The sequence below is a fragment of the Miscanthus floridulus genome, chromosome 2, assembly GCF_019320115.1.
Source record: "Miscanthus floridulus cultivar M001 chromosome 2, ASM1932011v1, whole genome shotgun sequence".
Taxonomy (NCBI): domain Eukaryota; kingdom Viridiplantae; phylum Streptophyta; class Magnoliopsida; order Poales; family Poaceae; genus Miscanthus; species Miscanthus floridulus.
This window is the reverse complement of record NC_089581.1, coordinates 177877394-178005586: the sequence shown is the minus strand read 5'-3', so window position 1 is coordinate 178005586 and position 128193 is coordinate 177877394. Positions and strand designations below refer to the sequence as shown.

Here is a 128193-nt window from a genome sequence, read left to right as displayed (position 1 = left end):
CCTCTCTCACATCTAAATTCGTGGGGATGGCGGGCTACGCTCCTGCCTCTTTCCACGACCTCATGGATGATGAGGTTGAAAGTGACGGCTCTAGCATTGGCGACATCATGGTGCCTAGCCACCCTCTGTCCTAGGAGTGTGTTATGGCGAACACTCTAGGATAGCCACCGATGGTAGCGGAGTCTCTACAGACTCACACCCCTCTGGACCCTCGTGTGGAGGCCCTCGCACATGTGCAGGAGCATGACGAGGAGTTACAACAAAGGTGGCAGAGCCAGCTGCCACCTGTGCTAGCACGCTCGGTGCAGCACACTACGTCACGCGCCCCATCAGGTCCAGCGCAACATTCTGGATGAAGGGAATGACCCCCCTTAGTTCGCTCGAGCTAGCCAGAACATCGCTGCTGCAGTGATGCTTCTACGTGGCCTCCCCGAGCCGGCCAACCCCTAGGAATAGGCAATCCACCAGAACTTCCGGGCGCTGGTGGAAACCATCGCTGTTCAATAGGCGAAGAGCTCCACGTCACGACACCGGCTCACGGCCTCTTTCCCCACCAGGGGAATGGGGCCGCACCAGTCAAATTGTTCCATTCGCTCGCCACTATAGTTGCCGGGTGTGGAGCAGGAGGCCGCGGCTACACCATGGTCCGACCCGACGCCCGCTCCACACCGACCACTCGTGCGCGAATAGCTCAGGGTGAATCATGACGCTTGTAGCATCATCAACAATCGGCGCCAAGCCCGGCATGATGATGACATCCATCGAGTGGCGGCAAGAGCAGGCGATACAGGCCCTGGCCTAACCATCGTGGAGTGCGGAGACACGCACCCCAAGCATGGTTGCCGACTAGACGACCGAAGTCCCAGCCCAGATGGCCTGGGACCATGGGCCTTTGGTCGTCGCATCCAGAGAGCATCGTTCCCACAGCGCTTCCGACCACCCACCAACATAGTCAGATACACCGGGGAGATGAACCCTGGTATATGGCTCAAAGATTTTTGGCTCGCCTGCCGAGCAGGAGTGAATGATGACCACTTTATCATTCAGTATCTCTCTATCTGTGTGGGGGAGCATGTTCGAGCATGGCTCGAATTCCTCTTGCCCGATAGCATCCATGACTAGGTGGATCTCAAGAGGGTCTTTGTCGAAAATTTCTAGGGGACATATGTCCGTCCTAGGAATTCCTGGGACCTCAAGAGCTACCAGCAGAAGCCCAATGAGTCCCTATGGGATTACATTTGTAGGTTCTCAAAGTGGTGTAACTCCCTTCCCGATGTCATTGATGCATACATCATCAGCGCTTTCCTCTCTAGGACAACTTGTGAGTCCTTGATCCACAAGCTCGGCTGTCTAAAGCCTCGTACATGACCTGCTCAACGTTGCCACAAACCACGCCTCCAATGAGGAGGCAGTCAGAGCGGTCTTTATCGGCGGCAGGGATAGGGGCAAGGCCAAGTGCGAGGGCCAAGGCGAAGGCCCCTCCACACAAAGGGACAAGAAGAACAAGAAGGATCGACACCGACCGGCCAACCCAGCTTTGGTTGCCACAGCCAATCATATGGGCAAGCAGCCCCAGCAGGGCCAGCCTGACTACTTCAACAAGCTCATAGGGAGTCCATGCACCAATTACGCCTACCCCGTCAAGCACCTATACAAGGACTACGAGCTCCTCAAGTGCTTTCTACGACATGTCGATAAGACGAGGCAAGGAAAGGGCAAGGAGGCAGCAGCCAAGAAAGGAGGCATGGTGGGCAAGGATGATGACAGCTTCCCTAACCTCGAGGAATGCCTCATGATCTTTGGGGATCCAACGCCATCCACTCTACATGCCAGCAAAAGGTATGCTATAGAGAGGCATGTGCCGCTGAGATGGCCGTCCCCTCTTTCCTTAGCTGGTCAGACTCCCCGATCACTTTTAATCGGAGAGACCATCCTTCCCATGTCACCTGACTAGATCGCTACCTGCTCATCATCGACCCCATTGTCCGCAGGAAGCGCCTCACCAAGGCGCTAATGGACGGAGGCAACAGCCTCAACATTCTCTATGTTGACACCCTCGACGCCATGCACATCCCACGATCGAAGCTCCACCAAGTGAGATCTCCCTTCCACAGTGTGATCCTAGGGATGTAGGCATACCCGCTTGGGCAGATCGACCTACCTATCATGTTTGGTGACTAAGCCAACTTTCACTTGGAGGTCCTCACCTTCGAGGTGGTGGACTTTTTAGGGTCCTACCATGCCATCTTGGGGCGGTGATGCTACACTAAGTTTATGGTGATCCCCAACTACACCTATCTCAAGTTGAAGATGCCAGGACCGAACGGCGTCATCACTGTGGGTAGCACATTTTTGCATGCCTACATGTGCGACCGTGAGCATTACAAGTTTGCCACGGTCATCATCAACTCCACCGAGCTCCTGGAAGCTCGGGAATTCATCAACTCTAGCAGTCCCAGACTGCAACAAGCTGACCTCCTCAAGTGCCTTCCACCTGACCGAGGAAACCAGGGCGGTGGGGATCGACCCCACCGACCAAGCCAAAATGGTACGGATCGGGACTAAGCTCCTGGCCAAATAGGAAAGGGAGCTCATCAACTTTCTACGCATCAACTATGATGTCTTCGCATGGAAACCCTCTAACACGCCAAGCATACCAAGGGAGGTCACCGAGCATGCACTACTCCTTGTCCCAGGCTCAAAGCCCACCAAGCAATGCCTGCACCGCTTTGACGATAAGAGGCGTAGGGCCATAGGCGAGGAGATCGCTAAACTCCTAGCAACCGGATTCATCAAAGAGGTATACCACTCTGACTGGCTGGCTAATCCTGTTCTTGTGAAAAAGAAGACCGAAAAATGGAGAATGTGTGTCGATTATAATGGCCTCAATAAGGTGTGTCCAAAGGACCATTTTCCTTTACCACACATAGACCAGATAGTCGACTCTATCTCAGGATGCGACATCATCTTCTTTCTGGATGCCTACTCAGGCTATATCACCAGATTGTAATGAAAGAGTTTGACTAGCTCATGACTTCGTTCATCACCCCATATGGTTCATACTATTACGTAACCATGCCTTTCGGTCTGAAGAACGCTGGTGCCACCTATCAACTGTGCATGCAACGATGCTTCACCAACCAAATCGACCCTCCTGACCAGCCTGACCAAGTCTAGCGGCCGAAACCAATAATCATTGTCTATGTAGATGACATAGCGGTGAAAACGGCTCAAGCCAGCGACCTGATCGCAAAATTGGCCACAACATTCATGAACCTTTGAAGGTTCAACGTCAAATTGAATCCCAAAAAATATGTTTTTGGGCTTCTAAAGGGGAAGCTACCTGAATACATCATATCCAAACATGGCATCGAAGCCAACCCCAAAAAAATCATGGCCATCTCCAACATGGGCCCTATATGCAACGTCAAGGGCATAAAAGGCTCACCGACTGTTTGGCCACCCTGAGATGATTCATCTCTCGGCAAGGCGAGTGTGGGATGCCTCTCTATAAACTTCTCAAGAAGACAGACGCATTCATCTAGACTGAGGAGGCACAGCAGGCTTTGGAAAGCCTCAAAGCATCACTGACATTGGCCCCAATCCTCGTCACTCCTGAGTAGGGAGAACCCCTTCTCCTCTACATCATGGCAAACAACCACGTTGTAAGCGTCGCCCTGGTCATCAAAAGGGAGGAGCTAGGACACCCCCAGAAGGTCTAATGACTAGTGTACTTTGTCGGTGAGGTACTCACCAATGCCAAGGTTTGGTACCTCTAGGTTTAGAAGCTTCTATACGTCATGATGATGGCAACTCGAAAGCTTCTGCACTACTTCACCGACCATGAAGTCATGGTCATCACTTCGTACCCACTAGGAGACATCATCTGTAACCATGACACTGTGGGACGGATCTCCAAATGGGCACTTGAGCTCATGGGTCATGACATCAGGTATATCCCCTACACTGCTATTAAGTCTCAAGCTCTCGCCGACTTCATCGCCGAATGGATGAAAGTCCAGCTCCCGACCCCAGACGTCACCCACGAATACTGGATGATGTACTTCAATGGGTCGGTCATGGCGCCCGGCTCGGGGGCTGGAGTGGTTCTAATCTCCCTAGATGGGAGCATGCTCTACTACATGATCCGTCTCCACTTTTCTGCCTCAAACAACGCCGCAGAATATGAGGCCCTCATCAACGGACTATGCATCATCGTCGAGCTCGGCGCCACATGGCTATATGTCTACGGCGACTCAGAGATGATCATCGACCAAGTCATGAAGGAGTCCTCTTGCAAAAGCCCTCTCATGGCAGTATACTGCCAGGAGGTGTGCAAGCTCGAGGACAAGTTCTCATATTTTTGGGACAACACAATATAGGTAATCATCAAGTTTAAACAAACATGATGTAGACCTTTCAATGATGGGTGAATACTCAGTGTCATAGGCACAGTCTCTGGGCCAAATAATTCAAGATGAATTAAGTGCAGCCAATGCCAAGCAACGTCTACACCACTTTGACGATAAGAGGCATAGGGCCATAGGCGAGGAGATCGCTAAACTCCTGGCAACTAGATTCATCAAAGAGGTATACCACTCTGACTTGCTGGCTAATCCTGTTCTTGTGAAAAAGAAGACCGGAAAATGGAGAATGTGTGTTGATTATACTGGCCTCAATAAGGCGTGTCCAAAGGACCATTTTCCTTTACCATGCATAGACCAGATAGTCGACTCTACCTCAGGATGCGACATCCTCTTCTTTCTGGATGCCTACTCAGGCTATCACCAGATTACGATGAAAGAGTTTAACCAGCTCATGACTTCATTCATCACCCCGTATGGTTCGTACTGTTACGTAACCATACCTTTCGGTCTAAAGAACGCTGGCGTCACCTATCAACTGTGCATGTAGCGATGCTTCATCGACCAAATCGACCCTCCCAACTAGCCTGACCAAGTCCAGCGGCTGAAACCAACAATCGTTGTCAATGTAGATGACATAGCGGTGAAAACGGCTCAAGCCAGCGACCTGATCACAAAATTGGCCGCAACATTCGTGAACCTTCGAAGGTTCAACGTCAAATTGAATCCTGAAAAATATGTTTTCAGGCTTCAAAAGGGGAAGCTGCCCAAATACATTGTATCCAAATGTGGCATCAAAGCCAACCCCAAACAAATCACGGCCATCTCCAACATGGGCCCTATACGCAACGTCAAGGGCATACAGAGGCTCACCGACTGTTTGGCCGCCCTGAGACGATTCATCTCCCGACAAGGTGAGCGGGGGATGCCTTTCTATAAACTTCTCAAGAAGACAGATGCATTCATCTAGACTAAGGAGGCACAGCAGGCTTTGGAAAGCCTCAAAGCATCACTGATGTTGGCCCTAATCCTCGTCGCTCTCGAGTGGGGAGAACCCCTTCTCCTCTACATCGTGGCAAACAACCACGTTGTAAGAGCCACCCTAGTCGTCGAAAGGGAGGAGCTAGGACACCCCTAGAAGGTCCAATGACCAGTGTACTTTGTCGGTGAGGTACTCACCAATGCTAAGGTTTGGTACCTCCAGGTTCAGAAGCTTCTATACATCGTGATGATGGCAACCCGAAAGCTTCTGCACTACTTCACCGACCATGAAGTCATGGTCGTCACTTCGTACCCACTAGGAGACATCATCTGTAACCACAATGCTGCAGGACGGATCTCCAAATGGGCACTTGAGCTCATGGGTCACGACATCAGGTATATCCCCTACACTGCTATTAAGTCTTAAGCTCTCACCGTCTTCATCGCCGAATGGACGAAAGTCCAGCTCCCGACCCCAGATGTCGCCCATGAATACTAGATGATGTACTTCGATGAGTCGGTCATGGCACCCGGCTCGGGGGCTAGAGTGGTTCTGATCTCCCCGGATGGGAGCATGCTCTGCTATGTGATCCGTCTCCACTTTTCTGCCTCAAACAACGCCGCAGAATATGAGGCCCTCATCAACGGACTGCGCATCGTCGTCGAGCTCAGCGCCACATGGCTGTATGTCCGCAGCATGTCATAGAACCAACTAATTTATAAGAGTACAAGTATAATGGTAGCCCACAAGCAGTCACACTATCATACTTGAACCCATATAAACCCAGTAGTCCGTCGAGTACCACGACGGGTCTCGATAAATGATTTACAACAACCAAGATCGTACATGATTCAACATACATGCCACATATTATATAAAGTTCATAAATACATTTCATCATCAGAGTATGAATAAAAGTTATTACAAACCGAGTTTGATAGATAAAGCAGAAGCAATTAAGTTCGAAAATAAAGTTTCCAACATAGTTTGATACAGTGCCAAGTAGGATCACGGTCCACAAAAGCAAAGATAGGGATTAATAAAGAAGCCTGCCCAAGGCTTACTCCTCATCCACGGTGGGATAGAAGTAACTCTTATAATAACCATGATACATAGTGCCATCTGCAATAATGAGAAATAAAACCCTGAGTACAAGAAGGTACTCAGCTAGACTTACCCGTCATAAACCAGAAATAAAATGACTCCAAAGATTATGCAAGGCTATATAAGTGGAGATAACTCGACAACATTTTGCATAAAAGCAATTGACTTATTGCACAATTACGATTCCTTTATCAAGTTAATTATAACTATCCATTTCTAGATTAGCAACTATCCTGTGCCAAATATGTGGTATATCAATTTAAAAGCATACAATAGTAACCATAGCAGGTATTGTAATTCCATATTCATCTGAACCATCATGTTCCATAGCACAGTTACTACGATGTTGGGACTAGCCAAATTTCTCACTATCCGAGAGAGACAGCGATTCGAATTGATTTCAACCAGCTGGGAATTTATTCCTAACACAAACCCAGGCATACCACGCAAAGGCAGCCTTAGGTCACCTTTGGTATAACTCAAGTCCACATTTCATGGGTCCGTACCGCGCCGCACAATCTAGGACACCAGATGCTAGGACATTCAGGCCTAGCCTGCCCTTGGGCTTAGTCTGATCATCCCTCGGAAGGAGCGCATAACAGAATGGGTCCCAGCCTGAGTTAAATTACTCAGCTTCGCGGTCGGAACGAGTTATCTGGCCAGCTAAGTGAGAGGTATGCGTTCAATCTAGTCAGAAGCGCCAACAATGGTATGGTCCTTAATCGACACAGACGGGGATAGATCCACACCCAAGACCTCCATGTCATGTTGCTTCTCTATCGACATCCCACCTGGTCTCGATTTTCTTTTACCCCATGGTTCTGTTCCACGATAGCAAATATAGCCAACCGTGCTTCAGTATCCACCTATATCTCGCAGGTGATAGGACATCACCCGACTTCTACCGGTCTGAGCATGGCTAAGCATATATTCAATCCTAGACCTATACCGGTTAAAGGCGTAATATCTGGACAAGGAATTTATATGCATCAAGTGGTTCCATTCAACTCTTATAACCTAATGCATCAATCATAAGTACTTAAGTAATCATTTGTAAAGTACTTAAGTAATCATTTGTAAAATACTAGGAGACTTAGAATCCTCTAGGGCTTGTCTTGTAGAAAGGAAGTGGGGCAGTGGTCAAGACACTCTGGAAGCTCTTCAGGATTCTGCTCCATGCCTTCGGGAGCTACGACTTGAGGATTCTCCTGCTGGTCCCCTTCCTCTACTTCATCGAATTCCAGCAATGTTATTTCTTCCTCCGATCCTAGATGCATGAATATGGCATAAGATATTGCGAATGCATATATGTTAACAAGTGCATCATGTTCTACTGAGTAGGTGCATATCTCTTCTTGATTATGCAAATAACTACTTCAATAATTCATCAACTATTTCACAAACAACAGCTACTTATTTAACTCATAACTGGAGTTCTAATTATTCAAATGCAGTGATCCTAGACTTTCTGGAAAGCTTATAAAGTTACCTACAACTTTGTTATTAACCATTTTTACAGTAAACATCATTTTTATCATGCAACTTATCAAACTCCAGAATCTGTCCGGAATCCTTCCAATTTGCATTACAAAATAATAATACTTCTACTTCATGTAATCATTCAAAGTTTGACAACACAAAGTCTACCAACAGTTTAAGCATACAAAATACATCCAAAAAAATATAATGGTGAAGCCCAAACTATTTCTTTATATGCCTTTATTATTTTATTTGGATACATAGGTTAAATAATAAATATATATCAAATGTGCATCAAAAATTCTTAAAAATTTACAGTGCCTTACTAATGCTATCAAAAGACTACCGTAAAAGTTTCATGCCATTTTATTCAGTAAAACACTCTATACAAAAAAGACAAAGCATAAAGGCTTAAAATAGCATAAATGGAAAACCCTAGTGAAAAGTGTCAAGCAATAGATTTCCTATTTTTCTTAGCATCCTTATGGTACTAGGATTAGCCCCAACAAATTTTATGAATTTTGGATTCATAAATAATTTATAAAAATTCATACAAGGATTAACTATTTCTAAAAGAAAAATCTATAACTATAAATCTACACATGCACTGATCCTCAAATTTTTACCAGAGCTCATACATGACAAGAATAGCTTATCACAAAAATTTCATAATTTTTGGAGCACAGGAACTCTAGATACAAAATAAACAAGTTTGCATGCATTCAAAAACACATTTCAAATCTCCATTCAAATCTTCCAAAATTTCTTCTGTAAGTGTCAAGATCATTTTTTTAAAATACTTCACTTCCTATGGAACACTACCAAATTTATTGCACAATTTTTGAAGCTACCAAACTAGAGATCTAAAATTCACAAAACACATGAAATCTGATTTCAAAATGAACTAGCTTTCAATACTGCTGTCGCTGACCGGTGGGACCCGCTGACAGGGGACCCCACACGTCATTGAGACAAGAACAGAGCAGCTACGCTACATGACGGTGGCGCGGCCAAAGCTCGCCGACGGCGAACTCGCCGGCGGTGACATCTTCACTACGTGGCCCCTATGACCTAACGCGTCGATTGGACTACTTGGTGGGACCTTTCGTCGGAGCTAGCGACTACGGCAGCGCCAATGGTGGGGTGGAGGTGCGGGTCGATGGTGAGACGCCGGTGGAAGCCACGGCGACTCGATCAAACGCATGTACACGCATCGACACACGACTACAGAGCTATCGCACTCACTATCGCTACTAGAAGTGGTCGGAGATGCCCCGGCCATAGCGTCGTGGCGCGGCGGCGAACTCCGGTGAGGCTGTGTGCGGGGTTGGAGCTTATCGAGCTCAATCAGTGGGCATGGTTGGACGCGGTGGGTTGCTGGGGAGCTGGTGGAGGGGTTGCGGTGGCGATTGAGTAGCTAGGCATGGCTTGTGCCATCAACGACAGTGGCGGCGCTGCAGTGATGAGGTTGCAGCTACTGCGGGTGCTATGAACGGCGAAGGAGAGCTGGGAAATGCGAAATGGAGGTGCGGACAGGAGCGGGCGGTAGCTAGGGTGGTAATGGCTGGCTCTGGCGCGTCGTGGCCTACGTGGTCAGGGCAACAGCAACGCGTGGCCATCGTGGCCTCCACGCGGTGGCCATGTCCTAGCGACGATCGGCCACTGAATCACCCGTTCAGTTCATTCAGTGACTCGATGCAGTGCCTGGCGACATGTTTTGACAGTGAATTATCTGCTAAACCAAAGCTCCAAAGTGCAAACGATCTACATGACTTGTGTAGTCCTATGTACCAGCTACAACTTTCGTTAAGGAATCATGCTCTATTTCACAACCAACACTGAGTAATGCCATCCCCAATGTCAGCCTGTTAGTCTGTCAATGAACAATGACTTAGAAAAATTTCATAAGTGTTGAAATGTTTGTTTTGATGATTCTTGTGATCCAATTTCAAACATGTTAGGAGCTGAATCAGTTAATGACCCAAAAATAAAAGTTATTCCTTATAGCAAATACTACAACTTTGCTTTAGTGACCACCTCCATGCAAGGTCTCTAACACCTAGTTCAAACTTGGTCAAACATGTCACATTTAAATGATGATATACTTCAAATCATGGCTTAATGACCTAATTACCCCTAACCATGAATATCAAAGTTGTTCATAATGATACTCTAAACATGTTTAAGCAATTTGCAAGGTCATTCAATCATTTCATGTATTAGTCACTCATAGTGCTATTTAGTTTAATCACATGAAAGCTTAAGTGTTGGTTCATGAAAGGTGACCATGAACAATGTCCTATTTGCTAACCTAAGTGCTACATGTTTGTGTGACTCACATCCACCAAGTACATGTGTACACTCATGATCATATGCATATACACATGGAGACATGAAATAATGAGAAAAGTTGCATATGTTCAAGGAAACATGCGATAACAAGCAAATGTTGCGGATGTTTCAATCCAATGTTTCAATTGTAAATGCTTGTTTATGAATGCTTGATGCTCATGCTCATGTTATGCAAGTCAAGTTATGCAAGGCTAACACCCGAGGTGGTACAACCCCTCCCCCTTATAAAAATCTTATCCCAAGATTTGCAAGACCTACCATTCTTGGAAAAAGGCGGGATAAACTTCTTGTAAATAATCTTCTCTTTCCCACGTAGCATCTTGTTCACTATGATTGTTTCACATCACCTTATAGAACTTAATAATCTTACTCCGTGTTACTCTTTCTAACTCTTCTAACACTCGAATTGGCTTTTCTTCATAGGTCAAATCCGATTGAAGCTGCACATTGGTGGGTGCAATAGCTTCTTCAGGTACTCGAAGACATTTCTTCAACTGAGAAATATGGAAGACATTAAATATTGCACTCATCTCTAGTGGAAGTTGTAACTTATACGCAACATTTCCTTTCCATTCCAAAATCTCGTATGGCCCCACATATCTGGGTGAAAGCTTCTTTTTTATCCCAAATCTCTTTACCCCTTTCATGGGTGATACTCTCAAGTATACATAGTCACCCACTTCAAAAGTCAGTGGTCTTCTTCTTCTATCGGCATAACTCTTTTGTCTCGATTGAGCTACCTTCATATGTTGTTGGATGATACATACTTGCTCTTCTGCTTCATTGACAAAGTCAATACCAAAGTATCTCCTTTCACCGGGCTCAATCCAATTCAATGGAGTTCTACATTTTCTGCCATACAATGCTTCAAATGGAGCCATTTTGATACTCGCTTGATAACTGTTGTTATAGGAGAACTTAGCTAATGGTAACCATTTCTCCCATGAACCTTTTGAAGATATAACACAAGCTCTAAGCAAATCTTCTAGGATTTGGTTCACTCGCTCTGTCTGTCCTGAAGTTTGTGGATGGTATGCCGAACTTCTGATTAGCTTGGTCCCCAAAGCCTGGTGTAAGTGCTCCTAGAAATGAGCTATGAACTATGGTCCTCAATCTGAGATTATGGTCCTAGGTACTCCATGCAGTCTCATGATCTGGGAAACATATATCTCAGCGTATTTCCCAACTATATACCATGTGTTCATGGGTATAAAGTGTGCTGACTTGGTGAGACAATCAACAAAAACCCATATTGAATCGTGACCTTGTGGCGTCATTGAAGGCCGGTGATAAAGTCTATGCTGATTTCCTCCCATTTCCATCCTGGAATAGGCAATGGCTAAAGTAATCCGGCGGATTTCATATGAACAGCTTTTACTCTACTGTAGTTATCACACCTAGCAACATAGGCTGCGATCTCTTTCTTCATCTTAGTCCACCAAAAATGGGTTTTCAAATCTTGATACATCTTACTACTACCCAGATGGATAGATAATTTGGATGAGTGAGCTTCATCTAAAATTTGGTTCCTTAGCTCACGGTCTTTTGGTACCACAAGTCAGTCCTCAAACCATAATACACCTCTTTTGTCCAATCTGAAATGCTTAGTTTCTTGCTCTTGCATTTTTCTCTTGATGTGACTTATTTCTACATCCGTCTGCTATAGCTCTATGATTTTGCTCTCAAGTGAACAACTGATCGTGATATTGTGTAATACAGCAGGGTGTAATAAGTTGAATCCATCTTCCAATAATGTTTCTGTAGTGTTGCAATGAGACTTTCGACTGAGTGCATCTGCTACTACATTAGCTTTACCCGGATGGTAATGTACTTCTAAATTGTAGTCCTTAATTAACTCTAACCATTTTCTTTGTCTCATGTTCAGCTCTGGTTGGGTAAAGATATACTTGAGACTTTTGTGGTCAGTATATATATGACATACATTGCCCAATAAATAATGTCTCCATATCTTTAATGCATGAACAACTGCTACAAGTTCTAAATCATGCGTAGGGTAGTTGACTTCATGCTTTCTCAATTGCTAAGAAGCATATGCAATAACTCTTCCTTCTTACATAAGCACACACCCCAAACCTATTCCTGATGCATCACAAAATACATCGAAAGGCTTTTCAATGTCTGATTGTGTGAGCACAGGTGCTGTAGTCAACAAAGTTCTGAGGGTGGGAAAAGCTGCTTCACATTCTGGTGTCCATTTGTACTTCTCATCTTTCTTAAGTAGTCTGGTCATAGGCTTAGCTATCTTTGAAAAATCTAGAATGAACAGACGATAATATCCTGCTAACCCTAGAAAACTCCGAACTTCATGAACCGAAGTTGGGGCTTTCCAATCCATGACATCTTGTACTTTCGATGGGTCTACTGAGATTCCATCCCTTGATAAGATATGACCTAAGAAAGGTACTTTGCTCAATCAAAATTCACACTTGCTAAATTTCGCATATAGCTTATGCTCCCTCAATCTGGATAAAACAATCCTTAGATGTTCTTCATTATCTGACTCATTTTCTAAATAAATCAATATATCACCGATAAACACGACCATGAACTTGTCGAGCTCGGGCATGAATACCGAGTTCATCAGGTACATGAAGTAGGCTGGAGCATTTGTTAGTCCGAAAGATATAACCAAATACTCATATAAGCCGTACCTAGTAGAGAAAGCAGTTTTAGGTATATCCTTCGGTCTGATCTTTATCTGATGGTAGCCTGATCTCAAGTTAATTTTGGAGAATACCTTTGCCTTCGCTAGCTGATCGAACAAGATGTCGATGCGAGGCAATGGATATTTGTTCTTGATGGTCACAGCATTGAGTGGTCTGTAATCTACACACATTCTCAGTGATTTGTCCTTCTTTTTCACAAACAAGGCTGCACATCCCCACGGAGATGAGCTAGGTTGGATAAGACCCTTGTCCAATAGATCTTGTAATTGAACCTTAAGTTCCGCTAACTCATTGGGTGGCATTCTATAGGGCCTTCTTGATATGGGTGCTGTACCTGGCACTAACTTGATCTTAAATTCCACATCCCTATCCGGTGGTAGACCTGGTAATTCCTCTGGAAATACATCTAGAAACTCACAAACCATGGGGATATCACAAAGTGTGGTGGTTTGGATAGCACAAGCTAAATGTTGGAGTTCAAAATTGCAGGAGAGTGGTACTAGAAAAGCATTCCCTCCCATGGGTTCTCTCAACATAATAGTACGGGTGCTAGTGTCAATAAGAACACCATGATCCTTCATCCAATTTATGCCTAAGATTACACTTATCGATAACCCGGGCAATATTATCAAATCCGTTGTGTACTCCCTCCCTTGTATAGAGATGAGCATATTTTTTACTATCTTTTTGGTAGAAATAGTACCCCCTGCTGAACTTATATTATAACCCCCTTTGCTTACTTTAATTATTTCTTGATCATGTCTAGATGCAAATGCTTGACTCATAAATGAATGAGAAGCTCCCGAATCAAATAAAACAACAGTGGGATGCTTGTTGACGAGAAACATACCAGCCGTGACAACTTCTCCAGCGGGCACTTCCTCAACAGCGGTATAATGCATGTATCCCGGACATGCCCTTGCATTCGCCTGCCTCTGATTGTTCTGATTTGGGTTTCCATTCTTCTTGGGGTGGGGGCATTCCTTGGCCCAATGACCCATTTGGTTGTAGTTAAAACATGGTTGATTATTCCTAGGTCCTGTGGAGCTCCCCTGACTGCCAGTCCCTTTTGGTAAGGCAATAGTGAATGCCTTATGGAATGGTTTCTGAGGTCTGCCGTTCTAAGCCTTAGGTGGTGGAGGCCTAAACTTGGGTGCAGGTAGACGGAATTGTGGCCTAGCTATGATAGGCGCTTTTGACTATGAAGATCCAGAGGCACCTGCCTCATATGCCCTCTTGCGACCCTTAGCAACTGTATGCATGTTATTGTGGTTTTCTTGGGTCAAAGCATCACTAATAAACTCATTGTATGTGGCACACCTAGAATTGGCCATGGTCTTCATCAGTTTGGTACCCAAACCTCACTTAAAACTCTCTATCTTTTTCTCTTCAGTATCCACAAAACCTAGAGCATATCTGGACAGGTTGTTGAATGCATGCATATATTCTATGAGGGTCTTCGTTCCTTGAGTGAGCCTCATAAATTCAGCCACTTTCATGCGCATTAGGCCCGGGGGAATATGATGTCCCCTAAAAGCCAGCTTGAACTGTTCCCAGGTCACTCGCGCATTAGCAGGCAGAGATAACAAGAAATGTGTCCACCAGATCCCTACTAGTCCTTGCAACTGATGAGAAGCATACTCAGCTTTTAGATGCTCTGTGACCCTTAGTAAACGAAACTTCTGCTTAATCGTATTGAGCCACTCGTCAGCCTATAGTGGTTCCTCAGCCACCTTGAAGATTGGAGGCTTTGTATCCAGAAATTCCTTGAATGTACTGTGCTGATTTGGCTTGGCCCCTGGTTGATATGGGTGGCCACAAGCGGTGTTTTGCGCGATGAGGCGCAGAGCTTCTTCCATTGTCCTTTGGCTCCCTAAGAACTAGGTAAAGAACTCCTGAGCAGACGGCGGTGGTGGGGGTGGCAAGTCATCATTATTGCCATCCTGGCTGCCACCAGCTCTAGCACGGGTGCGCGTCATCTACGAGGTTGCAACAATAAGCAATTATTGGTTGATGCCACAAGATTGCAGATGAATCATAATCATGCCAAATTGAAATTACTGGAGAAAGTTCTCAAATTCACAATAAAAACAGAGGCATAACAATTCATTCTCGCAACATGACATCACCAATTTAATCGCTCGTCGGACTCACAGCACGTTAATATCCAAATTAGGAGCTCAGATAGATCAACTGGAATTAGAGTTTTAACCGAACGTGCGTTAGTCATGCAAATAATCATATTACATGATAGCTCAACTTACCAACACTAAATCCAAACTACAGGTCCATTACATAACCAACGATGATACATTAAGTACTTATACTAAGTACTACGCGATCTAATCCTTGTCATGATCACTATCGAGGTTAGAGATAGGATCATCTCCTTCCTCAGGCTCCTCATCATCATCCTCTTCCATATCTAGACCATCCTCTTCCCCATCAAGGATAGGGTTTAGCTGGTTGTTCAAATAGTGCACTTTATGCTGAAGATTCATTACTTGAAGTTGAGCTTGTGCAAGCTATTGCCGTAGGCTCCTTTCAGCACGATCCTGAGCGTGGCTCATGTCACAGTGCCTATCTCGCTCTATCCTTATGTTAGTGACATGGTTTTCTGTGGCATCACGCTGACGTCTAGCTGTGGACACCTCCGCACGGGCGGTCTCCAACTGCTCCCATAGTTTTGCAAGTACAGCTTGATCATTAGCTCTAGCTTCTTGAGCTGCTGCTCTCTGCTGATCCTCTTGTTCCATTTGGGCATAAAGAGCACCCAAAGCTTCATAAGCTTGGTTAGATTCCCTTTGGGCTTTACTTGCGGCTTTCTTTTGCTTGCTCACACACTTCTTGAGCTTGTTTTGTGCGGCTTCAGCTCTCATGAGTTTGTCCATGTAGGTGGCATAGGATTCCTGCCAGAAATCCCTAGTGTCCTGGCATGCATAAAACATCTTCATCACGACAAACACTGCACTCATGGAAGGACTAGAGCTATTCACACACTCATCCCGATCTCTGATCAAAGCGTTTTGGCTACGTTGTTCCCAATTGGTGGTGGACAGATCCACCTAAGGAAACACACTCGCTGCACTGCCAGTAAGTGCATCTCCATGTTGCTGACAGATTTGACTTAACACCTCAAAGGCCACTACTTAGGTAGCCTCCCAAGGATTCTTCCCTTTCGATTCTGCCTTCCACTCCTGCCAGAAGGGCGGTTGTGTGCGGGCTAGAATAGTGAGCCACACCTCGTACTATGGTTGTCCTTCCACATACTCTTCGATCCAATGATACTGGGGCAGTTCATGGTACCCCGCAAAGTGCAAAACTCTCCACAAGAGGGTAGGTGTTCCAAAAACATTTAGGAAATTCTCACATCCGACGGGTGTTGCCATCTGTACCATCAACATGTACACTTGGTGAGACAAGGCCATAATGGATAAGAGTTACATAACCGAGTAAGAATTTTATAAGGGGAGGAATAATTTAATTCTGTGAATGGTAATTATCAAGATGCATGCTCGTTCCATACGTCCTCACAAACTTAGGAAAAATTTGTTTCTAACGGTAGACACGGTGGCATACATATGTTCTCTCATATGTTGCATAACTAGTCGAGCTACATATTTCGTTGTTAGTGTACCTGCATAAAATTTCATTTCAGCCCAAACCCATAATGAAATATGCGGAATGTAAATTTAAATGCTTCCATATATGTATACCCATACATATACTTCCGTATCAAGCTACCCGACAATAATTTAAACCCATAATTAAATACGTACCATATACACATGCAAGCATGCATACATAGCCGTACCAAAGCTAACTCTCCCCGACTGCACGCTCACATCTTGTGGTCATACACTCATCATCTTACCTTGGCGTAGAGGCAGTTGATCCATACATTACCATTCAAGTGACTGGCATCCATACAATAGCACGCCGTATGGACGACGAATTAAAAACCCCCATATTAGTACTTAAATAGCCACCTAATAGTCCTTAATTTGGGCATAAGGAAAGTGATCATTGGCACACTTTAGATTTCAAATACCTATGAATATAACTATTAGTTGCTAGAGAAGGGTTTTTGGAAAACAAAAACTTTTGTTTTAAATACACTTGTGATAATTAACGTTGAATCTTGCTCTGATACCAGCTATCGCAGAACTGACCAATTTATAAGAGTACAAGTACAATGGCAGCCCGCAAGCGGTCGCACTATCATACTTGAACCCATATAAACCCGATAGTCCATCGAGTACCACGACGGGTCTCGATAAACGATTTACAACAACCAAGATCATACATGATTCAATATACATGCCACATATTATATAAAGTTCACAGATACATTTCATTATCAGAGTACGAATAAAAGTTATTACAAACTAAGTTTGATAGATAAAGCGGAAGCAATTAAGTTCGAAAATAAAGTTTCTAACATAGTTTGATACAGTGCCAAGTAGGATCACGGTCCACAAAAGTAAACATAGGGATTAATAAAGAAGCCTGCCCAAGGCTTACTCCTCATCCACAGCGGGATAGAAGCAACTCTTGTAATAACCATGATATACAGTGCCATCTGCAACAATGGGAAATAAAACCCTGAGTACGAGAAGGTACTCAGCTAGACTTATCTGTCATAAACTAGAAATAAAATGACTCCAAGGATTATGCAAGGCTGTATAAGTGGAGATAACTCAACAACATTTTGCATAAAAGCAATTGACTTATTGTACAATTACGATTCCTTTATCAAGTTAATTATAATTATCCATTTCTAGATTAGCAACTATCCTGTGCCAAATATGTGGTATATCAATTTAAAAGCATACAATAGTAACCACAGCAGGTATTGTAATTCCATATTCATCCGAACCATCATGTTCCATAGCATAGTTACTACGATGTTGGGACTAGCCAAGTTTCTCACTATCCGGGAGAGACAGCGATTCGAATCGATTTCAACCAGCTGGGAATTTATTCCTAACACAAACCCAGGCATACCGCGCGAAGGCAGCCTTAGGTCACCTTTGGTATAACTCAAGTCCACATTTCGTGGGTCCGTACCACGCCGCATAATCTAGGACACCAGATGCCAGGACGTTCAGGCCTAGCCTGCCCTTGGGCTCAGTCTGATCGTCCCCCGGAAGGAGCGCACAACAGAACGGGTCCCGGCCTGAGTTGAATTACTCGGCTTCACGGTCGGAACGAGTTATCCGACCAGCTAAGTGATAGGCATGCGTTCAATCTTATCAGAAGCGCCAACAACGGTACGGTCCTTAATCGACACAGATGGGGATAGATCCACACCCAAGACCTCCATATCTTGTTGCTTCTGTATCGACATCCCGCCCGGTCTCGATTTTCTTTTACCCCATGGTTCTGTTCCACGATAGCAAATATAGTCAATCGTGCTTCAGTATCCACCTATATCTCATAGGTGACAGGACATCACCCGACTTCTACTAGTCTAAGCATGGCTAAGCATATATTCGATCCTAGACCTATACCGGTTAAAGGCGTAATATCTGGACAAGGAATTTATATGCATCAAGTGGTTCCATTCAACTCTTATAACCTAATGCATCAATCATAAGTACTTAAGTAATCATTTGTAAAATATTAGGAGACTTAGAATGCTCTGGGGCTTGCCTCGCAGAAAGGAAGTGGGGCGGTGGTCAGGACACTCTGGAAGCTCTTCAGGATTCTGCTCCACGCCTTCGGGAGTTGCGACTTGAGGATTCTCCTGCTGGTCCCCTTCCTCTACTTCGTCGAATTCCAGCAATGTTATTTCTTCCTCCGATCCTAGATGCATGAATATGGCATAAGATATTGCGAATGCATATATGTTAACAAGTGCATCGTGTTCTACTGAGTAGGTGCATATGTCTTCTTGATTATGCAAATAACTACTTCAACAATTCATCAACTATTTCACAAACAACAGCTACTTATTTAACTCATAACTAGAGTTCTAATTATCCAAATGCAGTGATCCTGGACTTTCTAGAAAGCTTATAAAATTACCTACAACTTTGTTATTAACCATTTTTATAGTAAACATCATTTTTATCATGCAACTTATCAAACTCCAGAATCTGTCCGGAATCCTTCCAATTTGCATTACAAAGTAACAATACTTCTACTTCATGTAATCTTTCAAAGTTTGACAACACAAAGTCTACCAACAGTTTAAGCATATAAAATACATCCAAGAAAATATAATGGTGAAGCCCAAACTATTTCTTTATATGCCTTTATTATTTTATTTGGATACATAGGTTAAATAATAAATATATATCAAATGTGCATCAAAAATTCTTAAAAATTTACAGTGCCTTACTAATGCTATCAAAAGACTACTGTAAAAGTTTCATGCCATTTTATTCAGTAAAACACTCTATACAAAAAAAGACAAAGCATAAAGGCTTAAAATAGCATAAATGGAAAACCCTAGTGAAAAGTGTCAAGCAACAGATTTCCTATTTTTCTTAGCATCCTTATGGTACTAGGATTACCCCCAACAAATTTCATGAATTTTGGATTCATAAATAATTTATAAAAATTCATACAAGGATTAACTATTTATAAAAGAAAAATCTATAACTATAAATCTACACATGCACTGATCCTCAAATTTTTACCAGAGCTCATACATGACAAGAATAGCTTACCACAAAAATTTCATAATTTGTGGAGCACAGGAATTCTAGATACAAAATAAACAAGTTTGCATGCATTCAAAAACATATTTCAAATCTCCATTTAAATCTTCCAAAATTTCTACTGTAAGTGTCATGATCATATTTTTCTTAAATACTTCACTTCCTATGGAACACTACCAAATTTATTGCACAATTTTTGAAGCTACCAAACTAGAGATCTAAAATTCACAAAACACATGAAATCTGATTTCAAAATGAACTAGCTTTCAATACTGTTGTCGCTGACCGGTGGGACCCGCTGACAGGGGACCCCACACGTCATTGAGACAAGAACAGAGCAGCTACGCTGCGCGATGGTGGCGCAGCCAAAGCTCGCCGACGGTGACATCTTCACTACATGGCCCCTGTGACCTAACGCATTGATTGGACTACTTGGTGGGACCTTTCGTCGGAGCTAGCGACTACGGTGGCGCCAATGGCGGGGTGGTGGTGCGGGTCGATGGTGAGATGCCGATGGAAGCCATAGCAACTCGATCAAACGCACGTACACGCATCGACACATGACTACGGAGCTATCACACTCACTATCGCTGCTAGAAGTGGTCGGAGATGTCCCGGCCACGGCATCGTGGCGCGGCGGTGAACTTCGGCGAAGCTGTGTGCGGGGCTGGAGCTTACCAAGCTCAATCAGTGGGCACAGTTGGACGCGGTGGGTTGTTGGGGAGCTGGTGGAGGGGTTGCGGTGGTGATTGAGTAGCTAGGCGCGGCATGTGCCGTCAACAACGACGGCGACGCTACGGTGCCAAGGTTGTAGCTACTGTGGGTGCTGTGAACGGCGAAGGAGAGCCGAGAAATGCGAAATGGAGGCACGGACAGGAGCGGGCAGTCGCTGGGGTGGTAATGGCCGGCTCTGGCGCGTCGTGGCCTACATGGTCAGGGCAACAGCGACGCGCGGCCATCGCGGCCTCCACGCGGCGACCATGTCCTGGCGACGGTCGGCCACTAAATCGCCCATTCAGTTCATTCAGTGACTCGATGTAGTGCCTGACGACGTGTTTTGACGGCGAATTATCTGCTAAATCGAAGCTCCAAAGTGCAAACGATCTACACGACTTGTGTAGTCCTCTGTACCAGCTACAACTTTCGTTAAGGAATCATGCTCTAATTCGCAACCAACACTGAGTAATGCCATCCCCAATGTCAGCCTGTTAGTCTGTCAATGAACAATGACTTAGAAAAATTTCATAAGTGTTGAAATGTTTGTTTTGATGATTCTTGTGATCCAATTTCAAACATGTTAGGAGCTGAATCAGTTAATGACCCAAAATAAAAGTTATTCCTTATAGCAAATACTACAATTTTACTTTAGTGACCACCTCCATGCAAGGTCTCTAACACCTAGTTCAAACTTGGTCAAACATGTCACATTTAAATGATGATATACTTCAAATCATGGCTTAATGACCTAATTACCCCTAACCATGAATATCAAAGTTGTTCATAATGATACTCTAAACATGTTTAAGCAATTTACAAGGTCATTCAATCATTTCATGTATTAGTCACTCATAGTGCTATTTAGTTTAATCACATGAAAGCTTAAGTGTTGGTTCATGAAAGGTGACCATGAACAATGTCCTATTTGCTAACCTAGGTGTTGCTACATGTTTGTGTCTCACATCCACCAAGTACATGTGTACACTCATTATCATATGCATATACATATGGAGACATAAAATAATGAGAAAAGTTGCATATGTTCAAGGAAACATGCGATAACAAGCAAATGTTGCAGATGTTTTAATCCAATGTTTCAATTGTAAATGCTTGTTTATGAATGCTTGATGCTCATGCTCATGTTATGCAAGTCAAGTTATGCAAGGCTAACACCCGAGGTGTTACACGGCGACTCGAAGATGATCATCGACCAAGTCATGAAGGAGTCCTCTTGCAAAAGCCCTCTCATGGCAGCATACTGTCAGGAGGTGTGCAAGCTCGAGGACAAGTTCTCATATTTTGGGACAACACAATATAGGTAATCATCAAGTTTAAACAAACATGATGTAGACCTTTCAATGATGGGTGAATACTCAGTGTCATAGGCACAGTCTCTGGACCGAATAATTCAAGATGAATTAAGCGCAGCCAATGCCTAGGACTCCATCACTTGAGTTATGATCATGAATGTATCTAAGATATGAATATAACAATTTTGCATCATCCATCATTCATTAAGAAATGCTTAATTAAGATGATCTAACATTGTTAAGATGTAAATTATGAAAAATTTACTAAATTAACAAGGTCAAAAAGTACGAATAAACACTCTACTGTACTGATATTGTTAAAATAGGAAACTTACTAAGCACATAGTGCTATAGTTGGTTAGTGGCATAATTATGCAAAACCGTAGGATCAAAGCAAAAAAAAAAAATTCACTTCCCATGTTAGCCTCATTGGCATAATAGTTTGGCTGCCATTTTGCTTTTTCGGACCAGGCTCATATGAGCCTAAATACAGCCATCCTTACTTAACTATCAATTAATTAAGAGGCTACGATTTTGTTGCAATTAAAATTAATTGACAAACAACAAAAACAACAAACTATGTATGTTTAGACGTTATCAATTTTCTGGTCTAAAAACAAAACAATGTATATGAGTAAAAATTCTACCATACTAATGCTGTTAGAGTCCATGACTAAAACAGAAGATCATAGACACAGAAAATATGTCTAAACATTAACATAGTAAAATCATTCGCAATATAAAATATTATGATGCAATTTCTAAAGACTCATAAGTCTTAAAAAAGAATCTATTTACACTAGTAAATAATGTGCATCATAATTTGTTTAAACCATTAGGTCTAAAACAAGCATTTATATCATCAAATAAAAATGCAGTATATTGTAGTAGTGGTTTGCGTTAAAAATGAGTGAGCTAAACCATAGGAATGAAAAATACATTAATAATTGATAAGAATTATCATGTAATTCACAGAAACCGGAAAGGTCTTTGTGCAAAAAAAAAGGGCATAATCTTATCCTCTTCTCTTAGAAGCCACGGACGGTGCGAAACCGTCGCTCGTCCTCACGGCCAAACGAGCGCAACAACTGCAGCCGGCCGTGCGGGCTGCCTATCACCGGTGCGAGTGTCACAAGGTTGACGCCATGGGGAGCAGCCGGCCGCCGGCGGCGGTCGCGGGGACCAGGCTGCCCTGGGCCGCCTGCCGTGAGGTCGAGGCCGCGCGGGAGGCCATCTCCGGGCCGCTCTGCTGTCGGGCCGGTCGCCTGGCCGCCTTCCTTCGGAGCCGCGCAGGGTTGCCGATCGCGGAGTCACCAGCCGCGGGCGCTACCGGCCAGACGCGGGCACCACCGCCTTTCTGGTGCCGGATGCCGCTAGCAACCGCCGCTGCCATGCTTGGTCAGACGCACGGGCCTAGCAGCGAGCCCACCGATCGGCGCGCGGACACCATAACCGGTCTGGTTCGCAAAGGCAAGCCAACGCCGGTCGGGCGCCCGAGCACCACTGCCGGCCTCAGTCCAGGTGCGCTGCCGCCACTTCCGGCCTTGCGCGCAGGCGCACGGGAGCCACTGCCCCCGCTGGCAGCCGCCGCCGACGGGGCGCCAGGTACAGGAGCGTCGCCACTAGCCAGGCGCACGCGGCCAAGCAAGCACCGTGGCCAACAGCCTGGGGCTCGCAAACGCCGCCACAGCAGACCTCGCCGGCAAAAGAGTTGGATGAAATAATCTTGGTTTTCTTAGAAAGGTAAGAACATCATAGATTAATGAATAACCATGATTTCTTTCTATACTCCTTCCTCGACGAAGACACCGTGGCATTTTATTCCAGTCTGATGCTGCGGTAGTTCGGTTCGTATCGCTGATGCAGTCCGCCGTCTTGGTTTCTTCATGCGGATGCAGATGACGATGCTAGCCTACGGCAGCGTTGCAGTATGTGCAGACGTTCGCTGTTGTCGCCGGTGAGAAACTGAGAACAGATGCATGGCCTTAGCAGCCTCCTGTTCTTCTCGGTAGTTCTCAGTGGAGAACGAAGTGCGTGATAGCGTGTTGAAAGCAGAGAGCAGAGACAAAAACTAGAGATGCAAATGAACACGGTGTACATATATATACAAGGCCCATGGACGATTACAAGTATGAAACAGAAAGGGACCAAAAGACATCTTTTGGATTAATCCCTAATTAATTACTAAATAATAATTCTTAGGGAGTATCTCCTCAGCAGGTGACTGATGGAAAAGATAGCCCATCAGTCACCCCGTCCCTCGGCAGCGTATCGCTGCCCAGCATGCATCCCGGCGCTCTGCCTCTGCCCAGCATGCAGCATTGTTGCCGAGTCTCTGTCACAGTCGCAGACCACGCCCCCACTCCTGGCCCGATCTCTCTCACAAGCGCTGTCCAGCGTGCAGTCTCTCAGGCAGTTGACTGATGGATTTACAAATTATCATGCAACTGCGTTCGAGGATTTCTCTAATTCTTAACAGTTTAAGATGAACGATTAGTTACCCAATGTATTTTCCTCTTCTGCCCATAAAATTTACTATGGTAATTATGTAAATAGTCACCAGTGACTCACAATTACATCGCTGGTGGGCTGGTGGCCTGCTCATAAGAGCCTGTTCGATTGAGCTTATACGATCGTATATGATCGTAAATTATAAGTTGAAATAGTATTTTTTTTCTTACACCAAACTAGCTAAACCAGTCAGCAGTAAATAATTTACGATCGTTTACGACGAAACGAATGGTAATTGTGAGTCATACCCACAAAATTTTCCTTTTTATAAATGAACACAGCCTGCGCGGCCTGTAACCATCGCTAGTATTCTCTGTTCAGTTTCCGTTCAGTTTCGCTCGCACGACGAGATGCCCGGACGCAGCCCGCCATCGTCGGAGAGTGACTCCGGGAACTGGAGCGACGTCGAGACGGCGAGACTCATCGACGCGTGGGGCCCCGTCCACCTGCGCCGCCGCCCGCGGAGCCTCCGCCTGGAGGACTGGCGCGCCGCTGCCAGAGCCGTCAACGCCCACCGCGCCGCCGCGGGGCGCCGCTTCAACCGCACCCGCGTCCAGTGCCAGACCCGCGTCCGCACCCTCAAGCAGCGGTACAAGGAGGACCTCCCGCGGCTCCACGCGTTCCTGGCCATCCCCGACGACTCGCCTCCGGGCTTTCCGGCGGCCAGGGCGCCGGCGACCGTCGTCAAGCAGGAGGTGGAGGAGGCGGAGGAGGAGGAGGCATTGGGCTGGCGGAGTGCTGGACTGTTCCGAGGAGGCCGAGGAAAGTGGCCGCAGGGACGGCGTTCTGCCCGGGGGCGGTGGTGGTGAAGCTGGCGGAGGTGTACGAGCGCGTGGAGCTGGCCAGGATCGCCGCCGAGAAGGTCAAAATGGAGATACAGCAGGCACAGGAGATGGAGGTGCAGATGGCCATGTTCGACGCCGTGAAGATGGAGCAGTAGAAGGTGAAAACTACGAAGATGGAGGTGCAGAAGGCCATGTTCGACTGCATTGACTTGCTGTTGCTAGGCACTACACGGCATCCCTGATCCATCTTCAGTACATTTTTAGCTTCATTTTTTCCCCTACTACTAGCACTGCATTGACTTGCTGTTGCTAGGCACTACACGTTGATGTCCAATCATTTTAGAAGATTACTACTCCTAGTAGTTGTTTCCAGTTGCCTTTGGGCATAGAACAGTTCTTCTATGAGGAGGGTTGGTTTCCTAGGTGACTGATCCGGCCATAATATACTCCCGTGATTTTCTACTGCACTGGCAGCAGAAATCGAACACACATACGACCACCGCAATGCGTGAAGGCACGGAGGAAAGGAAGAGCGTTACGCCCTCAGCGATTCAGCCGTAGTCCTCAGCTTGTCTTCCATTTTCCATGACGCGTGCAACGCGGCGTTTTGCAGCCGAAGCACCGCGCCTTGGGCTACCTAACTCAACAGCAGTTCGACCTCGCCGCACCGTCGACTCCCGCAGACGCGCGCGGCGCGCCGGCCGCCCGTTGCGCAGAAGTTGCCGCGGCGAAACAAGCCCGTGGCCGCACAGCACCAAGCCAACCCAGCCACCAAGGCACCAACGGAAGCCAACCCATCCCGATCCAGCAAAAACCTCAGCGTGAACGTGAGCGTGACCGGACCCGAGCCCACCCACCCTGCACCGTGCCGTGCCGAGCCGTGGATGCACGCATCATCCACCCACGCGTACGACGGAACCTCGCAGTTGTTATGGGTGGACGCGACGCGACCGATCGAGCAGCAGCACAAACATCACACGCTCCTCACGACCGCACCCAAACTCGCCTCCCTCTCGAACCAGCCTCTCTCTCCGCCCGCCCGTCGTCCGCCAGCGCGGATGTCGTCGTCGTTGCGCCGCCGCCCGCCCCCGCCGCCGCCGGCGTGGACGCCCGAGCCGTGGAGCGACGGGGAGACGTCCGCGCTGCTCGACGCGTGGGGCCCGCGCCACCTCCGCGCGCGCGGCGGCGCGCTCCGCCCCGCTGACTGGCGGGCCTGCGCCGACGCCGTCACCTCCCGCCGCGCCGCGGCCGGGCGGGCGCCGCGCACCGTCGACCAGTGCAAGAACCGCCTGGATTATCTCAAGAAGCGCCTCAGGGCCGAGGGCTCCAGGCCCAAGGGGGCCCGGCCGACTCCGACGCCGGTCTCGGGGTGGCTCGACCGCCTCCGCGGGCTGCTGCACCTCGCCCCCTCCGCGCCTCCAGGGTTCGCGCACCGTCTCGGCGCCAAAACGACGAAGGTGAAGGTTAAGGAGGAGGAGGACGACGACGACGAGGAAGACGACGAGAAGGCGAGCGGCGGGGCTCCTCTGCCCCGCTACTGGCCGTCGGTGCCCAAGCGGCCGAGGACGGCGGTGGCGCTGTCGCCGTTGAACGCCGCCTCCGGGGAGCACCCTGAAGGCGGCGGGAGGAGCTGCACGGAAGTGGCAGCGGCTCTGGATAGGCTTGCCGGGACGTACGAGCGGGTGGAGGCGGCGAAGCAGAAGGAGGCGGCGCGGCTGGAGGAGCGGCGCCTGGAGGCGATGCGTGATCTCGAGATCGAGCGTATGCGGCTCCTCGTCGACGTCGCCGTCACCACCTCCGTCGGTGTCGATGGCGCCGGCGGCGACTTCTAGTTGGTGAGTTATGGTTTTTGTTCTGGTTATTAAACGCGTGCTTGTGCTAGCGGAGCAGGTCACGTATAAATGATTATTGCGGAATTCATGTTCGATAATCGTTGGTTCATGTTGGAATTGTGAGGCAGCGCGGCTAGAAATTTCCACTTCACTATGACAACACCAACTAACACATGATCATTCAATTTTGTAGACATTCTTAATTTCCACAATGGACATCGAATTGGTTACTCAGATCGTTTGGTATGTAGTACAGTATATTAAACATGCAATGCTGGTGTTTCTGATCAAACTACTCATTATGCAAGCAATGTCATGTCGCACCTCTTGCCAATAGATTACAGGATTCATACTTCCATAAGCGTTTGTTGTTGTTCAGAAATGGAGTGATAATAATCTGTTTATTTGTGTGAATGCATGAGAAGTTAATCACGTCTGACCGTTCAATCTTTCAGAAGATACAACTCCCTGACACTTTCGTTGTCTTTGTTCTCTTTTGCAGAGGGATTTGGATAACAGGCTGGCCAAGGTAGCCAATTCCAGCCTATATTTTTCTCAAAGAGACGATCGCATCATGGAGATACAAGTCACTTGATGTGATGTTCTTCTGAAAAGTTAAATCGGTTTAGGTTACAGGAAAAGCTTAGCCAGATATAGGATAGCACATGGTGAGATTTTTTAAGTTCACTGATTGCGGGTCTGCAGCAACTGAAAAGGGGAGAGGCTTAATAGCCTGAAAAGTGTCTTTGTTAATGTTAGCTATTCAGGCTTCACTTTGGTAACTACAGCTGTAATCCCTCTTGGTCTACAGCTGTTCGGCTGCTCGGTTTCGAGACGTTCTGATTATCCATTACATATGATATCTTGGATACTTCGTCTGATGCTATAGTTCTTATGATTATGTTGCTCTGCCTGTGATCATCACTCTGCTAATGATTGGCAACGTGCTTCTGGCGCAGTGGTGCATGTTACGGAGTTTGTACTTTTTCTCTTCTCTGCCATTATTATTCATTCATTCATTCAGCATTCTAATGATTGGGAAAGGCTGACAGGCGATAACGGTTTCCCAGCAGAGCAGCAGAACAGCGGTGCAAGATCGATCACAAACAGATACTAGACGTTTCAGAATTTTCAGGGTGAGGGTGATTCAGAGTTCATAGCATATATTTTTTCCAATATAATTAAAAGCCTGTTTTTCAATGTAACTGAGTGAGATCTTATAGATTCCATATAATCTTTTTTACAATTCATTTGAGTTCCGATTAACCATTGTTTTACGGTCACAACACAACATGGAAGCTTTGAAGATTGAACAGTACCACACAAATGCCGATCGGGCGATCACGAAGTGTCGCACGAATGCAGACTCCTCGCGCAGCCATCGGCGTCGTCAACCACCACTTCCTCCTTGCTTGCCGTCCGTCCTTCGTCGCAACTCAGCGTCGCGGCCTCCCGGGCACCAAATACAGAGGCTTCGCCGAGCTAACCCTGCGCTGCCCCTCGGGCGTGGTCACTCAACGCGCGCGCGACGTCTCGCGTCCTCCTAAATCCGAAATTCCGAACAGCTTGGCAGAGACGTACGTATTATATGTATATATTATAATGTACATAATATATGGATATACAGAGATATGTAGAGATTTTCTTTTCTATATATCGAGATCAACGTATCAAAGTTTATCAGGACAGGTTTAAAATCTTTAGAAAATCAAGAAAAATAAGAAAATCTTTCATATTATCTCTTATCACTTGCACTATAGGTATTTATTATTATATAAATAAATACATATACATACCATGTATAATAAAATACATGAATAGAGAGTCGACACACCCAAAATTATTTATATATATATCAGATACACTTCAAGAGGCTAAGTTTATAAGTATGTAAATACGATCTCGTACGACTCAGCCAAACCAAGCTTGAAAGTTCCTTTTTTTAAGAGGAGAACAGATATGTATCAATTGTTGAATCGGATACAGCAATGGGGCCAAAAAAAAAAAAAAAAAGTTCAAAGGGGCAATACGAACTGTTGTAAGTCCGCATCAACGAACAAGCACAGACCACACGTCAATTAAACATGGTGGCACCACGGCTGGGCATGCACACTCCACAAGCCACTGCTGACACAAAATGGCAATTCGCGGCGCGCGGGGGCGGTAGCCCGTGACCGTGAGGCTGTGAACGTGCATGAAATAAAGCATGCCTACCCTTCTTCCGCCGCGCGGTTCGCAAGAGTCGTTTTGACCGGTCACCGGCGGGGAGCGCCGCCACCCTCACCCCCCATGCCGGACGCCGCTGAGGTTGGGTTGTGGAACCTGAATTGCAATGCCACGCCTCGTGACCAAGTGAGCCTCACACGTATTCACTCCATTCCAAACTATAAGATGTTTTGGCTTTTTTGATACGTAGTTTTGCTATACACTTATATATACACTATGTTTAGATATATAGCAAGAGCAGCGTATCTAAAAAAAATCAAAATATCTTATAATTTATAAAGGAAGGAGTACAAAATAAATGTGATGCATCCGCGGGGGCTTCTACTTTGTGGAGTTGTTTTTCGAAATGGTCATGGAAGGCTAACTCGTAGTGTGGCATTACAGCGACTTTAAAAGACTCTTTATATCCGTCCTAATTATTAGGAGTATATATTTTAATAAAAAATACTCTCCAACAACTTCTTTAAGTGGTTATCCAAATATTGTCACCCTTCATTTTGGATTTCTCACGAGCCAAAGATAACGAAAATAGCTCTCTAGAGTGTGCACAAGATATAGAAAAGTTGTTTGAAGGTAAAAATGTATAGAAAACGATTTTTATGAAGGCGACTCTCCAAATAATGATTTAGAGAGTGGGTTTTAGAATAATTCTTGGAGATGCCCTTAATATCTATATCTGCTTCGCTCGTATTGCATCACACATGCAACATGTGGGTGCCGTGTGCCAATGTCATATTTGGATCTACCGATAATAGTTGCACACTCCGTCCACAAAAAGAAATAACTATGAAATTTATACAAATCAAACCGATATAACTTTAATCAAGTTTACAGAAAATTGTATTATCATTTATACCTGCAACTAATTTTATTATAAAAGTGTTTTTCATAATTAATTTAATAATATTTATTTTGTATTATACTCGCTTTGTTTTAACTTATAGACTATATTTTTTTCTAAATATATAATTTTTATTATAGATCTAGACACATCGATCGACAGGAATACGAAAATTAATAAAGATAACCGCCTGCGCGTTCTCCCTTTGTCCCGCTCGCCCCTCCGTCCCTCCCGTGTACGGCGTACCCCTCGCACGACGACCGCGCCTTAGCTTCCACCAGCAGCCGGCAGAGCTCCACTTTCGGCGCGGACGCCGCCGCAAAAGCGAAGGCGTTGCATCTGTAGCCCGCGGGCACCGACCGGCGGCTCTGGTTCTTGACGGGGGCGTTCTCGAATATGTGGAGGCGGACGCCGTCGTCGGGGTCGAACAAGGGGCGGATCCACCAATAAGGTGAGCTCTGGCAGCCGCCAGACCTACCCTCCGGTGAACCCCTTTGTCCCTGCGGACTGCCTGGGCGAGACACTGAGAGCTCTGCCATGGCCGATGTCTGTTTTGCAAGGAGGAAGATGAGTCGTCGCAGTCGTTGCGACGAGCTAACTGGCCTGACTGGGCCTATTGGGCCATATGTTAGTTTGCTGGAAACCCAGGCCCAGACGCAACGTGCAAGTTGGTTTGGAAGACCATTTGCGTTGCGTTTGTAACTGCCATTCAATTCCAGTATTCCACGGCTTGAGGCTTCCACTGTTCCGACTTCCACCAAGCGCCGATCCTGATCAATTGATCGATCCACCGGCTAGCACGACTGCGAGTCTTCGTCACTTCGTGCAACTCAAAAACAAGCACAAGACATCTGCTGCTCATTTTTTTCACACTGAGGAATCCCCATTACCATTTTAGCAGAACGGAATGCTGCTCATGAACTAGACGCCCAGGCTGTTGGCTCAAGAACTAGAAACAACTGGAGAATGAAATTGCCACGTCCTCCACTGACACAGTCTTCATTCACCATTAGTATAATCATCCAAGGTTTAATTTCATATTTTAGTTATCTTTGTTATGCCACATTAATATCTCTTATTATTTTCTATATGATTGTCAAGAGTGGAAAAGAGGAGAATGATGTGAGGAGTGCATAGAAAGAGAATATGGTTTCGATTGGTAAATAATTAAATAAAAAAACATGACTGGATCCAAAAATAGGTTAGGGTTTCTAATACAAAATTATTTATTAACTTATTATTATTATTATTATTTAAAAAGATTAAATCCATGCAACGCGGGCATTTATCTGGTAAAACATTAAAACCATCGATATATCTGGCGAATCCAAGATTTAGGCCCTGTTTGGCAGGGCTTCACTTCACTAATGAAGCCATTTTTTTTTTTTTTTTGCTTCAGCTCCACGAACAGTTCTACCGGTGGAGCTGAAGCGGTTTTGGTAAACCGTTTGGCAAAATGGCTTCCCTGTGAGAGCATGTTTTTAGGGGCCTGAAGGAGGAGCCGGGAGAAGCCACTTTTTTTTTTTTTTGCTCCATCCCATCCCAAATCACTGTGAGAACATGTTTTTAGAGGCTTCACAAATAAAACTATTTTATTTTATCCCGTTTAATAGAAAACGGATCCAAACAACTCCTCAAGCCGGTAAAAAAACCCTACCAAACGGGCCTAATACAGGGCGCGACCGCGCGAGTGCCATATGCTCGGCAGCTCAGGTGATTGGTACGCTGAGCCGCAGAGGGTGAGACGCATGATACATCAATGGGCTGGCTTGTTACTAATTTGGTCCAGTCCACTTTACCTGGGACATTTTGTACGTGGGCCGAGTGACGTTATGTTCCCGCATAAGGACCTACCACCGCATATCACAAGGCCACAATCACCAGCCCAGCCCAGCCCGACATCCCCAACCTTAACTTCCCTTTTTGATTGAATAAAAAAAAACCCTTAACTCCCCTTCCCTTCCCTCCCGGCCTCCCCCAAGGCCCCAACCGCCGCCTCCCCTCCCCCCGACCGCCGCCTCCCCTCCCGTCCCCTTGCTCGGCATCTCCCTCGTCTACGCCGCCGCCTTCGCTTTACCCATTCCCTTCTGCCTCTTTCCATCTAGGAAACCCTAGAATGCAAGTCCGCCTTCCGGAGAGAAGCGAGGAGCCCAAACTGACCCTGGGATGGGTGAGATTTCCCTCGTCTACCCCGGTGATATGCCCCCTGGTGACAGACGTCGATCTTATGCGTTGGAGTGGATTGAAAATGTGGCGGAGGTCGACCCAGATCCGGTTGTGCCGCCGACTTATATAGTCCGATACGCAGGTACGAATTTCTTTGTTGTTTTCTTCACATTTTCTTTGATACTAGGTCATAATTAACTGCAATCGAGTCTCCGCCGGGATAGGGTTTCAGTGTTTGGGATGGCGGGCGGTTCCGGTGTCTATTGGCCTTAGGAGAGGTGGTGTCTGATCGGGAGCTGGCGGCGGTGGGCAGCCGGATGTGAGGGGTATGGGCTTGGGGGCGCGGCCGGAGACGGGGCGAGGGCGAGCAGGAGAGAAACCGTGGAAGAGGAGAGGAGCGGGAGGTTCTTATTCTGGCGGAGATCCAACTATGTGATATTATTGGCACTAGTCGCGCCGGAAGCAGAGCTCCGCCACTTGTTAAGGTTGCGGCTGCGGATTTGTCTTTTTATGGTCAGGAATTTATTCCGAATTTGCTTGGCTTATGTGGCTGGTGCTGGATTGAAACCATATATAGTAGACATCGTTAGTTGATTTACTGCAAAGTTAGTCTGTTGACAGATGCATGCCCTTTTGAATTCTCTTGTGCCGATGCTGTATCTGTCTCTCCTATTTGAGATTTTTGGATGGGCCTTCGTTTCTTTCCCGCAGTATCTGCTAACTATATCATAGAATCTGATTAATATTTCTTTGCTGCCCCCCATGGTATAAGATCTTCTTGAGAGAGGTTGGGGGTGGGACAGGTTGGTGGCCTACAGTAGTATTCAGGTTGAGTGGTGTGACTACAAGAAATATCTCGGGGACTATTTCATCCGCAATGCTGGCCAAGTTGCCATTCTTTGTGGCAAACAGAAGCCTGAGACAGTTGGAGAAGGCGTTGCTGCCGAATATAATGACCTGCATGCTGCATGCCCTATTTGTTTTAGTGATTCGGTTGCTAATTAACTTCTTATCGATCCTTTCTAGTGTATCAAGCTTGAGAGAAAGCTTCTCAGGCGCTGCCGAGATTACCTCACTCCTGAAGACATCCACTTGAGCAAAGATATCAAGAATCATGCAAAGCATCTGATCGGATCAGAGGGTGAATCTTCTGTTGCAGCTGCGGGCATGGTGGTATGCCTGTTACAAACTACACCAAACTGTGATGTTCCTCATTCTAGTAGCAATATGTGATGTTAACCCCCTTTTTTCTTGCACCAAATGTTAACGATGATTCCAAAGTGTATCGCGAAGGAGGCTGACCTGATTTTTGAGTTGCTGACGGGTTGCTCTGACTGGGACACCACCGAAATGATCGCCTTTGGCCATCAGATCCGACGGTCTGCCTCAAACCTTATGCTCTACAAAGGTTCTAAATCTGCTGCTGCGGTAGCTGGCGCCATGTTGGTATGCATATGCCTGCACCTACCATTACTTGTGTAAATTGTAGTCCATTCATTTTATGCTGACGAGCTTCTTGTTACCAATTGTAAAATAATGTTTTGAAGGGTTTGGCAATCGAGGCTAAGTTATTTCATCAGTACTTGATATCTGAAGACCCTCGTGTCTCTGGGTACGACGTTTCTCGTCAGATCCGCAGATGTACAGCGGCACTTTTGACCAAGCTTGAGGAAGAGTTGGCTCAGGAAACTGCTGGTGGGAATGGCACTCCTATTAGTGACATTTAATTGGTCTTTACTATTTCTAGAGTCAGTAACAGTGAAAAGAACAATAATGCAGATGAGGAGAAGAAGAGCAAGTTGGTGAAGAAGAGAAAGAAGTTGGAGAAGAAGAGGAAATATAAGTTGCAGAAGAAGATGAAGCTGAAACGGGGGAAATGAGACCAAGGTTGAAATGCAAAAAAGGGCAGCATAATTAGCTTTTGTGAGTTGTTCTTTGTGTGTGTATGTGCAGGAAGTTCACTGGCATGCATTGTTTATCTGTTGAAGCTTAGCTTAACAGTTGCCAAGGACAAGGACTTTGAAGCGAAGCCTCCTTTGCTATCTGAGCTACCGAAGGCTAATGGAGAGGTAAATGACAGTGTTTTCAAATTAGAAATTCTTGCGTACTGCAGTGCTTTATGATTTGCAATAGACAGTACAAAATATGAAATGGTGGTTCTCTTGCAAAGTTGAGCATTTATGCAGCACCTTTTCCTCTTGTTTGTGTGCATTTAGTGTCGTGCACATTTTTAGTTGATCTTTGCTAGATGCTGTGAAATTTTTATGTTCCTTTAGTTTTCTTTTCATGTTCATTTGAGCGCTGAATATATGCTTCTGATTGCCGTTTGACATTGTTGTAATTGTCTATTTATAATCCTGGTCTTTTTTTCTTTTTATTACGCATGACATGATTTCATGGTAATTTGTCTGCAGTGATCGTCAAATGGACGACAATACAAGGAGCGGATGATGTCTAGACGTATCTAAAATGATGTATGGAGCCAGATTTGCTCTGATTTCGTTTATGCATTTAGTATTCTGTCTAGCAGCGTTTATGCAGTGTTACAGCGTAGTATTGTTACTTCGATTTTCTCTCGAGCACATATAAGTGGGTACGGTTATATTAAGACTTGTGCTGGTATTGTATGTCACTTAATTTTCTGTCTGAGAGTTCAGTGTGTTACCCTGAAGTATATGGAACATGTTAACTGGGCGGTACACCGGCCGTGTGGTCTGCTGCTCCGCGCACACGTGCGGTGTACGGAGCCGCAACTATGGAGGGAGGGAGGTTAGTGCAAAGTTTCTCTCTCTGTGGTCGAGCTGACGAGCTTTACTGATTTTTCCTCCCAACGGTCTGCACCCAAATTCAACAGATCTCTTTGTTTTGGTTGTGATGTACTAATTCGAAAGTTTCTTCGTAAATAGTAGCTTCAATTGTAGTGGGACCTGATTCATTTTGTCCCGAACCTTGACAGTAAAAATTTCTTCTTGTGTATTGCTCTTCTGCCATTATGCTTCTCATCATCGTTCTCTTGTTTTGGGGATTTTTTTTTCTTTGATTTAATTGAAATCATGACGTGAGTACATGATTTAGTTCAAAACTTCTCCAGAAGTCCTTTCTAAAAAGTTTTGTTACTACTAATTTTGAAGCTTTGTGACTAGTTTCGACTCTTCTTCGATTTCGGGTCCCCAGTGATCCAATTAGAACCATCCAACCCAAACTGACCCAGCAAACCGAACCAACCCAGACAAGGTGACAGACTACCTATAGTGAACTATTTTACGTACATAGGTGTCGCATCGAGTATTTAGATAATAATAATAAAATAAATTACGGTTGTCGATAATCCACGAGATGAATTTATTAAGTCTAATTAATCTATCATTAATGTATATTTACTGTTATCAAATCATAGACTAATTAGACTTAATAGATTCATCTCGTAAATTAGTCTCAATCTATACATTTAGTTTCGTAATTAGTCTATATTTAATACTCTAAATTAGTATCAAATATCTAATGTGATGTAGACTAAAAATTAGGAGGAGAAACCAAACACCCTCTAGGAACCGCAAACAGCAACCTGCTGGCTAGCTCCTAGATATGGTGCCACACAATACTAGCTTGGCAGTGCCACGGTGCTCAGAAATGCCTTCTCTATCTCTACAGAGGCGCTTCTGTTGAGTAGACATGGGGTAGGCCTTGTTCACTTTGCTGAAAATAGTACGGCTCGTAAGAGAAGCCGGGCGTACTCCGTGACTGCAACATCACAAGGAAGCGTGATTCGACCATCACTCACGAAGCCAAACTCCTCTTGGGACATCCACGGGAGCTCGGTGAAGACTGTTGTGCCTAGGTATGCCAATGGCACCGCGAACCTCTTGCCGTCAGCAGTGTAAACCACGCAATTGCTCTTGCTTGCCACAGAGGTGCAGCACTCATCGACCTCCTTTGTTGTTCCCCAGTTGAGCCTCTTCCTAGTCGCCAAAAAAAAAAGTTGAGCCTCTTCCTCCCAAGTGCTGCCATCCTCTGCCACTTCTTGAGCAGACGAGCAATTCTCTTGGCGCTGATCATGATTGTTTGTCAAGCTGCAAGTGATGGTGTTTGGAGGCCACTCGACCTTGAATATATAGCTGAAGGAAAGAGCTGGGCGTTCAATAACGTGGGATGACGCTTGGTTTGGAGTGAGCGATGTATTTGCGGAAAATTCATGAGGACCCGATGTCTAATATTGGGGCTAGCGTGAAGTGTGAGGCCCAGGCTAGTGGGCTAGCTATTGTGCTGTGAGACTTTTTTTTTGACAGTAACGGGTTGCAATTCAATCATTTAACGGATCGTTACAAAGTGCAGACCACCGTTCGTGTGTCCTTAAACTTGGCTTGATCTGCTTCTTTTTTTTATCCAGAATAGTATTTTTCTCTCATAAATTCCTCCAGCATTCCTCCAAACCATCCAAATTCCTCCAAGCGAACAAGCCTACATGAACCCAGACCAACTCACAAAATCTGTGGCTTAGATAAAAAGCACAAATAATTTAAGGAGCAATATAACATTTTTTTGGGACAGCAACTCACACCCTCCAAAGCAAATGGTGCTTCTACTCTTTCCCCTAGCTAAGGTTATGAAAAATATTATAATCTAGATTTAAATGCTTATTCGACTGATCACAGCCTTATACGATGAGCGGACCACGCGCTGAAATGACGATCCGTCGGTCCGTCCGAATTTCCTGTCATCGTGGGAGCGGGACCCAGAACGACATATGCTATATACTACTACTTATAATAATACTCCTACTCCTACTGAACCCGAGTTTGGAACCATTTGTCATTTGTGGCTTCTGCGGTAGTAGTTCTGCCACACGAACCCGTATGGCATTGGCACCCATGACTCGTGATCCGAACATTCGGAGCCTGGTCACCCTTTCCTCCCGCGCTGCGTGGCCGCATAACAGGTCGACAGCGCACCACGTCCTCCGTCCGCTTGGTCGATGACACAACGCACCTACCAGCTCTTGCAGCCATTTTGGCCACGCACAAAGGGGTTGCGAGCGTGCGGCCCATTACCCGGAGAACTCTCGGCATAGCGAGTATCTGTATCTCCATCTGGGATGGGTCTTCTCGTCTCTTCTCCTTTCCTCTCGCTACAGTCCCAACAGGGTGAATAATAGGCGATCCTCTTTCCGGCGACCAAATCGAGCTTTTTCCCTTGCCTCCGGCGGCTTAGCCGGCGCTGGAGGATGGGGAAACTTCGATTTGGTCGTCCGGTGTATATACCCACTACTATTAGGTTTGGTTTAAGTAGGTTAGAGATAGGTTTATCCATGCTGGAGGTGTGGCGTGGATCCTTCTACTGGTGCTACAGCGTCGAGGTTGGTTCGTGCCTGTTCGGGGCCAGCTCCTACGAGGTGCGTCGGTTTCCCTGCTGTCGGCCCCTCAATTTGAGAGTCCTAAGTGCATTCGTATTTGTGCCATGATCAAGCACAAATACGCATAAATTCACAGAAATGGGTACATAGATATATAATAAAAGGTTCCTAGCTTTATTGATATCTACAAATAAGGTCTTATAATAGTTGCCCGAAAGGGCACGGTCATAGGCTACATATCTAGCGGAAGACTACGGCCGTGAAACGGCATTATTAGTGGTCTCTAGAGCGGGATTATTATACAGCGAAGCGGTGTCCTATTCCACAGGCAACTTGAGCGCGGTCAAAACCCTAGCCTCGATGTCATACTCCTACGAATGAATCTCCTAGCAGGAACTCTAGCCCTCGTGGTACGATTCTTCGTTGAAGTCATAGTCTTCTTCTGTGCTGAGGTCCATGAGTCAACAACGGATGAGTACATACGTACTCAGCAAGCCCTAACCATAGAGTGGAAATAGAAGTGTAGTGGTGATTATAATTAAAGGTTCGGTCCTAGCGGAGTATTACCATTCCCACTAATACCCGGATTAGTATCAATTCCATTACCAGCTTCATTACACATAAAAGTAAAACTGATCATAATATCTCATCCTAACATTTGTCCATTCCAAGAACGTGGCTATTCAAATATATTAAAATAAACTCTGCAGAGGTGTATAAATTTTCCCACACGATAAGTGCAACCTTATCCATGATCAGTGGACGAAATAGACCTAACGAGACTTCGTACCCAAATGTACACGACCTTAGATATCCATATAACTCTACTACGACTTCTTAGGGGTTGGAAACATAAAACCAGGAAGATACCAATCCCCCCAAATGTGGTGATACCAAATCATCACAAAAGAAAACATGGCTCGAACACGGCCAAGAAAACAAGGGCTCAAACATGGCCAAAAACACAAGTTTAACGTGGAGGGTCACATAGCACCCACGCCAACCGGACCACGGAAGAAAACCTATCCCCGTGTCGGCTCCTGATATTCTGCTGCCTACACCGGCCTTCTAGTAGGAATTATACTTCTATCTAACGGGGTGTGAGATCAAGCCTACCCATATACACATGTGGCTGTACGAAAATACTTACTAGGCGAGAGTGACTACGAACCGGTCCTTATATGACCGAGGCAAGGCAAGTATCTCCCACAGGAATGCTCTCTAGGCATCCCTACCATGGTAAACTACCTCCATAGCTTACCACCACTTGCCCCATGTCAGGATTTAGTTTTAGGTTTAACAAGTTTTAAGTTTTATTATTATTCCTAAATCTAGTCATAACATGGAGCTTACCACCACTTGCCCCATTTATCTTAAGCATGTCACATTAATTGAGCTCATATTTCAGGGTAATAATCTTAGTCATGTTTTAGTATTTTAGTAGTTTAAAGCAAGATGGTAGGGAGGGGAGCTAGGACTTGCCTTCATCGTTGTCAACTTTCGGCATGTCTACTAAATTCAGGTCTTCGTCCTCCTGACGATTTCCGTCGTCTGTCGGACGTATCGATCAAAATAAGACTACCGCTATCCATAAAAGAAAAGGACAAAAGCAAACATGGAACTATATGGCAGCACAAGGTGCAAATGATAGGGTTGGATTTTAGATGAATTTTAGAGGTGGTTTCATGTATAAAGGAGTTAGGGTTTAAAAGTTATGCATTTTAGAAGTTTATCCTATAGTTATTTAACTAGGTGGACTTTTATATGCATTTTATAGTGCATGAAAATATGTGCAAACTACATGATTAAATTCTCTAATGCATCTTGTTTATTTACAAATTTTCTAGGAATTTTTCTAAGCTAGGAAGGTGCATTTCTAACTCTCTGTGTACACTAGCCGGGTGTACCCAGCATTTTCTAAAGTGTACCCCACGCTATGTATGTGGTGTGTGTGTGGATGGTAGGTGGGCCACCCTGCCTACATCAGCAGTGACAGCGGTGTCGATGTTATGGCCTTGGGCCCATGTGTCATCGAGAAAGGGAGAGAGAGGGAGAGATGGACGGGGACAAAGGATAACGGCAACATTATTTCCACCTGGTCCCACATGGCGGAGATAGGGAAAGAGGGGAGGGGTGATGGATACAGGGGAGGTCACGGTGTCAGCCCTTGGCGGTGGTGGATGAGTGGCTTACGCCGGCGGTGTCAGCCCTTGGCGGTGGTGGATGAGTGGCGGACGGGGCTCGCGGGGTCACGCCTGCAGCCGATGGTAGGGTTGCCGTCGGCGACGGGCGCCCGGGGCGGCAGTAGTGGCTCACCGGAGAGGTCACGGTGGCGTTGTGTGATGGACTTAGCTCTAAAGGCCCTATTCTAATCAACTAACTACGTGTACATGCGTGCAGGTGAGTGCGGAGTGAAGTGGTGGTGGTGGGGTGCCCTGGTGTGGCCTTGCCCATGATGGCCGTCGACCATGGCAGCTCGGCAGAGTGGGGCTCATGTGGGCAGCGCAACACAGAGACCTAGAATATCAACTAGCTATGGAAAATGGGAAAGGAGAAGCTTGGGGACTCACCGGTCACTCTAATCGGCTAGGGACGTAGCGGAGAAGAAGGGAGGGGGTGGCGTTGATGGCGTCGGTGAACTCCCAAAATGGGAAAATTGGAAGAAAGTGGAAAGGAGGAGGAGGAAAGGGAAGAGGAGGGAAAGATGGGGTGTTCCCGCCCTCGGCGGAGCTGATGGTGGGGGGGGCGAGGCGAGAGCGTCGCCGGCCGGGCCTATTTATAGGCTGGCTATACCGGTGTCCCGGCGGTGAGATATTTCTCGTGGCCACCCTTATCCATCATGCAGGCTCGTAGTTGACTTCGTCAGGTCACATTGCCATGGCTGGCGCTTGCCCACGTGCACTTCGGAGTGCCTTAGCGGCTACTCCGGTGGCTCGGCGCGATGGCGACCATGGCGCTAGCCTTTGACGCGTTCATAGTGAGGGAGGAGAGGAGAGTAGGAGAAAGGAGGGGCATCATGGGTCCTGTCGTGTCGCCGTTGACGTTCGCTGGCACCGGGATGGCGCTGGCGGGCGTTGACGCCGTGGCTGTGCCACGTACGGCTGCCGGCTCGGAGGTGGACGATGGAGCTGACGTGCGGGCCCCGGGCATCGGTGAGAGGGAGAGGGGGAGAGAGGGCATGGGCGAGATGGGCCGAGCGGGGCCACGGCTGCTATGGTGCTGCTGGGCTGGCTCGCACAGGAGAAGGGAGAGGAGAAGGGTGAAAGGATCAAGATGCCCAAGAGAGGGGTGAATTAGGCTAATTCTAAATTCTTTGCAATAATTAAGTCCTACACTTAGCCCACTTCATCCCTTGTACCTAGAATGTGATTCTATTATTCTACTACATAAAAGTTTAGCACCCTAAGTTCCAATCCTACTCTAGCATGGCAATTCTAGGAATATAAAGACAAGAAATGAATTGCTCGAATATAAATGCTTAAAGTAAAGAGAGGGAAAGGAACGCGGTGATGTTTTGCCAAGGTATCGGAGAGTCGTCACTCTCCACTAGTCCTTGTTAGAGCACCCACGCAAGGGTGTAGCTCCCCCTTGATCCGTGCAAGGATCAAGTGCTCTCTACAGGCTGATTCTTCGACACTCTGTCGCAGTGAATCGCCCACAACCGCTCACAACTTGAGTTGGGTCATCCACAAGCTCCGCTTGATGATCACCAAACTCTCAATCACCACCAAGTCATCTAGGTCATGGCGATCACCAAGAGTAACAAGCACAAACTCTCACTTGACCACGATAAGCCAAATGAGAAGGGTGGGTGCACACTTGCTACTCTCCTTCCACTAATGAGGCCTTAATCTTGGATTCTTAAATCTCAATCATCTCACTAGGCTCTTGCTCTCCTTTGCACTCTCAAGGGTGTTTCTCAGCTAAACAAATGGGCAAGAGACCTCCCTTGGATGAGTGGAGTAACTATTTATATCTCCTCATTCAAAACATAACGTTTGGAGGCTAAGTCATCACTCTGTGGGGTGACCGAACGCTCTGGTCAGTTATCCCCGCCACTGTGTCAGAAAGAGCCATTAAGTTGACCGAACTCTGACCTGCGTCCGGTCACGAAAAACGCTCTCTGGAACCTTACTGATGTTGACCGGACGCTGGCACCCAGAGTCCGGTCACTTTGTTGTTCAGCGTCCGGTCAATTACCGAATCCTAACCAACGTCCGGTCAGCACTGACCGGATGCATCCAGTCAGCACTGACCGGGTGCGTCCAATCAGGAAACTCTCTCTCTGGAGTTGACCGGACGCAGGCACCCAGCGTCCAGTCGCAACCAGAAAGCTCTAGTTGATCAAATGAACTGACCGGACTCAGCCTTTAGCGTCCGGTCACAACTAGACCAGCGTCCGGTTAGTCATTTGACCCTCCATTCACTTCCAACCTGAAATTATATGTGAATAAAGTTTGCTCCAATTGATCTTAGGGCTACTCCTGAGCTACCTAGTGCTAGATTTGATAAGTGTGCACCATATCTAACCCACTAGACTCACCTTGGTTAAGCTATTAGTCCATACCCCCTTAATAGTACGGCCAATGAAAAAAAAAACAAAGTCTTAAACTACTCTAAGTGTCTCTCCAACACCAAACGACACTTAGAACTAGTCCATCCTTGACCTTGTCGTCCATCATTTAAAAACCAAAACGATTTCCATCGTCAGGGGCATGACCACCATGATTGCCCAATCAATTGCTATTACCATGACTTAACTTAATTGCCTCTGTAAAACACACGTTAGTTATAGTAATCTCGTGTTGTCATTAATCACCGAAACCCAACTAGGGGCCTAGATGCTTTCAAAGGGAAGGAGGGAGTGGGCTGCCGCGGGCCGAAAGGAGGGAGGAGGAGGGAATGAGCCCAAGTGGCTTTTCCATTTTCTATTTGCCTTTTCTTTTTCCTAGCTCAAATATGCATATGTTTAAATGATTTTAAATTCAAATTTGAATGCATGAGTGTGCAAAAATGTACCACCATTAGTTCAACAAGTCAAGCAATCATTCACACACAAAGTTTCACACATGAATTCGAGTGTTCCTATGTTAACATATTTGTAAAATTATTTAGGTTGGTTATATATACTATCTCCTATGCAATATTTAAAAAGTTCAAATTTTTAGTGATTTTTTAAAACTAGGTCAAATTTTAGGGTGTTACACCTGCCTGCACAGAAGGCGATGGTATCAGGTATTTGACTATGCCGGCGCTGAGGCATGGTCTTGTCTTCCTATGGTGTTGCGGCTCCAGCGAGCGACGGCAGGGATGCGACGAGGACGCCATGTCGACTTTAGACGTGGGCCTCTCCAACATCTCCAACGGCTTCCCTGACTTCACGAGCGGTGGCAGCATCAGGTTCTGTCCCTTGTCTTCGTCGTCGCTGGCGGAAGATACGGAAGGTATGGCTACCAACTCGAGGAGAAATCGGACTAGGTTTTGGATCCCACCTCTTTGGTGGTTCAGTTCCCCTTCGGGGTTTGTCGTCGTCTGTGCTGGGGGCTCTGGTCCTTGAGGCGTCAGATTCCTCGATGTCCGACGATGTGATGGCGACGACCATCTTTTTCAGCCGGGGCGTTCAGCGGTTACAAAGCAGGTTGAGGTCAACGTGCTACACAAGACGGCAACAAAAAACTTTGTTTCTTCGTCGGGGAGGAGGTCGGCTTCAAGCAGTGTGCTCTGGCCGGCGGCAGCGAGGCATGCCGGGAGGAGTTTACAAGGACCGAGTTGTAATTTTCTTTTCTTTCAAGAGTATTCTTGTAAGATTTGGGCTGTAATCACAAAAAAAACTTTATGTGAAATACAAACCCGGTTTTCTCAATAAAAAAAATCTGTATCTCCATCTTCTTTTCATCATCAAGAAAAAAACGAGAGAGCAAAAAAACGCGTGACGTTAACCTACCTCTAGCGTCAGATAAGCTCTTGCTCTTCTGAAAAGTCCGAGGTCGATTTGGACGCGCACCGCACGAGCTTGTCGCGACGCGCCACTAGCAGATCGCTGCCGTTATCCAAGCACATGGGGACATGGGGTCGTCCGTCTCCCCCATCTTGCACAGCACAGCCCATGATGGGTGGCGAGATTAAGCGTAAACAGTATGTAATGCCCCCACTAGGGTGACGGGATCCACGCTAATCACCAGTATGATTGCTGCTACTCATGTACTCCCTTTATCACTTAATAAATATATTTCTAGAGTTGTCTTAAGCCAATTACTTTAGAACTTTTACCGAATTTATAAAAAAACGTAAAGATTTATGTTATCAAATTATTAGTATCGTTAAATTTATCATAGAATATATTTCATAACATGGTCATTTTAGTTGTTACTTTTTATAAAGTCAGACACGGATTCTACGAATTAATTTATTTAGAGACAAAAGTAGTACGTCCAACCGTTGCCCCGCACTGGTGGGCTCCATGCCCCTCGTTCCATATCATGATCCCGCGCATTATTTGACATGTTCGTTGGTTGGTTTCTGAGCTGATAAGTTCGACTAATGCTGGTTTATTGTAAGAGAAAAACACTGTTGATTGATTGATAAACCGAAACAAATAAACAAACAGACCGATTGTCATGAAGCCAAAACAGTGCCATTCCCAACTTACAACAACCTTCCATCGTCCTTTTGAAGTTTTATATATTAAAAAGATAGAGCTTGAAAAATACAGTAAATGCGTGTGGAAGCGTTCGGAGGCAACGAACACACCCCACAGAAAAAAAAAAAGCCAATAATATGATGAGAACCAAGCAAGTTCTGGTATCTTGGGCATTAAAGTTTTAATGAAATGTTCTATGCGCGGTTTTTCTCTTGAAATAGCCCCGTTCGCTTGTCTTAAAAATGGCTTGTTCGGCTTCTTTTTTCAGCCGGAACAGTGTTTTTCTCTCACAACAATTCAGCTGGAACAGTGTTTTTCAGCCAGTTTCAGCCAAATTTCAGACCAGCGAACGGGGTAATTAAGAAAGCCTTGATAGTTGCAAGACAAGTTGAGTAATCATTTGATTCAAAATGCGAGATTATAATTAGTAGCTCACGTGCTAACACATCAAAGAATGCAACCCACAATTGTCCTTTCAACCTACATTAACAACATATATGTAACATGTTCACAGGTTGGTCAATTCCAGAAGCACGATTTATTGGTCAATTCTAGAAGCATGATTCATTAAAAGGTAAAGTTCATTTTTCAACTTTAATCTTGCACGTAGGTTCAATTTTCAACTCTGAACTATGAAACCACGTATCATACCTCTTCCAACTATAGGAACCGGGTAAATTTGGTCCTCTAGCAGGCTTTCTGTTTTTTTAAATAATATATTAATTTAGTTCAATCTCTAAAAATTCATGTCTAATTTATTTTAAATTAAGAAATTATGAAACTAATACTTGTTTTTGTTTTGAAAATGCTATGGTGTGTTGGTGATCTATTTAGAGCAATTTCCAAACTTATTTATTTCTATTACTGTTTTTTCTCACATGACTACAAGCATGTGTAAGGGATCGTGATGCCTAGGAAGAGGGTGAATTAGGCAACTTAAAACTCTAACTCTAAACTATAACATCTTTTTCTATCATTAGCGAAAATATATGCAAAAGATAAACTATCTAAATGTGCAACTACGATTTCGCTAGTGTGTTGCTATCTCTACTGCAAAAAGGAGTTATGCAACATAGGTTCCAAACCTATCAACTACCCTATCACTAAGTTAGAAAAGTAAAGCACAAACCAATATTGCAATGTAAATGCGGAAGCTAAAGAGTAAGATACAGATATGCAAACTTTCGTCGATGACTCTGGTATTTTTACCGAAGTATCGAGAAGCGCGCAAGCTTCCCCTAGTTCTCGTTGGAGTCCCTCGCAAAGGCCAAGCTCCCGGTCGGATAACTCTGTGGATAGCTCCGGGCCTTCCCCACGCGCAAGCAGGTCTCCGATTAAGCCACTCGTGGCAAAATCCTCTCTAGGACCGCTCCCCGCCCTCTTCACTATCAAGCTTTCGGCCGAAACACCACGGGTCTTGTTCCCTCCGGTACATGGGGGCGGCCACACCACAAACGCGGTTGGTGTGATCTTGCAAGACTACAAGCCCCTCCGATGTACAACAATAGTACACGCAAGCACCGAGTGGTAAGAGGTATGCAACCCTCACTAAACACTAGGTCTAAATCTAGAGCAAGCGCATAAGCAGTGGTCTAATCAACCTAAGCACTTCACAAAGCACCTACGCTAATTACCTAATGAATTACTAAGCACTATACAAGTGAAGATCACTAAAATGGTGTATCAACACTCTTGGTATGTTTTCTCAACTCTCCACTCTCAAATGGCCAGTTGGGGGGGTATATTTATAGCCCCACATGTGAGAACTAGCCGTTGGACCCAAGACCTAACTTTCTGCTAGTGATCGGACGCTGATCACATCGTGATCGGACATATCCGGTCCTACCGACCGTTGGAGCGCGCATTGATCGGACTCCGGGCCGAGTTCGGTCTCACTCGATCGGACGCGTCTGATCCCACTGGCGCCGCTCTGGAACCTTTCTAGATATGATCGGACGCTACTTCTTGGTGCGTCCAGTCATCCTGCCGTCACGTCCGGTCACGCTGAAAACATTATCATGACGAAGAACAGTGTCATCTATGCGTCCGGTCACTGCTTTGCTCAGCGTCCGGTTACAACTACTGACGTCTGCTGTTGCTGAACAACTGATCAGACACGTCCGGTCCTCCTAAGGCCATGTCCGGTCACCTCTACCGAGCTTATTTTTTTGTGACCTTGCATCCGGTTTGGTTCCCATCTTCGTGCTTGGATTTTGCTTGATATATTGGGTCTTCTCTTGTGCTTCTAGGGTCTTGCTTATAGTGTTGATCGTGGGATCACCTTGTCGCCTTCGTCCAAGTCACGTCTTGCACAGTTGCACCCTATTGAACTACAAAACAATTACTTACAAATTTATTAGTCTAATTTGGTTGTGTTGGTCATCAAACACCAAAATCCAAAGTAAATGGGTCTAGGGTCCATTTTTCTTACAATCTCTCCCTTTTTGGTGATTGATGACAACGCGACCAAAGCAAGCAAATAATAACATTTTTGGAATTTTAAAAACTATTTACTTGGTAAGATGCAATACAAATGGCAAGGTTATATGATGCTAATAAATACCACATGTAAATATGTTTGGAAACTTATCTTGCCCTTCTAAATGTCCTTATGTGGCATTATGGATTTAAGCCTCCCCCTAACTCCATAATCCACTATTCTCCCTTTCTCAAACCATTACCACTTGTAAATTATTATGATCGGGCTTGCTTTTGGTCCTACAAATTCCCCTCCTTTGGAATCAAACACCGAAAAGGAAGACATTAGTAGCACAAGGAAGGGTCAAACTTTGTGATCCTTTATATGTGAAGTGGAATAGGTCACAAAATTTAACTCTCATATTACATAGACTAAGCTCCCCCTAAATATATGCATACATATGTTGGAGAATGTAGTTTATGCATAATTAGTAAATTAATGCTCAAGGGAGTTTAATCTACATAATGCATTGATAAAGCATATAAATACTAAAGTGAAATCAATATGATGATATCGGTTTAGAAATACCACGTGTGGAAACCAATTTGATTTATACCACTTGCAATAGGTGGTGGATATTGAAGTATGATGCTTAACTCCGGGGACTCTATTTTCCTTGCAATGATACTACTACACACATGATAAGCTTGAAAAGGTGTTAGTCTCAAAACATCCAACTTGTAGAGTAACCTCCCCTAAATTTGTACACATAAGTATGGAATACTTGTAGGAGACATGCACATTGATTTTAGAATAAAAAATACCACTTGAAAGATGACATCACATGAATGTGAGAATTATTTTCGAAAGTGATATTCGGGAGAAATTATCTATAATTTAGACTTTGGCACATATTAGATGAATAATTATAAAACAAACTATGTGCCGTGCTTCTAAACAATTTAAACCATGTACGTTTCCTCTAAGGGTTAAGGGTGAAACCAAGCAAGCCTACCATAAGATATACCTAGTGTATGCAAGACAAAATATTAAACATGTAAATGCAAACCTAGGCATAAAAAGAAACTAGATGCTAATTGAAATAGCAAGAAATTAAATCTAGTTACATAACATGGGAAGGATAATTTGGGTTACTCAAGGGATCACTTTTGCTCATTTCAACAGCTGAGAAACACCCTTGAGAGTGCCAAGGAGAGCAAGGTCCTAGTGAGGTGATTGAGATTTGAGAATCTAAGAGAGATGCCTCATTAGTGAAAAGAGAGTAGCAAGTGTGCATCCACCCTTCTCATTATGCTTGTTGTGGTCAAGTGAGAGTTCTTGCTTGTTACTCTTGGTGATCGCCGTCACCTAAATGGCTTAGTGGTGATTGGGAGTTTGGTGATCATTCGGTGGAGCTTGTGGATGACCCAACTCAAGTTGTGAGCGGTTGTGGGTGATTCACCGCGACGGAGTGTCGAAGAATCAACTCGTAGAGAGCACTTAGATCCTTGCACGGATCAAGGGAGAGCTACACCCTTGTGCGGGTGCTCCAATGAGGACTAGTGGGGAGTGGCGACTCTCTGATACCTCGGCAAAACATCACCACGTTCCTCCTTCTCTCTTTACTTTAAGCATTTACTTTAAACAAATTTAATTCTTGTCTTTATATTCATAGAATTGCCATGCTAGAGTAGGATTGGAACTTAGATTGTAAAACTTTTGTGCTGTAGAACATTAGGAACACTTTCTAGGCATAAAGAGTGAAGTGGGCTAAGTGTAGGATTTAATTATTGCAAAGATTTTTAGAATTAGCCCAATTTACACCCCTCTTGGACATCTTGATCCTTTCAGTTTTGTTATTTTTGATGTATTTTTGTACTATCTAAATAAATATATCATTGTTGTTAAAACTTTCCCACGACCCTTTACATATATGCACCTTCACTGTCGGTTCTATTTAAAAACCAGCAGTGATATTCACTTTCACTGTCGGTTCTATTTAAAAACCGGCAGTGATATTCACTTTCACTGTCGGTTCTATTTAAAAACTGACAGTGATGTCCATGTCCCCTATATAAAACAAACCACTGGCCACATACATCGATCCCACCCACTCATGAACTCTCATAGTCTTATTTCTCATATTTCACTCTCACTTCCCAAAAAATCCACTCTCTCTCTACGTGATTTGGTCATGGCTTCTGCATTTTTCATTAGCATTCATATGTTGTCTTTTCCAATATTCTATCTATATTCATTGGATCTATATTTATATTTATGTTTCTTTGCATTCTATATTTATATATATTTTTATTCCTTGCATTCGATCTATATTTAATTATGTTGCCACATTTTACTTAAAAATTTTTTTGTGCTTATATTTTATGTTCATATTTTTTTTGTATTTTATCGATCAGGTGGTATGAACAACAGACCTCCTCCACCATAAGAATCAGGTTTCCACCCTGGCGATGAGCCATTCGCTCATAATGTGGCCATTCCGCGATTCCCTAACCCACTTGACAATTACCTTGTTCATAATGATGCACCCCATGAAATACACACATACTTTGCCAAGTCTCCAAATTCTCCGAAGTCCATCGGACTTCTCACTTCTCTTTCGAGATCCAAACCTTCTTGGTGCTCTTCATGTTGGAAATGATCTCCTTTGGCACCCAAATACGTTTAGCCCTATTGTTGGCTTGCTTGTTTATCTTGATGGCCACCGCCTTGTCATTTTTCTTCTTCTTTAAGAGATAAGGTGTGGAGACCTTTTTGTCCACCTTGTTGGTGTAGGTGTTGGAGAGCTTGCTTATTTTCTTTTTGTTTTCCTCTTTTCTGTTAGCTCCTCCCTTATTCTTCACCTTGCACTTATAGGACTTGTGGCCTTCCTTATGGCACATGTAGCAAACCACGGTTTGTCCTTCTTAAGCTTCTTCACCCCCTTAATGATGTTATCTTAATGATGTTGGGCTTGCTCCATTTTGTCTTTTACTTGAATCAAGCCCTTGGTAAGGCGAGTCATTTCTTGCTTGAGTTGTCCATTCTTCATTGTGACCTCTTGTGTGCATGTATCTACAATAATTTTCTCAACATAAACTTGGTTGCACAAGAGTGAGTCTAAACATAAATCATTGCAAGAAGTAGAAGTATCCTTTTTAGGCATATTAAAGATAGAACTTTTCTTTTTAGGTGCCTTGGTGAGGGTTGTATCGATGGCTTCAAGATTAGCAACTTTATTAATTAGCTCATCACAATGTTTACATATGGTTTCTATTTTAATAAGCAAACTTTTATAAGCATCTTGTGAGCTAGCTAATTTTTCTTTTAATTTTTCATTTTTCTTTACAAGTTGTTCATCATTAATTATACATGCATTTGTTGTTGCACTAGCCTCAAGTTACTCAATTTTAGTAGATGGTTCAATATTGAGATTAACAAATGTCTCATATTGTTCAAGCAAGGTTTTGTATGCTTCTTGTGAACTATCTAGATTTTCTTACAATATTTTTAGCTTCTTTTATTGACTAGTGCAAGCCTTAGCATATTTAAGATTTTCTAGCATAAGTTTATTAAGAGAAGATATTTCATCATCACTATCACTCTCACTAGAGGATGAACTTTCGTTACCTAGTGCCATAAGGCACACACAACAAGAGCTTAATGATGAGTGCTTGTGGCCTCGTCTCTTGTGATAGTCTTTTTCTTCACTTGAAGAATTATCCCATGACCTTATTGATGTGAGGGCATTGTCCTCGAACGCCTTCTTCTTTGTCTTAGGTGTGGGCTTGTTTGGACAAACTTTCACAAAGTGCCCTAACTCGCTGCATTCATAGAATCATTTCTTTTTTTTGCTCATTTCTTTGATTGGTGAAGATAAAATCTTGAATTTGGATGGGCACAATCTTAACGTTGAGCCTTTGGATCATCTTCTCCACCTTGTTGATAAGTTTGATCGATTCTTCATCAAGATCGGAGGTAGAGAAGGAAGATTGATCATCATCACTTAAATCTACATCATCACCATCATCCTCATCCTCATCCTATTCTTCATCTTCACTTAAGGAGCTTGAGCTTGAGCTTATCTCAACTTGCTTGCCCTTCATTTTTTTTCTCAGCGAGAGCTTTGTCTTTGCTTAATGATGAGGCTTTTTCTTGATCCATCTTTCGTGACATTTCAAATGCCACTATCTTGTCAATGACTATGGCCAGGGTTATAGTGCTCAAGTCCTTCATGTTGTGAAGGATGGTGATGATGTTTACATATTTCTTTTATGGTAGCACGGAGATGATCTTCCTCACGATGTCCGCAATATTTAGCTTTGTTAATCCTATTAAATGGAGCTCATTGATAATTAGATTCGAACGAGAATAAATATAACGAACAAGCTCATCATCATTCATTTTAAATGAATCATAATTTTATTTAGCTAGATAATATTTTTACTCATAAACATTAGTTATACCGTCATAGAGCTCTTAAAATTTTAACCAAATTTTATATGCCGTCATTTAGTTGTATGGTTGTCTAGACAAACATCTGAGTATGTCTTGCGAGACGCAAAAGAACGCCCTCAGCTAAGGATGGCAACGGGGACCCGATACCCGATACCCGACGGGTATTTGATCTATTAGGGGACGGGGATGGGATCATATCTTTACCCGCGGGCATCTAAATGGGCAAGAATCCATACCCGACGGTATAGCGGGTACGGGAACGTTCCCTGTTTACCCGTCCCCGTTACCCGTTGGGGAACCCGACTATTTGAGCTGTCATGCGAGTATTAGGCCCAAAGATGCTCAACATAGATATTTTGGTCCAAATCTGAACAGTCATATATATAATTTGTGTGTTCTAAGAACCCTCGTTCAATTTTTCCTCACCATCTCCGCCAGCAGCACAAGCACGTCTGTCTCACGAGCGCTCGTGCCCCTTGCTTCCTCAGTTCGGTCTCTCTGCCACCTTTGCTCGTCCTCCTCGCAACCTCGTTCCTTCTCCTCGGCATCTCCGAGACTCCGACACTTATACCCGGTGAAGAAGAAACGCCTCCGATTGCAAAGCTACGACCCCAAGTGTCCTTGTTTATCGGGTATGCAGTACCCGTCGGGTATCTGTTACCCGACCGATACCCGACGGGTACGGGGATGGGCAAGAATCTATACCCGAGACAGTTAATGGGGATGGGGACGGGGACGGGATGAATTCTCCGTAGCGGGAAAGAGAACGTTCCGGCGATACCCGACGGGTATATACCCGTTGCCATCCTTACCCTCAGCCTGCTTCCGAGAAACGAGTTTCATTTTTGTTTCTCGTGGACCTGGCTCGCTGGATGCGAGGTGGTAACCAAACAAAACGACTTTGTACGTGTTCAGTCAGGCTCAACTGAATCTGGCTAAGCTCATGCTAGCCAGGCTAGATGATACAAGTAACCAAACATACCTTATAACTCTATGGCCATGTTTATTTGTCTTACGAGCCATACTATTTCAGTAAAAAATAGTATTTTTTCCTATAATAAATCAGTGACAGTACTTTCAGTCGGGACGAATGTTTCAGGCATTGTTTTTCAGCTAAGCAAAACGAACAGTACTTTCACTGTACATCATATCGATGTTGATGTGAAATTTGAACATGTTTCCTGGCTTCCTGCTGTTCCCTCTTTCCTCCCCCCAGGGAGAGGTCCTTTTCAAGCGAAAACCCACGATTACAGCAGAGCAGGGATGAAAAAAACTAGCTAAAAATTTCCAAAAGTGCAGAAGAGGGCGGCAGCAGCTACGGCCCCCCGCCTTCCTCGGTGTCCTCCCCCTCCGTCCTCAACGAAGCGCCTCGTCTCCCCGCGCCCCCGGCCCACTCCCGCCGCCCCCCCGCAACCAACGGCATTACACAGGTCACGCCTGGGCGCACGGCGGGGACACGCGGCCGCGCGGGAGGGCGGGGGCGACGCGCGCGCGCACCAGCCGTTCCGCCGGGAACTCCCGCTCTGGCACGATCGTCGCCGTGTGACAGGCTGCTGGCCAAACGCGCGCGCCATAGCCGAGGGAAGGAGGAGGAGGAGGAACGGGCAAGCCGGCTGCGGGATTCACCATGACCAATAACTTCCTCACGACGATAAAGAGCCTGAAGCTGATCGAGGGTTGCAAGGCCGCTCAATTATACGCCTTAAGCTCCGTCGGAGCCTCCACGTCCGGCTCGGCGGATGCCGGCGGGAGCAGCATCGGCAAGCCCCATACCCCGCCTCCTCCAAAGACCATATCGATGCGGTCCGGATCGCTCTACTACCCGCACGCGGCGCCGTCCACGTCGGGGGCCTTCGTGCCAGAGCCGCACCTGCCGTGCGGCCTCCCGGTGGCCGACGCGCTGGAGCCGGCCCTGGACGCGTGCCTGCGACCCGTCGACCACGTCGGTGCGCTCGCCGCGTCGTACCGGCGGGTGTCGGCCGCCACGGCGGGGCCCGACGACGACCTCTGCGACGCGTACCTGGAGCAGCACGCGCTGTTCCAGTCGATCGGCGACGCGCGGCTGATCCGGCGGGCGCTGCGGGCTGCGCGCGTCCACGCGGACAACCCACACCGGCGCGCCGTGCTCGCCGCGTGGCTCCGGTACGAGCGCCGCGAGGACGAGCTCGACCCGACGCCGCCTCCGCTCGCGCCCTGCACCGCGACGACACCGCTGCTCGAGTGCCCCCGCGCCGCGGTCTTCGCCAGCGTGTCCCACAGCGTGGACCCGCTCTGCCCGTGCCGCCGCCCGCCGCCTCCTCCCGTCACCCCTCCACCGCACCGCCTCAGGCGCAACACGTCGGGCGCTGCCTCCGAGATGAGCGAGGAGGAGGAGCCGGAGACCAATGACCTGTGGTTCATCATCGGCGAGGAGGAGGTGGCGTGCGAGCGCTCGTGCATTGCGGCGCTCTCAAAGCCGCTCAACACGCTCCTCTACGGCGGGTTCGCCGAGGCGCACCGCGACCGGATCGACTTCTCCCGCGACGGCATCACGCCGCGCGGCATGCGCGCGGTCTCCGCCTACAGCCGCCACGGCCGCGTGGACGACTTCCCGCCCGACATCATCTCCCAGCTCCTCGCATTCGCCAACAAGTTCTGCTGCGAGGGCCTGAAGGCAGCCTGCGACAACCAGCTCGCAGCCATGGTGCGGGGCCTCGACAACGCCCGATCCCTCATCGACATCGGCCTCGAGGAGGCCTCCCACCTCCTCGTCGCCTCCTGCCTCCAGGCGTTCCTGCGGGAGCTCCCCAAGTCGCTCACCTACCCGGACATCGCGCGCCTGCTGTGCAGCCCAGAGGGGCGAGATCGCCTTGACATTTCCGGTAACGCGTCCTTCGCGCTCTACTACTTCCTCTCTTACGTCGCCATGGAGCAGGACATGAGATCGAACACCACGGTGATGCTGTTGGAGAGGCTGAATGAATTCGCGGAGCAGCCATGGCAGAAGCAGCTGGCGCTGCACCAGCTCGGGTGCGTGATGCTGCAGCGCGGCGAGTTTGAGGAGGCGCAGGAGTGGTTTGAGGCCGCCGTTGCCGAGGGCCATGTCTACTCGCTCGCTGGAGAGGCACGTGCCAAGTACAAGCGCGGGCACAAGTACGCTGCGTACAAGCTAATGAATAGTGTCGTCGGCGACTACGACGAACCCGCCGGGTGGATGTACCAAGAGCGCTCCCTGTACTGTGTCGGCAAGGAGAAACTGGCTGATCTGCAGGCGGCGACGGAGCTGGACCCGACGATGACATTCCCGTACAAATATCGTGCCTGCGCGTTGTTAGAGGAGGACAATTCTGAGTCCGCGATCGCAGAGATCAGCAAGGTAGTCGGTTTCAAGATGGCGACCGATTGCCTGGAGCTCCGGGCGTGGTTCTACCTTGCGCTTGAGCAATGCGAGTTGGCTGTGCAGGATGTCAGGGCGATATTGACGTTGGATCCAACTTACATGATGTTCCATGGGAGAATGCACGGGGAACAGCTGATTGAGCTCCTCCGAGGACAGGTGCGGCAGTGGGATATGGCAGATTGCTGGATGGAGCTGTACGACCGGTGGTCGGCGGTGGATGACATCGGCTCTCTGGCGGTTGTCCAGCAGATGCTCGCCAGGGAACCCGGAAACAGCAGCTTGCGGTTTCGACAGTCACTTCTCCTGCTAAGGTACATCTGAATCTACTGCTCTCTCTCCGTTCATGTGCTGAGATCTGAGAACAAATCCTTTTTCAAACTTCTGGTTCATATGACATGTTTGGTAAATCAAAAACTGGATGGAGGGCCAATATTTGGCCTATTTTACATTGTTCATTAGCTTGCTTCACAGAGGCTGGATTTGATTGGACAGATCTCCTTGCACCACTTTTCATTCTCGATTAACCTTGTCCAGGGGATAATTTCATACATGGCTAATATCAGTGCTATTTTAAACTAAGGACATGTTTGATCCATCAGTAGCTAATATTATCTAGGCATTGTTTGGATCCCACAGCTAAATGGTAAATGCATTATTGCTTTGTCTATAATGCCCTTTCTTTTTTTTATTACCTATCAGGAATACAAGTGGAATATAAGGTAGTGGGAGAGCAAAATACAATCTTTTAGCTCCTATCAGTCACTCTCTCCATCCAAAAAAGAGAGTCGTTTTTGTTATGAATCTGGACATTAACAAAAATGACACTCTTTTGAGGATGGAAGAAGTAGGTTGGAATAGTTAGTGAAATAGTTATTAACTGAATGTCCAGCTCACAATTAGTTGACCTATTAGCCGGGTTCATTTGGATCCACTCCGGCTAATCTTTAGCAACTTAACTACAGTTGAGTGGATGGCCTAAACTAACCAAGGCCTTTAAACTAACTATAGTTGTTCTGCATATTGGATGAAAAAATTGCAAAAACTTTGGGCAGCAAACCTCTAGTAAATGCCACAATTATGAATCCCATGTAAAGTTGGGAGAAAAAGAAGAGAACAAGGAGAAGGTTTATTTGTTGATATGTTATAAGTCATTCCAACTTTCTGGGAGAGTCAAAACATATCAAGTTTGACCAAATTATATAATAAAATAATAACATTTATGATACCAAATAAGTATCATTAGATTCTTTATTAATTATATTTTCATATTATACCTAATTGATGTCATAAATCTTTATAATTCTCTATAATTTTGGTTAAATTTGAGATGCTTTGACTCTCCAAAAAAGTTGTAATGACTTATAATTTGGAATTGAATGAGTAAAATTTTGGATTATTAAGAGATTTAACATTTTTGTTGTCTCCTTTTATATTGTAGGCTAAATTGTCAGAAAGCTGCCATGCGTAGTTTGCGATATGCTCGGAACAGTTCACTCCATGAGCATGAGAGGCTTGTATATGAAGGTTGGATTCTGTATGACAGTGGACATCGGGACGAAGCATTAGCCAAGGCTGAGCAGTCGATTGGACTTCAAAGATCATTCGAAGCCTTCTTCCTCAAGGCGTATGCTTTAGGAGATTCTAGCCTTGACACAGAATCTTCGCTCTCCGTTGTACAGCTTCTGGAACATGCTAACAGTTGTGCTTCTGACAACCTTCGGAAGGGGCAAGTAAGAATCGTCCAAGACTCTCGACTTCTGCTAATTGTTTGTGCTCACAACTAACGACATCTTTTAGGCATACAACAACATGGGGAGCATCTACGTGGACTGTGACATGCTGGATGAGGCTGCCGAGTGCTACGGCATAGCACTGAACATAAAGCACACACGGGCGCATCAGGGTCTAGCTCGAGTCCATTACTTGAAAAATAGGAAAAAGGTTGCATATGAGGAGATGACAAAGCTCGTGCAGATAGCTACCAACAGCGCGTCGGCGTATGAAAAACGGTCAGAATATGGCGAGCGCGACGCTGCGAGGAGCGACCTGAACACAGCGACGCTTCTTGATCCTACAAGGACTTATCCTTACAGATACAGAGCAGCTGGTGAGTCTACTACCTAACATATCAACATGACATGGGAATCTTGCATTGTTTCGAACTTCCAATTCCTAGAAACATGTCTTAAGTAATGCAAGCTACACCTTCTCCAACAGTCTCTCCATTTCTTTTCTTTTTTAATAAGACGTATAAAGATTTGAGAAGATGTTTCAAGGTATACCTTGACCATTAATTTCTATGATCAATATAGCATCAATTGTTACAAAAGCAACATCTTACTGAAATATGTGAAGTTAGTATGAATCTAATGATGCATGTTTTAAATTAAGCGTACATATATTTTGACTAATTAACGGTTAATGCCTTTTATTTTTCAGATTATAAACACTGCATTTTTGCATTTTGAAATGGAGGGAGTATAAGATTTGTTATTGCAGTTGTTGTGCTCCCTCCAATTGTGTGCATTACGAATTTTCGATTTGACAAGCACAGTAATGTTTGCATTTCTGTTTCATCCCCCAGTTTTGATGGACGAGGGCAAGGAAGAGGAGGCGATCGCGGAGCTGTCAGGAGCCGTAGCTTTCAAGCCGGACCTCCAGCTGCTCCACCTCCGCGCGGCCTTCTTCGACTCCATGGGCGACAGCGAGAGCGCCCTGCGGGACTGCGAGGCCGCGCTGTGCCTGGACCCAACCCACGGCGACACCCTGGAGCTGTACAGCAAAGCCTCCACCAAGGCCGACGAACCCCAGAGCTAGCCGGCCGGCCGCCGCCCTCCTCGTCGTTGATTCAGCTGCGATTTTTGCGAGGCAGAATGATGAGACGATCTCTTCTCTACTCTCATGGGGTGGAAGCAGACGGAGCGCTGCAGATCAGTGAGGCAGGAGCACCAGAACATGCACATATCTCTAAGGAGTATATACAAAAGCCTTAGTTCTGTTACTGTTAGTTGGACTTGGGAGGCACCGCCGAGAGCGAGCACCGCAGGAGATTGAGCACGTGTTGTTTAAGGTAGACTGCGCAGGTGACAAAGAGAATGCATCAAAGGTTGCAGACGGCCAGCACCTCCAGAAGAAAGAGAGGAAGAAAAGGCTGAAGAAAGAACCAGGTCAGCAAGGTGTTCAAACCACCGGTGGAATCGACGAATCTTCCTCTTTTTCTTCTTTTGTATGTATGCCGTGTGACGTGCACTCGGAGGCACGACTTGTTACAAATTCGAGTTTTTAAAGTAATGCAGCGAAAGCGAAGATTCTCTCTGCTTTATTTCTGCAAACTGTAGTGGGTGTACTCTGTATTATGAGTTGTGGTTCCGTCGTGCCTTCAGCTAACGAGGCCATGGCATTTGCTGCATTGCATTTCTTGGTTGCATTTTTTTTCTCTATAGTCAGCTCTACACGTTTGTTCGTGTTCACAACTACGCTTTGTTCTTTGGTTCGAAATGTGCACACATGCCTTCTCTGATTCTCTTCTATCGATGGCCAAAGCACCAACCGGAGCTGATTTACCTAGTAGTAGTTGTTTGTTACTAGGCCCAATGAGACCAACAGTTACTTTCTAATCAGGCCCACGATACCAACAGTTATCTATAATCTGGCCCACAGGAAACGAGAGGTGCTACCATCAGTTTAGTCCCGTACTGCTGAGCCAGCAGTCATCTCCACCGTCTTTGAAATAGCACCCGAGCCAGCCTTTGCAAGGAATGCAGCTGCGTGGTGAGCACAAAGCGAACTATTCTTTCGCCTTTTACTAAAGAATACCGTGTGCTCGCCACACAAACCAAGGTAGGGATCTCTTCTCTGATGAGAGGGGCCCACAAAACCAAAGTGAAAAACATTGTATTTATTTTCATTTTTGGGGCTAACCATAATTTTTGGAAGATTGGACCATAAGGATTTGCCATTTCAACCTCAGTAAACACTGCTGATTATTTTCATTTTTGGGCTAACATTTGCCATAATTTTGGGAAGATTGAACCATAAGGATTTGCTATTTCAACCTCAGTAGAATAAGGCAATACCAGTAGCAATTGCTTGACAAAAGAGCTATTGCAGCAAAAACAAGCCACACATGCTTTCTATTGCTCACTTGGCTAGAATGCCTGCATATCAGTATGTTGTAATGTTAACCTTCCTGACATGTACAAGTACAATACAACTCCCTATATGCAATTTTGCACACAACAAATTCTCAACTTCTTCTACCTAATCACCTATTCCACAAACAAGATTAGCAGCAACCAATAGCTCAAAGAATTCTCAGTCACACTAGGAGAAACAATATCATCTGGCATGCGTCCAAACTCAGCTCTCAGAAGACATGATCTCAAGCTCAGCCCACCAGAGCGGTGACACCTTCGGAGTCGCCCCATCAGGCCCCAATGCGGTGATCTCTCTCATCCGAGCTGCAACCTCTTTCATCTGCGGTCTCTTCTTTGGATCCCGATCAATGCAGGATCTTACAACCTCACAAAGGGCACGTGCAGTGTCTTCGGGGAAGAAACCGATGCTAGAGTCAATCAGCTCCTCAAGACGCATCTCACCTTCAAAATAGGGAGACGCCCAGTCTTCCAGTGGTCCATCATCCTCAGAACAAGGAACTCTTCCGGTCAATATCTCCAGCAACACCATGCCGTACTTGCGCACAATGTTCTCAGGGTCTGGGGAGAAAGCCAGTTCATTGTTGGTAGAATTATGTCCCTTTGCATCATTCCAAAATTCAAGATCTGAGACTTTTGCAGCGAAGTCATCAGTAAGGTATAGTGTAGTTGAGTCAAAGTTCCTCAGCACAACTGGTGTTTTCAGCTGATGCATGTGCTCAAGACAATAAGCAATGCCCATGGATATCCTGAGCCGTGCCATCCAGTCAAGCTTCTCTGCTTCCCTGACTGCAGTGAAATGAGGAATGCATTGTCAAACTTTGATCAACAATACAGAAGTCTTAGTGACAAAAATTGTACACAGTGAAGAGAACAGTTTTGTGACAGATGAAACTGAGAAACTCATGACAGCAATGCGCTTACCATGGAGATGCTCAAAAAGTGTCCCATTTGGAGCATATTCAAATACCATCACCCTGGTAAAGGGATGCTCTTCCTCACAGTAGCCAAGCAAGTTCATAAAATTCTTGTGACTTACTTTGGACAAGCTTGTGATCTGAAACCATTATTATTTTCATCGATTAAAATTAAGCAAGTTGTATCTAAGCAGACTGAAGATAACTGTACAATACCTTTTTCCTGTACTGTGATTCATTTTCTTTCGACCATTCCTTTGCAGATGTTACCAAGCTTGAGGCCACTGCAATTTCAACTCCACTAGATAAAGTTCCCTTGTACAGCATGCAGGTAGAGGTAGAGCCAATTATATTGCTGAAATCCTCGCATGCCGTTTCCAACTCTGATCGTTTCAGCGAAGGTACACCTAGAAATATGATTACAGCATTGTGATATATAAACTGGAACAGTACCACATATATGGTATATACATAGCTAGGAAAAAACCATACCAGTTACAAAAGCTTTCTGCAATTGTCCACTTAGACCTGTCGCCCATGGCCTCACAGTTCCCATTTTCTTAGCTCGGAAGCAGAGAATACTAGCTGCTGATACCAAAAGGAAAACGGCAATTCCTGCTGCAACTAAACCATAGGTTGTCCAGGAATGTTTATGGCGAGAATGAGGTGGAGTATCAACTATAGGATCATTTTCATCTTGCCTAGGCCCAGGCCTAACCAAATGTGGAGGGGCTAGGGGTGGATGATGATTTGAAGTTGATTGGCGTGGCATTGATCGTGAACTATGTGGTGATGGAGACGGTGAACCTTCTGGTGGCGACATGGATGGTGAGGGTGCTGGAGCAGACGCTGGTGCTGGTGTTGGAGCTCTTCTATGAGATCTGCTCTTGTGCATTAGAGTCCGTGCATGTGGGAGATGAAATAGGCCATCTTCGTTTCTGTCTCCAATCTGCAGCAGTCTCCTGGAATTCCTACAGAAGGATTAGTCATATTAGCAAGCCAAGAAGACACATTTTCTATAGATGGCAGTATGAAAAATAATTCTCTTGATTTTTTTTTATTCACGCTCAATTTTTTTTTTATTTTCTGAACGGACAATTAAGTTTCAGAATTGAAGTTGAAACGTTTTTTTTTTTTGACCTAGCCATCCTTCACTATATGGCTTTTACTCCAAAGCTTTACTGCTGGATCCAGTACAAAGAGAAGCATGACAACAGTTAAAAAGATTCAAATACCCGGTGGCTGATTCTGATACCAGTTCAACCCAGAGCCTGAGAGGCAACTCTTTACAAGGTCAAGAAACCAAAATCACAACTTTTTGCTATTTGCCAACCCATGTGTGAAAAGAGGCCAATTCCAGTCCCAAGAATAACATTCACTGAGTAAAAAAAAGAACTGTACCCATTTCTGGCAAGTAATAACAAACTTTTGAGAGTACAACAAGTAACAAGTAACAAAATGAGATTCTAAGAATCTGGGCACACTAACCTAAAACTAGGCGAAGCTCCATTGCTCTCCGCACCAACTCCGAAGCTTGCAACCCCTGCTGCAAAGCAGGGAGGTAGCAGAACACCATAAGCCCAAATGCACACCCAATTACACCGACGAAATCCAAAGCTCAAGGAGAAGAAACAAACCTGAGCTCCCGAGCGGCCAAGTAGCGGCAACCAAGAAGAACGCATGGAGCGGCAGCCTCGGTGGCCGCCGCCGCCGCGGCTCCATTACTAACTCACTCGACCGCAGCTCGGGTCGGCACAGCAAGTGCAGTGGCACGGGCTGGAGGGGGAGCCCGAGGAGGCGCAGGCTTAGAAGGCTGTCACTGGAGGGGAGGAGGGGGTGCGTTTGGGAGGGAACGCGCAGTCGGTTGGGGCTTTGGAGAAGGCCAGAAGGGCGGTGGAGACGGCAAAAGTAGCAGCCGGAGGGTGGTGGACTGGTGGTGGTGGTCTGGTCTGGTGGGGCGGAAGAGAAGGAAAGGAGGCGGCACGAAGGCGACAACACAACTAAAGGACTTTCAGAATTCTTTTTTATTTTTCAACTAAAGAAAATGTTTTGGTTGTTGTTGTAATCATTTCGCAGATATGAATAATCCCAGGTTAATCTAGCTACCCAATCATTTCGTAACGACATGTCTCTGCATTAGGTTTTGAAGACTTGCCACGCCGTAGATTAATGGAACAGTTGCTCAATCTTTGACACAAATAATATCCCCACATTGACGACAACATTATAAATTTTATTTGGTTTCAAAAGTATATTGGTGTTCGAATCCAGTGTCATATCGGTTGGTTACAGCATTTTTCCTAAAAAAAATGTTTCCAAAATCAATAAGTTTTTCTAGTCACCAAAAAATTTGAGAGCACAATTATTAGGTTTCTCCAACCATTTCCAAAATCTTACTCTTTAAAATCGGTCCTACATGAAGATTGGTTTGACGTCAGCTTTGTCTTCTCGTGCGTAGATCACGATCGTTATCCCGCAAATCCCGCAGCCTCGCCACGACCGCACCTAGCCATGCCCGACCACCCTTAGGCACGTCCCAGCTGGCCACTGCTCAGCCAAGCAGTGGCTGCGGCCGGCTAGGGGCGGCCGCCTCCAGGCTTGGCTAGAGCACGCCAAAAGAGGCTAGAGTTTCTTTCTTGGAGCGAGAAGGAAGAAATGTCGGTAGAAGTCGTGCCAATGCCAATTTCACATCGTCCCATATACATATCTTTCTGCATGTCTCGATAGATTTCAAGTGCGGAAAAAAAAGGCACACCTAAAAGTATGCGCAAAAAAAAGAGAAAAGCACGCCTAAAATATTTTAGTGTATGTAATAAGTCGTGATAACATGTCAAGGCTTTATATGTCCTGGCAAACGGTAATGCTCCTGTTCGATCGTCCGTCCGTCTAGACGGACCCCACCCGAGTTGCGCCGCTCTATAACGGACCCTGTCCGCACCGCACCCCATATAGTCGTAGCCTCCGCCCATTTCTGGAATGGACCTTGATGTCTCCATTCTTCACAAAAAATCGCTCCTGCAAGCGCCATGGTGTCCCCTCCACTGTGTCATAGCCTCCCCTCCTCTCCATGGATCCAGCGGGGCGTGCGTCTTCCCTCGTGTCCGACGGCCTCCATGGCGTCCCCTCCTCCCACTAGATCTAGCCAGTGGGCTCAAGAAGCCGTTGGCGCGTAGGCGGCAGCTCAAGCAAGCTATTGACCCTCCCTACTCGGGGCAGCGGTGCCCTCCTCAGATCCGACAGCATCTCCTCTCCCTCGGCCAACGGCGGGCATGGAGGGGGTGTGCGGGCGCGCACCATCCAGCGAGCCTGCGCCACCGCAGTTGCCCACCAGGTAGGTCATGGCCACGCGGTGATGCTGTGTTTCAAGTGTTTCTGGACGCTTTTTCAGACATGTTGCAAGCACATGTTTTAGGTGTTTCAGATGTATGTTAAAATTGTTTCATGCGGAGTGGATGTGGCAAAAGTAGATCGGAATGTTGCATATGTTGCAAGCGTCTATCCCCAATGTTTCATCTGTTTTTTGTACACGTATGTTGCAAGTGTTTCAGACGCATGTCTCTAAGTGTTTCATGTCTTATTTCAGTTATTTGTGTACGTTGCAAGTGTTGCATCTGAAGGTTTTAAAAGTAGATCGGGATGTTGTACTTGTTATAATGATGTTTCAATTGTATGCTCTAAATGGTTCATCTATTTTAGACGTATATTGCAAAAGTTTTATATAGATATTATAAAAGTAGATTGGGGTGTTGCATGGCATGGCGCTGCTGCTGGGGCGCAGCCGTGCGTCAACCCACGTGAGTTCCCCGTACGGAGCATGTGGTGGGCGCGGGTCCCTAAGGGCGGGACGTGAGACGCGGGGCGTGGGGCGCGATGCAGACGTGGGAACGGTGCAAGTGTCAGCCGCGTCCGTACGTGGCATCCTGTTCAGACATCCAGGCGCTAGGGTTTCACTTGGCAAATCTATCTTCTGTGCACCCTTGCTGAGTTCCGAGGTCTACAAGACGCATCTGCGTGGATGTGGACGTGCCTGTCGAGAATGGAGGCATCACGTGAAGCAAGCAACGCACGGGACGGGATGCCGCAATCGCCATAACCCCTGATCGCAGACGAGGGGGACGCCTCACCCAGTTGACCGGGATCGGGAAACCGCCCCAGCAGCAGCGCCAAATTCGACGGAAACATGCCACGATCAACCGAGGATCCACCGTCCACGTGACACGACAAGGTAGCGAACACTATTAGGCTTGGGCTTGGGCGCTCATCAATTCGCAGTCAACGGTAATCTCAGACGGGCAGAGAGATAGGGGTCGGTTGAAGCTGAACCAAACAAAAAGGGCGCCACGTTCGTGATCCCCAAGTGAATCGGAGGCTCACGTTCTTCTCGACCGTTGCCGCCGATCACGAATGCCTGCCTGCCTTGGGCGATCCAAGCGATCTATGATCTATCTAGGATGTGGCACGGTCGCGAAAAAAAAATGATCTATCTAGGATACAATACAAACGTCTACTTGGACGCAGCGCAGCAGGATTTACATTTTACAGGAACCGTTGTGTCCAGCGGCGACCTGATTCCCATGCGGCCGTGCAGTGAAGGTGGCGAGGTGCCGGGTCGTTCGGTTCCGCCGCTGGGCGTCGCCTTTCACCAGAGATGAATCCAGGTGTGGGGGCGCGCGGCCGTGCGGCGACAGCAAGTGACGGTGGAGGGTGTGGCGACTGGGACGCGCAACCGTGCCGTGCGACAGGGACACTCGGACAGGCCTGCGTCGTCTCATCTGGTTGGCCTCGGCCAGTCGGTGGCTTCTGCAGTGCTGCTCCTTGATCATGACGAGCAGTAGCAGTGCTCCTGCATCTTCCTGGGAGTTCAGTTGTCTCGGATGATTAGTGCCTGCCATCTGCACAGACTGGGGGCTGTTTGCATGTTTCGTTCCATTATTAATATTAGGAGAACTGATAGATATTCTTGTCAGGTTAGGTAGGCAGCTACGTTCTGTTGGCTTCGTTTCTGTGGCTTATAAGCCGACTGATGCTGTTTTATTGTGAGAGAAAAACAATGTATCATGACTGATAAGTATGGCTCAAGCGAACAGGTGTAAGGTAAGCCAGCCTGATTGCGTGCCTGATGTCTCATTCCATCACAAATAACCCGGTGTACGGCACGGCCTATGACGAGTGAGTAAACGCGCAGGCGAATCTGAGACCCTCCACACTGCAGTCTCTGCAGCTGCCGAGCTGCGGCGCGCAGGAAGTCGTGAGGTGCATGTTGCTGCCTGCCTTGGCGGTGATGAACGCTCGCGGCTCGCTGAGTCCCCAAGACATCGCCGCCCGATTTGTTTATTTGTCCACCACACGTATCTACGATCACGATTGGATACGTGTGGCAACGACTTTCTGGGGGTTAAGATATTGCCGTGCTGCCGGTGCCCGGTGACGGGGGAGGAGGGGCGGCGTCTGGTGGTTGAGCGCTACCGCGTCCGTAGTAGTAGTGGCGAGTTGCTGCTTTGGTTAGCGGAGCGGGATGCGGCGGCGGAGACGGGGAACGGGCATCATGGCTCGCCCGGTGACTTGGAGTGTTAAACACGGGGCGTCCTGATGATCCATCCATGTGCCGTCGCGAACTCGTCGTGATGGAGGGGAGGGATGGGCCGTGGTGCTTCCAGTGGTGGAGTGAGGCGCAAGCCAGAGACAGGCATCGGTTGCGCGTGCCGGCGTGCGCTTGGCTCCGCTCCCTCCTGGAGTCCTGGTCCTGGCCTCCCACTGAGACAGAGGCATGTGCCGGAGGGCGGAGGCAATCAGATGACGCTGGGGTGACCCTGCCGGCCCACGCGCCGGCCACGGGACACGGACACCTCCGTCGCCACTGCCCAGCCTCCAGCCCTCTCCTATGCGGGAAACGCGTGGAATGGGCTGAAATGAGTCCCAGTGAACATGGGCACCGTGCAGCTTACAGTTTACTTCACCGCTGCGCGCCGACGCACCTGCTGGCCTGCACTCACCAAGACACTCAAGGAGTCTCAACGGTGACAAGCGTTGTATCAAAAGCGCTCTGGCTCCCTACTCATTCAGAGAATTAAACTGTGTTGCCAGCAAGGCACGCTGAAAAGGAAAGGATTGGAATTGGCGTGTGTATCAGTGTCATATACTCCTATATGGCATGTTAATGATTCACAAAAGCTGAAATTACTGTCTGAGATTGACGATTGCAGTGAGGTGCAACGATGACTTGCGGCAGGCTGTGTCGTTTTGGGTTTCATTTTGGCTATGCTGTCGATGTTAGGGTTTTCTGCTGGTTTTCCTGTAATTAACCATGCAAGTGTAATGCTTTCAAACCTGGTTTTTCTTATAAACTGGATCAACTCTTTCCACTTAATTAAAAAACAGAGCTCCTGTCGGTGTGTTCAAAGAAAAAAAAATGCAGTGAGGTGCAACGTGAATAGAACTCTGATGCTATGAAACATTCATTAATCAAAATATCCAGATCACATTGCACACCTGCAAATATTTGGCATGCAACAGCAGGGACCCAAGCACCCGTACAGAACCGTAAGGAGAATAGGAGATGGCCCCATTCGGCTAGCAGAATTTTGACTAAAACAGGCTGAAAAACACAGTTCTGACTGAATTGTTGTGAGAGAAAAATACTGTTCCGGCTGAAAAAAGAAGCCGAACAAGCCGAATGGGGTAAGCCGAACAGGGCCTACAAGCAACTCCAGCTGTGGTCACTTTGCTACCGATTTTTAATAACAAGAGTGAATATTAACAGAACTTATCAATCTACTCAAATCTCTTTTTCACGGGGACTTTTTCCTCCCATTCATCATCTCTTTTCACGGTGCAACCTACCGGAAGTAAATGGAGATAAGAGGGATGTCAACATCGTTCCCGTTGTCATCCTCACAAGCAACGACGACATCCAGATGCTTCCTGTATTCTGGAATGTCCACCTTTGCCACCTCCTTGGCAACATCTGCGATCTTCCTGCTCAGTCGATCCTTGTGCCTTGGGAACATTGTGTTGTAGAGCAACGATGTGCCGCAGGAGACACTGTATGCACTCAGGCCCTTGTCGCTTAACCACTTCAGGAGCTCTGCAACTGTGATGTCCCTTGATAGACCACCGATCCCATACGGTCCACCTCATATCTCGATGCTTGATCACAGTGGGGGGAACAGGTTCAGATACGGTGAGCATCAGTAGGGCCAGGTTAGTAAATGTATTGTGGTAGTCTTCAATTGGGTGCCCTCTGGCCAGAACCTTGTAAAGCTCAAGGCACACAAGTCCTGTGGCCATGGGCCATGGCAGTTGAAGTTGCAATGGCTGGGATGATCCTTCCTGCGATAATTTTTGCCTTCAGCTTGTCAACCACTGGGATGCCATAGTTCCTGGCACGCACATTTGCAAGACCAGAAATTAAGTCCATGTGGAAGTTTGTATCATCATCCTGTATAGAAAGTGGTGTTAATTAAGATAACAAAAAGGATCGACTATTAAAGTTTCTATCAATTTTATTTTTATACAGAATGTTCAACAGTTCACATTTAAACAAAAATGCTCATATATTACTATAGCAGTCCTCTTCAATATTTCATGTTAACAGAAACCACAATAGGTAATTTTTTTTCTCAGCTGGATAATGAAACAGAAGCATTACACAAATTAGACAGAAAACAAACATGAGAGATCAAGTGAAAAGAGCTAACTGACTTTTATCTCGCTGGAGCCGTGTAATGTAAATAATGGATTACTACTAGCAAGGAGTCAGAGGCAACTAACTTCTGTAATCCAGTCTAAAGCACGAAGGAACATGACAGAACAACAGAACCTATGTTAATCTTTATGCTTAACAGGCCAGGACATATCCATTGATTTGTATTTAAAAGAATGTGAAGTTCTCCTAGATTCAAAATATTTTCAAAAGAGTAAAAACAACAGCAGGGAAAATTTTAAAACACAATGTCTTAGCCTTAAAATAACAGAAAGAATATTTAAATAAGGCTAACCTTCTCAAACTGAATAGGTTTCATTTGGAATCTCGGAGGTAGTTTCTTGGCACATGCTTCCAGCTTGGTTAAAAGATCTTCGATAACAGTTAACAGCAGCATCATCAACTGAGGCACTGGAGATGTTTTTGGTCTTCTCATCTGTCTCAACCTTCACCCCGCTCTTTGGCTTAAATTCAGGTACTGCAACTTTACTGACTGCATCAGTCAGATTATCAGTGTCCTTTGCCCAATCAGGTATAGAGATTCCAAAAGACACTGCCCTCAATATGGAAGCAGACATTATAAAATGGATGTGTGATGAATCAGCAGCTGAAAATTCCAGTGGGTGAGGGAAACACTTTGGGGCAGACCAGAAAGGGGCTCCCATGCTAGTGGCAGCATCTTCAGGAAACGTGAATGTTAGCTGCTTCACACGATTGGAGAAGTAATCTTCAAATCTGGGGACAAAAGGAGGGGGGTAATTAGACAGCATCTAAAATGAGTACCATCCCTAGTCCTATTTTCTTCAATGATACTCAGTAAAATCAGCCAAGCTCTAAGATAGAAAAGATTATTCAATGCAGACCAAAATAAACAAATAAATGTTGCTAAAGAATGAACAAAATGGGGAGATAAATCATACTTCAGTCTTGCCCAGGTTATGCAATCGTTAAATGTTTCACAGCACTCCTTCTCAAGGCATTCACATACGCGATCAAGCAACCAATGTTTTTGAGGCGCCACGGCGAGGCGCGGCGCCCGACCCCCTTCACAACGCCTAGGCGTTTGTGGCGGACGCCTAGGCGACGCCATACACACATTTATTAGGCGCCATATGATCATCTTAATATATATGCTACTAAAATTCAGAAGCAAATCATACCTTAATATTGCAAGTCTTAGCATGTAATACCATAATAAATTAGCTACCAAGAGTGCTAGTGCACAACATAATAAAGTAGCAAAATAGCAAATCTGAAATCTCTCATCACTCAATAGCAACAAATTAGTTTCTAATATCATAATTGCTGGTAATGGAAGATGTACTCGCCATTGTGCTATTAGCTGTAACTGTAAAAACAAAGAACTCGAGCAGTTCCAGTCACCTCTCTGTAACAAAGCATGAGAGACAGGGAAAGAAACAGAGGAAGAGGGAAGGAAACAGAGGAAGAGGAGGGAAGCAGATGGCTGCAGAGGAGGGGAGGGAAAGCAGACTGCAGAGTACACGCCTCAAATATTTGGGAAAGCAGAGGAGGTAGGAGGGAAAGCAGAGGAGACGAGAGGCATACCAGGCGGAAGGGGAAGTACCCGACCAAGGCAAGGCAGAGCAGGTGCGGACGGATGTGCGGACTCGAGGCAGAGGCAGAGTCGCGATGTGCGAAGCAGGGGCGGCCGGCCGGTGGACTGGAGCAGAGGAGCAGCCAAGCGGAGCTCGAGGTAAGCCCGCCGCCTTCTCTCTTCCTCTTCCGGTCGCCCGGTCTTCCTGCCGCCTTTCTCTTTTCCTCTCCCCTCGATCTCAGTCGTGGCCGCGGGTAAAGGCCTCGCACGGTAAATTTCCCGCGCGGAAGGGCCTATCTACTTCCCGCGCGGTCAATTTCCCCCCTGCGCAGTCGATTTCCCGCCGCGCAGCCACCGCGCAGTCGATTTCCTTTTGCGCGGTCGATTTCCCGCGACCGCGAGGGCCACGGTCTTTTGGCGCCCTTCCCCTCGCGAACTGGCATCCGGCGTCCGCGGCGAGCTTGTAGGCGTCCGCCCGACGCCAAACCAGTCCTAGGCGACGCCTAATGCGATTAAGCGGACGCCATACCACTCCAGGTCGTGGCGCCCCCGACGCCCAGCCCCTCTGCCACGCCTTGTCGCCTAGGCGACGACTAGGCGACGCCTCAAAAACATGGCAAGCAACTCCCTGGCCTGAGCATCACCTGCCTTTTTCATGGAGGCAGCATATTGAGCAGGATTAGACAGAAAAGAGTTGACTTCCTTTGGAGTTTTCTCGAGCAAACCCTCAAACTCTGAGCGAGCCCATGTTAGACAATGGTCAATATTGTGTGGAAATGAATGGACTGTGCACATGGGTGCCTGCCTCTCAGGAGGGTCTCGTGAAGCCCCATAATTTTCAGTAAGGTGAGGAATTACCACTTGCGTGTTACATTTTGTACCCAGTGTTCCAGATTCCAGGAGTGGTTTCTGGAAGTACAAACATCTCATGTCCATGTACATCCTAGCATTAACATTATCGAGTGCATTAATGACAACATCAAGGCCCTCCCAGAATGCATCATGGAACACATGCTCGGTCTCTAGACAGGCACGGTTCTGGAGAGCATCAATGTGCAGGCAGGAATTGATAGCACTAGCAGCTGTGGCAGCTACTGTAGATTTAGGCTGTCCAATATTCCAATCACGGAACAGAAATTGGCGGCTCAAGTTACTTTTCTCAATGACATCATCATCTGTTATAGTAATTTTCCCTCTATGGCTGCAAGACACTCCCATTAAAGCTAGGTTCTTTAAGAATTCACATCCAAGAGCGCCAGATCCCACAACAAAGACATTGGCATCCCGCAGTTTTTTCTGAAGCTTAGAGCCAAAAACAGAAATCTGAGCATCATAGCGACTACTCAATGGCTTCAAGTCTTTAGTGTCCAATTGGTGAGTTGGCAGAGATTCGACCGAATCGAAGTAGAAGAACTGATCAAGACAAACTATCAGATAGTAACAACATACTGTACTAGACAACCATAAAATATCACGTAAGTCATGACAATTACCTGGTACAGCGGATGAAACTTCCCAGAACATGCCTTCACAACTTCTTGACCGACAATTCCACCAAACATAGTAGCCATTGGGTTCAGGACAGCTTTAGAACCACTCGCAAAAAGCCGCAACAAATTCTCATCAAGCTCGCCTTCTATCTTGTAATCAATTGTGGCTTCATTGATAGAAGTAGCGAACTCCACAAACCTTTGGGCATCCAGACCACAAGCAACACCAGGGAAGCGTCCAAACTCTTTCCTAAATTTATCCAAAGCTATAAATGCAAAATGAAGCAGAGGAGGGCGGGTAAACTTTGAAAAATCACTCAGAGGGAAATCCCCAGGTTCTCTAATCGAATCTCTCAAACTCTTAAACTTTAAGATCTTCCGTTCTTTCACCTGTGTAACAATTCCACCTTTTGTATAAGTGCCAAAGTTACTTGTATCCTCAATGCAAAAGGAAAATGGTCCTGCGCACATTACTGTCCTTGGCTTGCCATCATTGAGTTCTGTCATACCCTGGACCTCTGAGAAAACAACAAGATCACCATCCTTAAAATCAAGGCGCTCATCATCAACACAGGACACTATCGTATGATTGTCACTGTCAGTGCTGATGGTGATGGATGCAATTATGCCAGTACGTGGATCTTCACCATCGACATCAAGAACAGTGAATTCAGGCCCAAAATCACAAAACACACTACCAAAAAGACCACGGACTTCTGTCTTGATAAAGGAAATTGGAGGCTGGTGGTTACGACAATAATCATCGAACTCAAACGCCTTGTCCAAACTAATGTCAGTGAAAACAACCACCTGAAAAATCAGACAACTATAAGTATGATCACTATATAATAGCTGGTGAGTTTACGAAGTTGATGATTTATGATACAGATAAATAAATAAATAAAAACGGGATACTGTAGCAGTATGTTCAGTGATGCTACCAAGCATAACATTATCATTTGCTTTACACTTATCTAAGCCAATAGGCTTCAATCATATGATGTTACTAATCAGCAGTTTAACCATGGTCACTTGAGGAGTTCTAAGTTGGCTGAATATGGAATGTTATCAATACTATCAGCTATTCTGCAGATAATGACCAGACACAGGCCCACAGAGCAAGATACCAATATAGAAAGTTAAGGGGTTCTGCAGTAGAAGGAACAACCACCCTTTTCACATAAGTAGGTTGGAAAAGGTAGATCATGGATGTACATGATACCATGAAATAATATCTGAGGCATATGCAAACCCTACACTGCAATTGGCAAAGAGATACAGTGATACACAGAGATTTGCACTACATTCAATTTAATTCCATATTTCTTTTTTTTAATTCAAGAAAACAAATTCAACTAGGCCCTACAAAAGAAAAGCATTTGGCACTAGACAGTGCTCATATGAGTTTATGAGAGAACATATTGCTCACAATCATATGCTCAGCCACTAAAATAAAAAAGGAGAGCAGGAGAAGAAAAATACAAGGTCATATAGAAGGGCAAGATGGATTTGCTTGCTATTATCAAAACAAAGAATTAAGCTGAACATAGTTATACAACACGTCATCCCATACACTTGAAAACAGATCCTGAATGCAAACAACAATGAGAAGTATCAAATTTTAGCACAGCGGAGAACCAACAGACCTGGAACTTTGAAAGGTGCTCAGTGGTCAATTCTTATGTTAGAGTATGTATGAGAACAGCATTGTTAAGTTCTTGAAGCTTTGCAACACAAGCAACAGCCCTGTTCTTCCCGATGTCATCCTCAGATAGAAAGAAATTGCTTGATAGGTCCCACATTTCCGATATCATGTAGGGTGACAGATTTAATACCAGCCAGAGCAAGATTCTTTGCTGTTGGGAGGAAATATTAGTTCCAAAGACCTCACCAAGGTAATGCTTATAAGACATTCTAGCATTAGAATATGAACAAATGCCCATGGGAAATACAATGATAGTTATCTAACAAAAATGATTAATTACTGGCTGGCTCAAGAGAAAAGAAAAAAAAAAACATTATGTTCCTGTGCTGACAAGAAGGTTTTTGTTTTGGGGGGAGGATACAATTTGCTCATCGTGTTGAGTGTTGATCCGAATTATATGACTATACAGGTAAACAAGTGAGAGGCAGTGACTTGTGCAGTTATACTGCTACACCATATGTCTTATAATGAGGATGGCCATTAAACAGAATAGTAAACAAAATATGTACATAAAAATCAGAAAAATGGCCGCACCATTTGCATTTCTCAGTTCAACAGAAACTTTAACAGATTAAACATTGGAGCATAAATGTCTAAGGCTGTCGGCCTTTTTGCTTGCCCAGTTGCTGCCCATATATCCATTACATGCAACAGTCCCAGCTGTATTTTGCAATCCACCAATTCAGCATGTATACATACTATTGTATTGCCGAACCATAAGGATACACAGGAAAACATTAAACGTACGACCAAACAAAAATAAAAAAAGGAGCACGCACCGATCTCGGCCCCTAGCCCGTTAAGGCCGGAGATGAGGACGTTGGAGGCAAAGAGCTGCCGCATCGTCTCCCTTCCGTACACAGCGAGCTGCCTGCTGTGCAGGTCCTCGTCGATCTCCACCACCCCGCTCCCATTGCTGCTCCCGCCGCCGCCCACATCCGCCCCGGCCACCATCTCTTCCGCCTCCGCCGCCGAGTCTTCTTCACGACAGCGTCACCGCCGTCCTCAGCTCCCTCCGCTCTCTTCGTCGTAACTCGCAAGCATATATCGAAAACCCCTGCACCGCACAACAATAGCATCAAAACGAATCAAAAACCAAAAACACCCAGCACCCAAAACCCCAGGAATGGCGGCCGGGAACACGGATCGAATAATCGAAACGGGTCGACTCGACGAGGGGCAGTACGGCTTACCAGCGGCGGCGATCGGAGCGGCGGCTAGGGTTCGCGCGGCGGTCGCGGCCGCGGGTCGCCCCTTCCTCCCGGCTTCTTGGAGGCCAAGCTGATGCCTGATGAGATGGAGGTACATATTGCAACAGTGGCGGCCGGGGCGGGCAGAGGAGAGAGGGGTTTTGCGGCAAGGCGGTGACGGTAGATACGCCGATACGGTACGGGTGGCGTGGCTGAGGCGTTGAGCTGGCGGAGGTGGAAGGCCTCGAGTGATCAGGGCCGTTCGTTGTTGTCTTGTTGAGAACGACGGTTGTGATTCTGTGGAGGGCATGTCGGGTGGACACGGTCCATGTCTGAGAAAAGATGCGACTGGTCAATCGGAGTCGGAGGCATCACGACGCTGACAAGGACCGGTGATGGTAGACATAGTTCACTTGTGGCAGTACCGTCATCATGGACATCATTGCATATCCTCCCGCCATAGCTGCAGTTACAATTTCGTTGAAACTGTTCTCACTTGAATTTTCACTCTCTTCATCACTTCTTTCCATGCTCGAAACAGCCTGCATGAGACAATATGCAGCAAGTTAACTTCATGCAGCCTCTAAAATGTACAACAGTTCATCAGTTTCAAATAACTTGTTCATATGCCACCTGAATCTATCTGAAGGTCAGCCCAACAATATAAGAAACATGTACTCAACTAGGTCAACCTAGAACACCAATTAATATGGAAATGGAGGCATTACAACTGCAAACAGCTTAATACAAACCTTCGAAATCGGAGATAATTTATGACCACTTGACTTCAGGAGAAGTTGAAAGGTCCAAGAACAAGGAAGCATAAACTGCATCATGTCGAAACTCACAACACATTAGTTATCTAGTTTCAAATCAGTTAAATATGCGCTAAAATATATAACAAGATTGCAGCTACTTCAAGTCAGTGTTTGTGGCAAAATGATATCACCAGAAAACAAAAATATCAGCAGGTAAGCATGCCCTCGGAACATGCAGATTAAAAAATTATACAGAGAACATGGCATAGCAGTTAGGTCTTACGCCATCACCAAATATCAAAGCAGGTAGTTCATACTAACCTCTTGGCTACCTCACGTCTTCCATAGCCTTCCGGGGCTAATCGTCCAGATGTGGTTACCTCAGCGACCCCTGCAAAAAAGCATTGTTAGCCTACTCAGCCAAAGGAAGGTACTTAACACTTGAAATGACAAAACCATATACAACACAACAAACAACTTATTAGGAGTTGAGTACACAAAACACATATACATCACAGCAAACAGCTTATTAGGAGTTCGGGAAACATAGTTCTGGCCATGAGCCACATTACATCGCAGGAACTTGAACAAACAGGCAGCAACTCAATAAAACTAGTGGACAACTGAATGCAAAGGATACAAGATGACACTCAAATGTCATCGTAGGTGGCCAGCACACTGAACATCTGATAGCTTGACGCGCATGTACTTCACTGCATCCACCAAGACTACTTGTTGTTCTTGTTCATGTGCCATGTGAGCCAAGCAATACGTTCTTCTGTGTTCACCAGATTCTTGAACTCCCTATGGGACACACCTTTCTTGAACAGCTCCAATGCTTTGAAGAACATGTCTGAATAACTTGGCACACCATCGTCCTGCAGGATTTGCATTGCCTCGTCGACCTCCGCCTGTTCACGGGTACGTTCTCGATCACGAGATGTACTCCTAACAGCAATGCTTTCGGACAAACGTGCCATGTACTCCCCCATGTTGTAGGACTTCTTTTTCTCTGGGCTGTTAACAGCATGGTCCCTGGTGCCCCTCTTTGAACCGGAGTTGTCGTTGTACGTTTCGCAAAAATGTTGCGGCTCCACAACAGGAGGGGGCGTTGAGGCACGAATACCACCAGCGGACATGAAACAGCCCATGTGTCGGTTCCGGTCGTCATACAATGCTTCAAGTTCTTCCAAGAACCGAGGTGGTCTTCCATGTCTACCACCAGCGGAACTTGTTTCCTGCGAAGAACACAATCGCAAGTGTTAGTAAGATGGATGGAATCAGGCACTACAATGGCAACAAAAATTGATAGCTTATGGGAACAACTACTAGAATTACCACACACTCGGGCTGGGTACCCGCCTAGCTGTTCCAATACACAGGGTCAGCGGCAACGTCCCCTGTACGTGGGTCCCTATCAAGCCTAGTGGCTGATAGCTCATCTTTCCATTTAAGGTATGTGGCTTTCAGGGCATCCAGTTTGTTGTTGCATTATTTCTTATCATAATGGGGGGAGTAGGTATAAATGTTGTTCCAACCGGTGGTAGTTAGCCCAAACTGGTTGAAGTTGAGGCTTGGTTTCATCGTCTTGCCAATGCGCGCGTTGGTGTGGCATTTGTCGGCACGTGCAATGGCTAATTTTGTTTGGGGCTTTGCGTAGCAATGGTAGCACACAAAGGAAAGTTAACCACGATAGAACTAAAACAAGCAGGAATGTACATAACAGTTACTTGCCTTCCTTATTCGCTTCGCGCGTTTGGCACGCAAGTTATACCGAGTAGCTTCCGACGGTGACCAGGAAGCTGTTGACGACGGTGCCAGTATAGAGAATTGAAACAAGCCAACGATTCAAAGGTGGTTCGAGTGTGTGGAGACCTACATGGAACACAAGGAAAGATGTTATAGCTCATGATTTGAGAGCAGGCACGAAGTTGGACCTATGATGCATACATGAATGAGGCAACAAAAGGAGGTGGCAAGTCACGTTGTATTCAACCTTTAATTTATAGCATCCAAGTTTAAATTAGACAATTGTGTACTGGTTTGGATAGTAGAGCAATCACTACTATAGAATTGGACATCACTGTCGGCCCCATCACTGTCGGATTTTGAGAAACCGATAATGATAGCCCATCACTGTTGGTTTTTGGCTAAAACCGGCAGTGATAGGACACTGATAGCCCAACTGACACTGATATTAGGGTCTTCACTGTTGATTTTAGCTAAGAACTGGCAGTGATATTTGGTCATCATTGTCGGTTTTAGCCAAAAACGACACTGATACTATCACTGTCGGTTCGTGGCTTGAACCGACAGTGATATGTTGCAACAAAACTTCATAAGTTTCTCATATGATGTCCGATAAGGATGAACTTTATATCAAAGTTGTAGTACTCGACGAGATCTACAACTTTGTAGTTTAAACTTTTTAAATTTAAGATTGTTTGGATGTCCAAATATTTTCATTTAAAATCATCTAGCTAACTAAAATTACGTTTGATTTCTAAAATTTCAAATTTGATATTTTCAAACGACCTCAGATGGAGAAACGTCCAAAACAAAAGTTATAGATCTCAAAAAGTTATGCAACTTTATAGTTGAAAGGTCCTAATGGCTAGAAGAGGGATGAATAGCCTATTAAAATTTCTACAACAACACTTTGCAAATGGGTTAGACAAATATGAGGCGAAGCGAGTGTTGCGCTGGCCTACTAAAAAGCAAGCCACCTACCACAATTGTAGTATTTATAGTCTCTATTCACACAATGGCTATATCACTACACTAAGTTAATGTGCTCTCAAAGGCTAACTAAAGAGCCACACTAACTAAACAAACAAGCAATGCACTTGGATTCTCTCCCAATCTCACAAAGATGATGAATCAATGATGAAGATGAGTGGGAGGGCTTTGGCTAAGCTCATAAGGTTGCTATGTCAATGCAAAATGGCCAGGAGAATGAGCTAGAGCCGACAATGGGGCTTAAATAGAGAGCCCCATGAATAGAGACAAATGACGACCGGACACGTCAGTTCGATCACGACCGGACGTAGGAGGGGCAGCATTCTCCAGAGAGCTCCCAGAGTTGCTCAACTGCGACCAGACGTGTCTGGTCGATCATGATCGGACGTAGCATCAGCATCCGGTCTTTCTCCTCTTCTCTATGCCGCCATGTCAGCGGGACCAGACGTACTCATCACGTGTCCGGTCACGAAGTGACTCAGTGTCTGGTCGAAGACCGACACTAGCGTCTTCACTGCTTCCACTAACCGGACACGCCGATCTAGTTAAGGCTAATGTCCGGTCCACTCTATGAAACCCTATCTTTTCTATACAGGACGTCCGATCCGCCGATGAAGTTTCGAACCCTTGCTCCCAAGTGCTAAACACAATGTGTATCACTTTTGTGCATATGTGTTAGCATATTTTCATAAATATTTTCAAAGGTATTAGCACTCCACTAGATCCTAAATGCATATGCAATGAGTTAGAGCATCTAGTGGCACTTTGATAACCGTATTTCGATACGAGTTTCACCCATCTTAATAGTACGACTATCGAACCTAAATATGATCACACTCGCTAAGTGTCTTGATCATCGAAACGAAATGGCTCCTACCACTTATACCTTTATCTTGAGCCTTTTGTTTTTCTCTTTCTTCTTTTCAAGTCCAAGCACTTGATCATCACTATGGCATCACCATCATCATGTCATGATCTTTATTTGCTTCACCACTTGGAATGTGCTACCTATTTCATGATCACTTTGATAAACTAGGTTAGCACTTAGGGTTTCATCAATTCACAAAAATCAAACTAGAGCTTTCAATAGTTGACAACTTTTTCATTTGAAATCATTTACTACCTCAAAATGCTGATTGAAATTAAATTTTGAAATTGTTGAAGAACTCTGATTTCTCTTTTTAATCTCTGGCTAAAACTTGTAATTAGTCTTTCTCCCTCATACTAACTTCAAATTTGATGATCTTTTCCTAAAAAATTGTAAAATCATGCTCTATCAATTTATTGTTTGTTATAGCTATTATTTTATCCATCTTTTCATGTGAATGTGTTTTATATATTTGAATTTTGAATTTCAAAAAATGTCAACTTCAAACGTTATTTTGGAACACTAAATGATTTCAACCGAGACCTCTCCCGGTATTAAATTATTTTTTCCTTTTTTCAATGCATTTTTTGGCTTTCTACATCACTACCGGTTTCATATCAGTGTCGGTTTATAAGAACCGATAGTGATATCAACCCCCATCACTACCGGTATGCCACCGTCGGTTCAAAATCCGGTAGTGAAGGGGATTTTTGAACTGACAGTGATGTCAAGATCTGGGGTAGTGAATAACCAGAAATGGTAATCCCATGTATGAATGCACAAATGTAATCAACCTAAATGAAAGTGTGAGAAAGCTTCATGTATGCAGTTAACATCATAGGTCCTTGGACAACATAATGTTTCATTCATCTAAAGAAATGGTCCATGGTTTTGGTAAGCAAGGTACAACCAACCAAATGTACCCCTAATGTAAGGAAGCACAATCTAGCTGACATACACCCTGTTCGCTTGATCGTATCAGCCATGCTTATCAGCCATGATACAATGTTTTTCTCTCACAACAAAACAACATCAGCCGATTTATAAGCCACAGAAACGATCAAGCGAATAGGGTGATAGTAAAAGAAGTAAGGCTAAGAAAACATTTGCCATATTGCCCTATTTGCAGGAGAACTAATCAGACATTACAACAAGCTACCTATATGTTCACATATGGAATCAAATATGGACAAAAAAAGATCTGAGCACCAAGAAAGCACAGGTGTGTCATACAAGACTGCACCATGGTCCATATCTACACATATGCAGTCAAGTAAAGAACAGAGCTAGTGCAATGTATATGCATGCGTGTGTAAATGTATTGTATGGCGAATGAGGGAAACAAACCCTAACCCTTTTCAACCGAAACTGCAAGTGTGTTCGAAAAGGGGATTGAGAAAGTCGCCTACGTACCGGATCTGGCGCTGCAGGGAAAGAGGAAGTAGGTAAAGGTGACGGATCCAGTGGCTACAATGGTGGTGACTACAAGTCAGATCTGGAAATGGAAGGAGACGAAAGAATCGACAGCACGTTGAAGCAACCGTGGCGTCAACAAGCTCGCCGACGGATTGACCTGAAAACGAAGTAGGATTAGGGGTGTGGAAAATCATAAACCCTAACCAAATGGATCGTCACGAACAAACAAAAAAGGGGGGCAAGTCTGGTATGTACCGGACTGGTTGGAGGTGACTCCGTAGCCGACGAAGGGACTGGATTTGTTCAGTAACACGACGAGGAGGACAAGGCGGATCTGGTACGACAAGGCTGCACTGAATCTGGCGACACGGGGCAGGTAGATGGCCCCTTCCGTCTCCGGTGGGGGGGGTTGTGATGGGAGAAGGACGGCAGGCGGCCGGTGGTGAAGCGGGAATGGGGGTACGGGCGAAGACCTCACGACGTCGGCGCCGAGAGAAACAGGTGGGAGCGGCGTAACCCTAAACCCGCACGAGCGAATGCAAGAGGGGGAGAGTGAGGAGGGCGTGAGCTGATTGTTTTAGTGCAGCCGAACAGCTGGAGAGGCCAGCTGCATGGTTGGGCCGGAAGGCCCATTCAGCTCCAGCCAAAACTAGCCATGAATATGACCAGCCGAACAGGGCAATTCGCGCGATGATCGTTGTTTGGTGCACGAGCTTGGGAGAACATTATACTTTGTGCTACTCTGATTCAAATTCACCCTAAGCCAAATCTCTTTTACTTTAACTAAGGTTTTAAAAAATATACAGAGTATATATTAATATCTATATGTTCAAATAAACATCATCAATGTATATTCTATGAAAAAATTAATAAAACTAATTTGATGTTATAGATGTTAAGTATAGTTATAAAAAAATATAGGCTCTAACCAAGAAGTAAGGGAGGATGAACTCTAATCTTAGTATTCTCTCTGTGCGCTTACCTAATCTTATCGGATTCTTAGACCTTGTCTAAATTATATATAGGTGCTAGGACTACATCATAATGATTAGTATTAAGAGAATGGCCCCTATTCAGCGTAATCACATTCTTCTACTGACATAGTGTGTTGATCATTAAAGATGGAGAGGAAAAGATTCTAACCAAAATGGACCAGGAATTTCTAAATAGAAATCCAAGCCATCATGTTTTTCTACCCGCATAGTGTTCTTCTAAATAGAAATCCAAGCCATAGTGTGTTGCATCTTATATTTTATTGTGGAAAGTTTTAAAATACGTTTAGACATTGATTAGAATGCTTTCTTTAAAATTGGAATTTTTTGAGTTAAATCTAATTTATGAAAGTTTATAGAGATTTTTAATGACCTCTAAATATTTTATTTTCCCATGCTCAATGACCTCTAAAATTCCCTCTTTTTATGAAAAGTCGGGACCTTCTATTAGCGGCATGTGTTTTCTTTTTCCTTTTCTCCTGTCTTTCATCGTCACACAGGAGATGCTCGATGAGAAGGTGCTTGATGAGGAGGCGTGTGGTGGGGAGAGGCTTAGTAGGGAAGACAGATGGAGCGAGAGTGAGTGGAGGCTTAATCGATCAAGAGGAAGGCCCTTGCGAATGAGGACTAAGGGGGTGATTTCAGGACCTCTTTATTTTAAGGTCAGTTTGGAAACTCTAACTCTTTGGAATCCCAGACTTCTTTAGGATAAACAATCTATGGATGTGTCATTTTAACTAACCACTTAGTTTTTCATGTCATCATGTGGAGCTTCTCATCGTTGTGTTAGTCTCCCTTTATTTCCAAATTAGACCAAGAAGGTTTGAGCAGGGACTTCTCGGGAGTCTGAGCTTTTAAATTTGGGTTTAGAGGCCTGCTAGGGTTGCTCTAAAACCTTAAAAATGAGCCCAGGTAAAGCCCATGAAGGCAGGAACCACAGAGAGTGGCAAAGCCTCTCCTCCAGCCCCCCCCCACACACTATAAATGTCCAAGAGGCGTGTGGTGGGGAGAGGCTTAGTAGGGAAGACAGATGGAGCGGGAGTGAGTGGAGGCTTAATCGATCAAGAGGAAGGCCCTTGCGAATGAGGACTAAGGGGGTGATTTCAGGACCTCTTTATTTTAAGGTCAGTTTGGAAACTCTAACTCTTTGGAATCCTAGACTTCTTTAGGATAAACAATCTATGGATGTGTCATTTTAACTAACCACTTAGTTTTTCATGTCATCATGTGGAGCTTCTCATCGTTGTTAAGGATGGCAATGGGTAAATCCCCATCGGGTATGGCCACCCCAGACCCATCTCCGCCATAAAAATTTGGTACCGCCAGAATACCCATACCTGCCATGGGTGGGGAATTTCCCCCAGACCCATACCCAGTCGGGTAAATCATACCCGGAGGGTCACCCGTACCCGCCAATAATTTATTCACGCACATGAAAATCAACAATTCAACAGCCGACCGGTCCACCCTAGCTACCACGGCTAGTACTCATTTTTTCAATCTGTATGACATAATAAGAATGAATGTTAATAAAAAAAGATATGCTATAAAAAAATATCAAACATAACAGGTATGGCAGGACATGGGAAACAAGCAAAATCTGTCAATTTCTTCTATTTGAATTGCTTACATATGGCAATAGGGGAATTGGTAATTGCACAACATGACAGTACAACTGAGGAGCTAGGATAGCTATGTCACTAAAAATAGGAAAAAATAAAGCTATTTTAGTGGTATACTAACTGAATGCAATGCTATATTGCCTATATGCATGCATCGTCATGATGTCCATAGTAAAATATTTCTGTATGTCAAGATGAAATAAAAAATTTAGGCATGCTAATAAACAAAACCTGAAAGTAAAGACATGGTGATATGGTGGGTTTGACAGACATGGCAGGATATGCTTTGGTTCATTTAAACTAGAAGAAGCATATAGTCAGAATAAATACAATCTGGCACTAGCACTATTGTTCTTGGGTTTACTTATATCAGTGGCTGTAGCAACTTGCGGCTAGTACTAGGAGGCGGAGTATTAGTTACTGCACCACCTCCACCCAAAGATGTGGCTGCAGAAGAGGAGCGGTGGCCAAAAGGAGCAGCAGCACCTTCCCGAGATGAAGCCAGAGAAAGAGGGGGTCAGCCATCCTTTTGCTTTGTCTTCTCCACAGCCACAGTAATTCTGGTCCTTTTCTTCTCCTTGGTGGTGGTGTTCTTGGACTTGGATGTATGAGCGGCACCATTCCCGTTCTTGGGCTTGGATACAAGAGTACTGGCGACACCGGCGCCGTTCTTTGGATCCGCTGCAGGAGCGTCGGCGGTGACTTCAACTTGGACCTCCGAATCTTGCAGCTTCAGAGTGTTCACGACGTCGACGAGCTCGAGATCTGGGTGGCTTCAAGTGGACACCATCCTCTAGGACCTCCACGAAATCCCTTGATGCCGAAGTGAAGGAGTTGGTTAGTGCAGGGGAAAGAGGCAAAGGAGCATGGAGGGCCGAGCGTCTCTGCAGTGCTGCGCTTGCAAGTGCAAAGAATATGATATGAAGGGAATTAGGGGAAGGGGAACAGGGCAATCACCGTTCTTGCTCGAGTTGCTCTGTCGCTGGCATGGCGTGGCAAGTTCCTAGCACTTTGATGCGATGTGATGCGAATACGTTAGACGCCGAGACGAGGTCACGAGGGGTGGGCATGCGGCGTAGTTTTTTTCGGCGGTGGTGGCTTTTTTTGGTGAGTGGTGATTGCGGTGCCAGGCTGCCAGCACCGAGACAAGGTAACGACACGCTTTACTCACACGCCTATTTTTTCAGCGGTGGGAGGCCAGGTGTCGAGCCTCCCTTGAGCGGTCGAGGGCTCTAGCGGCCAAGTCGCCAAGCGGGACCGACGGGTGAACCTAGGGTTTTACACGGGTTGGTGGGCTTATTTAGTTTTTGGTTGGGTATTTTTCACCCATGGGTAAATGGGTACGGGGATTGCTGGAACATACCCATACCCACGTACCCGATGGGTGAAGGGTTTGGTCCATTTACGTACCCGTGGGTAGTGTGTTTAGTCCATATTTAGACCCTAATGGAGTAAATACCCGTCGGGTATCGGGTCGCGGGTCCCCATTGCCATCTTTAATCGTTGTGTTAGTCTCCCTTTATTTCCAAATTAGACCGAGAAGGTTTGAGCAGGGATTTCTCGGGAGTCTGAGCTTTTAAATTTGGGTTTAAAGGTCTGCTAGGGTTGCTCTAAAACCTTAAAAATGAGCCCAGGTAAAGCCCACGAAGGCAGGAACCACAGAGAGTGGCAAAGCCTCTCCTCTAGCCCCCCCCCCACACTACAAATGTCCAAGAGGCGTGTGGTGGGGAGAGGCTTAGTAGGGAAGACAGATGGAGCGGGAGTGAGTGGAGGCTTAATCGATCAAGAGGAAGGCCCTTGCGAATGAGGACTAAGGGGGTGATTTCAGGACCTCTTTATTTTAAGGTCAGTTTGGAAACTCTAACTCTTTGGAATCCCAGACTTCTTTAGGATAAACAATCTATGGATGTGTCATTTTAACTAACCACTTAGTTTTTCATGTCATCATGTGGAGCTTCTCATCGTTGTGTTAGTCTCCCTTTATTTCCAAATTAGACCGAGAAGGTTTGAGCAGGGACTTCTTGGGAGTCTGAGCTTTTAAATTTGGGTTTAGAGGCCTGCTAGGGTTGCTCTAAAACCTTAAAAATGAGCCTAGGTAAAGCCCACGAAGGCAGGAACCACAGAGAGTGGCAAAGCCTCTCCTCCAGCCCCGCCCCCCACACTATAAATGTCCATGCAGACCGAGGCACGACGACATGGCACGAAGACCGCTTTTTTAGCCCGACACAAGCACGGCACGACCAGTGACATGCGGGCCTGGGTAGGCCTAGCCCAAGGGAGCAGGCCGTGCCTGGGCCGCTGCTCAGGCCCGTGGGCTAGCACGGCACGGCCTGGCCTACGTCGGTCGGCCCGGCAGTGACCCGGCCTCCTCCCTCCACCTCCTCACTCCTCCCCTCCCCGTGGCCTAATGCGGCCCAGCGCGGCCCACCATCCCCGCCTCCCCCCTCTCATATAAGAGCGCACGCCGTGGCGCGGCGGCTCTCCCTCACACTCGAACCCTAGCTCCCATCCGCTCCCTCTCTCGCTCTCTCACGAGGCGCGCCGGCCGAGCCTCCCGCGACCCCCACTGTTCCCATTCCCGTCGCCTCCGCCCCCGTCGTCCCTTCCTCTCCCTCTCTCCTGACGTGGCGGCGTGCTGGTCCCCTCCTCCGTCTCTGCTTTCACCTTCCCCTCTCTCACGATGGCGCGGTGCACCGGCCGAAGAACGGCGCGGGCAGGACGGCGGCGCACGGGCGCCAGCGAGCGCCTGTAGGTGGCCGTCGCTTCTCCCCTCCGCCTCTGCATCCCTCGCGCACGGTCCTGGATCTGGGCCCCGGACGTGAGGCCGGTGCCGCGCGGGACGCCCCTCCCTCCCCTCGGCCCTTGCGCACGGGCGTCGATGCCGCGCCCCCACGCGGACGCCCCCTCCCCGCCTCCACTCCGGCGACCGCGACGACGGGGGTTCCGTGAGCTGTAGAGACCCAGCGGGCGCGTTCGGGCGGAGATCCGGAGCACCACGCTCCTAATTCCCTTCCCCTCCCACCTCTGCGCCACGGACGCCGACGCCCCCTCCGTCTCCTCGCTGGTGTCAAGGGCCCCAAGGGCAAGGTCGCCAGCGACCACTGCATCTCCGGCTGCTCGCGCTTCCTCCCCTTCCCCCTATCTCTAGCTGCTCGCGCTTGATCGTGGGCCCGAGCTGGCCCGACACGCTGGACTGGCCGTGCTTCTCGGCCCGGCTCGACCCGATAAACGGCTCAGCAGGCCGTGCCTGGGCCGTAGGTCAGGCATGATGCCCGCCTCGGTAGGCACGACGTGCCGTGCCGGTCCGAACCCCATCGGGGCGTGCCAGGCACGGTCCCATGCCGTGCCGGGCTGGGCCGGCCCGTTGGACATCTTTACACACACACACACACACACACACACACACACACCCACACCCCACACACACACACACACACACCAGGCCACTGGCCACCTGTCCCCACCTTCCTCCCTCCGTCTCCTCCTCCCTTCCCGTCTGGGTGTGGCCGTCTCGCTTCGCCCACTTCCTACCCCAGATCTCCAAGACCAGGAGCCCGCGGAAACCACCACGCCCGCAGCGATGTCGGCGAGCAGTGCGCCCGTAGACGCCTCGGGGGAGCCGATCCCGACGTCGTCGGTGCTGATGGCGGCGTCGAAGCACATCGCGGTCCGGTGCCGCCCGGAGAACGTCGCGTTCCTCAACTGCAAGAAGAAGGACCCTAACCCCGAGAAGTGCCTCGAGAAGGGCCGTCAGGTCACACGCTGCGTCCTTAGCCTGTGAGTTCGTCTGCCACGTTCTCCCCCTATCCTCCCTGCCTGCGCCGTCCGATCCCCTGCTGCTCGATTGGACTTGCTTCCGTCATTCTGTTCCTTAGGGTTCCATACGTTAGCGAAGCGATTTGTGAGGTTACTGATGATGCAGTTGAACAGCTACCTGGCATTGGTTATGTGGTACTAGTGTGTACTCTTAGGTCATCCCTTATCAGGTTAATCAACAGCTGAGTTTTTTTTTTGAATGATAATCAACAGCTGAGTGGTTATGCAAATGCTATGCAGAGACATGATTCGATAACTTCAATGAAGATACGTAGAAAATTATGAATTATGTTCATATAGTACAATAGTAGAAATTTCTGATTGCATTGCAAGGCTGCACCATTTTTTTTCTTCAACAAGCATGAGAGCTGCGGGTCATTAAGAAGAGAGGGAATCTAAAAAGACTCAAACATGCCCATAGGTTCTAGTACATGTTTATAGCCAATGAACCAACAAATAAAACGATCGGCAACCTATACATGTCAAGCTATGGCCAGATGCTACTGAGGCCTTTAGCCCCTGACAGAGGCTGGACTGATTAGCTAGAGCACTTTAAATTGGTGATGTTCATTGTTAGACAGCTCATTTGGCTTTAGGGTCATCCATCAAAATGAGCAAGGGGTTTCATACCTTGATTGTTTAGGTTGGTTTCATCCAAACAATAGCCCTCCTTTGCAGTTGCAGCCAATAAACACTGTGATATCCTTAGTCAGTTCCCCTTAAGTTCTACGATAGAAGGCTACAGTCACACAAAACCTGATATTTAGTTTTTAACTTAGTAGCATTTCTGTTACTTGAAATTCGTACTGTTATATATATCTGATTGTTCTCTCATAGGTTGATCTTTTTCTTCTGGTATGCTCATTTTCAACAGTAAGTTTGCATGAACCATATTGTTTGTAATTTTTCCTTTCTCTCATTATTCCAGCCATCAATTTATTAAGCATAATCAAATAGATTTCAAGGGGGAAAACTCTGATGGGTGAAGCCCTTAGCAAGCATTGCCAAGATGATAAAATTATAGCTAATAAGCGACTGTACAATGCTTAACTTTGTACTTGGTCATTACAGCTAAAATAAATATAACTGCTACCTACCATATCATCTTACAGTGGTTGATTTGGTGCGACTGTCCCAAACTGGAAGCTTGGCTAGCTAGTACCAATTGCCGGAAGCCCTAGTTGTGTCACAGCACCATATCTTCCAGTAGAAGGCTAAGAACTTCCCTACTTTGTAGATCTTCCTGCTTTCCACATTGCTCTTGAGTAAGCTAAATTGAACTAACTATTTAGCGTGATCACACTTGCTATTTGCAGCTAAGATCACATTTCTGCCTACTTGATCTGAGCTGCATTTGTTAAATTTTTATCCACCATAGATACTTAGTCTGTGATTAGAATGTTCTTCCATGGCCAGAGAATCTCAAGTCACCACGAGTACAATGTGGCAAATCCACAAATTAACCAAGTGAATTTAAATATAATGTCAGCAAGTGATTCAGGGAAGCAAATATGCACCGAAGTCAACAAGTATCCACCTTCAGGGATGTACTAATTTATGGCACTGAGTTTAAATTGATAAGATGGTGACAACACTGCTTTAACACCAGTTCTAACTTGCGTTGCATCTCCTGGGATTTTAGGACATGTTTCTCACTATTATCCAGTAGGGTAGCATGAATTGCGATGGAGGAACTGTTGGTATCATACCCTGTTATGTGGGGCGTCCAGTACCGACGCCAGCCACGTATCTAGGAGCCGATTTAGGCATGTAGGCATGCAGATTGACAATCAAATATTGCTAGAATAAAGGAGTTTGTTTCCTTTTTATTAGCAGGCCACGGGCCTATATAATCCATGTAATCGGCACTCTTGGGATTAAGCAAGAATTACCTACCCTAATCCTCTCTCTTCTTCCTAATCTCACCTCCTTCACCATTGGGCAGCCGGGCAACAGCACGCCATTACCTGTCAAGGCTACGAGCTCCGTAGCCGAGGACCCGCTGTCTTGGGCGTGGACGCCCTTGACATACCCAACTTCATACTTCCTTTTATACAGTACATTTTAGTGCGAGTAAATGAAATGAGAAAAAGGCTTTGGCAAATTCATTCAGCATCAGCACATATTCACATGATGTTTTTTAAACAAAAAGAACTGGTGATGTCAACCTGGCTTGATATCTTATTCTGTTTGGCACCTGTCAAAACGAACCCCTTATAGTTCAGCAATTTGTCAACTAGAAGCCTGATGTGGTTGAATTGGTGATGTCATACTTCTTTGTGCCATTTTTTCCTTCTTCTTGAGCATTGAGGCCGTGGAGTCAATGTATATAGGTTACACAAGACATAAAGTAAGAAAAAGCAAAGTACATTATCAGTGTTGACATATTACTGAGATCTATCAGATCCGCAATTCCGGAGTATTGAGTTGCATAGGGCATCTTAGCAACAACCATTTCATCAGACATGTGTATTTTTGATTATCCGGTGGATTTACACAGTTTCATTATTGTTCATTCTTAAAAGCTGGAGAATGTGCACAAAAAAAGTGCATGTTCTACAATACGTCACCTGTTGAGGCTGACATGTGGATCCTGGGCCACATGTCAGTATGTGTTTTTATCATTTCCTGTTTGGTACTCGATGCGTTACAAAATGTAGGTTGTTTTAGTTTTGTCCTAAGTCTAACTTCTCTTAACTTTGACTAAGTTTATAGAAAAATGCACCAATATCTACAACATAAAATTAGTTTCATTAACCCCACCTTGAAATGTGTCTTGATAATGTATTTATTTGGTATTATAGATGTAATATATTTTTCTATAAACCTGGTCAAATTTAAATAAGTTTTACTTAGAACAAAACTAAACCAGCATGCATTTTAGAATGGAGGGAGTAATTGATGACATACAGACCTATCTTTTTATCCCAAAACCAACCAGGAATTTCATTTTCTTTTGGTTATTTTCTGGGAGGGGGATCCATGTAGGGGCTGTGTATCCTATTATTCCTTCAAATTCTGAAATGAATTGCAGACTACCACCTAATGTTGTAGCTGTTTTTTTAGTTGAATAGCATGTGTGACTGTATGCTTCTTTCGTAGCATTGTTTTTTTAATAATATACTACATGTATTTTGTACGTTGTAGTGTTTTTCTTGTTCGACATTGTTTGCCTCAGCAATGTGGTTTTCATTAAGCCTATATTTCTTCTGTCCTTTGCCATCTTTGACAAGTAATGTTTCCGCTCCCAGGTTGAAAGAACTTCACCAAAGGTGTCCTAAGGAAATGGATGAGTATGCTGGTTGCATGTATTACTACACCAACGAATTCGACTTCTGCCGTAAGGAGCAGCAAGCTTTTGAGGAAGCCTGCCCCATTTCCGAGTAGATCTTGAGAGTTTTACTTCCATTGGTCTTCGCAAATAAGGAAAAAAGGCCTAAAAACCGAGTTCATGATCTCCCATGTTTGTTGTCCTCATGGAATTTTTACTGGTGAATGAATAGCACACCCTGGAGCTATTTCACCCCATTTGTCCACCTGGATATTTTTCAAACTTGAATTGACGCAGCCATATGCTCTAAAATGGTGATGATGATGTTTTGACTTTTTTGTTCACAAATTACATTTGGCGGACTTGCCATTATTTCTGCCCCGAGTGTGTAAACCTGCCAATCCGATCTCCAGCCCTGGACTGTCACAAGGCTATACCACTACAATGTACTTCATGCGTCCCAAAATTAATGTAATTCTAGGTTTTGAACAAGTCAAACTTTTCTAAGTTTATAGAAAGAATATCAATATTAATGTCTCCAGTTAGATTTACTATGAAAATATATTAGGTAATCTAATAATGTTTATTTGGTATAATAAATGCTAATAAATTTTTTTATATAAATTTGGTCGTACTTAAAACTGTTTGACTTCTCCAAAGCCAGAATTGCGCTGTTTTTGGACGGAGGGACTAGGGAGCAGTACATCACATCGTCTCAGATCTGAAGCCGTACAGAGTACAGAAGCCTTCTTTGTCAGTTCACAGAGGGTGAGTCCTATAAAAAAAAAGTTCACAGAGGGAGAGACGCAGCAGCGGACTGCTGTTTTGTAGTTGGCTTGCAGGCTTGCTGCTGCCAGCGGACGGTCGCAGGCATGGGCTCCGAGGGGAGAAGGCATCAATGCGTTTCAGCGAGAGCTGCGTGAAGGTATCAATGATTCGATACGGCTGGTGCTTGCCATGGTCCTTAACGATGTCGTCTTTTATCACTTGTTAGGCATCCCTGTAGGTTCTAGTACAGCTCTAGCATCTAGCCTGTGTCCGTGATACCTGAAACCTGCCTGCTTATTTCAAATCGATGAGAATGAATTTGCCAAACTGCAAATCATGTTGGTTCAACATTGGGATCTGCTGGAGTTTTGGATACGGTAACTTCGTAAGAGTGGTAAGGGTTTCGCGCGAAAGCGAACTCCCATCATCATACTGTAAAGTCGTGCATGGCGCACCACGAAAACAGAGACCGCTCCCCAGCTCAAGGTGGACCTGTCTTGACATTACTCTGCCCACGTAATGTGATTTGTGAGCCTTCGCCCGGTGGATGGCGTAAGGCTTTCGCCTCATCAGTTACTGTGCCTTCTCTACGGCTCTACCCAAGTGACCAAGTGTGGACACAGATCTACGTACTGTATTCAGCTGCTTGGGTAGACGAAATAAAGTGGGGCGACACACAATCATTCACCACTGTTTTCTGGCAACAGGCACACGTTGTTCAAGGATTGGGTATCTCCCCAAATGGAGGGCACGGCGCAAATGGAATCAGAGAGAAAGAGAAGCTACCAGGATGCGGCATCAAGTCTTGACAAAGTCGTAGGTGGACACTGCTCCAAGAGAACGAGACGCCAATTGTAGATAGGGAGGCCGCCATGGCCATGGAAGCACATGGCGTGATCACAGGCAGGCAGACACATGGAGTAGAAGCAGATGTGGACATGAGAGAGGTGAGAACGGCTCCTTAATTTTGACCCAAATTTCGCCACGCCACATCGCAATCTTTTGAGCAGGTCAGACCGGGGGAATCTCAGCAGATCTTGACCTGTCCCAAAGACCCGCCCCAGTAGATCCAACATAGCTATATGCTTAGGCCTTGTTTAGATCACATCTAAATTTTAAGTTTTTTCACTTTCTCTCCATCACATCAATTTTTGGACGTATGTATGGAGCATTAAATGTAGGTAAAAAAAATAACTAATTGCATAGTTTGATTGTAAATCACGAGACAAATCTTTTGAGCCTAGTTAGTCCATGATCGGATAAAGTTTGTTAAATACAAATGAAGCGTGCTACGGTGTCCATATTGCAAAAATTTGGAATCTAAATAGAGCCTTAGTACTCGCAATGTGCATGCATCCAAACATTGCTGTGCATGGTCCTAGCTCTTAATAACAAGCACTATGCAGGTTGTTGTAGAGGATGTGGCATGACATTGTCCTTCATCCTCCCTAGATCCTGCAATTAAAATCCTCACGCCCTTTCATTTTCACGTCACCTTCTGTGGACTAAGGCCCCGTTTAGTTGCCCAAAAATTTTGTATAGTAACTGTCACATCGAATCTTGTAGCATATGCATGAAGTACTAAATGTAGACGAAAAAAAAACTAATTACATAGTTGGTCGAGAAATCGCGAGACGAAACTTTTGAACCTAATTAGTCCATAATTAGACACTAATTACCAAATACAAACGAAATGCTACATTGAGCCAAAATCCAAAATTTTTTGGATCTAAATGCACCCTAATTCAAGATGGACTGACACTTCAGGGGATAAGAGATGTGAGCAATTATATAACAAGCCTCTGCACATATATATTATATTATATTATATTTTCTCAGATGCAGTTTCCTGCATGATTAGGCAAACAGCCAAGCCAAACTGATATATAGCATATAATATAGAAGGAAAAAAAAGGAAGAGAAAAAGAAAACTATCTAGTATTCTGCTTTTGTAGGACGGATATGATCTCAGAGAACTGAGGGCGCTTCAGAGGGAAATTGTCCCAGCACCTGTTCATCAGCGACCTCAGGAAAGGAGGACAATCTCTGGGGATCTCCGGCCTCAGCCCGCAGGCCGCGATTCCGACAGCTGCTTGCACTGGCGAGTAGGTGGAGTAGGCCTCCTCTCCGGTGATCATCTCCCAGAGCACCATTCCGTAGCTGTAGACGTTGCTCATCCAGGTCTCGGAGACGGTTTCAGGATCTCCAGCAATGATCTGTAGACACCATGGTACTAAACTTTTCAGCAAGGACAAATCAGTATAAAATGGGATAGTAGAAAACTTATTTGCATAATTGTCAACTAGATGATTGTCTTTTCCAACATTTTTTATTGTGTTAGTGACTGTACAAGAAGGGAGAAAAAAATTGTAACTGACTGCCTGATCTACTACAAGAAAACATGAACTTGTAGAAGAAAAGCAAAGCACTGAATATTGTATAGGTCATTCCATAATAGCAGATGAAAACTAGCAGTTTAAATAGAGCAACTTCGTTCACCAAGAACCTCTACAACTGACCATTTACTTTCTGCGCGTGTTTAGTTCGGCGATTTTGGAAATCTGGGTTACTGTAGCACTTTCGTTTTATTTTGGCAATTAGTGTCTAATCATGGACTAATTAGGCTCAAAACGTTCGTCTCATAATTTCCAACCAAACTGTGTAATTAGTTTTTTTCCGTCTACATTTAATGCTCTATGCACGTATCGCAAGATTCGATGTGATGGGTACTGTAGCACTTTTTGCGAAATTGGGGTTGAAACTAAACACGCGCTCAGAAAGACTACTTATAGACAACAACATGAATTTTCAGTAAATCAAGTCAAGAAAACTAACCTCTGGAGCCAGCCATCGGTACCCAGATGTCTCATACTCAGTGACCTCACCAACATTACTACAAGGTGTAACAATGCCCATATCCCCAAGGCAAGCATTCCCTTGCCTATCCAGCAGGATCTTCCGAGCATTGAGATCACGGTATGCAATGCCATAGCTGTTCAAGAAAGCCAGAGCGTCAGCGACATCAAGAGCGATCCTAACCGTGTCTCGGAGGGACAGCCTCTTGTTTCTCTGTATAAGAATATCATGAACTGATCCCCCTTCCATCATCCTCGTCGCTATGCATAGGCCATGATTTTCATTGAAACAAATGCCATGGAATTGGAGGATGTTCCTCTGGCCACAGCTCATCAACTGCAGCAAGTCCTGACGGATCTCGACGTCGTAAGCACTTCCCATGTCACAGCCCCTCAATTTGTTGACCCAAACCTTCTTTCCTCTATAGACACCCTGGAATGAATTCGCACCAACCCAATCAATGAACTCAATCTCCTCAGAACGCAGCATCCAGCGACCGAGCTCCTCACCACCAGAGCGAATGGTTTGCCATTCATCTACTGAGACGAAGACTGATGACTGTGGTAGGGGAGTGGGAAGCTGTGGTCTGCGTGTCGGCTCATTGTCAAGTACCTGACCATCATCTGGATCAAACATTGACTCATCATCAAAGTTTCTCGATCCTTCTTCTTGACAACTGCAGAGCCCAAATGGTAGCTTCATGCCACCACTGTTCTTTCTTTGCTTCTTTACTACCGATTTCAGTGCAGACTCAACCCGGTTCTTGAAGAGCGCCTCATTCCAAGTTTGCACAAGTATCATGACAACACCAAGTGTCAACCCTCTCTTCTCAAAGATCTGGATCTTCTTGCAACAGAACGAAGGGCTGTCTAGTGCCCCTGACATTGACTGCCATGAGAGCGGGGCTGTGCAAGCAAATGTTAGCTGGAAAACAGTGCCTTCATCACCACTTCCTCTGCCATGAACCTCCTCAATGTTCACTGCAGGCTGATCCTCACCGGTCGCCTGCTCTACAAGGCGGGCATGCAAGAGGACATCTTTCATGTCAAATCCTGCCTGTGCGTAGCTGCAAAATCGAAATTTCTGCTTGTCAGCGACCATTCAGCAGATCCAGAGAGAAATGCACTGTCACCTTAGCTTAGATATCGAATTATGTACTTGATTTAATCATAAACACAGTAACAAAAATTCACTGTACAATTTTTTGATCTTCGTGAATGATATGTACAGTAGGTTAGAGATCCGTCTCTTAGTTGCTTATACGAAACTAATCCCAGATTGCAGCAAATTTTGTGCCGTTGATAGAAGCAGTGGCAAGTTTTACCTCTCTATAGAGTTGCAAGATTTCACCGAAAGAGGAAAAAGTTTGCTGGGTAACACACAACTTGCTTTGTTGCAGAATTGGGTGGTACACTGGTGGCGACTTTGGGACACTAACCTGTTGGGGAGAGCATCGAAGTGGCGGCGGAGGTCAGCGACGAGCTTCTCCGGCAGCTGCTGATTGGCGGCGCCGCGGGAGTAGAGCTGCGCGAGGCCACGGAGGAGGAGCGGTGGCGGCTTCTCGGCTCGCGGTGAGGGGTCGTGGGGGAGGCCGCCGCCATCCAGGCTCAGCGTGTTCTTGAACGCGGCGATGGCGCCGGCAAAGTTGCGGCCCAGCCGCTGCCACTTCTTGGGGGGCGCGGGCGCCGACGTCGGCTCGCCGGCGTAGGCAGTGTCTGCGCAGGTCGGGAGGGAGTCATCTGAACGCCCGTGGGGCTTCATGAGAACCTGCTCCACCATCTCCTCGTCGGTGCTCGGCCGCCCCGACCAGCACTCCAGCGTCGCCGCCATCGCCGGAGACTTGGCCTTTTGCTGAATCTTCACTTGCTTGAAGAGTTGGCGGCAGCAGAAGGGCTTCTAGAGATGGGAAGCCTGCTGCTACTGAAGGCGCGTTTCTACACGGCAGAAGGAACAGAACCAAGATCTTGCTGGATGAATCTATCGCTTTGGAAGATTGGACTGAGTGACCAGAACAAAATGAGAATTTTGTTTTTCTGCTGGGTGAATCTACTAGTATTTATTTGTAGAACACTGAAGGAAGGGATTGTCTACAAAATGTGAAGAAAAATAGCAAAAAGAAAAGCTGTGATGTTTGCTCAGTAGCAAGAGAAACAACTGAAAAATGGTTTTTTTTTTCTGCTGGTCTTGTGGGGAATCTCTGAGCCAGGGAAGATATCGCTGTGATGTTTGCTCTACATAAAACTAGTCATGTTGCCGCCCAACCTTGCTCAGCTCATACGAGGGAGGGAGAAGACGGGAGCCAAACAAGGTGGAGAGGGAGGCAAAGAAAAATGACGCCTGTTTTTGTAGTACCAGCTGCCAGCGGCCTATGCCTATGAGTGAGGCGTGAGGGCCTCTGGTCCATGTCCATGGACGATGGAGAAGAGAGAGAGAGAGAGAGAGATGGAGGAAGGTGGGGCTGGTGTCCTACGAATAATTTATGAGGGGTGTTTGGTGCGTTCATGTGATTTTGCCGCCATACTTCCATGCACAGACTGAAAAATTTTGGTTAAGCTGCAGAGCACAGGCACAAAAATGAATGTGGTATTAAGGATGCTTTGGAGCTTGCAAATGGCAACCTCCCTTTGCCTGGACCATGCACCCCGAATACACTCTGTAAGCGGGATATTTCTGGTCCAAATGTCAGATGAGAAAAGCATGAACGCGCATCCTCACAGTTCATTTGCTTCTGCTCTCTCTCTACTTCTTGCCTTTTCAGTTATGATTATGGAAGTATGTTTTTTCAGTCTCCAGATATATATGATAATCTGCAGAGATTTCCTTTAGCTATTATCTTTACTGGGGAAAATTTGACAGCAGAAGATTAGCAGATTATATGTGCGGTGAACTCGGATATACTCCTACTCCTATTTTGCACTGGCGTTGTAAAAATGAGATCTGTCTCGCTTCTTCGGTCTTTATGGTTATCACGAGAAAGGAAAAGCCTCTCTGATACAGTGCCTGTTGCCGGTTTGACCTTTTCCGCAGCAGCTGGCGCTGGCGCTGCTGCCACTGCCGTTATGTCGACTCGGACACTGCGTGAACCCAAACACTCTCCCTGTCACATTTCACCCACCAGTCACCGCTCACGGACTGCGAATCATGAAACGATCCTTGAGGATGTGCTTGTCTGCAGATCTGGGAGCGAATGACAAGCCAAGCCGCTTCGTTTGCTCGTATACGATCGTAGATTATAAGTTATAATAATATTTTTCTATCACATTAAATCAGTCCGTAGTAATTAATTTATGATCATTTACGACGAGACAGGCTGATGTCACACACGACACGCCCACATCGCTTCATTCGAACTTGGAGATGACTCGCGTGATGTGCTGCTGCTCCTGCTGCCACTGCGAGACGGACGGAATAAAATCATGTCACCCACAGTAACGCCGACGTGGCCATGCATGTGTCATCTTGCTGCTTATGGAAAGCTATGGCTGGAAGCCCTACTGCTAATGCCTATGAGTAGCTATAGCTCCACAAAACGTTGCAGGGAAGCCGCAAAACTACTGTTCGGGTCAGCATTCCCGGCATCCATGGGAGCAGTGGCAAGATTCCGTTCCCCAGCACCGGCAGAAACGCCAAGAGCAAAAGCCCTGGCATCAAAGCTTTAAGGAATCGATTCGATACAATCCTCCCATCTCACCCACTATTAGGCACTCTGATGGGATACCGGTCACTAGAGGCATCAAGGCTTGGATAGTTGGATCAATGAATCTGCAGTGTGCGCTACAGTTTGTGTATGCACTGCGTCGCCCCTGCCGGTGGTGTGACGGAGTGATGGAGAGGAGCGCTGTAAGCTCCATCGGCCATCGCTATTCCCGGCTGCCGCTTGGGCCCGCGCGCCGGTCTCTCTCGCCGCACGTCTCGCCAGAAAATTCGAAGAAACATGTGTCCCCCAACTGAGCCACCTGGAATTCGGCCGCCGTGTCGGCCATTCCGCCTTGAACTCGAGGAGTTGGCGAGCTAATCATGACCGCCGGTGACGAAGCGAGAAAAAAAATTAGGAGAGGCTTAACAAAAGAATAGAGATTTTTTTATTTTCTCTTAATCTTAGCTCCTCCTACCTAATACATGTATGCATAAAATTTTAAGAGAGGACTTAGGAAAACTCCACGTGCTCAGGACGGGTAGGGGGACTGAAGCCCCCCTAGCCCCACCGCTGGTTACGTCCCTGATGCTCGCCGAGATGAAGACGATCAGGTTAGCACAGAAACCTGTGGTTTGACGCGAAGTCGCACCACGATGCCTTAGAGCATCTAAAAAAGATTAGCCAAAAAGACTAGCCAAATTTATTGATTTAGCCGGTCTCTAAAATAAATTTGACAAAAAATATTAGATTACTTCAAGAGACTCAGTAAACCTAAGAGGCTGGATAGCTAGTGAGGTAGGTTATTTAAAAGTAGAGAGCGAATAAGGTGGGATAAAGAGTTATTAAATTTGAAGAGTCATTTATAGCGCTTTTTGTTTTAATAAAAACTAAATTTATCTGGCCTCATCCCATGGCCATCGATCGGGTCCTTTTTGTGCGCGTCCGGACTGGCCTGGACCCACATTTGGTTGCGACTATTCTTCTTACGTACACTCGCGTTCGCGTGGCCGGACGCCACTAGCCCGTACCGGAATGCCGAATTCATTGGCGTAATTAAACCTCTATTCCGGATGGATGCTGAAGGCCGGTGGTTCTTTATGCCGCAACAGTAGACGCAATAAGAGCCGTCCTGGATGGCCGGATGGCCCGGATCGTGCCATAGATGATCACATCCTCGGGTACCTTACACAGCTAGTGTCTAGTGACGTACTGGTAGTGTGATTTTCTATACGATCAGTATGACTCGCATTACACCGATTGCACAGAACTTTATGGCCTGTTTAGTTCAAAAAATTTTTTTGTGCAGTACCAATCACATCGAATCTTGCGGCACATGCATGAAGTACTAAATGTAAACAAAAAAAACTAATTGCACAGTTGGGTGAGAAATCGTAAGACGAAACTTTCGAACCTAATTAGTTTATAATTAGATATTAATTACCAAATATAAACGAAAATGCTACAGTAATAAAAAAAACCTAAAAATTTTGCATCTAAACGCGCCCTTACTTAAGGCAGTCTACTCTCATTACTGTGCTGCGACTGCGAATAGAATACGGTTCTCGATGGGTGGAGCGGCGGCGGCGTGCGTGACGTCCATTCCAAAACTGCTCGCGACGACGACTTCCCTCGCCGCGTCCAGTTGTTCAGCGAGGAGGGCCGGCATGTGGCCTGCGGGAGACGCCCATGTGAGGGGCGGGCAGGGCTGTTCAGACTGAAGGGCCGGCCGGGAGCGGCACGAGGTTGGTGGTGCGTGGTGGCGGCGGCGCCCAGCTGAGCCCGACCGGTGCCTCCCGCCCCGCCGAATGGGCCCCGCGGCTCCCGCGACGCGTGGCTGTCCCTTGGCGTTGTCCCCTGTCCCGTCACGGGCAAAGCAAGATGGCAATCGATTCGCGTCGCGGTTGACGCGCGCTTAACGGCCCCCCTAATCTAGGCCTGGCTTAGTTGGCCAAATATTTTGGGAAAGGGTACCGTAGCACTTTCGTTATTATTTAATAATTAGTGTTTAATCATAGTCTAATTAGGTTTAAAAGATTCGTCTCGTGAATTTTGTCTAAACTGTGTAATTAGTTTTATTTTTTATTTATATTTAATGTTTTATACATGCGTCAAAAGATTCAATGTGACGAAGAATCTTGAAAAATTTTGTAAAATTTTGGAAACTAAACAGACACCTAATGCGGCGGCTTTAGCCTAACCAAGCTGCATTAGCTAGATATGGATTCGGTCTGCCGTGGCAAGCGGCCCCTGGCTTTCCGTTCTTTTTCTGCCGATCAATGGGCCCGCATCCGTTGGGGTCCTGCGCTGCCAGGGCCACGTGCTTTACGGACGCGGTGGTTGGCAAAGATCTCGTGCCATGTGCCGTCGTGCCGATCCATCCATCGACGCCGGACTGCCGGTGCGCGCGGCGCCACACCGCTGGTCCTGCCGAACCGGCCGGCGTGCGCAGCGCACAGCAGGGTGTGTGAACTGTGACCTGCGTGAATGATACAGTAGGTTGGTAACCTCAGAGTCGGGGAGACGGGGACTAGGATTTGTAATGTAACATCTCGAGGTTACATTCTCCGCCTACCCGTGAAGATCTGCTACACAAGATCGAGACCTAAAAAGCATACATTGATACATTTGTCGTAGATAGAAGTCGATAATGGGATGCTCCGATGTTGCCCCTTCTACTACAGAAAAATCAACGGTACTGATACCAGTGGGCGTTCGTCCCGTCTAGACGGACCTCGCATGACTCGACGCGCCTCGCCTTATCCGTCAGCTTGACTCTCTCCCATCCCATCCCGTGACCGTGCATCCAGTTCTTTCGCTCTGCTCGTCCTCTCCTCCACCTGCTCCTCCACTCTCTCGCTGCTGGCAGTCCTGGCACGCAGCACTCGCGCGCCGCGCCCATCCCTCCCTCCGCGACCTCCATGCCGCTGGAGACGGAGGCGGCTTCCAGCGAGCCGCCCCTCCCTCCCTCCCTCCGCGACCTCCATGCCACCGGAGAGGAGGGCAACGGCGGCGACTTCCGTCGAGCCACCCTCCCTCCCTCCCTGCCTTCCTCCCTCGCTCCGCGACCTCCATGCCATCAGAGAAGAGGGCGGTGGCGGCTTTCGACGAAGTAGGTAGGTCCTTCTCTGGATCTGAGCCCTCCTTCTCCTCCTCCTCCTTTGGATCTGAGCTATCCTCCTCCTCTGGAATCTGAGGGACGCGAAGGTGGCTAGGGTTTCGACACGCTCTGTTGCAGTAGGTTTGTTTTGCTATTGCAACAAATAATATTTCTTTGTTGTATTAGTCTTTTTTTCTAATGTTGCATCTCACATTGCGTTTTTGTTTCTGTTGTTGCAGTAGCGTCGTTTTGCTATTGCAACAAGTATTTTTTCTTTGTTGTATTAGTCTTTTTTTATGTCGTATCTCGCATTGCCATTTTATTTCTGTTGTTGCAGTAGTGTTGTTTTGTTGTTGCAACAAGTAATTTTTTGTTGCATTAGTTTTTTTTCTGATGTTGCATCTCGCATTGTGCTTTGTTTCTGTTGTTGTAGTAGTTTTGGTTTGTGTTGCAACAAGTAATTTTTCTTTGTTGCATTAGTTTTTTTTCTGATGTTGTATCTCGTGTTGTAGTAGCTTTGTTGTGTTGTTGCAGTCGCTTTTGTTCTGATATTGAGTAGACTTGTTTTGATGTTTCACCTCGCATCGCGCTTTGTTTGATTTTGCAAAACAATTTTTTGATGGGAGCGTGGTGAGGATGTGACACACCTAGCGTGGGGGAACAGGTGATGCGGGGGCGAGCAGGTTCTGTTCTATTCCCGTGGGGGGTCGGGCGGTTGAAATGATCAAGATGCCCAAGAGGGGGGGTGAATTGGGCTAATTCTAATTTTTTTGCAATAATTAAACCCTACGGTTAGCCCACTTCACCCCTTATGCCTAGAAAGTGTTTCTAATGTTCTACCGCATAAAAAGTCTTGTAACCTAAGTTCCAATCCTACTCTAGCATGGTAATTCTATGAATGTAAAGACAAAAATTGAATTAGTCAAAGTAAAGAGAGAAGGAGGAACGCAGCGATATTTTGCCGAGGTACCGGAGAGTCGCCACTCCCCACTAGTCCTCTTTGGAGAACCCGCGCAAGGATCAAGTGCTCTCTACGGGTTGATTCTTTGACACTCCATCGCGGTGAATCACCCACAACCGCTCACAACTTGAGTTGGGTCATCCACAAGCTCCGCCGGATGATCACCAAGCTCCCAATCACCACCAAGCCGTCTAGGTGACGGCGATCACCAAAAGTAACAAGCACAAACTCTCACTTGACCACGACAAGCCTAATAAGAAGAGTGGATGCACACTTTGCTACTCTTGCTTTCACTAATGAGGTCTCTCTCTTAGATTCTCAAATCTCAATCATCTCACTAGGACCTTTCTCTTCTTGGCACTCTCAAGGGTGTTTCTCAGCTGTTGGAATGAGCAAAAGTGATCCCTTGAGTGAATAGAGGAAGTATTTATAACCCATAATTCAAAACAAACCGTTATGTGCCTTTGCGGGGTGACCGAATGCTCCGGTCAAGGTGACCGGATGCTCCGGTCAGTTCACCCGCCTCTGTGTAGTTTAAGTTGTGACCAGACACTGGCCAGCGTTCGGTCAGCACTAATTGGACACATCTGGTCACAAAAACTATCCTCTAGAACCTTACTGATGTTGACCGGACTCTGGCACCCAGCGTCCGATCAGTAGCCGAAACCTAACTAGCATTCGGTCAGCACTAATAGGACGCGTCCGATCAGGATTCTCCCTCTCTAGAACCTTACTGGAGTTAACCGGACTCTGGCACCTAGCATCCGATCACTCACCTCTCAGCGTCTGATCGCATCTAGACGATTTCACCTTAATCAAATGAACTAAACGGACTCTGCGCCAGCGTCTGGTCACACTGGAAGTAGCGTCCGGTCAGCATTTGACCCTCCATTCACTTCCAACTCGCAATCATATGTGAATGAAGTTTGCTCTAATTGATCTAAGGGCTTTTTAGGAGCTACCTAGTGCTAGATTTAACAAGTGTGCACCACACCTAACCCACTAGACTCACCTAGGTCAAGCTACCCGTCCATACCCCATTTATAGTATGACCAAAGAAAAAATAAAGTCCTAAACTACTCTAAGTGTCTCCTCAACACCAAATGACACTTAGAACTAGTCCATCCTTAACCTTGTCGTCCATCCTTTGAAAACCAAAAGGATTTCCATCGTAGGGGCATGACAACCATGATTGCCCAATCAATTGTCATTACCATGACCTAACCAAATTGCCTCTGCAAAAACACACGTTAGTCACAGTAATCACATATTATCATTAATCACCGAAACCCAACTAGGAGCCTAGATGCTTTCAGCGGTGAAGAGAAGTGAGCGGCTGGGACAGGTGGGTTTGTTTTTTTAACAAGGGCAGGCAGGTTTGGGATGCCTCGGTGTGAAGGGCCGGCGTCCGGACATGTCTCGCGCGTTGGACGTCCGGGCGCTAGTAGCGCCGAAAAATCAATCTTTGAAGAGAAAAAAATATGACAAAGATACACTCAAGTATTCAGGCAAGTAGGTTACCTTACACAAGTGGCAATATTTTTCATAAGAGTTAAATACACTAGAGGTCCATTAACTTGTGAGGAGGTTTTAGTTAGGTCCATTAACTTTCAAAGTGGCTTTTTGGGTCCATCAACTTTGTATACCGTATCACTTAGGTCCATATCCCTCCACTGGGCTTCTCATGCCGACGTGGCCTGCTGACTTGCCCATCTCAAGCAATTATTGACCCTTCATTTTGTCAAACATGTTGTGGGCACACGAGTAGGCGCTGTCGTGGCCACACGGGCGCGTGCAGGCGCCGCCACCGCTATTGCAGCCACATGAGAGCACCTGACAAAGATCTATGGCTAGCATAAGGCGTACAACTTCGCGTACGACCCGTGATGGAGCAGTACAGGGTCATGCACGTGCCGTGCTACCTCGATCAGACCGACAGCTTCAATGTGTTGCAAGTGTTCACACTGGAGACGCAGTGGGGTAGCAGGACGTCCCGGTCCTCGATGATAGCTACCGTGTGGATGTTGGGCTCGTCATCATCGGTGGCGTCACATATTAGGTCACTAGGGACATGGAGCGCGTCAAGGAAGAGCGCAGCGGTGGTGGTGCCTGCTCACATGGACACACCGGCGGTGGCCAGTTCACATGCCCACATGGCCACGATGGTGGCTAGCCCACGTGCCCGCGTGGCCATGGTGGGTCTGCTCATGCGCCCACAACATGTTTGACAAAATGTAGAGTCAATAGTTGCTTCGGATGGACAACTCAGTAGGCTACGTTAGCATGGAAGTTCATGTGGAGGGATATGGACCTAAGTGATACAATATACAAAGTTTATAGAACCAAAAAGCCACTTTGAAAGTTAATGGACCTAACTAGACCTCTGGTATATTTAACTATTTTCAAAACGACACACCATTAGGCTCAGAATACGTGAGATTAATAAGTCATAGATCAAACTTAACATATTAGTTAGTTAGATTTTTTTCGTTGTGGAACATGTCCATCTAAATTCAAATGATTGACTTTAGTATGTGTGCTTGCATTTTCTTAAAATTATTTAAAACTTTAACGACACTGTTATTTCAGTAGTAGATGATATCCGTCGACATGCAAATGTCTATATAGTGACTTCATCAATTTTAAGTTCTGTCAGCTCAATTTTTTGATATATTCATAAAGATAAGATTTGAGAAATCTTGTTGGACACTCGGTTGTTTTCTAAGGCTCCAGCACCTGATTTTTTTCTAGGCCCGTCCGCCCTTCGCCCGACGCCTCAGCTATAACGCCCCTGTCGCTCCCACTTGCCCGCCATCGGCTGCTAACGCCTGACTATAGATGTCCATGCAGCCCGAGGCCCGGTGGCCTAGCATGAAGCCTGCAAATTTGGCCTGGCCCAAGCATAGCCCGACCTGGTGGTGTGCGGGCCCAGGCTGGCCTAGCCTGGTAGAGCAGGTCATGCCTGGGCCGATACTCAAGCCCACGGGCTGGCATGGCACGACCCGGTTTTAAGGGGTCGGACCGGCAGCGGCCTAGCACCGACACGCAGTGGACAGTGGTGAAGGCACGAAGCGGTCCGGCCCACCCCCACGCCTGTCACCCCTCCCCATGTGGCCGTATAAAAGTGATGGCCGTGGGCATCCCTCCTCAACCCTAACCCTAAATTATTTCCTCCTAGCTAGCTGGCTCCACCACCGGCCACTGCCTCGCCGCTCTCGCCTCTCGCAGTCTCACCTAGCTCTCGCCTCGATCGCTCGACGGTCGACACCTCACCATCTCATCTGTAGTCTGCTGGTGTCTGACCTCACTGACTCCGACTTCGCCTGTCACCGACAACCTCTTTTGGTCCCCTCCTTCTCTACCTCTCCCTTCTCTGTCTCCCTATCTCCCCTCTAGATCTCGGTGACTATGTGAGTTCTTTGTCCCTGTCTATCCCTCCTCCACCGCTCGCCATCCTTGCTAACTAGTGTGTCGTCTTCTCTGGGTGGCCATCGCCTTCTCTGACACCGGGCTCCGGTTGCATAGGTAAAACCCTAACCCTAACTCTAACCATCCTCTTCTATCTTCTTCCATTGATGTATTCTGATGTGATCTTTTCATCCTCCTCCATCTCTTTGCATAGGTCGGTAGCTGATGCATCGTCCTCTAGCTGTGGCATAGAGCGACCAAGGTGGCCCCACACACCATTGAGGAATAGTGCTGGAGAGCCGTCCATCATGGTAGCTGCTGATGACAATATCGTCTGGCCACTCATTGGCAACGACAACTTAATCACAGCAGGCCTAGCCCCTATGGACGACGATGACTTCGGAGAGGACATTGCTGTGTTGTTCGGTATCGATGTTGATAGCAGCTCTACTGCTCCAACTCCGATTGATCTAGACGGTGACAGTGGTGAAGGGGCGATGGCGACTGGAAACCCACTAGGCTCCAACTCCAACATCTCTGCTCCATCTATTGCTGGTAACTCTAATGTTGGTAAGCGTAAATCACCTGTGTGGGCTGATTTTGATGAGATATATGAGATTATGAATGGCAGGAAGATTTGCACTAAAGCTACCTATAAAATGTGTAAGCAAACTTTGTCTGCTAGATCTAGTATCGGCACTGGCCACTTGAAGAGGCACTAGAAATCTTGTAGGCAGAAACTGATCAACATGCTAGGGTTCAATCTAGGCTTGCTTATAATCCTGATGGTTCTGTGCATAACTAGGACTCTAAACCTGATGTTGTTAGATCTGAGTTATGTCACTTGATTTCTAGGCTTGATCTGCCATTAGGTATTGGTGAGACAGAGGCCTAGGAAGAGTATATTGTTCATGCTCATAACCCTAGCCCCTAGGTTTGTTAAGGTATCTAGACAGACCACCACTAGAGATCTTAGCAAGTTGTTTACTGAACATCGTAATATTCTGAAGAACTCTGTGTTGTCTGCTGCTTCCTTTGTTGCTCTGACATCAGACATTTGGTCTGATAATACTAAGGAGGATTACATTAGTGTTGTTGCTTATTTTGTGAGTGCTGATGGGGAGTTACAAAAAAGGTTATTGGGCTTAGGTTGGTTGAGGTGAAACATACTGGTGAAAATATTGTTCAAAGAGTTGCTTGTGTGGTTGAGGAGTTTGGTCTGATTGATAAGGTTTTCTCTGTAACTCTAGACAATGCTTCTTCTAATGATAAGGTTATGGAAACTTTGAAACCTATGTTTACTAGTTATTTAGGTCATGATCTTACACCTGAGCCTGTTGATCCTTATAAGTGTAAGTACAGTCTTGTGCATCAACATTGTGCTTGTCATATCATTAATCTAATTATAAAATCTGGTTTAAAGAGGTTCAAACCTTACACAGAAGATTTTAGAACTGCTATTAACTTCTTAAATTCCTCTAATCAAAGAATTGCTATGTTTAAGAACTACTGTACCGCTAAGGGTGTTAGACTTAGAAAGTTTGGCTTAGATATAGATGTTAGATAGAATGCTACATATCTTATGCTTAAACACTTGGTTCCATATAAGCATGTTTTTTTTGTGTTCATTGATTCTAATTATGGATCAGAATTGTTGTCTGGAAGATATTGGTATATAGCTGAAAAGATATTAGAGTTTCTAGAACTATTTTATGACTCCACTGTTGTTCTTTCTGGTGTCTACTATCCAACTAGTCCACTTATTCTGCACCATCTACTAGAAATTGCTTTTCATTTACATACAAGTGAAAAAAGATCAAAATCTAATTGCTGTTGTATATCCTATGAAGCTTAAATTCCTTAAATATTAGCAGCATATACCTCTATTATATTCATTTGCATTTATTTTTTATTCTAGAGCTAAGATGAGAGGTTTATTTAGAGTCCTGGAATTACTTAAAGAGAGCACCGGTTGTGATTAAACTTCATATTATACTAATGTGAAAGATGAAATTTACAAGTTATTTAACAAATATGAGAGAAAGTTTGGTGTAGCTAGGACTCAAAGGGCTGCACAGCCTGTACGCCATACATGTAAGAAAAACAGGCATGGGAAGAATCTTTGGAGGCCCTGGATCTGTTGTTGGTCCTTCCCCTGCCTGTGCCCCCACTTTATCTTCATCTGCTTGTATTGCTAGAAAGGTGAGTGTGATCTAAGAACCTCTGAACAATATTGAAAGACTTATAAGAGCTATGCTGCACTCTATTTCTCTTTCTAGGGTTTCTCATAAGGGTGAGTTTTACCTAGAAAAGTTTTTAATGGGGCAACATTGCACACTGCTCATTTATCTTAATTCTGTGTTTCTTTTGGTTCCTTTTTCTTGGATTTGGTCATTTGAACTTAGATTTTATATTTGTGATTTGAATTGAGACGATGGATGAAAGAATCTATGAAACCGTGAATTTTGACAAGTGTTGGTTGAGAAGATTTTTTTGAGGTGTTTTTAGGTTGCCGGGCTATGGACTGGCACGGTCGCAGATTTGGCTGTGCTTAGCGGGCCTGCACGGCATGAATTTTGGCCCGTAGTGCTGTGCTTAGGCCGAAGGCCAGGCACGAGAGGCACGACGTGCCATACCTGGCTGAACCCCTGCGGGCCATGCCTGACCCGTGCCCGTGCCGTACCGGACCGGGCCGACCCAATGGACAACTATACGCCTGACACGCTCCCAGCTGCAGCACGCTGCCCCTGCAGCCTGCTGCTTTGCGTTGCGGTCGTGCCGCCACCGTCGGCCACACGTCGCTTATCGCTCGCTAGTGAAAAGATGCAGCACTCGCGTTCGCCTATGGAGCCACGACTAGAGGCCGACAACACCTGCTCTGCACTCTATCGACCGCAATTTTATGGAGAATTTGTATTTTCCTTTTTAAATTTGAGAATAATTTGACATATATTCCTCTAATATATGCAATCTATAGAAATAATTTTTAATTTTCTGAAAAAATTGGTAGATCTACAATTCAAACAAATAAAAGTTGTGTTATCCTCAAGTTACATCACTCTATCAAATAAATAACATTGAAGAAATTATTGTAAATACAGTAAGAAAACAATGTAAATATAACTAAAAGACAGTATAGATTCATGAAAAAATCGGGTATTAGGAGCTTCCAAAACACTCTTGTTGGCTAGACAGGTCCGAAGATTTATGTGTGTGCCTTTGTATGAGTAAGTATGTGTACGTGCCTAGGTTATAAAGAAAATACACACATAAAATAAGTATGAACGTCCCTAGTGCCAACTCTTTGCATCTTAAATTTTTAACCAGAGGAATTATTTACAGTTACTCTCTAGAAGAAACACGTACTACTACCTCTGAGCCATTCGGCTGATGTTTTTTTATAGCTGATATGCCGACTGATGTTGTTTTGTTGTGAGAGAAAAATATTATAACATGATTGATAAGCCGGGCTGATAAGTTTAAACGAACGGAGCTCTCTTGTCCCAAAACAATAAAAAAATATAATTTCATCTTAAGTCAAGCTACCTTGAGTCTAACCAGGTTTATAAATAATATTACACCACTACTACAGATTGACTTATCACCATCATCACTTTCACTGCCGTAGCGATAAGTGATACTTTCATTGTCGGTTGGACTGATAGGGAGACCTCCTAAGGAAGGAAACCAGCAGTTGAAAACCATCAATGTGGCGGTGGTAGTGGGGTTGAATTCCACCGTTGTTTGGAACGCCGAGCCGACTGGAATAGTCATTATGGCTGCTAGCCCTACATGATCATTTGGTGTACCGGCGCTAGTAAATTTAGCGTGAGTTATTTTCCCATTTCCCAACTACCCATAACACAGCTACATCACTATTATTTTTCTACAGAGTATGCCTCGTCTTCCCTGATGCTTATATTAACTACTCCTCTCTACTTCTCCATCTTCGAGGTTGGCCTATTTAAGTTGGGGCTGGATGCATTTCTTGGCAATCCATACACTCCTTCCTCCTTATGGAGTGGATATAGATAGATACAGACAAAGCTCTTGAGCCAACCAGCTATATTTTCTTTATCACCATGGCACTCCTTCTCCAACTCCTCCGGCAGTAGTAGCGGCGTTGGGAGAAGGCCTTCAAGATTGGGTGCTACCGGCCAAGGGGTACTCAATGCACTTTGGTATCCCTGGTTTGCCCTACGCATTTCTTGTGCTAATTCACCATCCGGTGCCCTAGCGATCCTCCTTCATCTAGAGCAACAGCAACGATGACAACACTTCTCTTCCCTGCCTGGCCGCCTCCTCTTCTTTAATGCCTCTATCTCCCTCACACTCGTGACCATGAGAGGTGCAGCAGGGAAGGTAAAGCACCTCACTGAGATGCTCCTCTTCTTGTCTCTATCTCTCTCGCTCTCACGACCATGAGAGGTGTAGCAACAAGGAAGGTAAAGCACCTCACTGAGATGCTGGTGGAAGTTTTGCGAGGTGCTGCCTTATCCTTAGCTTGCATTGCCTATCTCCAACTCGACTATGGGATGTACCTATACTCAATATGTCTTTGTTATTATATATCCAGTAGTCTTTGATAGGTCTTTGTTATTGTACATCTGTGGAAAGTAACTGAAGTTATCAATGAAATTGTTGTGATGATTGTTACTATATCATTTACATATAGTTTTTGCCTTAAATAATTAATAACTAAATAGTTGTGATGCTTGTTACTCTATTTTTTGAAGTGTCATAGTATTTGCCTTCGCTATACAGATGTGAGCTAAAGCACCTCACTGAGATGGTGCTGGGGTGAAAGTATTTGCCTTGGTTTATTTGTAAATTGGTTTGCTGTGTTTGCAAATTGTCATTATTGCAGCTCCCATCGCCATTTCATATGGTGATTCAGTGTTAGTGTTAGATCGCAAAGTGCAGGGAATCAAATAGTCCATGTCGTCTTCCCTGCTCTATCGCCCGTGACTCACGTGGGTGGCCGTGGATATCATGGACCTTGACTATTGCCTCCCTCGCTCGTGTTTATTAGTGGAGATGACTTGAATAACTTGTATTAAGAAATTGGAAACATGTGTGAGGGAATCTGAACTGCATCATACGAGAAGGAAGGTAACTGTAATGAGTTTAGAAAGGAATCATACTTGCGTATCATTGTATGAAGGAGAATGAAGAGTTTATTATACAAATCCTCATCATCCACATATATACATATCAACATTGATCTGCACAGAATCTACCACATCGATCTGAAGAACCTATCACACTCATTGTGGATCCTACACTCCTCGCTGCAGAACATAGCCCACTCCTCCCAACATTCCCATCCTGCATGGACGTCATAGCCTCTGCCTCCGCACTGATGTCTGTCCTGATGATGCATCGACATGGCTAGAGAAGGCAGAGGACTAGACTCGCCTAGCACCGGCCGCCTAGCTAAGTCCTGCAACATGAACATGCCCTGTTAGAGGCGCCATGTACATATCTTGTTCTTCCACGTCACATTCACCATCGGGCCCACTTCATCACCTTCGACCTTCCTCAACCACCACCGAGCAATGCTGTCATTGTTGGCACCGCTATTGGACTTGTGGAGCACAAGGGAGAACACATGTAGCAACATCATGGCCTACCATGGTGGAGAGCTTAGGCATGTCAAGCCATGGCATGAGAATGCTATGGTCTTCCATGAAGACAGTGTGCATCCTAGTGTAGAAGCAGGCCTCTATGTTGTCGATGCTAGGAAGCCTAGTGATGAGCTTGGCACAGTACTCATGGTCGTAGAACTAGTTCTAGGCCCCAAGTTGTATCCCATGCAGCAGCAACTGCCGCAGTGGTATGCTCTATCCCACTACAGCATCGACGCACACACTAGGCATCTACGAGCAGGTTGCCTATAGGCTACCAAGATCTTCTATGGGATCCGCTGTAGCCGCAGTGATGTGGCTAGCAATCTCAACAACCACATCCGTCGGGAGCTTCTCCATGGAACGAGGACATGTGCGGCGGCTGCAAAAGATGGATCCTAGGGTTGAGGAGCGACATCACGCCAGAGCGGATCACTAGGGAGGGGGTCGAAGCATACAAGGTGAGTTCCAAAAAACTCTCTTGGGATTTTATGACCGCTCCGTTCTTAAAGGTTCCACAACATGAGGATGTCGAACGTCTCGGGGAAGTCAATCGTCATCCTTCGTGTCAAACGCATAAACCGTGTATGAAAATGCAAAAAAATTAGAATGAAAGGATCTTTTATCTTACTATCTTACGTTTACTAATTAGAGGCCCCAATGGTGTAAACTGTGTAAACCGTGTGAACCATGTATGTAAACTATGTGAACCCCCTAATTTTGCATGTAAATTACCCAGCTCTGCCATTACAAAAGATAATTCAAAGCAGTCTATAAGAATAAAATAGGCTAGAGGTTTGTTACTTCGTCTCCCCTAAGATCATGGTTTGCAATAGAGGGGTCAAGCCATGTGTTGAGTTAATTTTATCCGTCCAACTTCTAACACCATTCCATCACTATTACTTCTATCGGGAGAAGCATGCTCCACTAAGATCGTGTGAGACATGGCCTCACCTTAACTCCTGCTCTCGCTCAACGCAATCGAAGGAAACTCCAATGGGCGCCTATCTCACCCATCCTTCTATAAAAGCAAAGGCTAAGGCAGGAAAGCAAGTACACCATTCCCAAGACACTAGAGTAATTGAGTAGTATAACAAATGGCGTAATGCAATTTTGCTCTAGCTCTACAAGGGCTGTAAGCCACCTATTCCAATAATTCTAGTTGCTATGATCACTAGCACACACTACAAGCTAGGTCACTACTCACTAAGCTAGTGTGCTCTCAAAAACTAACTAAAGAGCCACACTAACCAAACTAACAAGCTCTCAAATACTAGCTACACAAGAGAGCTTGACAACTAGTTTGCAAGGAATATAAAGGAGTGAGTAGGGTGATTATACCGCTATGTCGAGGAGTGAACCAATCATAAGATGTAGATAATCCAATCACTGAGAGAAATCCAATCACACAAGAGACACAAGATTTTTCTCTCAAGGTTCACATGCTTGCTAGAGACAATCACCAACTCTGCTCAATGATCCTCCAATCACTGGGCCATCTAGGTGTCGACAAACACCAAGAGTAACAAGCTCACAACCAACCCAAATCACCCAACTAGTGCCACAAGACGCAACTCAATGCAATGCACTAGAGGCTATCCAATCTCACTCAAGATGATGAAATCAAGTGAACAAGTTAGTGGAGTGTGTTGCTCAGTTTCCAAAGGGTGTGCACAAGTGTAAGAGGTGCTAAGAGAGTGGCCAAGGCCGGCCACACCCTCTATTTATAGCCATACAAGCAAATAGAGTCGTTACCCCTTGGAGCTACTTTCTGCGAGGGCACCGGATAGGTTGGTGCGGTCACCAGACAAGGGGTGACGGTGCCCCTAGCGATCAAATTCCAATGGTCGACCATGGCTAGTTGGTCACTAGATAGAGTGACGGTGGCACCAGACAAGGGGTGGCGCTGCCACCCTAGCCGAGCCCCTAAAAACACCCCTCTCTAGATAATTAGGGCGGTGCACCACCACCCCATGGTGGTGACCAGGGCGGTGCCCCCTCGGTGCTAACTCCAGCAAGCCCTAGCCTTGGTTAAAAAATGGCGGTGGCATCAGATAGCCATCGATGGTGCACCATCACGCACATGGCGGTGCACATCACCGTGTCTGGTGACCAAGCCGATGCTCGCGCTTAGAACTAGGCTAGCCTAGCACCACCATAGGGGCGACGGCACACCGGACAAGGGGTGGCGGTGCCACCCAGGCACCAAACCCTTCCCCAAGTTGCAAACTTTTTTGTATTTCGTTTCACAGCAACTTAGAGCAACTTTCCACAAGCGATGCTAACTCTCAAAGTGTTTTATCAAAACATGTTAGGGCCAAGTTAGCATTTCTCAAAATATTTTTGATAAATATTTTCGCTTGCTCTCCGATGTGCACTAGGCCTAAATGCAATGTATGAAGTCCAACACCTAGTGGCACTAGATGACCGAAATGTCTAGTTAAGAACCCTTCTTAATAGTATGGCCATCTAACCTAAGTGTGATCACACTCTCTATAGTGTCTTGATCACTAAAACAAAACCCCTATTTATACCTTTGCCTTGATCTCCAAAGGGTTTTGTTTTTCTCTTTCTTCTTTTCCAAGTTGAGCACTTGATCATCATCACATGTGGCCATCTCATCATTTCATGTGATCATCATCACCTCTTGAGTGCCACAATGCTCCACACTTGGATTGCACCAACCTAGCTCATATCATAGCTTATGACAAAGGTAGTGCTTAGGTTTCATCAATTATTCAAAACCAAACTAGGGCTTTTAATCTCCATCTTTTGGTAATTGATGACAACCTATTTATAAAGATATTCAATGAAATCTTTTTGAATTCATGTTGCTTGCCCAAGCATATTACTATGTGTAAAGGTTATGGACAAGTTTCATCAACCCAAATTGGTAGTATTAGCTCTCCCTACATATGTGCTAAGAGTTTGTATTTGAAAGCTTGCAGATATGCATGGATTAGAAGTTTGGGAGAGTAATAGCTACCAAATGATGCTAAGGTGTAAAGAATGGACCTTTGAAGTGTGATACCAATCAGAGTTTCCATTTGAACACCATCCTTAGCACCATGGTTTACTAGATACCACTTGAAAAGCATAGATAAACTAGATACCTCATGAGATCAATATTAGAAGTAAGACTCTAGTACCACTTGTAAAAGATCAAGGTATATCTAGCTATCCTATGCATGCTAGTTTTCCATTTGATCAATCATTTTCTATAATCTAGCATACACCATACAAGTATGGATAGGGAATTTAAGAACTTGTGCCATGCAAGCAAACATATGTAAATGCACATACAAATGCAACATACAAGTTTATAAGCTTGCTCCCCCTACTTGTGTGCTTTAAATTTTAATTGATCCTCTTACAATATCATTTCATTTGTTTGCTCCCCCTATCTCTTACTATCTTTGTGAATTCTCTCTCTCTTAATCAACATTGACCACAAAAGGTGAGCTCAAGAATTAGATAGGTTGGGATGAAACCGTGTAAAGTGAGGATCATTTTTCCAATTTGGTTCAATCTAGATCACTTGCAAAAGATATTTAACTTGGTTTGATTCAAGGGCAAGTTTCTTCACCTCCAAATAAGGGTTATCATGCACCATGTTGAGTTAAACACTTATAACTCATTTTCTAGACCAAACACAAGGTTCACAAGCCCACAAACATGTCATATGCTACCACTAGATTATTTTAAGCATACAAGCAATAGTGGTACCATACAAGCATCAAATTCATTTGATTTTTATGAATGAGCCTAAGACATGATAAGAATGACTAGATGTACTAAATAGGTCCTTAGCAATGGATGAATGACATGCCAACCAACTTTACCTTGCTTTGCTCAAAGGAGAGACATGCCATATAATGGGGGTGCATAAACACTTATTTAAGAAGTCAAGTATGTTCAATTTATTCCTTAGCTTGCAAAACCTCTTCTAATCAAGTGGCTTGGTGAAAATATCGATAAGTTGATCATCGGTGCCCACACTCTCAATGCAAATATCCCCTTTTTGTTGTTGATCTCTTATAAAATGATGGCGGTCATCAATGTGCTTAGTTCTTGCATGTTGAATCAGATTGTTGGTGAGCTTGATAGCACTCTCATTGTCACATAGCAATGACACTTGTTTGAACTTGATTCCAAAGTCATTCAGAGTAGACTTCATCCAAAGTAATTAAGCACAACAACTTTTGGCCGAAATGTAATCCACTTCTGTGATTGAAAGTGCTATACTATTTTGCTTCTTTGATGACCAAGACACAAGTGATCTTCCCAATAGTTGACATGTGCCCGATGTGCTCTTTCTCTCAACTTTGCATCCCGCATAATCAGAGTCCAAATATCCAATTAATTCAAATCTTGCTCCTTTGAGATACCATAATCCAATATTTTGTGTATGCGTCAAGTACCTCAATATTCTCTTGGTTACCTTCAAATGACTTTCCCTTGGTGAGGATTGAAATCTAGCACATATGCATACACTAAACATCACATCTGGCCTTGATGCGGTCACATAGAGTAGGCTTCCAATCATAGACTGATACATCTTTTAATCCACCATATTGCCACTAGCATCACTATCCAAGCTTCCATTTGTCCCCATTGGTATACTAATTGCTTTAGCATAAACCATTCCAAACTTCTTGAGCATGTCTTTGATGTTCTTGCCTTGACTCATAAATATGCCATTCTTCATTTGCTTGATTTGAAGACCAAGAAAGTAACTAAGCTCTCCAATCATGAACATCTCAAACTCACTTGCCATCAACTTTTTAAACTCCTCACAAAAATCTTGATCGGTTGATCCAAATATGATATCATCAATATAGATTTGCAACACAAATAAGTCATTGCCTAGCTTCTTGGTGAAGAGAGTGGTGTCAACCTTTCCCATCTTAAATCCCTTAGAGAGTAGGAAATCCCTCAATCTCTCATACCATGCTCTTAGTGCTTGCTTCAATCCATACAAAACCTTTCTTAACCTATAGACATGGTTGGATTTCTTCTCATCTTCAAAATTGGGAGGTTGCTTAATATACACAAGCTCATTGATGAACCCATTGAGAAATGCACTCTTCACATCTATTTGGTACAACTTGATGTTGTGGGTATAAGCATAGGCTAACAAGATACTAATTGCTTCCAATCTTGCAACCGGAGCATATGTTTCTCCAAAGTCAAAACATTCAACTTGAGTGTAACCTTGAGCTACTAATCTTGCTTTGTTCCTTACAACTATCCCATCTTGATCTTGCTTGTTCTAAAAGACCCATTTGGTTCCTATTATATTATGATCCTTAGGCTTCTCAACTAACTCTCATACTTGATTTCTTGTAAAGTTGTTTATCTCTTCATGCATAGCATTTACCCAATCAGCATCCTTCAAAGCTTCATCTATCTTCTTAGGTTCAATGGATGATACCAATGAAAAGTGTTCACAAAATGATGACAATCTTGATCTTGTTTGCACACCTCTTGAGATATCACCAATTATAGAATCTAATGGACAATCTCTTGCAACATTGGTTGGTTGTAGCACTTACACTTGATTGCTTGCATTTGATTGATCATTTGGTTGAGATGATGAACTAGCCACTTGTTATTGATCTTCCACTTTGTCCTCACTAGCACTTGCTTGACCTTGATCATGACAACCACTAGCTTGTACATTTGAGTTAGAGAGCACTTGATTCTTATCATCTTCAACATTAATCACCTCTCTTGGCCTTATGTCACCAATGTCCATGTTCTTCATTGCATTGACCAATTAAGTGCCTCTCACATCATCTAGATTCTTATCTTCCTCTTGGGAACTATTGGTTTCATCAAATTCCACATCATGAACCTCTTTAAGAGTACCACTAGCCAAATTCTAAACTCTGTAAACCTTGCTAGTAGTGGAGTAACCAAGCAAGAAACTTCACCACATTTTTTCTCAAACTTACTCAATCTAGTGCCCTTCTTTAATATGTAGCATTTGCATCTAAAAACCCGAAAGTATGCAATATTGGGCTTTCTATCATTCAAGAGCTCATAAAGTGTCTTCTCCTTCAATTGATGATAATAGAGTCGGTTGCTATAGTAGCAAGCCATGTTGATTGCTTTGGCCCAAAATGAACGACTCACATTATACTCACTCAATATTGATCTTGCCATGTCAATTAAAGTTATATTCTTCCTCTCAACTAGGCCATTTGATTGAGGAGTGTACTTGCCGAGAATTGATGCCAAATTTCAAACTTATCACACAAATCATCAACTCTTGTGTTTTTGAATTCACTTCCATTGTCACTTCTCACTTTCTTGATGGTTGTTTCAAACTCATTGTGGATTCTCTTGATGAATGTCTTGAAGGTTATAAACACATCACTCTTGTCAACAACAAAGAACACCCATGTGTATCTAGTGAAATCATCCACAATCATAAATCCATATCTGTTTCCACCAATACTAGTGTATGTGGTTGGTCTAAATAAATCTATGTGCAACAACTCAAATACCTTAGATGTGCTTATCACGCTCTTCTTAGGATGTGTGTTACCAACTTGTTTTTTGGCTTGACATGCACTACAAAGCTTATCCTTCTCAAATGTGACATCTTTCAAGCCTCTAACTAAGTCATACTTGATCAATTTATTTAATTATTTCATTCCAATATGACCAAGCCTTCTATGTCATAACCAACCCATGCTAGACTTAGTGAGCAAACATGTTGACAATTGAGCTTCTCTAGCATTGAAATCAACCAACTATAGATTCTCATATCTAAATCCTTTGAATATCAAGTTAGAGCCATCTACACTTATGATCTCTATATCATCCACACCAAATATGCACTTTAAACCAAAATCACATAATTAAGCTACCGACAATAGGTTGAAGTTCAAACTCTCTACTAGTAGCACATTGGAAATGCTCAAATCATTAGATATTGCAATCTTACTAAGCCCTTTGACCTTGCCCTTGGCATTGTCACCAAAAGTGGTACTATAATTCCCATTACTCTCATTTGTGTTGATTGAATTGAACATTCTTGAATCACCGGTCATATATTGTGTGCACCCACTATCAAGCACCCAATGTCTTTCTCTAGCTTTATAATTGACCTACAAAAGAAGATCAATTCTTTTTAGGTACCTAAACTTGCTTGGGTCCTTGAAGGTTAGTTACCAAGGTCCTTGGTACCCAAATGGCTTTCTTCTTTGAGCCCACAATTGATGTACCAATGAACTTAGCATTCACACCATTGACACCCTTAACGAGCATGTAACAAGGATCAAATCTAATTGAGGATACATTAGGTTGCTTGTTCTTGTTAGTCTTGCAATATTGCTCTATATGCCCAACTTGCTTGTATCTATTGCAAAACCGACCATTGCCCTTCATAAAGCTAGCTTTGGGAGTGACAAAAGCCGCTTTGCCTTTCTTGGGGGTATTAGCCTAATCCCTTTTTGTTGAGAAAAAACCTTTGGCTACCCAAGCACTTTAGCAAGCGGGCATCTCCACCATAGGCATTGCCTAAGGCACGAGTGAACTCATTCACCTCCTTCTTGAGGGTCCCATTTTTCACCATTAGCGAGACATCACAAGTGAAACCATCACTCAAGGGTGAAGTAGAAGTGATAGCGCTACAAGAAGGGTTAGTGGGAGCAACAATAATGGGCTTATAAAAAGATTCATCAAGAATATCACATGTTAGTCGCACATCACAAAACACAATCACTTGCTTGTTCTTGGCTTCCTCCTTCTTGACTTGCTCGATGAGAGAGGAGTGAGCCTTTTCAGGCTTCGAGTGAGCTTTACCAAGCTTCTCATAGTCTTTCCTTAGACTCTCATAAAAGACATTGAGCTAATCAAAGGATTGCTCAAGACATTTGATCTTCTTATGCAATTCTTTGCACTCCTTTCTGTTCATCTCAAAGTAAATGTGCACTTGCTCACACATGTCCAAGAGCTCCTCCTTGGTGTACTCCTCCTCATCATCATCACTCCTACAATCATCACTTTTACAATCATCATCACTCACATCATATTTTACCATGGTAGGCTTTGCAACAAGGCATGTCGATGGAGTGTTGAAAGCATCTAGGCCCCTAGTTGGGTTTCGGTGATTAATGACAATACATGATTATTGTGACTAATATGTGTTTTACAGAGGCAATTAAGTTAGGTCACGGTAATGGAGATCGATTGGGCAATCATGGTGGTCATGCCCCTACGATGGAAATCATTTTAGCTTTCAAAGGATGGACGACAAGGTTAAGGATGGACTAGTTCTAAGTGTCGTTTAGTGTTGAAGAGACACTTATAGTAGTTTAAGACTTTGTTTTTTCTTTGGCCATACTATTAAGGGGGGTATGGATGGGTAGCTTGACCTAGGTGAGTCTAGTGAGTTAGGTGTGGTGCACACTTGCTAAATCTAGCACTAGGTAGCTCCAAAATAGCCTTTAGATCCATTGGAGCAAACTTCATTCACTCATGATTGAGAGTTAGGAGTGAATGGAGGGTCAAATACTGACCGGACGTTGGCTTTGGTGTGATTGGACACTGGCACAGAGTCCGGTCAGCTCATTTGATCAAGGTGAAGTCATCTAGAAGTGACCGGACGCTGAGAGGTGAAGTGACCAGACGCTAAGGGCCAGCATCCGGTCGACTCTAGTAAGGTTCCAGAGAGGGAAAATCACGACCGAACGTGTCCAATCAATGCTGACCAAACGTTGTCCAGCGTCCGGTCACCACTTGATCACTAGAGTTCAAGGTGAACGTACCGGAGCATCCGGTCAACATGACTGGAGCGTCTGGTCACCCTATAGAGGCACATAATGGTTTGTTTTTGAGCTGGTGTTATAAATACTTCCTCCATTCATGTGTGGGTACTTTTGCTCATTCCAACAGCTGAGAAATACCTTTAAGAGTGGCAAGAAGAGCAAGGTCCTAGTGAGGTGATTGAGATTTGAGAATCCCAAAGAGAGCCCTCATTAGTGAGATCAAGAGTAGCAAAGTGTGCATCCACCCTTCTCATTAGGCTTGTCATGGTCAAGTGAGAGTTTGTGCTTATTACTCTTAGTGATCACCATCACCTAGATGGCTTGGTGGTGATTGAGAGCTTGGTGATCATCCAGTGGAGCTTGTGGATGACCCGACTCAAGTTGTGAGTGGTTGTGGGTGATTCACCGCGATGAAGAGTCAAAGAATCAACCCATAGAGAGCACTTGATCCTTGTGTAGATCAAGGGGGAGCTACACCCTTGCGCGGGTGCTCTAACGAGGACTAGTGGGGAGTGGCGGCTCTCCGATACCTTGGCAAAACATCGCCGCGTTCCTCCTTCTCTCTTTACTTTGAGCAATTCAATTCTTATCATTTACATTCATAGAATTGCCATGCTAGAGTAGGATTGGAACTTAGGTTGCAAGACTATTTATGCGATAGATTAATAGAAACACTTTCTAGGCACAAGGGGTTAATTGGGCTAATCGTAGGATTTAATTATTGCAAAGAAATTTAGAATTAGCCCAATTCACCCCCTCTTGGGCATCTTGATCCTTTCAATTGGTATCAGAGCCTCGTGCTCACATATTTAGGTTTAACCACCAAGAGAAAGATATCTCACAGGGATGGACCTCCTCCTGTCTTTGAGGGGGTGATTTTCCTTATTAGAAAATCCGCATGGAGGCATACTTAGAAGCTCTAGATGTTGAAATACTTAGAGCCACCTCATAAGGCTTCCCAAAACCTCATGATGCTACACACCTACAAGGCAATGAGGTGAATTATGAGAAATGGAATGCAAAGGCTTGAAACACCATCTTTAGAGGCCTTTGCAAAGATGTGTTCAATCGGATGAGGAACCACAAAGACGCCCATGCACTATGGTCGGACGTTTGTGCGCTCCATGAGGGAATAAAGAGTAAGCATGAGGAACGCTATCATCTTGTCATGAAAAAGCTTAACTCTTTTGAGATGCTTCCTAAAGAATGTGCTAATGAGATGTACTCATGTTTGAATGTTCTTGTAGAGGAAGTTAATGGGCTTGGACTCACTCAAATGCAACCATCCGATGTTGTAAGAAAGATTTTGAGTGTCCTCCCCATTGTCAAATATGGGCATATTGTGATCGTGCTTCATCAAGGTGATGTTTCCACCGCTACACCGGCATAAATCTTGGGAAAGATCAATGCTCATGAGATGTACATGCACATCACACCACAAGATGGATCATCCTCTACTAAGAAGAAAGACAAGGACTTAGCATTCAAAGCTAGCCAAGAGAAGGGCAAAGCAAGACTTAAGTATGAGAGATCAAGTGATGATGAAGTTGATGATGCAAGTCTTGCTCTCATGGTGAAAAGAACCACCAAGATGCTAAAGAAGCTCAACAAGAGTGGCATCAAGTTCGATGGCAAGAAGAAGAAGTTCTTCACAAGCTCTAGAAGGAAGCCAATCTCGAAGATGGATTGCTATAATTATGGAGAACTTGGTCATCTAGCACATTAATGCACAAAGCCCAAGAAAGACAAGTACAAGGGCAAGAAAGATGACTCAAGCAATGAAGAAGAAGATGAGAAGAAGAAAAATAAGCCATACAAGAAGAGAGATGGCAAGAAGAAGGACTTCTACAACAAGAAGAAGAGTGGAAAGGCATACATCATTGGTGATTGGCTCACGGACATTGATTCATCAAGTTGCTCATCCGATGATGATAGTGATAATGAGAAGGTGGCCGCCATTGTGATTGACTCATCATCTTCACCAATACCACCGCTATCATCCTCTACACACCTATGCCTTATATCCAAGGGTGAACGAAAGGTATCAAATGATGATGATAGTAGTAGTGATGATCATGCTAACAATGATGATTGTGATAGTGATAGTGATAATGATGAATTTGAATCACCTTCATATGATGAACTTGTCAAATTGCTAAACAAATATACTAGGATCATTAGAAAGACTAGAGCTAAGAATGATAAGCTAGAAGCTAAGAATAATTCTCTTTTAGCTAAATGTGATGTAGCGAAAAAGGCTAATATTGAGCTTAGAGAATCAAATGATGCTATATCATCCAAACTCAAGGAGCTCAAATCTTCTAAGAAAGAGCTTAAAGATAAACATGATAAACTTGAGAGGATACACAATGAGCTCATCACTAGCCATAACAAGCTAAAAGAAGAATATACTACTCTTAAGATTAATCATGATAATCTTGTCATTGCTTAAGAATTTCTATCCAATGAGCCACATGATGCTACTAACGATGTTGTTAATATTGATATAGCTACATCATGTGATGATTTGATCATTGAGAGCGAGCAAAGTTCTAGTAGCAAGGGCAAGCAAGTGGTTGAGGCCAATGATTATGATGAGTTTGTCAAGCTCAAGAATGACAATGAAAAGCTCAAGAAAGATCTTAAAGAGATCAAAAGCCACAACACTATTGTGCTAGAAACTCTTGATCATGATGGTGATTTGATGCTTGAGAATGAGAAGCTAAAAGAAGAGAACAAGAAGCTCAAGGAAGAGAAAAACAATGATGCTCTCATAGAAGAAAACAAGACGCTCAAGTTGGAGAAAGAGCATCTCAAGATTGGTTTAAGCAAGTTCACAAGAGGCAAGCGTCTTTAAAGTGAGCTACTAATGAACACCATCATGAAGATGGATAGAAGTGGTATTGGGTACTTGGCAAACCAAGAGAAGAAGGGTCAAGCTCAACAATAACACAAATCAAAGCCGAAGCCAAAGAGATGCTTTGAGTATGGACAAGAAGGTTACTTTGCCCATGAGTGCCAAACTCCACCACCACAACCCTTGCCCAAGCATGCTAGACCTTTTGCCTTCAATGCTCATTACATGCTTAGAAAGGATTCTAGTGGGAAGTTGAAAGTCATTTTCTTAGGACCTCCAAACAAGAATAAACCTAAGAAAATTTTGGTTGCAAAGTCACTTGTTGAGAAGGTGAAGGGCCCTCAACAAGTTTAGGTTTCTAAAGCTTGATCTCTTGTGTATAGGTGAACTACAAGACTGGTGGAAGTTATTGGGTTATTGATAGTGGTTGCACACAACATATGATCAGTGATGCTCGTATGTTCACCTCACTAGATGAAGAAGTAGATGGACAAGAAAGAATCACATTTGGAGATAACTCAAAGGGCAAAGTCAAAGGATTTGGCAAAGTGGCAATATCAAATAATCATTCTATCTCAAATGTGCTATATGTTGCTTTATTGAGCTTCAACTTGCTATCCATAGGACAATTGTGTGATCTTGGCTTCAAATGCTTGTTTACCGAGAAGGAAGTTGTTGTATCCAAGAAGGATGATGATTAAGTGATATTCAAAGGATTTAGATACAATAACCTATATCTAGTGGACTTCACCTCTAAAGATGCAAATATGAAGACTTGCCTATTCACCAAAACAACACTTGGGTGGCTATGGCATAGAAGACTTGCTCATATTGGGATGAGCTCACTCAAGAAGCTAATGAAGAATGATTTGGTGAGAGGGTTGAAGGATGTGAAGTTTGAGAAGGACAAGCTTTGTAGTGCATGTCAAGCCGTCAAGCAAGTTGCAAATACTCATCCAACCAAAGTTTTCATGTCAACCACAAGAGTGCTAGAACTCCTTCACATGGACTTATTTGGACCAACAACATACAAGAGTTTGGGAGGAAATCTTTATTGTCTTGTGATTGTTGATGACTATTCAAGATACACATGGGTATTCTTTCTTCATGACAAATCCGAAGTTGCATCTTGCTTCAAGAAGTTTTCCAAGAGAGCACAAAATGAGTTTGAAGTGAAGCTCAAGAAGATTAGAAGTGATAATGGGAAGGAATTTGACAACACAAACATTGAAGCCTATTGTGAAGAAGTTGGGATCAAGCATGAGGTCTCTGCAACATATACTCCTCAACAAAATGGTGTAGTTGAGAGAAAGAACCAGACATTGACCACTCTTGCAAGAACAATGCTAGATGAGTATAACACCCCTAAATCTCTATGAGCGAAAGCTATCAACACCGCATGCTATGCATCAAACCGCCTATTCCTTCAAAAGTTTCTTGGCAAGACACCTTATGAGTTACTCAATGGGAAGAAGCCGGACGTCTCCTTCTTTAGGGTGTTTGGTTGCAAATGCTATATCTATAAGAAGTGACAACACCTAGGGAAGTTTTGAAGACGTTGTGATATTGGTTTTCTTGTTGGTTACTCATCAAAGTCCAAAGTATATAGAGTATTTAATCATGCCACCGGCTTGGTTGAAGAAACATATAATGTGGAATTTGATGAATCTAACGGCTCTCAAGGAGCACATGAAAATTTTGATGATGTAGATGATGAACCATTGAGGGAGGCTATAAAGAACATTCCGGAGACATCAAGTCTAAAGATAATGAAGATGATGTACAACTGATTGATCCATCTTTTTCATCAAGTGTGCCACAAGATGGTGGTAAAGATGGAAGAGTAGAAAATGAAGATACTCATGTCTCCCATGATCAAATGGTGGTACAAGCACAAGATGTTGATGCTCCATAACCTCCTCCTCAAGTGGTCAAGTCCATCAAAGGGTGTAATAACTCACTCACAAAAACATGCTTTATTTATTGCTCATCACTCTTTTGTCTCATGCTTTGAGTCTACTAAGGTAGAAGAAGCTCTTCAAGATCCAAATTGGATAAATGTCATGTATGAAGAGTTAAACAACTTCACCTACAATGAAGTCTGGACTCTTGAAGAGTGGCCAAAAGGTGCAAGAGTCATTGGAACAAAGTGGGTGTTCCGTAACAAGCAAGATAATCAAGGCATAGTTGTGAGGAACAAGGTAAGACTAGTTGCAAAGGGGTTCTCTCAAGTTGAAGGTTGGATTTTGGAGAGACCTTTGTGCCGGTTGTAAGACTAGAAGCCATTCGTATCCTCCTTGCATATGCATCACATCATGAAATGAAATTATATCAAATGGATATGAAAAGTGCATTTTTAAATGACTTTATTATTGAACTAGTCTATGTTGATCAACCTCCCGGGTTTGAAAACCCTAGATATCCTAATCATGTTTATAGGTTGTCCAAGGCATTATATGGGCTTAAGCAAGCCCCAAAAGCTTGGTATGAGCGCCTTGAAGACTTCCTCATTGAGAAGGGCTTCACCATTGGGAAGGTCGACACCACACTATTCACCAAGAAGCTTGATGGACACATCTTCATTTGTCAAGTGTATATTGATAATATCATCTTTGGATCATCAAATGAAGATTCTTGCAAAGAGTTTGGTGAATTGATATTGAAGGAGTTTGAGATGTCAATGATTGGAGAGCTTACATTCTTTCTTGGCTTTCAAGTCAAGCAAATGAGAGAAGGGATTTTCATCTCTCAAGAGAAATATACAAATGATCTTCTCAAGAGATTCAATATGGATGAATGTAAGCCAATCCAGACTCCAATACTAACTAATGGACATCTCGACCTAGATAAGGGAGGTAACACTATTGATCAAACTCTCTACCGCTCTATGATTGGTAGCTTATTATATTTAACCGTATCTAGGCCCGACATCATGTTTAGTGTGTGTATGTGTGCTAGATTTCAAGCTAATCCTAAGGAAACTCATTTAATTGCTGTTAAAAGAATCCTTAGGTATTTTAAGAACACACCAAACATTGGCCTTTGGGATCCCAAAAGAGCTAGATTTGAATTAATTAGCTATTTCGATTCGGACTATACCGGTTGCAAAGTTGATAGAAAAAGCACATCCAAAGGGTGCCATCTGCTTGGTAGATCACTTATGTCTTGGTCCTCCAAGAAATAAAATAGTGTGGATTTGTCCACCGCCGAAGCAAAATACATTACCGCGGGTGCTTGTTGTGCACAAATACTTTATATGAAACAAACTTTGCTAGACTATGGTATAGTTCTAGAAAAAGTCCATGAAGCTCCAACAAGGAGAGTCCCCGAGCAATGAGCGAAGGGAATTGTTGTGCAGCAGACATCGTAAATCCCCATGGGGCGGGCAATGGAGGTCCCCAAGCAACAAACAGAAGTAGTCCTAGAGCAGCAGGTGGAACCAAGGCCGACCGAGGAAGAGCCGAGAATTCCCCCACCGAGCACAGGAGTCGACCCTGCGGCTACGCCCGGAGGCTCAGGCCGGCACCGTCGGTTCAAGAAACTAAACCGTCAGACCAAACCGTAAGTGTCCTTGTGCTGACGTTACTTTGCTATATTTCCCTTACTTCTATTGTGACTGAATAACTAATTTGGTATAGTGCAAAGCCAACAACTGATCTAGCCCCGCTCGCTCAGACTAAGCAGCAACCAGAAACTAGCCCTATAGCGGTGGAGATGCTAGTAGACCACATCGAGGAGTCCTCGAGTGTTCGGGAGCACGCGGGAGAGTCAATTGCTGCCCTTGGTGGGCTTGATAGCCGTGAACGACTGCCTACTATGGCGAACGAGTCGGCGACAGCGCCTTCGGCAACGGTGGAATCAGAAGCAGAAAAGCTTTCAGCGCTGAAGGAGCAAACGGTGGTCCTCGATACTTTGGAGGGTGTGGTCGGTCCTGCTATCCGACCACCAAGCCCCTAGGTGGTCCCCCGGCTACAATAGAGGAGGACGAGGTGGAGGAGATTGTGCGTGACGAACCTTGACCCCAAGCTGTTTGGATCCTCCGAAAGCACGGTGATGAAATAGTTATTGTCGAAGAGGAGGACACCACCAAGGAGTTTAGGAGACTGGAGACTTCCCTTAACGGTGTGATGAAATAGATCAAGGTGAATACTTCATCTGGAAATGTCCTGGTTGTTTATTCGAATTGGTTAACGATAATGTCATCATGCATTTTGCAGGAAATATCTTGAGTTGTCGAGCAGCGCCGCTAGCTGATAAAGTGAATGGCGCCCCTTGCTGCAGAGAACGAAAAACTCAAAGAGGCCAGGAACCTCTCGGAGAAGAATATCTAGAGGGCCAATGCGAATGAGACCTTGCGGAGTCGAACGCGCGGGACCTGGAATACCAGAACGGGGTCCTTATCGAAAAGCTAGCGGCTATGTCTGAGCAGGTGTGGAGCCAGTCCGAGCAGCTAGCCGCTGTCTCCGACCAACTAAAAAGTGCTTCCAAGCAGCTAGAGAGGAAAAGCGAACAACTCAACAGTGTTTCCAAATAGAAAGCAGGTACAGTACATCAATGAATGTACTTTGGTATTGCTGAACAGCCACATTTTGGTTAACAACTGGTGTGCTTGTAGAGCAAGACGCTGAGCTCGACCAGATGCGCCAGGCCATCGATCAACTTTGCCAGGGGAAAGCAAAGGAAGCAGAGTGGGCGGACAAACTTGCTAAGGAGCTAAAATGTGAATTCCTCCTGGTCGAAATTACTAGCTTCCTTGTATAATGGATCATTGTAACTCTCACAGGCTATCATCATAAAGCCAAAGCGTAGTTCGACGTGCTGGTGCAGGAGGCCAAGGTCCAAAAGGAGAACTTCGACGCTGTAATCGCCGCAATTAAGCCGGTGCTTGACTGCGTCAATCTAGAACCGGCCGCTCAGCATGACGATAGGCGTCAACGTCCCAACACCATAATCCAAAGGTGCAAGGTAGCATGGGAGAACTTCAAGACTTTCAACCACGATGCCATAATGACCGTCGCTACCCATGTCCTCACGATTGTTCGGTCCCATTACCCTACCATCGACCTTCAGTCGATAGGGGGTGGGTTCATCGAAGGACTGGACGACGCGGGGACACAGTAGCTGGAGGACAAAGTGGAGGACACAGCAAAGATGCTGGCCAACGATATAGACCTATTTGGTGAAATGGATGGTAATGGCAAAGCTCAGTAATCAACTCATAGATTATCATCTATAAAGGCCTGACAGTGTAATTATAACGCGCGAAAGCACAAGAAATAATTATTCATCGAATAAATGCTATAAGGTGCATGTATATGTAATATATGCAGTTTGCTTGTAGTTCGGCAAAAAAGTCTTCGCAGTTTCAAACCTGACGCGATTATGGACCTATTTGGCAGGGCTCCTCTCCGGCTCTAGCTCTGGCTCCTCCAGAGGAGCCCTGCCAAATGTTTTCTTGGAGGATCCATTTTTCAGTAAAAAACAGAGGAGCCAGAGCCGTTTTGGAGGAGCCACAATTTGTGGCTCCTCCAAAATGGCTCCGGCTCCTCCGGAGGAGCCCCTCAGGAGGAGCCGTGCCAAATAGGTCCTATGTGTAGTTCAAATAACATCCGAATAGGTGGTCTGCTACTAATCCCTATGGCCTTGGCCAGCCCATAGTCCATAACATCGAGCGCGGAGCCTATGCACGTGTAGGAGTAACAGACATGACCCAGGAACCACAGTCGACCACCCATGACGCAGAGCATAGAGCCCGTGGCACGTGTAGGAAAAAATCGGTGACTGGGTCTTTTCCATAAAAAACAGTGCGGAACATGTTCTGCTCGGTAGTTGTTATACGAACTTGGAGATAAAGGCGACATAAGCGGCATTCGAGCAATGTATTCTATGTTGAACTCTCAGCCTTGGCTGACCCATAGTCCATAACGTCGAGCATAGAGCCCGTAGACATGTAAGAAAAATAGGTGTGACCAAGGGACCGCAGTCGACCACCCATAACGTAGAGCGTGGAGCCTATAGCACGTGTAGGGAGAGATCGAAGACTGGGTCGTCTCCAAAAAGAACATAAAAGAAAGGATGTTCCTCTCTGATCAAAAAATGTTTGGTGATTTGGAGAAAACGTGCTCGGCGATTTGGAGAAATCGTGTTCGGCGATTGTGGAGAAAACATGTTCGGTGATTTGGAGAAATCGTGTTCGGCGATTGTGGAGAAAACATGTTCGGCGATTTGGAGAAATAGTGTTCGGCGATTGTGGAGAAAACATGTTCGGCGATTTGGAGAAAACATGTTTGGCGATTTGGAGAAATCATGTTCGGCGATTTAGAGAAAACATGTTCGGTGATTTGGAGAAATCATGTTCGGCGATTTGGAGAAACGTGGTCGGCGCAGTTACAACGATTACGTATTGGAGTTCGTCATGAAGTAGCATATAGCTCGGTGACCACAAGTGGGTGTTAAACCACCATAGAGACAAAATGGAGACAAGTTATGGAGACCAAAAAACTTTACTGAATAAAATTGTAGAGTACATATCTGGAGTGTTTCAAGGATAGAAACGTATAAGGTGTTCGATGTGCCATGAGTTGGGAACATCGACTCCTTCTAAGTCACTTAGGCAATAAGAACCTAGTCGAGTAACCTCTTTGATGACATAAGGCCCTTCCTAGGGGGAAGAGAGCTTGTGCAACCCTTCAGTTTTTTGTTTTCTGCAGAGAACGAGATCGCCGACAGCAAATGAACGACCTTTGATGTTTTGGTTGTAGTACCTCTGCAAACCTTCCAGATATTTAGCTGTACGGACATAGGTGATTAGGCATTCTTTCTCGACCCTGTCAACATCCTTAGACCGAACAGCCTCGGCCTGCTCTTCATCATAGTTTTCCACTCTAGGTGCTCGGAAAGTAACGTCCGCTGGTAGTATGCTTCTGAGCCATAGACCAAAAAGTATGGAGTCACGCTGGTGCTGTGACTAGCTTGAGTATGTTGTCCCAAGACTACAGTTGGAAGCTCCTTGAGCCATCTGCCTGGGTGCTTTTCTTCTTTCTGATATAGTTGCCTTTTTAGGGCATCAAGGATCATACCGTTTGCCCGTTCGACCTGACCGTTGGCTCGTGGATGGGCAACGGAGACATATTTAATGGAGATGCAATGGTCTTCACAGAAGTCCCAGAAGTGATGGCCGGTAAACGTAGTTCTGAGATCGGTGATGATGTTATTTGGTAGACCAAATCTGTGGATGATATCTTTGAAGAGCTCAACTGCCTTCTTTGCAGTGGCTGAGATGAGCGGTTTATATTCAATCCACTTGGAGAACTTGTCAATGGCAACATATACGTACCGGAAACCACCTGGTGCTAGCTTGAAAGGCCCGATCATGTCTAGTCCCTAGCATGCAAAGGGCCAGGAAGCTAGGATGGTTTGCAGCTCTTGCGCCGGCATGTGTATTTGCTTAGCGAAGAATTGGCATCCTTCACAACATCAAACGAGATCTTCTGCATCAGTGATGGCTGTGGGCCAATAAAAACCAGCTTAGAAAGCCTTGCCGACCAATGTTCTTGAGGCCGCATGGTTGCTGCAGGAACCAGAGTGGATTTCGAGAGGTGGCTTCATTCCCTCCTCTTGGGTGATGCATTTCTGTAGTATCCCTTCCTTGGCACTTTTCCTCATCAAGCTGCCGTCCACCAGCACGTAAAGCTTGCTTCGACAAACTAGGCATTCAGTTTTAGTCTTGTCTGCGGG

The 128193-nt window shown here is 45.4% G+C and overlaps 7 protein-coding genes and 3 pseudogenes across 14 annotated transcripts; 7 read left to right on the top strand and 3 right to left on the bottom strand.

Annotated features, from left to right (window-relative positions):
• Positions 1-3800: 3800 nt before the first annotated feature.
• On the top strand, positions 3801-4382 carry LOC136537514 (uncharacterized). Its single transcript, XM_066529460.1, has one exon. The coding sequence runs from the start codon at positions 3801-3803 to the stop codon at positions 4380-4382; it is 582 nt and encodes a 193-aa protein (XP_066385557.1).
• An 18333-nt stretch (positions 4383-22715) lies between these two features.
• LOC136540835 (trihelix transcription factor ENAP1-like) lies at positions 22716-25323 on the top strand (annotated as a pseudogene).
• A 593-nt stretch (positions 25324-25916) lies between these two features.
• On the top strand, positions 25917-27685 carry LOC136540834 (trihelix transcription factor ENAP1-like). The gene is made up of 2 exons (XM_066532857.1): positions 25917-26794; positions 27294-27685. The coding sequence occupies exon 1, from the start codon at positions 26018-26020 to the stop codon at positions 26789-26791; it is 774 nt and encodes a 257-aa protein (XP_066388954.1). The 5' UTR covers positions 25917-26017; the 3' UTR covers positions 26792-26794; positions 27294-27685.
• Positions 27686-31869: 4184 nt separating this feature from the next.
• Positions 31870-34668, top strand: LOC136540833 (uncharacterized). 4 transcript variants are annotated; one of them, XM_066532856.1, is made up of 7 exons: positions 31870-32166; positions 33051-33197; positions 33306-33470; positions 33572-33719; positions 33804-33911; positions 34018-34093; positions 34439-34668. In XM_066532856.1, the coding sequence occupies exons 2-5, from the start codon at positions 33192-33194 to the stop codon at positions 33902-33904; spliced, it is 420 nt and encodes a 139-aa protein (XP_066388953.1). In that variant the 5' UTR covers positions 31870-32166; positions 33051-33191; the 3' UTR covers positions 33905-33911; positions 34018-34093; positions 34439-34668. The 4 variants fall into 4 exon arrangements, with proteins under 4 accessions (XP_066388953.1, XP_066388952.1, XP_066388949.1 ...); XM_066532855.1 differs by having other exon boundaries at positions 34013-34093; XM_066532852.1 differs by having other exon boundaries at positions 33804-34093.
• A 17547-nt stretch (positions 34669-52215) lies between these two features.
• LOC136540832 (ethylene-overproduction protein 1-like) lies at positions 52216-57580 on the top strand. Its single transcript, XM_066532851.1, has 4 exons — positions 52216-54581; positions 55709-56000; positions 56068-56377; positions 56855-57580. The coding sequence occupies exons 1-4, from the start codon at positions 52519-52521 to the stop codon at positions 57085-57087; spliced, it is 2898 nt and encodes a 965-aa protein (XP_066388948.1). The 5' UTR covers positions 52216-52518; the 3' UTR covers positions 57088-57580.
• Positions 57581-58031: 451 nt separating this feature from the next.
• On the top strand, positions 58032-58137 carry LOC136541135 (U5 spliceosomal RNA; annotated as a pseudogene).
• Positions 58138-58350: 213 nt separating this feature from the next.
• LOC136540831 (protein MALE DISCOVERER 2-like) lies at positions 58351-61262 on the bottom strand. Of its 5 annotated transcripts, none has more exons than XM_066532846.1 (6): positions 60979-61262; positions 60830-60887; positions 59834-60312; positions 59558-59748; positions 59349-59481; positions 58351-59213 (listed from the first exon to the last, which is right to left on the bottom strand). In XM_066532846.1, the coding sequence occupies exons 1-6, from the start codon at positions 61061-61063 to the stop codon at positions 58630-58632; spliced, it is 1530 nt and encodes a 509-aa protein (XP_066388943.1). In that variant the 5' UTR covers positions 61064-61262; the 3' UTR covers positions 58351-58629. The 5 variants fall into 5 exon arrangements, with proteins under 5 accessions (XP_066388943.1, XP_066388945.1, XP_066388944.1 ...); XM_066532848.1 differs by having other exon boundaries at positions 59834-60303; XM_066532847.1 differs by having other exon boundaries at positions 60830-60884.
• A 4506-nt stretch (positions 61263-65768) lies between these two features.
• Positions 65769-81100, bottom strand: LOC136537513 (ubiquitin-activating enzyme E1 3-like; annotated as a pseudogene).
• A 3719-nt stretch (positions 81101-84819) lies between these two features.
• On the top strand, positions 84820-88797 carry LOC136535869 (NADH dehydrogenase [ubiquinone] 1 alpha subcomplex subunit 8-B-like). The gene is made up of 2 exons (XM_066528303.1): positions 84820-85155; positions 88446-88797. The coding sequence occupies exons 1-2, from the start codon at positions 84959-84961 to the stop codon at positions 88579-88581; spliced, it is 333 nt and encodes a 110-aa protein (XP_066384400.1). The 5' UTR covers positions 84820-84958; the 3' UTR covers positions 88582-88797.
• Positions 88798-91030: 2233 nt separating this feature from the next.
• LOC136540830 (serine/threonine-protein kinase STY46-like) lies at positions 91031-94467 on the bottom strand. The gene is made up of 3 exons (XM_066532845.1): positions 93528-94467; positions 92069-93155; positions 91031-91449 (listed from the first exon to the last, which is right to left on the bottom strand). The coding sequence occupies exons 1-3, from the start codon at positions 93917-93919 to the stop codon at positions 91165-91167; spliced, it is 1764 nt and encodes a 587-aa protein (XP_066388942.1). The 5' UTR covers positions 93920-94467; the 3' UTR covers positions 91031-91164.
• Between the last annotated feature and the right edge of the window lie 33726 nt (positions 94468-128193).

What these genes read in the sequence shown, in the direction of transcription:
- LOC136537514 (XM_066529460.1), top strand. Translation starts at nt 3,801, where the DNA reads ATGATGATGGCAACTCGAAAGCTTCTGCACTACTTCACCGACCATGAA.
- LOC136540834 (XM_066532857.1), top strand. Translation starts at nt 26,018, where the DNA reads ATGTCGTCGTCGTTGCGCCGCCGCCCGCCCCCGCCGCCGCCGGCGTGG.
- LOC136540833 (XM_066532856.1), top strand. An exon ending in CGGTAGCTGGCGCCATGTTG is followed by an intron (nt 33,471 to 33,571) that starts GTATGCATATGC and finishes AATGTTTTGAAG; the next exon opens with GGTTTGGCAATCGAGGCTAA. An exon ending in GTTGGCTCAGGAAACTGCTG is followed by an intron (nt 33,720 to 33,803) that starts GTGGGAATGGCA and finishes ACAATAATGCAG; the next exon opens with ATGAGGAGAAGAAGAGCAAG.
- LOC136540832 (XM_066532851.1), top strand. Translation starts at nt 52,519, where the DNA reads ATGACCAATAACTTCCTCACGACGATAAAGAGCCTGAAGCTGATCGAG. An exon ending in CAGTCACTTCTCCTGCTAAG is followed by an intron (nt 54,582 to 55,708) that starts GTACATCTGAAT and finishes TTTATATTGTAG; the next exon opens with GCTAAATTGTCAGAAAGCTG. An exon ending in ACAACCTTCGGAAGGGGCAA is followed by an intron (nt 56,001 to 56,067) that starts GTAAGAATCGTC and finishes GACATCTTTTAG; the next exon opens with GCATACAACAACATGGGGAG.
- LOC136540831 (XM_066532846.1), bottom strand. Translation starts at nt 61,063, where the DNA reads ATGGAGCCGCGGCGGCGGCGGCCACCGAGGCTGCCGCTCCATGCGTTC. An exon ending in AATCACAGTACAGGAAAAAG is followed by an intron (nt 59,482 to 59,557) that starts GTATTGTACAGT and finishes TAATGGTTTCAG; the next exon opens with ATCACAAGCTTGTCCAAAGT. An exon ending in ACTTTTTGAGCATCTCCATG is followed by an intron (nt 59,214 to 59,348) that starts GTAAGCGCATTG and finishes ATTTCACTGCAG; the next exon opens with TCAGGGAAGCAGAGAAGCTT.
- LOC136535869 (XM_066528303.1), top strand. Translation starts at nt 84,959, where the DNA reads ATGTCGGCGAGCAGTGCGCCCGTAGACGCCTCGGGGGAGCCGATCCCG. An exon ending in ACACGCTGCGTCCTTAGCCT is followed by an intron (nt 85,156 to 88,445) that starts GTGAGTTCGTCT and finishes TTCCGCTCCCAG; the next exon opens with GTTGAAAGAACTTCACCAAA.
- LOC136540830 (XM_066532845.1), bottom strand. Translation starts at nt 93,919, where the DNA reads ATGGCGGCGACGCTGGAGTGCTGGTCGGGGCGGCCGAGCACCGACGAG. An exon ending in TTCGATGCTCTCCCCAACAG is followed by an intron (nt 93,156 to 93,527) that starts GTTAGTGTCCCA and finishes TCGATTTTGCAG; the next exon opens with CTACGCACAGGCAGGATTTG. An exon ending in ACCGATGGCTGGCTCCAGAG is followed by an intron (nt 91,450 to 92,068) that starts GTTAGTTTTCTT and finishes TGGTGTCTACAG; the next exon opens with ATCATTGCTGGAGATCCTGA.